General features: G+C 45.3%; 1 pseudogene; it reads right to left on the reverse strand.

Moving 5' to 3' along the window:
• Positions 1 to 100453: 100453 nt before the first annotated feature.
• On the reverse strand, positions 100454 to 103624 carry LOC121835872 (annotated as a pseudogene).
• Between the last annotated feature and the right edge of the window lie 40555 nt (positions 103625 to 144179).

The following is a 144179-nucleotide window of genomic DNA, read 5'->3' on the forward strand; positions in this document are numbered from 1 at the left end:
ATTGGCAGAAACTAGTGCTTTTGCCTGCCGTCGCAGGTTGCGTGTTTGACACCCTTTTATGGCGCTAGTGTTTTTTCTCCACCCGTTTAACGTTTCCCCCTCATTTACTAGGTATTACAAAGATACCTTGACGTATTCAAATATTTTTAGGAATTTGATTGTTTTCTAAAAAAACATGTCAATCTCGACACTCCGGTCGCTTTTTGGTCAACTTTGACAGGTCATTACATTGTCTGTACTTAAGGTAAAGTTTCTTTCGTTGGCTCTACAGAAAGCCCAAAACAAGTCCATTATAGATATAATAATATCATTATGATCTGTAGACTAGCCCCTCCGCTACCTTCACGGAAACGTTGTAAGAAATAACAGGTGTTCAAACTTTGAGGTCGATTTTCTCAAAAACCACATTCTTATAAATTTTTTTTTAATTCTTTTAGACATATTAGTTGACTACAAGAAAAAAACAGTCTAGAAATGTAATATTTTGGTTGTATGTCTTCTATTTGAGCCGCAATCACGTGAAATGTGTGAACATCTGCTATTTTACACAACGCTTACGTGAAGGTAGCAGAGCGGCTACTGAGCAGTTCATAATAATATTACTATATCTATAATAGGCACGCCTATGCTTTCTATAGAGCAAAATAAATAAATTGTACCTTAAGTACAGACAAAGTAATGAACTGTCAAAGTTGACCAAAAATCGACCTGAGACGAGTTTGACATTTTGTTTTGAAAACAATCAAACTACTAGATATATTTGAATAAGTGAAGGTATATTCATAGTGCCTATTAAACCAGGGAGAAAAGTTAAAAGGGTGTATAAAAAACACTAGCGCCACCAGAGGGTGTCAAACACGCGACCTGCGACGACAGGCAAAAACACTAGTTTCTGCCACTGCGGATTCTACGGCTCGTAACTTGAGAACAAAAAATCTTGGGAACATACGGTTTGCGCCCTCCTTCATGTGAGAAGTACCCCCAAAACATATATTTCTTTCGTGAAAATTAAAAACAGGACCCTTTCAGCCAGCCCGATATGGGAGGTTTCATCTCAAATCGGGGAGACTAAAAGGGTGTATTTTTTTTAATTTTCACGAAAAAAAATATGCGTTCTAAGGGAATCTCTCAAATGAAGGAGGGCGCAAACCGCATGTTCCCCAGATTTATGGTTCTTCAGTTACGAAGCGTAAACGCCATAGTGGCAGAAACTAGTGTTTTTGCCTGCCGTCGCAGGTAGCGTGGTTGACACCCTCTTCTGGCGCTAGTGTTTTTCCTACACCTCTTTAACTTTCCCCCCCTCATTTAATAAATACTATAAAGATACCTTGACGTATAAAAATATTTCTAATAATTTGACTGTTTTCTAAATAAAAATGTCAAACTCGACACTCAGGTTGATTTTTGGCCAACTTTTACACATCATTACTTTTTCTGTACTTAAGGTACATTTTATTTCTTTAGCTCTATAGAAACCCCTAGGCGTGCCTAGTATAGATATAGTAATATCATTATGATCTGCGGAGTAGCCGCTCCGCTACCTTCACGGAAACGTTGTGAAAAATAAATGTTCACACATTTCACGTGATTGCCGCTCAAACAGAGGACATACAACCAAAATATTATATTTCTAGACTGCTTTTCTTCTAGTCGACTAATATGTCAAAAAGAATTTTAAAAAATGAATATTTACGAAAATGGGGTTTTGAGAAAATCGACCTCAAACTTTCAACATTTGTTATTTCTTACAACGTTTCCGTGAAGGAAGTGGAGCGGCTACTCTACAGCTCAGAATGATATTATTATATCTATAATGGGATTGCTTTGGGATTTCTGTAGAGCCAAAGAAAGAGAATTTACCTTAAGTACAGAAAAAGTAATGACCTGTCAGAGTTGACCAAAAAGCGACCGGAGTGACGAGTTTGACATGTTTTTTTAGGAAACAATCAAATTCCTAAAAATATCTGAATACGTCAAGGTATCTTTATAATACCTATTAAATGAGGGGGGAAAGGTTAAACGGGTGTAGAAAAAAACACTAGCGCCAGAAGAGGGTGTCAAACACGCGACCTGCGGCGGTAGACAAAACCACTAGTTTCTGCCAATGCGGCTTTTACGGCCCGTAACCCGAGAACAAAAAATCTGGGGAACATGCAGTTTGCGCCCTCCTTCATTTGAGAAATGCCCCCAAAACATTTTTTTTTCGTGAAAATTAAGAATTAGACCCTTTTAAGCCTGCCCGATTTGAGATGAAAACACCCACATATATATATATATATATATATATATATATATATATATATATATATATATATATATATATATATATATATATATATATATATATATATATTTATATTTATATATATATAAACGAATATGTGCAGATGAATGAATCGTTCCTAATCGAATGAATCAAAGAATCAAAGTTTTCAAGAACGCGCCGAAAGCCAAATACAAATACATAAATAACGGGCACGGTGGTGGTGGTGGGGGGGAGGGGGGGGTGGGGGGCGGAGGCGTGCGTATAACTGAGAATAGGAGGAAACCCTTGGTGAAAACAGCAACAACGGACGGTTTATTCTTCGACGTCTCGGCCGGGGTCTGGCCCAAAACGTCGAACAATAAACCGTCCGTTGTTGCTGTTTCCACCAAGGGTTTTCTTTTCTTCTCAGTTATATATATATATATATACTATATATATATATATATATATATATATAGATCTTTCTCAGATAGTTTAGCACGGTATATCGCTAAATTGAAATACCACAACAGAGGAGGAGGAGGAGGAGGAGGAAGGAGGGGAGGAGGAGAAGGAAGAGCAGAGGAAGAGGGGAGGAGACGGGAGGGAAGAGAAGGAGGAGGGGAGGGTACGGATGAGTAGTAGGGGCCCATACCCTCCCCTCTTCCTCTTCAAGAGCTGCACTCTAATTCGGCGTTACAGGGAGTTCTAATCGTCTTTCATTTTTTATTTAGTCCATTCACAGCTTGAAAAACGAAAGGTGTGGTTCATAATATTCGCCCTTTTTGGATTGCGTATTCGTTCTTCCGAACTCGTATTGGCTATTGTCGCATTCTAATGAGCTGCGGACCGGTATTAAGGTATGCTCTGCACTCGCCACGCTCCGCATTCTTTAAGCTGGCAGTGAAGGTGCTAGATGATGCACTGAACGTTCAAGATATTTCTATCAAGCCCTGTTTTCGTCGACAATGAGCCATTAAATTTGACGCGCTGTGCGAAGAGTGCAGGACCGAGTATAAAATTATAATAAAATTATAATATATTGGAGAGGACACAAAACTGCCAGCACCCGGAAAAGATTTAAAACAGAAACAATGTACACACACAAATAACACTACTCCTATTGCAGAAGTTGGTGAAAGTCCTACCGGTGGTTTCGAAGATAAGCTAAAAGTAGGAACAGATAACTAAACTAAAATTCGTCTTTTTTTGCCCACTTGCGTCTGAGTGAAGAAAAAGAAAGTTTAGAAAGTTCGACAACTGAATAAAATGTCACATCAAATGAGCCCCACGTTATAATATGGCGACGCGTCTTATTGAAGAGCGCAAACAAAAGGCAAATAAAATTGTAGAGTTGAAAAAAAAAAAAAGAAAAGCGACTCCACCATACTTTATCCCCATTACTCATATTCTGATGCAGAAAAATAAAACTTGCTGCGAGCACACTTTTGTGCTCTTTGGACTGAACGGAAAAGCTCTAATGTAGTGGAACGCCAAATTCTAGGGGGAGGGGTCACGTTTGTCGCTGCAAGTTTTAGGATGGCAGTGGGTGAGATGGCTTGCCGATTTCCGGTTGGTTGGAACATCATGCTTCACAGACGGAAAACGACGGAAAGGGAAATAAAAGTTTGAGCACGGCAAGGTTCTGAATCTTCTTTGATCCTTCATTTACCCAAGCGCAAGCTCAGCAAAACTCTTTTTTAATAGTGTTGCAGGAGAAACTGCGAGTTCAAAAAGACGCATAATTGGCCAAACGTCGCTTACCCGTTAAGAAAATATAATTGCATTGAAAGAATTTAAGCTAGCAATGTTACCTCTGTAATAGAAGCTGTATTCAAGTAGTAAGCTGGTCGAGTTGGTTGCTTCCTCGTTTGTCCTTGTCTCTTTGTGCGCGATTTTTAACCATGTTCGAAGCGGTATTCGCCGAGGCCGTTGGCTTCTAACAAAGTTTGCAATTGATTTATATATCAAAAAGATGAAGAACAGTTCATTGAGCGCCGAGCCATAGCTTCTGAGAGCACCTCGTCGTAGTCGCTCTGTGCGCGTGTCGCGTCGTTCGTTGATCGTGGCTACTGTCTCGCTCAGCGATGCATGAGCAACCTCGCGGTTGGTGCGGCGCCCTATGCAACAATGCCGGTCGCTACATGTGCTCCCCCCTTGGCTCAAACAGCGGTTTAAGATGCTGTTGGAGCGCTACGTGGCGTTAGGTGGGAGGCAAAAATGAACGGAGCGGGAATGGGGTTTGTCTTTTTGTGGTGGAAGTGAAGTGTCCGTCTTGGCAAAAGAGGGAAAGGTCATCGTTTCGAGTGCCGGGCTGTCGGAGCGCAAAAGGTGAGCTGCTTTGAGGGGGTAAATAACATGCTTGTCTTGTCTGTTCACGTAGGCCAAGGTAAAATATTTGGCTGCTCTAGCAAAAACCTTGTACGGGACATCGTACAGAGGCTGTAGCTATGGTCGCACGGAATCATGACGCAGGAAAACATGCGTGGCAGCTTATGCAGGTACGCGCCCACTGCCGGATGTCAAAATCCATGCGGGGCCACACGAACCGAAAAAAAAGTCAGTTGTTGCGTCGTTTTTATTCCTGGGTGCGCCAAGGAATGTAGCGCGTCGAAGGCTTGACGCCGGAAGTCTTTAGGGAGGTATGGCCGTGATTGGCTGATCGAAACGTCGCATACAACTGCAGGTGATTATGCACTTCTCGGAACATCAGTGCGAATGAGGTGGAGTTACGCAGCGTCTGGAGCTCGGGGTAAGCTTTTTGAGTAGCTGCAAGGGTCGAGTAGTCCAAGGACGGGCGTTCCATGTAGCTTGTATCGTTCTTAATGCAGGAAAGTGCATCGGCGACGACGTTCGTTTCTCCGTTGGTGAACCTGATTTCGGTAGTGAATTTTGATACGAAAGCTAGCTGACCTACCTTTCTTGGCGATCAAACAGCACTGCGAGAGGCAATAGCGTATGTTTGCGACATATGATCTGTTAGTATAAAGCAATTTCTACCTACCAGGAAGTGTCGAAAGTACTTGACTGCGGGGTGGATGCCAAGTAACTCGAGTCCGAATGTACTGTACTTGGTTTCTGGCAGGTGACAGCGACTCAGAGTAAAAGGCCATTGTGCTCCATGATACATCTATGAACGGCTGGCAAACTGCGCCAATTGCTGTGTCTGAGGCATCACCTATGGCAGAAGTTGTCGCATTCGATCTGGGATGAGTCAGTAAAGCGTCTTTGGCTAGGTGAAGTAAAGCGACTTTGATCTTGGTGAAGGCTTCCACTATACAGCATCGTTCCAGGCCAGAAATGCAGCCTTCGGCGTGACTCTTACGAGCAGCGCGTTAATTAAGTGGGCAAAGCACCGTGGCACATTCCAAAAAAAAAAAAAGAAACGACGGTGGAAATTTTAGCCCAAGGAATTCCCGGAGTTGAGGAACGTCGGATGACCTTGGATAGTCATGGTTGGCTTGACCTTTTGATGTCAGCGGTCGAACGCCATCCTTGTCAAGGTGGTGTCCAAAAAAGTCTAGTTCAGAAACTTCCACATTTCAAACAATAATGAACATGGTCCACTTGTCCCATCTAGCCTCAGACATGGTGGTACGCTGTAACAATTTGAATGAAAAAATTTGTTTTTTCGCCATGAATTAAAGGTAAGGGCACAGTTAGCAAAGCGCTGCGAGACGTGAGTTCTTGATGGGCGTAGACATCGCCTCGGCACAAATACAAAGAGCCCCAAAAAAGTGGAAGGTATATCCAAACACGATTGAAAGTCTGCTCACTTCGTGTGGGGAATCTTGCAGAAATGACAAACTTTGAGGCATTAAATTTATTTGGGCAGACCCCTGAAAAAAGTAAGCCTTGATTAAGAAGGCCGGGACTACGCCCGACACCTTTGGTCAGATTGATTCACGGTAGTACCATTCAGAAAAGTTCATGAACGCATTGTGATTGACATGCCTCCACGAGCCGCACCGAGGGACCGTACTCAGGGTCATGAGCAAGGTTTATGCTCATCACACTGCCTTCGTTGTGGCGCAATGGTTATCGCTCCTTTGCATGCATTCCCCTGGCCAGCGTTCGAACCCACTTAACTTCTTACTTTCTAAGGTTTATTGCGGCGCTATGGTGAACCATCGAGTCACAGACAAAAAATAACTTTTTGTTTCTTCACACTTTCCTTTTATAGATATGTTCTGATCCGCAGATTGTAACCTATTTTCGTATATTAATATGCTTTGCGCGTCAATTCTGAAGATTTATATTTTTTGTCAACCTATTTTGTATGAATTGTTTCCCCGACTCTTGCAAATATTTTTAAAAAATTGGGGAGTAAAGTTCGGGGGCTATTACTTAAAAATCCATGAGAAATCGGGCTTTTCAAAGCATCATTCCGGAATTCGGGGGCTTGACGGGTTATATTTAGAAAAGGTAAATAATTTCAAATAAAATCCACTATGGAGCGTCGGTTTCAGTTCTGTATTAAAAGATAAATAAAGCAATGAACGGATAATACGCAGACACAAAGTGTTTGAGCTGACATGATATTTCTTGTTTCTCACATTTATGTTTTTACTTATACATGATGTCTATATGGATATCTAAGGGCCCGGCTCCGGCACCATTTTTAAGTATTTCACCCCCACCGAACCCTTCATCCTTCATTTTCCCACAAATTACCCGAGGTCAAAGTGGCGTGTGATTCATTAAAATACGTTAGAAAAAAAAAACAAAAAAAAAAACAATTGAATTCCCCTTTGATGTAGTGTAGATCGTTTTATCATTAAAACATTGTCCGCTTGATATCAGCTAGGCTATCGCGCAATAGCATTACGCCAAAAGATCACTGGGTCAGTACTTAGCCTCTACGGACATGCTTCCAGCCTTCATAACATAAGCCAGCATCCGCAAGTGTTAAAAAAAAACAAAAAACAAGCGCTTCAATACGATTTTGCTTTTCTGATTCGCGTCGGCAAAGATGGCAACATGAACCGATCCGCGACTAGATATGTGCAAGTCACATTTCTATATATGACTTACACAGGACGTCTTCAATGCTGGTGAAGCTTGCCTGTACCGCAGTGGAACTTGAGGTGTGAAGCCCGATTCACATGGTGCGATTTTACTTGCGATTTCGTAAGTCCCTCAGTCAGCACAACAACTTCCACCACGACCTTCTTTCCGCACGAGAGACGTTGGAAATCCGATGTCGCAAATAAAATCGCACCGTGTAGTTCAGGTTTCACGAGTCAATGAACGTCTGTACTTCGTCTCACTTTAGTATGAACTAACTGCAAAGACTGGGCAAGCGCGAGCGGATAGCCTTGACTGCCTTGACTGTAGTCATAGTCTCCTCTATACTGACAAAGCCTCGCAGATCGCCACGAGAAGCGGCCGCTGAAATTGAAAAGGTAGAGCGGCAGACAATGGGTGAAAGGAAAGTCATGTGGCGTGCACCCCGCTGCGGCGAGTGGCCCAAACACACTTCTCCCGAGTGATGGAATGCCCGTTCATGCTCCTCGCGTTCCTCGCGCTAACGCTTCTTTCCTCGTCGGGTTTGAAAGCCATGTTTCGGGTCCTCGCCGCTGCAAAAGCTGTGCGCTGACGTCCAGGTTCTCCGAAAAATACTATGCTCTGTGCTACCGGGTCCTCGCGCTCCAAATCTGCGACCGGGAACTCTATGGCTCCGTCGGTGATCTGCGAGGCTTTGTGAATATAGAGGAGGCTACGCTGGAGCACTCGCTGCACGAGCGCGCAGACGCCGAGGCTTTCTCCAAACCAACTAGCTTGCGCTTTTTGCATACGCGGCGAATAGTGAATGCTAAGGTGAGACGAATTATAGTGACATATTATTACACCAAAGGCTACATTTTCACGCACCCAGGCGATATTTGAATATAAAATGTAGTATTTCACTTGGGGTTTCCTATTTGCCGATATATCTAAACGCAGATAATATACATTCCTTACTAAAAGTGCTCAAAGGGTCTCGATGGTGCGATTTTTATTATTATTTTGAGGTTCATCTATATGCTGGAAACTTGACAAATTCACCATTAAACAGCTTTGTTCTACAACTTGAATAACTTAAATTAATCTGAACAATTCGCTTGTCGCACAGAGAGGTGGTTTTCTCTTAGCACTGGACACACCTCGTTTGATTTCTTTGAAAGACGCAAAGAGGTCGGTGCAATTTGAACCACTTTGTTATGCTAGGCCTTTTTGAATGAAGGCTTGCAGTCACATTTTTTAAACTAAGAAAAAGTCATCAATTCTTTATGCGCAGGTTTGTCTTCTTATTGATGAAGATGCGGAGCGTTGGGCATTAATGCGTCCAGAATATTCCTGGTGGCACCATTTCCTTCTTACAAGGGAGATGCACTTCTTCGCGATGTTTCGGTTTATCTCGCATACTTAGCCACGTTCATAAAGATGCCTTCACCCCGGTCATCATTAAATGCTTTCTCAAGTCCAGTGAACTTTTACTTGCTTGGTTTGTTTCGTTATTGTAGAATAGAACACAGCTAATCGCTCCTCGTGTAGTCAACCCGAAGACACAGAGCATGCTCTGTGGTAGAAGTGGGCGAATAGTAATTCTTTAAACCTAATCGAATACGAATCGAATATTTGTGACAGCGAATCGAATACGAATACGAATCGAATCATTTTCGAATATTAAGTACACTTCTATTAAAAAAAGGACAGAATACGATTTTTTTCTTCCAAGGTGTGATTTAAAACCATTGTAGCAAAGCGGTTAGACGATAATGACTAAAATTCAATGATATATAATTAAAGAGAGACAAAAGCTACTGGATTGTTAGAATACAAAACATAATATCGAGGTTCACGCGGATACTGAAGAGAAAACCACAGTTCGTGCGATACAAAGAAAAACGAAAGGAATCTTCCTCTTTATCAGATTTCTTTTCATTAGCCATATGAGAGTGAGATGAGACAGTACAGTAGACATCTTATTTTCGCCGATATGAAAATGAGAAGGCTTGTTACGTCAGCTTGAGGTACTTATAATTCTCATGCAAAAAAAAAACAACAAGCTTTTCCTACTAAAAAAAAAAACATTTGGCGCCTATATGAAAATAAACGGGTCCATACCGGTAACAGTTTAACCATACCGGTCACCAGTTTGTCAAAAGGGTCGCCCGTATGGCTCAAAGGGGTCCCCCGTATGAGCCATAACGGTCACCTATTTGGACAAACAGGTCACTCCTTTGGCGAACGGGTCGCTTGTCCGGGCAAATGGGTCGCTCGTCTGGGCAAATGGGCGACTCGTTTGGGCAAAGTTGTCGCACGTTTGCTCAAACCGGTGACCATGTTGCAAACTGTACCGGTTTAATCAAACGGCTCTCCGGAGCCCGTTTGATATTGAACGTACAGATCGGCGGCGTGGGTACGCCTAGCGTTTCAGCCGTGGCAGCCAATGTTTCCGGAAGGCTGGGAGCGCCGGTTCATCGATTTCAAATCGTCCGCGTAATGCAAGTAATTATATTTATATTTCAATTGCGCTGATGGTCGCTTATACTGCAACTAAAACTAACACCTTTTTCATTGCTGTTTTACGCAAACGCGCGACGTTCGTGAGCCGATATTTTTGACAGAAATTTAAAACTTTTTCCATCTTTGTTGCCTCAATTTACTTATTCAGCTCGAATCTCTTTCGCAGAAGACGCGACCGCGTGAAAGAATGTACGTCTAAACTCCGTTTTAATTTAATTCAAGACGCAGCGAAGGTAGCACGCGTACACGCGGCTGCAAGAACATCGAGCATTGCGAGAGCACGCCCCCGTTGCAGCAGTCAAACTACGAGCTCGCGCTGAGTACTTTCTTCGCTCGGGCTCAAGCCGACCTTCTGGCCGCCCCGCCGCCATTTGCAAGGTTCAAGCGTGCTAAAATACGCGCGCGCGCGCACACGCGTGTTGCTTTTTCGAGGTTACAAAAGCACATATCACTGGAATGCCTGGGGAGAGGGAGAGGGGCTGTCCCTCGCCCCCTCCCCTCTGTGGTCCTCGCCCCCTCCCTCCTCTCTTGTCACCCGTCACGTGACCCGCAGCCGGGCGCGAGCTACACGCTGATATGCACCGAGATCCGAAAGGGTGCGCCTGACAGCCGCTTTTTTTTTTGGTCTGCTTGTTGTCATTTCCAGCTCGAACTTCGCGCGTCCACCTGCTTCGATCTGTCGCCTAACCCTGCGGTCTTACTAGGATGTCTCTCGACAACGTATCGGATGTGCACCAAAGCTCTTAGTGTTTGAAAAGTCCTACGCCTATATCGGCAACAAGCGATTCTTCAAAGAAGTCAAGAATTCTTGCGGTTTGGTTGGGTTCGGCAAATGACAGCTCGTGCGCCACATCGTGTTGAAACTTCCAAGGAGCCGTTCCCTCTTGTTTGTGTTTGTGTGGTTGTCCTGCTTTGACCGTGTCGACAAATATCACGGATTGCATCTTTGAAGTCCGCTATTTTTATGGTAAGTTCGCTGCAACCTACTTCTTGGCAACGATTTACCGTTCTTCTACTCGTGCTCTTCCAGATTATCTATATAATTATGCAGCCGCTATTCTCGCGGCAGCCGGGCGAATAATTTCCCGAAAGTTTACCTTCATAGTCTAGAATTACCTCGGTTCTTGTTTGTTTTGCTATCTTCTCAGTTGTATAAAAGCTTAGAGTGCCTCTCTCATTCCACAGATCGCTTGCACGTTTGTACTTGTCTGCAGAAGACGTAATAAACTTTGAGGAGAATTGAAAACAATCTTTTGTGTCTGTTTTCCCGTTCATTTGCAAGCACCTACGTGAGCACATTTGTTCTACGTGCTTCCTCCATGTTATAAATAGGTTTATGAGTTTCGGAACGCCTTAAATAAGTTTAAGATAACCAACCTACCAGACGATTCCCATTTAGGGCTAGCGCATAATTTCCCGATTCGAATGACACGTTCAAACGTGTGGTCACGTGCAAGGTCGAACGGGCATTCGTATCAAACGGGCACCTGTATCAAATGGGTACCGTTTCAAGACGGTACCGTTTCAAATGGGTACCGTTTCAAACGGCTACCCGTATCCCATAATCACGTTTGATCCAAACGGGTCGACAAGTTTGCACCCGTTTGATTTACCAGTTTGCAACCCGTTTGAATTTCAAATGTGTTTTTTTAGTAGGGAATTTCCACGTGCTCTGCAGCAGACTCTCGTCAGCTTGTCACAGTGTTCGAGCACGTTAAGAACAGTCTCTCGCTTGCAACCTGGGTTGCGGGAATAGCCAGGTATTGTCGCGCCGCAGATGCGAGTGTCTTATACTTTTCTTTGCCTACCTTTTGCCACCAGTAAGTGGGCTGTTGGTAAGTGGCAAAACTGGAGACTGAAGGTAGTCATAGACCTCTTGCATTAAGAAACTTGGTGCATCATTCTTCTTCGACAATGCCAAGCTCTTCAATATCTTGCACACTGAAGGCTGCTCACTGGTTTGAGTCCGCTGTTCGGCGCAGCTTTCTTCGGGCGTCAGCTGTGTTAAGTCTGGTAGATCCTGAAGCATTCTACTTAGTAGGAACTCCACATTCTCTTTTCCTTCCTTGTTATATAGCAGGTGTCTTTAAATGAGGTGACTGTGTGCTTAAGTCCATGAACCTTGTTTTCACTGGTCTGAAAAGATTCTGGAAAAACGCCTTGTTTTAACTTCCACTTGCAACTGTTGGCGCACCTTCAGTTGGTTGCAGCACCAACACCAAGGCCCTTACGAGACACCTTTCGTCCGTGGTCGAGGTTTCAACGGTGTCGGTTTCTGCCAGGTCAAACACAACAGCGGCCTAGAGCTTCAGCAGGCGTGCCAGCATGGGATACTTAGTATTTCATCCTTGTGGGTTAGAGCACTGCAAGGGCCGGAATTTCTAGGCCCGGCCCGACCCGGCCCGGTAGAGACACGGCCCGGGCCCGGCCCGAGCCCGACAGAATTTTTAATTTCTAGGCCCGGCCCGACCCGGCCCGGAAGAGACACGGCCCGGGCCCGGCCCGAGCCCGACAGAATTTTTAATTTCTAGGCCCCGCCCGACCCGGCCCGATGGCTGTAGCCCGAAACAACCCATTCCCGTTTGAACCCGTCCCGTTTCGAACCGTTCCCGAAACAAGCTTCCCATTTGAATCCGTCCTGTTTCGACCCATTCTTTAAACGCCCTTCCCATATGAACCCGTCCCATTTCGACCAGTTCCCTAAACGCCCTTCTCGTTTGAATTTGTCCTGTTTCGACCCATTCCCTAAACGCCCTTCTTATCTGAACCAGTTTCCGAAACACCCTTTGCGTTTGAACGCGTCCCGTTTCAACCTACTTTTATAAGGCCCTGCACATCGCAACCTCTTCGCAAAAAGTATCCATCGTTCTAAGCCTTGTCTGCGCACCTTTTCTGTTTAAGAATATGTTCTGGAGTAGCTTTACATGTCAACGCGTTCTTAAAATATACAACCCTTTCAGGCAAGCTTAAGTTTAATATATTCCTACTTAACCCCTTAAAACGTTTTTATCAAGATGGCTCCCAAAACGTGCAAGCGCGGAACGGGCTATGTACACTGCGCGAAACTGATACCGCGAATACGAAGTTGGCTCTTTTTTCGAATTTTACTTCGAAATGGTGTCAGTACCCTACTGAAAAAAACCATTTGAAACTCAAACGGGTGGCAAACTGGTAAATCAAACGGGTGCAAACTTGTCGACCCGTTTGGATCAAACGTGATTATTGGATACGGGTAGCCGTTTGAAACGGTACCCCCTCGAAACGGATCCCATTTGATGCAGGTGCCCGTTTGATACCGGTGCCCGTTTGATACCGGTGCCCGTTTGATACAGGTGCCCGTTCGACCTTGCACGTGACCACACGTTTGAACGTGCCATTCGAATCGGGAAATATGCGTTAGCCCTAAACGGGGATCGTCTGGTAGGTTGGTTATCTTAAACTTATTTAAGACGTTCCGAAACTCATAAACCTATTTATAACATGGAGGAAACACGTAGAACAAATGTGCTCACGTAGGTGCTTGCAAATGGACAGGAAAACAGACACAAAAGATTGTTTTCAATTCTCCTCAAAGTTTATTACGTCTTCTGTAGACAAGTACAAACGTGCAAGCGACCTGTGAAATGTGAGAGGCACTCTAAGCTTTTACACAACTGAGAAGATAGCAAACCAAACAAGAACCGAGGCAATTCTAGACTATGAAGGTAGACTTTCGGGAAATTATTCGCCCGGCTGCCGCGAGAATAGTGGCTGCATAATTTTATCGATAATCTGGAAGAGTACGAGCAGAAGAACGGTCAATCGCTGCCAAGAAGTAGGTTGCAGTGCACTTACCATAAAAATAGCGGACTTGAAAGATGTAATCCGTGATATTTGTCGACACGGTCAAAGCAGGACAACCACACAAACACAAATGAGAGGGAACGGCTTCTTGGAAGTTTCAACACGATGTGGCGCACAAGCTGTCAGTTGCCGAACCCAACCAAACCGCAAGAATTCCTGACTTCTTTGAAGAATCGCTTGTTGCCGGTATAGACGTAGGACTTTTCGAACACGGATAGCTTTGGTGCACATCCAATACGTTGTCGAGAGACATCCTAATAAGACCGCAGGGTTAGGCGACAGTTCGAAGCAGGTGGATGCGCGAAGTTCGAGCTGGAACTGACACAAGCAGACAAAGAAAAAAGCGGCTGCTAGGCGCACCCTTCCGGATCTCGATGCTTCTTAGCAGCGTGTAGCTCGCGCGCGGCTGCAGGTCACGTGACGGGTGACAAGAAAGGAGGGAGGGGGCGAGGACCACAGGGACAGCCTCTCTCTCTCTCGCCAGGCATTCCAGTGAAATGTGTTTTTGTAACACCCCCCCCCCCCCCAAAAAAAAAAAAAAAAAAAAAACACGCACGCGCGCCCGCGTGTGTGCATTTTGGTACGTTTGAACCTTGGAAATGGCAGCGGGGCGGCCAGAAGCTCGGCTTGCGCCCGAGCGAAGAAAGCACTCAGCGCGAGCTCGTAGTTTGACTACTGCAACGGCGGGCGTGCTCTCGCAATGCTCGATGTTCTTGCAGCCGCGTGTACGCGTGCTACCTTCGCTGCGTCTTGAATTAAAGTGAAACGGAGTCTAGACGTACATTCTTTCACGCGGTCGCGTCTTCTGCGAGAGAGATTCGAGCTGAATAAGTACATTGAGGCAAGAAAGATGGACAAAGTTTTAAAGTTCTGTCAAAAATATCGGCTCACCAACGTCGCGCGTTTACGTAAAACAACAACAAAAAAAAAGGTGTTAGTTTTAGATGCAGTATAAGCGAACATCAGCGCAATTGAAATACAAATATAATTACTTGCATTACGCGGACGATCTGAAATCGATGAACCGGCGCTCCCAGCCTTCCGGAAACATTGGCTGCCACGGCTGAAACGCTAGGCGTGCCCACGCCGCCGATCTGTACGTCCAGTATCAAACGGGCTAAGGAGAGCCGCTTGATTAAACCGGTATAGTTTGCAACATGGTCACCGGTTTGAGCAAACGTGCGACAACTTTGCCCAAACGAGTCGCCCATTTGCCCAGACGAGCGACCCATTTGCCCAGACGAGCGACCAGTTTGCCAAAGGGGTGACCTGTTTGTCCAAATAGGTGACCCTTATTGCTCATATGGGGGACCCCTTTGAGCCATACGGGCGACCCCTTTGACAAACTGGTGACCGGTATGGTTAAACTGTTACCGGTATGAACCCGTTTATTTTCATATAGGCGCCAAATGGTTTTTTTCAGTAGGGTAGGCACCAAAGTATACCGCTTAGGTCTGTGGCCCAGATGAGCACTTCTAAAGACACTAATAGTTTTGAAAACAGCGTTTTGATTCTATGAGAAAAACATAAAAACACGACGATCGCTTGTTCGCGCTAATATAGTGTCGCGCTCTGAGCAATAAGGGAGTCTTAGAATAACGTACTGAAGCACTTTGGGCAAGCTAAAATTGGCAACGCCATAGGTTTTACATCGCAACGCTATTTTTACTGTACCCAAAGCGCTTGCGTACGTTCTTCTAAACCTTCCTAATAGTGAACTAGATATCTTTGAGAGCGATGAATCAGACAGGTTGACAAGCATATGACTGGGACTTTATTTTGTTTACAATTTATAACACTGAACCCTCGCTCACACGGAAAAAGCTCGAAGGCTTTCTAGCTTCAAGACGTCTTTTAGTTATTATTTTTAACGACGCTGTAGTGAATTTGCACTTGGCTTTTTTTGTATTCAATGAACCTAAAAGATTAATGAGCAAACTTCTTGCTCCCAACAACAATTTATGATTTACGGCACAAGATTGCGCAGGCACGGCCCGGGCCGGCCCGGGCCGGCGCGGCCCGAGAACTTTTTTGTTCAAGCCCGAGCCCGGCCCGGGCCCGAAAAAATATGTGCTACCCGGCCCGAGCCCGGCCCGCGGGCCGGGCCGGGCTCGGGCTTTCGGGCTGGCCCGGGCCCGTGCAGTGCTCTATTGTGGGTACATCTAATACCAGCTCAAGAGGAGCTCCTATGTCCATCCTCTTTTGTACATCTTGCAGTCTTGCCCTTGCACTGCTGCTCCGTTTCTTGTGCCCCACTATAGCTCGCACGTAGGTGCACACATTTGAGAACCCCTTAGTTTCTTTCTTGGCATATTGAACGCAAAGCTACAAGGCATGTGGAAAACAAGCAATGTGCACCCACGGAGTTCGGGCAATCGCAGAAAAAAATTTCCGGGCGTTATCAGGAACCACAATGCAAGAAAGCTTCAGAGGTATGACCAACTCCTCAAAGGCGTCCTCGATCAGAGAACGCAGATTCTCCGCAGTGTGGCGTTCACACGTGCAGCGGCGCGCAAGCACAAAACTGTAAGACACGAAGTCCTCACTCAGCACATGGCACGTCGCTGACACACAACTGTCGCCAGCTCGTGACGTCCAGCCGTAAGTAGTAATGGCGATACACCCCACGTCCTTCCTTAGGACGCTGTGCAGCAAAGTGTGGAGAGCATGCCTAGCAGCATAGTACATTTCCTGCACGACAGCCCTCGAGAACGCCGTTCGTGAAGGACCGTTGTACTCAGGCAGACTTGTACACGTTACTGAAAAATAGTAAGGAATTACATTTACAATTACTGAAGGCTAAATTGTAATTTATAACAATTACAATTACCCTTCCATAAAAGTAAGTGACCTTTCCCCCCAAAAAGTAATCCGTTACTTTCGTGGCGTTACTTTCAATAATATTGCCTTCAATTAAGAAACAAAGGGAAGAGGGTTATTCAAGTTCTTATTGTTGCAACCTGTTCCATTTAATGACCTTGAGTATTTTGAGCAACAGCTGACTCTCGAATGTCTCCTCAGACAGTTTTGGTTATTTTTTACTGAAGATGTTGACTGCTACGCTGAGCACGATCTGAACTGAGGCACTGGATGGGAGTACCCTGTTGTTCCTCACGAATGTTTTATACTCTGCTTTAAGCTTCTTCAGCGAAACAATGCAAGTACTATTTACTTCGAAGATAAATCAAAGTTTCCTTGTTGCAGCCGTTGCCTGATATTCGAAAGTTTTAGTAGATCGTTCCGATACCTCCGATACTCCCAATAACAATACGATGCATGCGCAAAGGTGGCGGCGGAGTATCGGATATCGTTATCGGAGTCATCGGAACGATCTACTAAAATTCTTCATTGTCGAAATCGCGAAGCTCTAGAAGTCATCATACATCTAGCCAAAACTAGAATAATAATTGATTTATGTCCATCTTACTATACCGGCATATATTGCCAGACAGTAGCAGTACAGTTGTTGATGCTTAAATAATAAATAAGGTTTTGCTCGATATCCTTCTTCCTTTGGCTCTAAACAGGGGCCCTAATCTGGACACTTGGCGAAAAAGTTGGCGAGAAATCTGGCAGCCGTGATTGGCCAACGCCGCACTTGACCTTGGCACCGGCCAATCAGAGACGCCGGATTTCTCGCCGACTTTTGCGCGAAGTATCCAGATTAGGGCCCCAGGTCGAGCCTTGTAACAACTCCGGGGTCGTCCTTGCTGTCGGGCTCCGCTGGAGCCAGGCGCCGACCAGGACATCAGGCAGAAGGAGCTCGGAAGCAGGGCCTCTTTTGACAACGGGTTTACTTTACATTTGTACAGGGTCGAAAAACAGCATCAGAAGACAGGAGTCCCGAAGAAGTCCGCTTCTTTTAACGGGACGCGCTTCCCTACATTCCCCACGTAGGGATTTCAGCTAGCTATGTCAGCTCCTCCCCCACACACAGCGACACACCCTCGTGTCCGCCCACAGACGCCATCAACACCATGCAGATTAGCTGTCCCAAAGACGTGTCCGCTTGTCCCCCGAGGGGTCGGCGGGGTCGGCGCGGCGCGCATCCATGATTGCTGCTGCAGCGGCTTCCTCTTCCGAGGGGAAGGTAATTGGGTGCGGGGCGCCCGACGGGTGGGGTCCACCTGGGAAGGTCGGGAAAGGATGCATTGACCTCGTGGGCCACTGTGGGATTCCTGGAAGGCCGAGTGGCTGGTCTTCTTCCCACGTCGGCGGGCCTCTTGAAAGGACGCTGTCCAGCACTCTCGTCTCGCCGCCGCCGCTTGTCCTTGGGCTTTCGGGAGCCCAATGGGTTCTTGGAACGTAGAAGTGCCTGGACGTTTTCCCACGTCTGCTGGCGTCTTGGAAGGTCGCTTGGACGCCTGTCGGTCTCCAAGACGGCGTTCGTTACAGCTCCTCCACGGACGGGAAGATCTCTGAAGGGGAGGAGTTTCCGCTGCTCTCCTGAAGAGATCAGCTTTGAGGTCGTCGAGAATGGCCAACACCCCAAAGAAACACAGACCGCAACACACAAATCCAGTAAGCGACGCCACCCTCTCCGCAATCACCAGGCCCGCAATCACAAAAATTAACTTGGCAAAGTACAGTACGTCCTCGTGGACAGGAAAGGTGACGTTTTTTCGCGCCACGCCATCCTTGCAAGTTTCCCAAAGCTTGGTCAGACTGGGATCGGCCCTCTGCTCTTCGATGAGCACTACCTTTGTTTCGGAGACGAGCTGTTCGAAGCCTTTTGAGGTAGGGGCTAATAGCACCCCATCTGTCTGCGTCAGCTGCTCGTCGGGGGTTTCCCTGTCTAACGCGGAGCTTTTCTGGCTTTCTAACCCTTTCCTCGTCTCTTTAGGGCTACTCTGCTCTAAAACCCTTACTGGAGAGTTTTTTAGATTTCCCGGGCTAGAATCGTCATAAGCAAGCCGCGTGGACACCTCGTGAGCTTTAGCTCTTATGACTGCCTGAACGAGACCCTCCCCGAGGCTTTTGCCCTGCTCTCTTAGAATCTTCTCTGTTCGGTTAGAAAACAGGTAACGGTACTGCGGCGGCAGTTTGTCCGAAACCGCCGCCTCAGTGCGAACCTCTCCGAACGGACCAGAAACGAGGACATCCGCCACGGGAAGACACACGCTCCCTTTGTCTAACACCGACTTGATCCAACTACACTTTCCATTGTAGTTGGCTTCGGTGACATAAGTAGGGTGAACAAGGTCAATGGTGGCTCCACTGTCACGCAACACGCGGCATGCCTTCCCGTTTACCGTCATGTCGAACAGGTACGGGCTCAGGAGCTCATCATTTTCCGCGCAGTGACTAGCGCAGGCGAAAACCACCCTTGGTTTAGTGCATCTTGCGGCAATGTGCCCTGTCTCATGGCAATTGAAGCACGTTATGGGCCTCCTTGCCTCGAATGCTTTCTTCTTTTGCCTATCGTCCGCGTCACTGCCCTGGGATGCTTTCGTTTCCTCATCCCCCCGATTTTCCTCAGTATTCCTTCCCGTAGGCTCTCGCCCTTTCCATCCCTTGCCGCGTCGCTCGTCCCAGTTTGTCTTTTCGAAGGTTTTCCCCGTTCCTTCTTTGTTGTTTCTGCGCGAGCTATACTCGTCCGCGAAATCCGCGGCCTTGTAGACGGAGTCTACATCTGTTTTGTCTTGAATCCAAGTCCGCATGGGCTCACTTAGTGTTTTATAAAACTGTTCCAGTGCGACCACCTCCAGAATCCTTTCTTTGTCGTCATACGACTTGGCTACCTTCATCCATTCGATAAGATACGACCTCAGTTCGTACGCGAACTCCGCGTAGCTAGCCTCTGGCTTTTTGCTCACGCTTCGGAACTTCTGTCGGAACGCTTCCGCCGACAGGCGGTACTTTTTGAGCAAACAGCCCTTCACACACTCGTAATCGTCCGCCTCTTCCGCAGTTAGCCTGGCGATTACCCCGGCTGCCTCGCAGGGCAGTACACCCAGCAACCTTCTCGGCCAAGAGTCCCGGTTAAAACGGGCCCTTTCACATGCCCTCTCGAAGTTTACAAGGTAGAGACCCATGTCCTGTCCTACCTTAAAAGGTTGTATCAGCTTCGACATGTCATAGAGATTTCGGCTGCCTGCTACCTCCATCTCTGGTCCTCCGTTCGTCTTCCTCAGTTCCACCTCTAGACGAAGTTTTTCAAGTTCCAATTCTTTAAATTTTGCCTCGTCTTCGTTTCGGTTTTTGATTCGTTTCCACATTACCTCAATTTCATCGTTGTCAAGACCCTCTTCCTGGATAGCCTTAACGAGCTCCATTTTTTTCATTGATGTGCCCGCCTCAACCCCAAGCTCTTCACACAAGTCGAGCAACTCCGATTTCAGCAAGCGCTGCAGCTCCATGTCCGCGACCTATCTGGGCGGCAAACTTTGCTCCACTACCAGGAAGTACCAACTTCAAAACTTCCAAACTCCCAAGGTAGTCCCCACGCCCCTGCAAAATCCTCAACTCTATTTTACAGGCCTGGCGAAAGAGAAAGGATGCCGTCACTCACCAGACTCGGATCACGGTCCATGAAATCTTTCGGCGCCGCCGCTCACTGGTCGTTGGACTCGATCCCACCGGCTGCCATCCAGTTGTAACAACTCCGGGGTCGTCCTTGCTGTCGGGCTCCGCTGGAGCCAGGCGCCGACCAGGACATCAGGCAGAAGGAGCTCGGAAGCAGGGCCTCTTTTGACAACGGGTTTACTTTACATTTGTACAGGGTCGAAAAACAGCATCAGAAGACAGGAGTCCCGAAGAAGTCCGCTTCTTTTAACGGGACGCGCTTCCCTACATTCCCCACGTAGGGATTTCAGCTAGCTATGTCAGCTCCTCCCCCACACACAGCGACACACCCTCGTGTCCGCCCACAGACGCCATCAACACCATGCAGATTAGCTGTCCCAAAGACGTGTCCGCTTGTCCCCCGAGGGGTCGGCGGGGTCGGCGCGGCGCGCATCCATGATTGCTGCTGCAGCGGCTTCCTCTTCCGAGGGGAAGGTAATTGGGTGCGGGGCGCCCGACGGGTGGGGTCCACCTGGGAAGGTCGGGAAAGGATGCATTGACCTCGTGGGCCACTGTGGGATTCCTGGAAGGCCGAGTGGCTGGTCTTCTTCCCACGTCGGCGGGCCTCTTGAAAGGACGCTGTCCAGCACTCTCGTCTCGCCGCCGCCGCTTGTCCTTGGGCTTTCGGGAGCCCAATGGGTTCTTGGAACGTAGAAGTGCCTGGACGTTTTCCCACGTCTGCTGGCGTCTTGGAAGGTCGCTTGCACGCCTGTCGGTCTCCAAGACGGCGTTCGTTACAGCCTCGGGTGAGACGTTGGGGAATAAAAAGAACTTTCCAGTCTTTATAAGTATAAGTAATAAAAAAGGACACGCATAACTAATTAGAACATCGGTTAAAACAAAGAAATTTAAACGCACGTTTGCCGTGTGTAACTTTCTTGGTGCCGTTCAAGAACGCACGGAGCACGGACCGACTGCAGTTTACTCCGGTGTTCTCCAGACAGTCGTCCGCTGATGCCACAGGCAGCGAACAACAGAGAGCTAAGCCGCACGCCGTTTCACTCTCTCCTCAAGCCCAGAATATCAAGCATACGTCAGCCACAATTGTGTTTTATTTGTAGAACTTTCTGCTTGGAGGCGTCCTGCTGGGGTAAAAACAGGAATAACAAGAAAGGAACACTATTACCATTTTCGAAGTGCTCGGAAAAAACTGACTCACAAAAAGGGTGACAGACGCAGATAACCTGGCTGGAATTCATGAATAAATTGGGCCAACCCCTAGAAGTTGGACTATAAAAAAGTAAGCAGCTTTTAAAAGAGATTCAAAATAAGGAAAAGAAAACAAATACATCCTGTTTTCTAAGAGATGATTAGTGTGCAACAACGAACGAGAATGCTTATGGCAATAACATCTTCACATATTGGGGAATTGTAGTAGACCGTTTTTCTCCTCCGCTACGGTATTCACGAAGAAAACGCCGCACCTGCGCATGCCCGCCGCTAGCTTTGTCTGCATTGTTCAAGGTCTTGTGGCGGATTACGGAGCACTATCCGGGTGCTTAGCGGGCTGCGGAAACGGGTCTACTACACCTCCCCATTATCATATCTCTTTTAGCGTATTTTAGGGTAGACGGAGCGTTTTCTCGTGTAGTGACATTATGAAAATGGTCGTCACTGTAACGGAAAAGGGCATTGTTAATTCTTGTCCGTGCACTTAACGCCTCGAGCTTCTCGAAGAGGCACACAATCACTTGGTGTCCTCCTCTCCCCGTTTTCGATCGAAAAAACATACAAACATAGGGACTAAAAAAAAGGCGATATAACTTGCCCCCCCCCCTTTTTTTTTGTGGAAATGTATATTTGGATTTATTTACATTGTTGTTAGGGTCTAAAAAAGCACTATTCGGGGGATTGGTGTTGCAAGAAAAAGGCTTTGCGGAACTGAAGAGAGCCAAGCCTCCCTTTGCGCTGGTCAATTCGCGTGACAGTGTCACTGCGCTGGACATTAGCAAAATAAAAACAAACCTTTCTTTAGGAGAGGGAAGGGGGTTTCCTGAAAAAAAAAAAAATGTAACGCATTACGAGGAATCCGTTACGTAAAAAATGTAAGGGAATTACTTTAAAATTAGTCTAGAAAACATGTAATTATTTCGGTACTTAATTTCTGATAAATGTAAGGGATTTCAAGTAATTTCGTTACTTGTAACGGATTACGTACAAGTCTCTAACTCAGGCACTGCACGTTCATCAGCTCCATGAAAGCTGGTTCCTCTATGGCGGTGTTGCTTTGCAAGCCAGTTGCGATGAAGCAGTCAATTTTCTTTGTTAGTGCCCTGGCGCGAACGCTCTGATTACTCAGTCGGGGCTTCAAAGCCGGCATCATACTCGCTTCCTTGGACTTCGGAGCATTACGTTGCCCCCTCGTCGCAGCTGCGCTTTCATACTCCTTGGGGGCCCCTGGATGACGCTTCAGGTGATTCAGCAAAGGCTTCGTCATGCTTTTTCGCGTTTTTAGGAGCAGCCTTTTGGCGGCCCGTATGGCTGGCGCGCCAACGCGTTGTGGGGCCACTGAAATAGAATCTCGCTTCGTGACACCATAAGGACTATTCTGAAATTATTCGAAAATATTTGAAACTTTAAAAAAATATTATTTGATTCGATTACCGAATCGAATAGGATAATATTCGATTCGTTATTCGAAATTTGCGAATATTCGCACACCCCTACTTTCTGGGCGTGACCAACGTACAAAGACCGGAGAAAGGCACTAATGGATACTGTCAGCAGAGATGACATCAGCACTAACATCACGTAAAGTATATCACGTTCCCGAGAAGTGCATGAAGCAATCGGTTCACGGCGCTCTAACCGGTGTTAGACGTGACGGATGTGGCGGGACTATCTTTCGAACTTTCAAAAACAAAATGACAACACAATCAGTGCCTATCGCAACATGGAGAACATCCACCCTAACTACTCTATACATTCCACCTCAGTAGCTATGCTGTCTTCTGTCTTCCTTTTTCTTCCTCCTGCACCCATATATTTTACCACCTCTCCTATCCCCTCAAGACAGAAAAGTTCACCTCTACTTCAGGTAGATTACCACACTCTCCTACACCTTGCATTTATATTTATTTTATTCAATTTAATGTTTTATTGCAAGATAAACAACAAGCGGCACGCGAGCACTTAAAAAACAGTCTTCCGGGAAACAATTTCATCTTCTGATGCAGCAAAACATAACTTATTGTGTTGCAGGCGTGTAGCCAGGGGGGGGGGGGGGGGGGGGGTGTTCAGGTGTCAGAACACCCCCCGAAGGTTTTACTTTATTGTATATATGTATTTTTGTATTTTTCTTTTCTTTTTTTCGTATGTAAATGCACCAGCTCCTTGAAACACCCCCGAAAATATTTTCTGGCTACGCCACTGTTGTGTTGCACGAGAATGCTGATGACGTCTTTGTCAAAAAAATAAGTTTTGAGAGCGGCTACTGGAATCAGATCTTCCTGTAGCTAGGTGTGCACAACTCACAATCTCAGAACGATTTCATTTTTTTTTATTTCTTTAAGTGACCCTAAAGTTATGCTCTTCGCCACCGCTGTATTAGCTATAAGGGACGACAACTACAGTGCGAAGGGTGCTCTATGGAAAATGATTCATTTCAGTGTCGTTTTCATTGCTACTTTCATTGCCTGTTCCTCTTCCCCTTGTATAAATTAGCAAGCCGTGACTAACCTCTCATGTCTACCTTGTCGTCATTTCTTTTGGTCTTTCTTTTTTTCTTCCTACTTGCATTAGAGTTATGGAGGAGGGTTACACGCTTCCGCCTGACTTAATAAATGAGCAGTACAAATAGAAAGAAACAAGTTCAAGATGTGTATATTATTCATACGATGACTTCTTCTTTCTAATTTCGAGCATTTACACGTAGCAATCAGTGATAAGGTTTATTAGTGGCCTGTAGACTGCGAACGTCGGGTCCGTTCATAAAGATTTAGGAAGTTCATTCGATACTAGCCTTTCTTTTCATATTTCCAAGTTGTCGCACAAGAAAGAAGCGTCCTACACATAGGCGGCCTCTGGGGACAAAATGGATATACGTAAAGCTTGAGCCTTTATTTGTGCTTCTTTTATGACAATGCAATGAGGGACACCACTAAGTGAACGTCTTAATTCTTCTGACAATTAACTTATTATTTTGGTACCAGTACTGGGTAATTAAGCTCGCTCAGATGTGACCCGAAGGGCAGACGTACAGCCAAGCACTCACAAGCCCACACCCGGCCAAAAAGTGCCAGACAAATACGGTAATATATTTAATATTGATATTTTAAATCTACCAGGTCCCTTGCAAGACATAGCAAACAAATACTGATATACAATCTGTCAGTTTCCGGAATATTATTAACTACTTTCTGTCCAGATGAAAATGGTTCAGTGCTTTATTCTTTGCTAACCCAGAAGCAAAGTGATTTTACCTTATAAGAAACTTTCATTGTGTATTGCCTTTCACTATTTCATTTTTGCTTAAGGCTTATGCCCACTCACAACCTTCTCATTGTTGATATTTCTGTTTTTTTTTAATTTTTTTATTTTGGTTTTCTAGCAAGAAACGGCCGTGCTTTATATATTTTCGCCAACACTGTGAAACAGTTCAAGGGGTTTGGGGACAAGTCAAGCTGCTTGCACAGCTTTTTATCCCAGTTCCCTTGATATGCATATGGTGAATAATCTATTATTATTACTATTATCCTTAGAGTGCGCGTTGTTCTGAGAATGTCTTTCCAGGAGTCACATTTCCACTCTATTTGTATCTCGCATTTCACCGACGTTCTGATAAAATATACCAATTCCATCAAATGTTTATGGTGATTTAAAAAATGAATCTGTACCTTTGCATTCATTCTATTATAATAATCTACTAATCAATTTTATAACATCGAAAAAATGCTAGCCTTTACAACATTTCACTCAACCGCGTAAGGCGATTCGATGAAACGGCGTTCGGTGAAGTGTGTGGCAAGTTGGCGACAATCTGCGCACTGACATTGGCAGTGATGTTCAGGGGCGCGCCAGTGCACGAGACCGAGCTCCTGATGAGCTTGCGAGTCAGTCTAAGACATAATGCTGCGCTTGAAGCTGTGTTTGTATAAATTGCATGTCATGTCTTTTTTGTGGTTGAACAGTTTTGCACTGATCTCCACAAATATCCCCTCGTTGAATGGAGTTACCTTCGATCCAATGTCTGGTATCCAAAGAAGAGCGTCTATTCCAGTGTAAATTAGTTTGGATTGAAAGTAGTTAGATGTTGCATGAGTCCACAGAATGCAGCAAAAAAGGTCGAAAGTTTGTGTAGCATGCTCTCGTAGATATTACGCACACCTGGTATGCTTGCTCCTCAAAATTTGTTTATGGTTGTTTCCCCAAGTTGGTCAAACCACGGGCTCTCGGCGTTTTGAAATTTAATAACAAAACTGCCAATCAATCAATCAATCAACTAATCAATCAATCAATCAATCAATCGATCAATCAATTTATCTATATATTAATCAATCAGTCAGTTGATTTTTTCTTTCAATGGGTACATATTCCTTGAACTGGTATCTTGGTGCAAAAGGCGATCGTGTTGCCTGACTGGGCACCTAACCTAGCATAGCCTAGCTTAGCCTAGACTAAGCTAACCTCACCTAATACATATAATGTTTCGGAATTCATATATATTTTGCACTGCAGTATTCATATGTTCAATCAGATATGTTCAATACGGGCGAATTAGAAACATTAAAAGAAACGGCGAAGATAAAGCAAACAATCCGGAAGCTTTGACTGGGACCATTTGTCCGGGTTAGCACTTGGAAATATTCTTTGCGGCGCTATTTCTGGGTCCTGTTTTTGTGTCAGGAGACAAAAAATGAAAGCTTACGGATTAATATCTGCCTCTGCCTTTTGTATAATTTTTATTTCGACTTACAACCGAATAATAAGTCTTTAAAGCAACAATAGCAACGTGATACTTTAAGCAAGCAGTTATAAGATAAATTCACAGACGTTTGGTTAATTATCGAGACGCCTAATGAGATTTTATAAACTCAGAACGTTTAACGCACTATAACACGGCATCTATATACCGAGAATACCATTTATTTTTACATCTGTTTGAATAAGGAAACTAAAATATGTGTTTATTATTGATTTTTAACTTTGTAATTTAAAAATAAGGAAATACGCGAAGTCGATTTGGCTCATGCATGTACGAGCAGTTAAAAATGTATTTTATAATCAATGTAATTGTTTCGGCCTAATTTATGCATTTCTGTGAAGGTGTTCAAACCAGCGAACTCCGCAAGTTACGCAACCATAATTATAAGGAAAAAAAGCACATTACGAATATTGTTTTTCTGCAATGGGGTATTAACCACAATAGTTTACTATAAAATATAGAAATAATCAAATAAAAAAGATTGTTTTTGTATCTACGAAGCATTTTATTAAAATATGTTTGTGTATTGTATTATCAGTTTTAATGTCAGTGTTTAAACTTATTATTTTATTAGGCAACGTACAGCACAGGGATTAATAACAAAAAGTTCATATTTCTGCAGGCTAAATCAGTCTGTACGTAGTCTGAAAACAAAATCCGATTCAAACGACGGTGAGCCTTTCTTAAACTCTCATCGACCCTGCAGCTTTATTTAATTGAATTAATTATTTACTAATTTAATATACTACAAAGCGCCCTGAGAAACATTGGATGAGGGAGATTCAATTATTATGCCAAATTGCTGCAATGTCGTCTCTACGCTTTCTTGTTTCTCTCTGAATCATGCGAAACCTAAAACAAGTATGGTTTTACAAATTTCCGTCATAGCCTGTACCATAATTGTAAATAATTAACAATATATATTATCAAAATATGTTATAGGCGTTACGCGGTAACTAAACATGGCCATTTCTTTTTAACTTGAAAGCTCCAGACAAAAGGCTGCTAAACTCTAACTGCACACAATCCAGACAATTAGTCGATTGAAGGCATGCCGGCTATAGTCACATACACTTGCCTTACTAAAATTTGTTATAGAGACAAAACAAAATATAGCCGTAAGGAAGAAAGACAAAAAGAGAAGCTAGCGAATTGCGCGTGTCTCGTGAAGAAAGCGTGTAAATAGAAAGACACGCAAGTACAAATGCGCCTGTGCGGTGTTTTTGGCGTAGCCCGGCTAGGGGAATAAACTTTTCCGAGCGGAAATAATCACCGGACTATACAAGGAAAAACTGAAAAAGAAAGAAAAAAAAAAGAGGAAGAGAGAGAAAGAGAGAGATAAATGAGAGAAAGAGGAGGAGATACATAAGGCTGCAACGTGCGAAAGAATCCATGCGGCCAGTACAGCTTTTCCTACATTGCAATTAGCTCGCTGGATCGGCATCAGTGACTACGATGACTGGGCTATATATCAGGAAAACCTCTCAAGCGTGCCGAACTCATTTGATGGAGCGTGATGTGCCTTCCAATGGCCGGAAATGGCTCGTGAGGTAATAATTGTCTCGATGCTAATATCACCACGTCGTTTTGATTCGATTGCTGCGTGTTTCCGTACCGACCGCCACGCCGCCGAAACGCCGGCAGTACCTGGTTTTTGTTCGGTTTCCTTTATTCAATGAAGAGTCAGCTTCTAGAAAAAATGAGTGGTGGATTATACTTGGAGTTTGGAACTACACTAGATAAGTGCCTTTACATCGGTAGCTGTTAGTGACCCTTTCCGGTAGAATCAGCTGGCGTCCGTTCGCAAAACCCAACGTGATCGCGGGGCGCGTTATCGCTGTTTCCCGATATCCTTTCACCACCGACGTTATCTATGGCAGGACGCGCTACGCTTGTTTCTTTCTTGGCATTTCTCCACTCTTTGCCGGCATCAACTCAGTAGCAACTCAGAATCTGTAGCCGTCGATAATTTTTGTTTTGTTTAACGGCAGTTGGGTTTTTCAGCTGGAAAAAATATTTTACTTCTTTATATATTTTTACTGGCGTTGTTCTATAGATCAAAAGTAAAAGGTAACTAAGATCACTAAAGTCAATGTGTTCACCTAGATCTGGAGAAGGGGAGGGAGATGTCGCTTCGGCCTTAAAGGTTTTCATTCTAAAGTTTGCTGACGCGAACTTGGCGATCGTAAGTGGGACGTATTTATGGGAATTACTTCTACAGGACGGAAGACAAGTGTGATTTGTAGATTGGACATGGCCCCAATGTCAACGCTAGACTTGGATTTGAGTGGATGTAATGCCTTAACTGCCAATCGGTTGGGGTTTCGAATACAATTACTACTTTGACGGATATAGGTAATCACTCACATTGGCCGAAACACAGCACGTGTCTCTTTAATTACCAAGTCTAGTTCGTGTCTGTAATGAACATTTCGGGCATAGAAGGGTGCCATATTGTCACAGGTGGTGACCAGAATAACAATAAATAAACAGGAAGAACTAAAAGCTTAATGTGGCGAACTTGTGTCAAAACAAAAAAAGAATAGATAATAATAACAAAGCGTCGCGAGCGTCGAGCGCTGGGGCGAAACTGACTCGACAAGGTCGCGGGCGGCCTCTTATCTAGAGTGAGTCAGTAGTGAGTTTTAGTAAACCGTGTTTCCCGCTCCGCTAAGCCCCTCCGCTACCCGGAACTCTACAGCCAAGGCCATCGGCGCGCAGGCGCAGTGGCGATTCCGCGCTCCGCTCTGCAGAGCGGCTGCACGAAAACGATCTACTAAAACTCCCTACTATCTCGAAGATTCGGCGGAGAAGGTTCGAGCGTAGCGCGCTCGGGGCGAGAATGAACAAGCACTTTCTAGAACAACAAAAGCAGGGATAAACGATAGTTATGCCCGCAGCAAGAATAAACGAGAACTTTCTACAAGTCTTTGACCCCGCGCGCGGCAATATCATGTGGCCTTTAGTTCTGTCTGCGAGTTGAGGGTGTTAATTAAGCTTATAATATCTGATTGCCTTTCAGACTTCTTGCGCGTGGATAAAAAAAATTTATACGCATCACATAGGCGATTTAAATAACAACAACAAGAAGGACCTCGAAAGGAAAGAGTAACATAATCGTTCAACCAAACAAGAAGTAATATTTTGACAGCTCAAATATTCCAGCTGCATTGGACTTTGTAGCTGTAATAATAAAAATACAGTTCAATACAAAAGTCAACAAAATATGCATATCTAGCTTTTCCTTTTTTAAATATCTTAGCGTAAATATTTTCTTGGGTTCTTTCTGTTTCAACACCACATTGTTCTGGAGCAGTCGAGGACACGTGGAATTTTCGACGTCTTCATGGGAGTCATTTTTTCTTGAGCCTAACGTGTTTTCGCGATGACACATTGTTTTTATATTGAAATTGCTGCCAGTCATCCGGTAGCCCGTCTCATACACCGAACTTTCAATATTTTCGCAATAAAACTGGTACGAGAGTTGAAAACCTAACTTACCTGACGCTTCACAAAATACCTTTGCTACAGAACCAGGCTTTCTGTGGTGAGGTCGATGCATTGTTTCGCCTTGGATAATACTAACGATGTGAAGAGATTTAGAGCGATAAACTGGTTTCTCGTTCACCAGGCAAAAGTCACTCCTCTCCCCACCCCCACCCCCATTTCTGTCTGCCGCCATGTTGTACAGTTTTGACCACTAGACACGTGACCATACCAAATTCTGAAGCTTTTTCGCAAAACTGAGCCGATATTTGTATTCCAATCGCAGTAAAAAAAACAACACGATAAACTATTTGCTATTACTGTTGTTAGCCCCAGAGATCAGTGTCGAGCTCCGATAAAGACACAAAATATATTATCGTGGTTGACGGCATCTAGCGTCCATTACGAAGCTGCCCGAGATTTTGTCCTAAAAGGATATTTAGGACTTAAAACAAACAAAACATGAAACTTATCTCGTCCGTACTGCTATTAAATATCAATAAGCATCTTAGAATGGATGCTTGGGCGAGTTGGATGTTCATATTGTAGGAGAAGCGCAAAAGTAAACTCACTCATGCTGAAGAGGCACGCACACCAAAAAAATGGTGACTCACGTCGCGCGACGTGAGTGACCGTTTTTCTGGAGTGCGTGCATTTTCAAGCGTGAGTGAGTTTACTTTTGCGCTTCTGCTACAATATCAATAACCAATTGTCTGTCCGTGTTACTTTGTTAAAACCTAGACGTAAAACTATAAGGTCAGATGTCTAGCGGTAAAAAATGTGCAACATAGCGGCGACCGGGTGGAGGTCACTTTGAGTTGCCAGATTATCGCTCTAAGCCCATCTACCTAGATGGATAATACACCCTGCCCACTTATTTTTTATCTTTCGCAGTGTTGTACCGATTCGTGCATATTCATCTTGGCACTTCTGTTAGGCGGACTCTTTCTTTCTATAATATCTCCGCACGCGCGGCAAAGTTCAAGGTTAAATGACGAAAAGCATCTAGGCAGTAAGTAATAAAATGATGGACCCTTTTTTATGGATAGGAATACGTCGTCAGCGTTTCCAATATTTCTTGCGGGGCACCATTTTGCTTGGTATTTCGTGACCACTTTATTGTTTTGTCCTTCAGCCCAGCCTTATCCACTTTGCTAAAGTGATTTCTCTTAGAAGAGGCCAATAACGAAACGGTCGTTAGAGAATGGCCGCGATTGTTGCTTCTTCGGCAGTGCCTTCGCCGACGTGCCGTTGGGTCCCACCTTGTAAAAGAACAATGGCTTTCGCAGGATTCCACTAGGAACCACCGAAGCACGTAGCCTCATTCTTCGGGCTTTGCACTCAAGGGACAGCGGCGACGAACGCTTAGCTGCGCCCTACAAACGAAGCCCGGGAGGAAACATCCGATGTACAATCAGTGCGAATCAAGGGAGACGTGAGACAAAAGAACGGAATGAGAAAAGTGCCATTTCGAAACATTCTAACTATACTGCCATGATAACGCGGATGTTCGCAGCTCTACAGTGTTTACGCGAGCAAGCGAATATGAGACTGTATTGTTTTTTTTTATAGTAAAACTAAACTTCTGCCACTAAAATTACCAGATTCTCATTCAGAGCAGTTACCTAAGCTGGAAACCTTCAGTTCACAAGGGAAATAATAAAAACACTGAAAATAACCGAGGGACAGACACACACAGCTCTTTCAATTGAAATGTGACATGAAGAGATGGGACCTGGACAACACAAACAAGGCTCGAAATGAACAATTATGTACACGTAGAAAAACTCTGTGTCCGTTCCTGGAATAATGTCAGTGTTTTTATTCTTTCCGTGTGAACTGTAGACAATCCAACGCGCTCTGCTACGTGTACGGGAAACCTTGGTGCTTATTATTATTCTGTCAGAGTAAAAAACTGAAAATCGGCATTGTCATGTTTGAGCTAACAATGTCGCGCACTGTTACTGCTACATTTTTAGCGCAAAAAAGGCGCGCTGACAATGCGCACTAAAATGCGCATTGTGCGCGCTTTTGATTCGAAAAAAAAAATTGAAGCCGCTAGCTCTCGTTTTTTTTATTGTGAAACTTGAAACGGGGACTCTAATACCCTCGTTAAACGGGCACACTTAACTTCAGTTAAGCGTGGTCATGTTACCATACCATACTTGAGGGCAACGTTCTACGGCTATGCGGATAAAGCTATTGGCGTACGTGTGCTTGAGCATTTTGAGCACACATCAAAGTTGCGCTTGCGCACGCTTCACATCTTCTGACATAGCTATCCGAGAGTATAGTGTGGCAACCGTGGTGGCGCAGAACAGCAGTTAAAGGTCACTTCATTGCGGTTAGGAATTCCCGAGTAGCATAAGCAAATGACAATGTCAGGATAGCAGTTCATTATTCCAGAGAATCATCTGGTGGCCACTGCGCACACCTGGGAACCTAGACTAGAAATATCGTAAGGTAAATTTCCACAATCCGGACGCCCACTGGTTTCAGAATCGGCGAACGGCGAAATTAGCCAAACAAATAAGGCTTGTCGATACCACCACCCTCCTCGTGGCTAATTTTTGTCCTGCGAATTCCTATATTGGGTATCAATATTTAGTTCTACTTGTGCGATATGCGTGAGCGCTCTAATTGTTGTCTACGCGCATTATCAGTGAGCATATACTGCTTTGGGCATCTACTACAGTGCCAGGTTTCAGATGAGCAACCTACAGCTTGTGGGTTTCTGTGTCATTTAACTACTTTGTACACTGTAAATATGAGGGCAACTAAACGGCATGTAATTTTTTAAGAACAGATAAAATGGTATAGTCCTTTTCAGTTCAAATTTCTAAGATCGGAGCTTGATTGGTTTTGGCAAAATATAACCAAATAAATACCACACTCCTGTTTTATATACATACAAGGACACACATAACCAATTAGACTGTTCTACTAACGTAAGCCAAGTAGGTTTTACATAAATGTTGTAAATATTTATTTTTACTTTAATATTACCAGCATGTGAGCCAAACCAGCCCTGGGTTCATAACTTTTTTTTTTTTTTTTGCGACACCAAACATGAAGTTCGGAAATCCTCAAAATAGGCCATATGCGAAATTTAGGGCGCCACCTACTAGCGCGCCGAGAACTACGTCCGCCATCTTGTTAGTGGCGAGAAAACGAAACCAGTGACCCGACCTGCAAAAACCCCTAAACAAGCGACCGCGCTTCGTGCGAGAGATGCGCTGCCAACGCGTTTTTGCGTTCCGCTGCGGATGCAGCGATAAACCTTCGATTCGTGCGTGACGTGAACGCGAACGTGAACAGGGCTGACAGTTTTTTTTTTTTCTTATTTTTATCTGTTACTTGAGACGCAGCTTTTGACAAAAACTATCGGTGACAACGGGAAGAAACATGCGGACGTTATCGCGCAGCGTGAAGCCATTCACAACTATTGAACTGGGCTCTAATCTTTCACGAAGTTGTACCGAATTTGTTTATGACCTTCTTTTTTCTTTTATGTGCGTTGTAGTATCGGCCTGGGCCTTTTCTAGATGCGAAAGTAGCTCAATGCATGCGGACGAGACCAAGGCTGTTAAGCGAGGCAAAACGATGGCAGTTTTAATAATCTACGCCATTAACCATTATCGAAGGTCCGTATGGTTAACAGTGGTATGGTTAGGTTCATCGCAATGGCTAAAACTTCGATGTCGGCGGCGGCAAAAATATTTACGTTGCGGTCGTCGAATGAAGCAACACGGGCGGTGCCAACTTTATTTTACAAGCTTCTTTTTTTTTCTTTTTGTCGCAGCTAAGGAAGAAATTTTCTTTTGTGCAAAAAAGCTCGGGTGTAGTTTTGAGAAAGTCACTGCAGTTATTCTGTAAGGGTTGAACAAATCTTCATTGATAGCCCACCATCCGTCAACTGTGCTTGAGGTCAATGCTATCTGAAACCAATTCTAGCCCTTTGCAACGCTTGAAAAATATTGCCCAGGCCAGAGTTTCTTTTAGAAGAACAAAGAGTGTTCCACCAAAAAACAACAACAAAAAAACCCGCCAATAAGAACTAAAAAAAAAACTAATTTTGAGTAATTATATTTGCGTGGAGAAGTATGCGACTTCAAGCGTATTCGCATCAAAAAAAGAATTAAAAGTGTTTTTTAAAGATAAAGGCATAACGGCCTAGTCCTCCCGGAGGCCTGTCCACACACTGGCGACAACGAGCTTCAACAGCGAAGGCGGAGGACTTGGTCCACTGCTTTGACGAGATTGTCGCCAACGTGCACAGGCCTCCGAGAGTTTTGTCAGACAGTTGCGGTAGGTTGTTTAAACTGTTCGTCCACATAATATTGCCGCGCGCCAAGTAGGCAGCGCGGCCGTAGCTTAACGGTTATCGCGCTTGCCTCCCACGCGAAGGGCCAGGGTTCGATTCCTGGCCGCGGCTACGCATTTTTGTTTACACTGTAATGTGATGTTCTGGTAAATTTGAGAACAGTCTAGGCTGATTCGATGTTTGAATATTCTACGCGTCGAACCTTCTACATCGAATGCTCCAGAAGCCAACGCGTGTACAAAAGCGGCTCCGCGTGGCAAGCAGGAGTCAGTTTTTCCCCAGCGTTCGACTCTGCAGCTACGCCGACTTCGACGCCCGCGACGCTCTGTTATTCTCTTTTGTACCCCTTTTATTTTTGGCACAAGTTCGCCACATTAAGCGTTTATTTCTTCCTGTTTAGTTATTGTTTTTTTGGCCCCCACCCGTGACAATATGGTCAGAAGGCGGAAAGCAGTTGCTGTTCCATCGCACATTGCCTGTACGGCTGTCTCTGATGCCTGCACCGTGCTTCGGTACCGACAACGCTTGCTAACATTCAAATGGTGACGCTCTCAGTGTTGTGAGACCAAAAAGCAATTTCGCATAAGGTTTATTGCAGCCGTAGTTTTACTAAGAAATATATCCTATTTATGACCCCGACAAAAATAAAAATGGGCTATTCGGTGCACGAATCTACAAGCTTCTGCGACCTTCGGAGACGCTTTTTTTTAAACTCTACAACGGCTAATCAGTGTATGAGCGAAAAAATGTCTTACTAATGAACATTATCATTTGTTTGCCTAGTGTCGTCATGATGAGGCCACTAGGCTATGCTAGGATTGAATATTCACAGTAATATTTTCGAAGAATGTAAACCCTTTGGATGACAAGAAGTAAAGTAAACATGTGCGTTGAACATGGTGATGTGATACCAGCTTAGCACTCAAATACAGTTACAACTTTTTGTTTGTTTTACTGCTGTCGATTTTAGGGACGCACTGCTTCGATGGTCGCCTGTAGTTCACTGTAAATAGACAAAAAAAAATGAAAAAGCGCTCCTTTCTAAAGCATACTTGTCTAACCCGCTGTTTGATAACTAATCTAAAGACAGAAAATAGGAAATACTCACATCTACGGTAGCTCTCTGTGCATAGATCTGACGGTTCAGATTTGCCTCTTTTGTTGTAAGCCATATATAGGTGCTGCTTTTATAACCGAGAGTTTCTAACTACATTATGTGGTAGGTCCTTAGATCTCTTGTGGAATGGGCACCCTTGACGTAGCTTCTTAAGTGCACGCACGCGAGACGTTCTTAAGAACACAGCTTACGATACATTGATAACTTTTTGAGTGGGATTAAAATGTATTCTTATATCTTGAAGAATCCGAAGAAATCAATGAGCGAACCACGTCACGTGAAACCTCTGCAGGTAAAAAAATCTTTAGGAGCAACGCTGCCCTGTGCATGTGGGATGGATCTTTCCCGTGAAGTTTCGAATTCCTACTATTATTTACTCCAGTAGAGTACCATACCTCCGTGAATGACTAACAAAGTACGCTATACCTTTTCAATTTGTTTTCTTGAGAGCAATCGAGTACACGCGCAAGTTGTTAACTAAAGTGCTGTAAACTTCCCAACCTCGAATCGGGCGGCAAAGCACCCAGACACATTGTTATGTCGCCCACAGAGACCAAAATGCAAAAGTCGATAAATTATCTTATATTTTCTAGTACTGCGTGTCTACACGCCTGTTTACTGCACGATTGACATAAATCTCGCTTGATACAAGTAAATGACTTGCTGCAGCGTACCCACTGCTGTTATAGGAGGACATTAACGTATATGTTGTTCTTTTTTTGTGTATGTAGAAGGTATGGCTCATAGAACTGGTTCGAACCACGACCTTCTCTGTAGTAACGACAATGTCATCTGAGAGGTCCTCGAGGGAAAGCGTGCTCCCGCTGCAGCCTGTGCACCTCTCTCTAGACGGCGCTGAGACTCACCCTTTCGATAACCGCCGTGGGAAGGCTGCAGCAGACAATTATCTCGTATCAATGGAAATTCAAGCTGGTATATATGGGGTTCTGTGGTCACACATAATTACCGGTGGAGTACCAGTAGCGGTACTTACTTTTTAATCTTGTTTTACTACTCCGACGTTCATGTTTTCTGATTTTCGCGCATCACTACGTGGCAATTTACCGATAAACGGAACAGTGAGCGCTTCCTGCTCCCAGTGGCTTGCGCCGTACCACGGTGCGCGGAACTACGGATTGATCAATTCTCTGCAAAAAAAAAAAAAAAAAAAAATCGAAACAGACCACAGTATGAACGTCTCTACAATTCACTTCTAAAATAATCTTCTCATTAAAAAGATGAAAGCTATTGTCTCCTCCTGAAGCGTCCAATCTTCATCGTGTGAAGCCCACCCACGTTTCCAGCGCCTGGAAGCAACTATATTTCGTTCCAGCTTAGGTCCGAGCGCGGCCGATGTTATGAGCCGAGGGGCCAATCAAACAGCGAAAAAGGCGCAACTTTATGGTGTGCTCTCTGCAGTTGATAGGACTAGCCGGTATTCACCACCTCTTGGTGCGTGCTTCTTCGCCGGCTAGTTTTATCAAGCGCAGAGAGCACGTAATGACTTTGCGCTTTTTGCGCTGTTTGATTGGCCCTTCGGTTCATAACATCGTCCGCGCTCGGACATAAGGTGAAACGAAATATAGTAGATGAATACAATTAAAGCAATGAGTTCGCGAAAAAACGACAAGTTCATCTGCCAATTCTGGTGCCTCCTTGCCGTGAACCTTTATTAATAGTGCAATTAAATTGCTACTTTTTCTTCCAAGTGCGCGACAAAAAACCATGTGTTTAAACAGGGTTTTATATGAGAGGAGGGGATAATTCAAACTTTTTAGCTGGATAAGCCAATCTGTTCATGTCAGTTAACAGAAACACGCATTCAAAGTCATGGTTGGACGTCACGACCGTCGTTTCAAGCGGGATTTTCCAGTTCCTTTAAGCTTAATTTTTATTAGTCGCTTCATTGTTCGAACTATTTTGTATCATAATTATTTTAAGGAACAGTAAAAGCATAAGACACGGGTAGGACGGAGGACGACGTAAACTTTCTTTCAACTCGCAACAGTTTAATAAAGCCACAGCGACCTTGGCTTCAAAGTCCTTCGCCACAGTAAAAAAAAAGAAGAAAAAAAAAAGATACAAGGAAAGGGAGCAAGGAAAAAAAGGAGAGGTTATCAGAAAGAATTATAAATATTAGAAGAGTAAAAGAAAGGATGACTTGACGGTAAAAACTACACTACTTCCTACCATTATGACGAAACAGCTATGTCAATTTCGGAGACAAGAAGGCAATATCATCTCGAGTTAAAACGAGTGACGCAGCGAAAACATTTTTGTCGGCTCTGTTAATGATGAATGATTTTATTATTCCTTTCTCGAATCTGTTACTTTGCTTGCTTAGTTTTCCAGTTCATTGTAACGCGACAGCGTCAAGGAGCTCGTGTCGCAAGAAAGCCGACCGTGGTGGCGTGAGAGAAAATCCGGCGTCGGTGGTGTGAAGCTTAAAACCCGATCTGTCGATAGGGTCATGAAGCTACAGCTACATAACCTCGCGAGGGAATTTTAAACCCCGTCACGTGAAACGTGACGTCACACTTGGAATGGGTGTGCTTATAAAATTACATGTTAGGTGAATTAAAGGTCGCCCCCATGTCTCCAGCAATTTAAGTTGGATTCAAACCAACGAGTCAACGACCCTTCGGTAGCGAGTCAGACACGCTACTGACTAAGCCACGCAAGGCACGCTTGCAGGGAGAATGAGAAGGCGATGTGAACGGGGCCCGATAACGCTATCGCGTTTCACTCTCAAAGGGGAAGTTTAAAGGGGGACTTCGGAGAGGGGTTCTTGAGGTTCCCTAACAAACTGTATTTTTTTTATCCCCAGCGTTTACCCTTTCCGGTTTGCTGTATAGTTTCGCGAAACTCATAATAGTTATTATGAAATTAGCAAATGAAAATGTTGCAAAAACAAGCATTAAAAGAAACCCTCACTTTGCAGTGTCGTGACGTCAGTTGAAGGACGGCTTGCCAGTCGAGCAAGCCGTCTAAAATGTCGACTATGCGAAACATTTGTTCCGCGTTGGTGCGCGGGTACTGGAGCGAGCTGCCAAGATATTCCTTTGTCACCATCAAACTGCTTGTAATCAAATGTGAACAAAATCTAAACTCTAAAAAGTGAACCCATGCCTACCGCTGGTGTCAATTTTTCGATGTTGCCAGTAGAGTCTTTCAGTTTAAAAAAGAGGGTAAGGACCGAAATGGTAAATTCAATAACTTCACAAAAGAATTTATACTTCCTAATATACTATTTCAGCGATGTTCACTGGGGTGTTTAGCAATTTTTTAGGTAAATCGGGAATCATGAAGAAATCGCCGAAGTACCCCTTAAAGCGTCAAAAATTATTTTAGGAATACGAATAAAGCAACACAGGCGCCCCATTTTGCTTTTTTGAACCAATGGTGACTGTTAGTCTGAATTCGCCATATATGTCGACTTTGCGCATTTCCATATGTTACCCAAATACGATTAACAACAGTTAAACATTTTCAATGCAGCAACAGTCGCGCCTTGAGGAACAAAATAAAAAAAAAGCCGCTCACTTTCAACCGCCGGCTCATCCAATGGGGAAGTCTCAAATTACATCGCGTTTTTAAAAATCTGACTTGAGGTAGCAGCAAGAAAAAATATTCCTTTGACTTTGTGGGAATCATGACCACAAGTGGGCCGGACATGGCCCGCGGGTACCAAGAGACAAGAATACGAGGATTGCACGTGGCAGAGTTCGGGGTGCGAGATCGAAGGTGGTTGAGAACGGAACGTCGGAACGTCGATGCGCTACCTCCAACTCGACCATATGTGAAACAGTAAAGCCATTCGTACCTGGCGTTGTATGATCTCCTTCGGGGCGGTCGAGGCGGGGCCTGATCAGGCTTTGTTTAAAGTGGACGCCCACATTATCTGGCGCCCAACGTGGATCCCGATCAGCTGGTCCTCGTTTTCGGTGTTCCCTTTCAGGTCACACTCGACACGTTAGTTGATCACCTTGGGAAAATGACACACCTAACTCGCTGAACGCTGGTCATCGTGAGAGCCAAAGTTGCCCGTGGATACGAGATTCACCACGGCCGCGAATAAGCACGCTTCGTCCAAGAGCGAAGCTCAGCGAGGGTCGCACGCCGCCGGACGCGTACAGGGGAGAGAACTCATGGGCTCCCAAAAGCTGCCATAGCCTCGAACTCCAGCTCCTTGAGCGGAGGTGAGACACGTCAGTGAGCTCACGCGCCATGACGGCTCTGTTCGACACGTTTTCGCGGGTGTCGGGAATACCGGTTCTAAGTCTGTTCCCCAACCTCTGTTGAACGTGGTGACGTCTGTGTATTCAGGATATTGTGAGAACGAAACGGTCCACGATTTCCTATAGGTCCTGCACACGTACATAGCCCCCTTCCACCAGCCGAAAACACCTTGGAGCCATTCTCTGCGCGAACAGCTCGAACCGCGAACTTCCAGATAGGGTATCGTAGCAGCTTTAGGACGCTGAACGAAAGAGCAGGGTACCGCGACTTGGGGTGAAGTGGTAAGCACACAAAAGCTGCTAGAGGCCCAGAAAAAATGTGGGTTGCGTCATCGGGTGTCAGAAAGGCTTGCGGAAATAGCAGTTAATACTGGAAACGCTGGCGGACAAGTCTATGAGACCTTGGATTTATATCTTTTCGGCAGTACGTATCGCAGCAGTAGCTGCAATACGTTTTATAAGTTACCTTCAGCCACGACCTGGCCGGAGATAAGGCGGGATGTATTCCGGTACACTGGTGAATGCCCGGCTTGCCAGAAACCAAAGCCGAGAGGCGGGAAGCCTCCGGGTTCGATGCAGCTGATGGTGAGTCCCTATCCGTGGGAGGTGGTCGTCTGCGATATCATAGACCCCTGCCGCAAGATGTCGATGCCACAAAAATCAAGCAGACGTTGTGTTGCGGTAAGTATGATTGTCAACTGGAATTCAATGTCGTGGAGTTCGTCTTACAAAGAAACACGGCCACGGGGCAGCGCAGCTCGCGGTTTTGCTTATCGCCATGGCTCCGAAGTGGGAAAGGCCCTACGAGGTAACGACGCGATTGTCGCGTCTTACCTACGGACTAACTCGGCTCAATACAAAAGAGCAGTCTGGACACGTTCACGTCGCCCATTTGAAGGGACGTTTCCTACGCTACCAGGAGACGGCCGGGGAGCCTCTCGCCCCAGCAACCTCTTGCGCGCGGCCCCCGAGCGCAGACCAGCGCGGTGTCAGCCGGTTCGTAAAAATTTTGACAGCAGTTCGGGCTTTCGCAAAAGCAGGTGGTGCTGAGGGCAATGATTCTGAACACCTTTAATAGTGTTCTGTCACAGAGAATGCTCGCCTGGAACAACCGCTGGGGAGGAGCTCGATGTGGCGCCGCTCATGGACGGCCCCACAGGGAGAACCCACCTAGGCAGAGGGTGGGCGCCACGGCCTCCCCGTTCAACGAAGGCGGTCACCCTGGATTCCGGTGATTTGGCTCACCCTGAAGGCGAACCCTGAAGGCGGCCACCGCGGGTAAGGCAGGGTTGTGGAGCAGGTGGGTACTGACAGGGACCACTATATCGAGCCAGGTGGGAGCAGGTTCATCTGTCTCTGCCGCAGACCCCCCCACCTGGGATAGGGAACCCTAGCACTGGGGTTCCTTATATGGACGGGGGGGGGGGGACAAAAAGGGACTGGAAACCCTAGCTTACCCCAATGGAGGACGGAGCCCCTGAGGCGGGGAGCGCAGCGTGTGACGTGAGACGTGTGACGTGGGGACGACGTGAGCCGGCATGACGTGGAACGACCCAGATGTGTAGACGCATGACGTGCGACGACCTGAGCTGAAAAGGGATGGAAGTGTGACGTGAAGCGTGTTGACATCTGGGGAGTAGGACGTGGAGTGGGTGACGTGAGTCAGGACGTGTGACGCAGTACGTGTGATGCTGCGTGGTGATCCGAGACGAGGCATCCATACAAGGGGAAGACTGTCATAAAGGTGGCGCCCCTCGTATCTTCCCAGGTAGGGAGTGGTCTCCAGGGGAGCCGAGACACATAAAAGTGATCACTGCGACAGGGCTGGGTGGTTCATGGTGGCCATGCAGTGACCGTCGGACCCGCTGTGAGACGCACTCGTGTCTTAGTAGCGGAGTCGGACAGTGAGTCGAGCACGTGGGTACTTCTAGTACCGGTTGGTTTTCCCGGGCCGTTCCACTGGCTGTTACAATAGTTGGTTTCATTTATCCCCACTTAACTCCAATTGGCTTTTCCTAAAAATTACCGTTTGATCATATGATCCAATTTATTTTTATTAGAATTGGCTTTAAGTCTGCGGGGCCTCACGGTGGGAGCGCACACAGGGGACTATTATTTTACATTCTTTTATCGAGTCCCGACCTCAAATCTGTCCTTGCCGTAGCAAACATTACGCGGAACGGGTCAATTCCGTCCGCTGCAGGGGTACCCAACTTAAAGCAGGCCGCACCGAAAGGCAGTAGCCACGAGAATGGCGACCGTAGGTCTCGGGACAGTACACTTCGTCTCTCGATGACGGTGGAAATACGAACTCATACCAAAAGTAGGACAGCCCGGCGACACCATCGCGCCGTCCTTCTGAGGGCATACGCTACCCCTTCGGGCCTCGCCCTCTGAACCATGAGAACATCTGCTAACTGTGCGGCGTCCCCCTCGTACACTGCGAGATACACGAGGCCGGAGGCGTACACCAGAAGGGGCTGAGGACGCTGTCTCTCGCTGCTAAGATGGAGGCGACAGTTCAGCTGCTCCGACGAGACAGGCCCGACCGGCTTCCTCGAGGCCCGTTGCATCATTCAGCCTCTTGGGGGCCACGCCGCCGCAACCAACGCCGTCCAAGGCCCCGCAGTCGTCGTCGCATAGCCCCCGTCGATGTGTATCTGCTGCCTGCCCCACACCTGTCACTGCTTCAGTGGCCGTCGAGAACGCGCCCTGTTACTTTCTTTTCGAAAATTCAGAAGAATCCCCGTCCTCGAGTCCCCCCTCCCCCCCCCCCCCCCCCTCCCCGCCAGTCCCACGTTTGAAGGGGGAGGGGGGGGGGGGGGGGTAGAGTGTGGGGATTGTGGACACGAGGGGGCCAAATGAGGAGAAGACGAGGATCTCGCGGGGCAGAGCTCGGGTAGTGAGCTCGAGGATGGTCGGCAACGAGAGGGCGGAAGGTCAAAATCCTACCTCCAGCACTTCCAACTGTGATAAAGTGGATCCTTAGTTCCTTGCGTTGTGTGATCTTCGGGGCGGTCGAGGTGGGGCCTGATTTGGCGTTGGCTAAAGTGGACACCTGCAACTTTTAAAGATCGGAAGCCCAGCTCTTCTCCAGCTTGAGAGACATAAATAGACAGCCATTATGAACTTTAATGTAAGAACCCTGCAATGCGCGACTTCCAACTTATGATCTAATCAGAGATAAATTATTTTTGCAAACAAAATTCGGATTGTGTCGGATACAACTTGAGGCATGTTGGAAGGGGGAGGGCGGAGGAGAGAAGTTCTAAATAACTCCTGGAAATTTGTAAAATACAACTCACGTTGAAGTTTTTTGGCGAGACTTGTAAAGGGGTGGGTACTCAGATGTATTTATATTAATTTAGTGTCCAAAGTCAACACTGTAATTGCCACACTGGGCCCACAAAACCATGCCGATAACTTGTGTTCAGGCAACGCACTGGTACACTTATCAATGTCAGATACTAGTCAAGTTGTTCAAGCACGATTAAAAAAATGGAAAGTTAAGACAAAGCAATGGTAGCAACCCAATTTCTAAATTTAAACATTTCATGAAATATATTTTGGTTAATAATTCCGCACATCTGTTTTAAATTATTATACGTCGTTTGAAAGCGTGTGATGGGTGCTGAACGACATAAACCAGAAGGATAAAACAAAAAGTAAATTATACTAGGTCTACGAGGAACGCGCAAGTACACTCTCAACAAAAGGGTTGTCGTGGGGTACTAACTTTGGGGTCGTCAGAAGCCGTCACAGATATCGCTACCCCACCTTCGTTATACTAACAACCCCACGGGTAATCACACGGCACGCAACCAACAGGTTGCCACAGTGAGCACCCCCAAAAGCAACATGGCGGCTGGCAAGCGACGGTGGAGCAGTACGAGTAAGGCCTAGCGAGCTGGACTGCTTTTTGCTAAAATACGATTCTCAAGTGCGTGCGCCCGTTCGCGGCCTTCCGTGCGCACTGAAGCACTCCAAAACGCGCCTCGAACCACGGGCACCGCACGTATTACGAGTAGAGGCGACGATGTGAAAGGAAGGGGGGGGGGGGGGGGGACATGCAGGCAGGCATTTGAGGGGGTGTCCGCGACTGCTTTCGCGCGGCCGGCTGCATTTACTTCGCGACCAGAAAACATTCAAGAAAGGAATCGTATAGCGACAAATGGAATGATATCTTTATTGAACAGAGCGTCTCCTTGCTGTGCTTGCCGCAAGTGATCCGGCGGTTTCGGTTGACAGCGGCGAGGCGAAGCATCACCGATTTAAGCGGCGTCGGTTCCGATCGTTCAATGCTCCTGCTCACCTGTTAGCATTCGTTATCCACTTCCAAGTCCCTGGTAATCCTCACCGCGTTTGTGCACGCACTTAGCGCTATTCACCGCACGGAACACCCATTCAACTGGCTATGAGACTGATCCCACTGGGACGAGAGGCTGAGAACCGAACCACCGAACCCTTTGGGGCTGCTCCGTAGAGCCATGGAACGCCTCCATGTTTTTCACTCAAATAAGTAGACACATAAACGCGCGACTCCTTGAATTGGGCGGCGCCACGCGCCACCTAACGGACAGGGCTCAAACTAGAAAAAAAAATGAAGCCAACCGTTTTTGTGTTCAGCGCCTCGCCAGACATTCACGTATGTATACATATTCTACCACACACTTCACACATACGCGACATACAGACACCATAGCATTCTACACAGAAACGCGTTCAGACACAGCACAAGGTACTACATGCTACATGAGATATTGACACTCTACATTCCTATACACACGTCTAGTCGACACCGCCACCTTATATACTGCTGTATTTTCTGTGACCAATTAGGATGGTGACCACTGTCATATTTTGCATAAATACGAAAAGACTGTGCAAGGTTTACGCGTATATATTATTTTCCTCTACTGCCCTTGGGAAAGCGCTCGTATCTCTAATGTTATTTATTGCAAAAGTGAACCGCAGGTTATGAATAAATTTGAATAGTCGCTACACGTCACATTTTGATCAGTTTCGTTTTCTCGCTAGCCTACACTTTAAGTATACAGAAGCCTGTTTAATTAATTGTATTAATTATCGAAAACAATTTCTGCAATCACAACTTTCTGAACACGCTGATGCATTTTCTTTTTTCTTTTTACATATCCGAATGACTTCAGCGGCGGTTGAGTAAATGTTGAGTACACTGAGCGCGCGCAGGTGATTCTGGCGAAGCCCGTCCGCCGGTCCTCCCCGAAACGTTGTTTCAGTTTTCTTCTTTTCGCTACAATTGTTTTTGCTTAAGCGCGTGTCTTTCAAATATGCGTTCTATGCGCTCGCTCTCGCGCCAAGAGGACAGTGCAGAATTGCCGCTTTCGGGCCCGTGCCTTCACCTGCAACGAACGCGAAATACGTATGCTAAATTATGTAAAGCCTGGTTCAGACAGTGGCGTTTGACTGCGTCTGACTGCGTTGCGGCAGCGAGAAACCAGGGCATCCCTGCTGCTTTCATCGCGTGCCAAGATGATTCCTTGAATTGGATTCCACGCTTCATACGAAGCACAGTCGTGCCGGTGAGTCGCTTTCGGTTCTCGACGCAAAGCTGTCAAACTCATTCAAACGCAAGTGTCTGAACCGGCCTTACCGCTCATTCACACTGGAAGCGGATCCGCGTTTGCAAAGCGGTTGCGAACGCGGTTGTATAAATATCTAGTACGATTGCACGCGCACTCCATGACATCAAGTGTGCGTGCAATTGGACTGGATCTTTATACAACCGCGCTCACAACCGCTTTGCGAATGCGGATCCGCTTCCAGTGTGAATGAGCTGTTGAGCCTCAAAGAACGCCGAAAACATCATTCTCTGCGCTGCACCCGCTGTCGTCTCCAGCAACACTTTTTCTAAAAAAAAAAATCTAAGACAAATAGCACGTATATGTTTGCCAATGCCTTATTTTTGGAAATTTACTTGGAATCTTTTATATAGATAAAAGGAACGCGTGCTGGAAGGCCTGAAATCCTAGTCCCTTTCGAAGTACTCCGCCTTGGATGACACACACTTGTTTGAGCATTTTTTTTTTTTTTATCGAGTATGCTCGATGAAATGTGCCAAATGAGCCAGTGAAGGTGAATCATGTATCCCGAGACAGAGAAATAGTGAAACACACGAACATGATCGCAGATATCTGTGTAGGTTCGTGCTGTCCGGCCTGAGTCGTGCTGTGCAATGCTTCATACTTCACTGCACTTGCAAGCAAAAAAATTGGGTACGACAGGAGCGCAAGTTCGGCGGAACGGGCAGAACCGAGGAGGCCATTTGCAACTGAACTGCACGCAGAACTGACCGATCACACCTTTATTGAGAGCATGCTCTTTACCGAACCGCACAATAAAAGACGACAAGACTATCTCGTCCGACGAACATTCAAGTCAACTCACGCCTGTGCGTAGCTTTCTGTGCTTTTCTAGAGATTTGGTTAAATTCCTCGAGCACGACGCCAGCTGCCAGCTGTTGTTTACTGTTGTACATGGTAAAACCCGCAACGGAACCAAAAAGGACAACCGCGATACTTTTTATCTGCCTCGGGTTTTAGTAGGTGCGTACCAATGTTGCCTGTACTTCTTTGTTTTCTGCCAGTTTAGGCGAAATAAGCCACACGCTTGTTTCGAGCGGTTTAAATTTGAATAAATAATAACCAACGCACAAAGAAAACAAGTTTTAAGTACTTTTTGAGATTTTTGAAGTGACTTTTACTATTAAACGACTGCATGCACTTGAATGTTCAATTCAAGAGTTTATAAAACGTGACTACCCCATGCTTGTCACCTTCCAACAGGGTGCTAACTCTCAATGGCTCGAGCCCAGTGGGTAGTTAGGTAAGCCTGTGGGGTAGTTACAGCCGTCAAAACGCACGATGACAAGGGGGGGTGCTCACTTTTTCTTAGAGTGTAGACGTTGTCTTAGTAGTGCTGGGGAATCAATTATACATTTGCGATCCTATAAATAAACATAAATTAACGGATTGTCCTCCTGTTGTGCAACGTGTTCAATTTCACGAGGTCCCAAATACTCTCGTAACTGTAGAAATAAGTATGTCCGAAATATCTATGAAACGATACACGAATGAATTTAAGTTGAGCACGCTCAATTACAATTACACACCAATTCAGTTCAATGCAGTTTAGGCATATTTGACACGACTACGCACCATTGAAGAAAACAAACGTAAAAAACAAAAAGGTTTAAAAAAACTACGTGTAATTCGCGTAATGGCTCCAAGAACTCTAAAGGAAGCCTTCATATTTGTACCTGCGTGTTGATTAAAATTAATCGCAGTATCCATAAAAACTCTCAAACCAGGGCTGACCTGAACACGAATAATTTTGGTGGAATATGATGTATATAGGAAATGCAAAGCAGACATAATTGCTAGTTTACTGCTCACTGTTTGGTTTTTGAGGCACAGCGGCGTCATTAGGGTCAGCGGCAACCATGGTATATGGATTGCCGTTACCTCTACCCCCTCCCCCCTATCCGCCTCCCCCTCGCTCCCGTGGCCCGCCGCGACGCCCCTCCCTCCCTTTCGCCGCCCCGCGACACCCCCTTTTTGTGAACTTCGCAGACTGAAGTCTCCAATATGGACGCAGATAGTCTACGGAAAGAAGTGATATTCGTTTTCACTGTAGAAATTAAGTACTCAAGGAATATTTCGGTAATCCGATATAGACCAAGTAGGACACTTTTTTTCAATGACGGCACTACGAAAGTACTCATTAAATGTATTTGAGATTATTTCCCTCATAAAATACATATTTCCTTACGGCGTACTCGGGGTACGAAATAACTGACAGACGCGTCAAATTAATCCTGAGGTTTGATTTCCCTAATATTTGACAAATAATGTTAAAAGCGCAATAGAAAAGACATCGGAAAGTTTGGCACAATTCGAACACTAGGCTCAACTTTATGAACCCGTGTAGAGAGATATTTAGTCCTTTGACCAGCGTGGGAACCACGCGTTTCCCGTCTCCCTATCCACGCCTAGCACACGCAGGTCGCGGGGACCGCGATGGCGGCGGCTTCCTGGATATCAGCTAGGCCGGATTCCTCGAAGAGGGCAGTGTCTCTCACAACCTTTTCAATCAATCTGCTACTGGCACAGCCTTTGCAGTGATGGCGGACGCGACCCATCGGCGGACTCAGCCACACAACCTACCCCAAGCGCGTCCATTTCCCGCAGGCTATTCGCGTCTCCAGGGACCTATAGGGGGCGCCACCCCCAAACAAACATAGCGGCTGGGTCCAGGTCGCGCCGGCTCGGCCGGGCCGCCTGAACGGGTGGCGCATTCAATTAACATATATATATATTTTTTTAATGCCCGATTTATGGGTATTTGAACTGAGACGGTTAAGTGCAGCCGGTGCACATAAACTTGCCAAACATAGTTTTGTTTTGCCGGTGTTTTTTGTTCTTTTGAAGTCAAACTTTCGTTTCTGAGAGTTAGTTCAAAACCGAAACTATGGACTCCGGAGAAACGGTAATAGACTCTAATTAGTTTTGATCATCTAAGGAAAGCGGCGATGGCTACAGAATTGTTCCACCGAGAGTAATTTTTAGCTAACTCGCATGCCTCGACCATGCGAATTATCTATCCGAGAAATCGAGTTTTTGTGCGTATCCGTGTTCAAGAAACAGCTCCAGTCGTCTGCTCGGTCTGCAACAGAGGCTGCAGGAAAATTAAGAAAATTATGCAAGCGCTTCTTGGGTCAAGGAGCATGTCAACCCGCTGGCGCTTCACTAAGCAGCTGATACTCGTATTTCAATTCATGTTTTAGTAGCAATCGAGAAGTCATTTTGACGATATGTATTATATTGCGTACTATGTCCCACTAAAGCGGTATTAGTATATTCTTCGGGTTGAAATATGAACTTAGTTGGCTAACTATTAGGCGAACTGCTGAATAAAAGTATATTTGACAGACAGAGAGATACTACTTAAACTTAGCCAAATGGTTCTAGCCGGTAGCACGGAGACGAATGCGGACAAACTGAAGAGAGTCTTCATCGCAGATTCACTCAGAACCTCTCTGCATTGAACTTGACTTCAAATCCTGAACGGATAAAATGAGTATATATATATTTTTTTTTGTGGCCGGTCAACCTGAGCAACGTAGATGTATATTGCTGCTGGGTTCGATGGAGGTATAATATAACTATTGGAGGCGCGGTAGATCCGAATGCCGTGACAGCTTCTAACTTTGCGAGACGCGTTCCCCATTTTTTGAAAGCAGATAATTTCCCTCATTAATCATATGCAGCGAGCAGGCGTTTCCTGAATCAAGTAATTGCGAAATCAGCCCAATTTTTTCAGTGTGGTCCAGAGGCTTTTCGGCAAAAAGCAGCCAAGATGAATAGCCAACCCACCGGCCGGCGTGGGTGGTTCAAACTTGAAGCTAATCGAGCACAACCAAACTCAAGAAAAGCAGCTATCGAACCTTCCCATTCACTTGACTCGAAACATTGGTGTTCCCTCCAGTGAAACACCTCGTTTGTCGTCCTTAGTCCACAGTTACACTCCTTATAAAGAAACCACTTATCAGTTACCAAGTAGTCGTCACTTTGAATGTGATTCAAGACAGAAAAAAAATCAAAACGTTTTCCGTGATTCCTCCCCATCCAAGAAATCGAAAGCACACGACCGTGTATTGTGGAGTAAACGGGCTTTCAAACACGTAATGGAAGGAAAAACCCTACTGAGGCTTCACCACACTAATGAACAATCAGGCAAACTTAAGAAATTTTCAGATCTTCGTCAAATTACATCGTTCGCCACCGCGCCGACAACACGTGTCCGCGAAAGACGCCAGAGACCGGAGGGGCGCAAAGCGACCTGTTCCGGATGGTTCCGGTTTTCCCGCTTGGCGGCGTCCGTTTGGCTGGAGTCGCGAATATAAGCCGGCCCCGACACCCCAGAGAGGGGGGTTGGGAGGGGGGGGGGGGGGGGGGGCAGATGGTGAGTTTCTGGTCTTTGGAGCAGACTTGTACGTAATCCGTTACAAGTAAGGAAATTACTTGTAATCCCTTACATTTATCAGTAATTTAGTAACGGAATAATTACATAATTTCTGAAGTAATTTTAAAGTAATTCCCTTACATTTTTGACGTAACGGATTCCTTGTAATCCGTTACATTTTTTCTCAAACCCCCCCCCTTTTTTTTCAAACTTTTTTTGTATTTTTCTTTTTTTTTTTGTAAAGTTGAGTGCAGTGACACTGTCATGCGAATTGACCAGCGCGAAGGGAGGCTTGGCACTCTCCAACTCCGCAAAGCCTTTTTTTTTTTCAACACCAAGCTTTTGAATTTTTTTTTTTATACCTTAGCATCAATGTAAAAATGTCCAAATGAACATTCCTACAAAAAAAAAAAAGTTATATCCGCTTTTTCTTAAGCCCTTTGTTTTTTTCTTTGCGATCGAAGACGCGGAGAGAAGGACACCAAGTGATTGTGAGCCTCTTCGAGAAGCTCGAGGTGGTAAATGCCTGCACTGAAAATAATTAACAATGTCCTTCTCGGTTATAGTGATTACGTCCATTTTCATAATGTCACAACAAGAGACAACGTTTCGTCTACCCTAAAATCCGCTAAAAGAGATGTGATAATATGTGATGGTGTTCTTGCCACAAGCATCTTCGTTCGTTGCGGCACACTTATCATCTTCTCTTAGAAAACAGGATGTATTTTTTTCTGCATCTTTCACATTTTTTGACCCTGTTTTAAAAGCTACTTACTTTTTTGTAGTCCAACTCCTAGGGTTGGCCCACTTTATTTGTGAGTTCCATCCAAATTATCTGCGTCTCAGCCACCCTTTTTGTGAGTCAGCTTTCTGCGAGCACTTGGAAAATGGTAAGTCTTCTGTTTTGCCCCAGCAGGACGCGTCTTATCTCAAGCCGATAGTTTTACAAATAAAACATAATGGTGACTGGTGAGAGTGGAACTCGTGAGTGGGGCCATAGCGCGGCTTACTTAGTACTCTACCCTTCGCTGCCCGTGGCATCAGCGGATGTCTCTCCGGAGAACACCGGAGTAAACTGCAGTCGGTTCGTGCTCCGTGCTTTTTTGAACGGCACCAAGAATGGTACACACGGCAAACGTGGGTTTACATTTTCTTGTTTTAACCGACGTTCTAATTAATTCTTCTTATGAGTGTCCATCTTCTTCTTTTATTACTTATATTTCTATACTGGAAACTTTTTTTTTATTCACCAATGTCGAACTGTTCAGAACCAAGGGAAGAAGAATATCGAGCCAGACATTATTTATTATTTAATTATAACTTTACAGGGTTAAGTATGTTTTGCTATTGGCTGGCAGTATATGTCGGTATAGTAAGATGGACATAAATCAATTCTTATTCTACTCTTGGCTAGATCTATGATGACTTCCACAGCTTCGCATTTAGACAGTGGAGAATTTTAGTAGATCGGTCCGATGACTCCGATAACGATATCCGATACCTCGCCGCCTTCTTTGCGCACGCATCCCATCGTTATCGGGTACCGTTATCGCGGGTATCGGACGTATCGGAACGATCTACTAAATCTCTCGAATAGCAGGCAACGGCTGCAACGACGAAGCTTTGCATTACATTTGAGGTAAATAGTACTTCCATTGCTTCGCTGAAAAAGCTCAATTCAGAGCATGAAGCATTCGTGAGGAACAACATTGCACTCCCATCTAGTGCCTCAATTCAAATGAAGTTCAGCGTAGCAGTCGACATATTGAGTAATTAAGAAATAACGCAAAATGTCTGACGAGACTTTCAAGAGCCAGCTGTTGCTCAAAATACTCAAGGTCATTAAATGGAACAGATTGCAACTATAAGAACTTGAATAACCCTCTTCCCTTTATTGCTTACTTGAGGACAATAATGTTAAAAGTAACGCCACGAAAGTAACGGATTACTTTTTGGGGTAACGGTCAGTTACTTTTATGGGAGGGGAATTGTAATTGTAATAAATTACAATTTAGCCTTGAGTAATTGTAAATGTAATTCCTTACTATTTTTCAGTAACGTGTACAAGTCTGCTTTGGAGCCTCATTTTTTTCTTTCAGCTTCCCCCTTTCCACGAATCTGCCTAGTACGTTTGCGTGGGCCCCAGCAGGTGAATCGGTCTGATACGTCAGCGCCGAGCTTTTTAGCGTTTTTTTTATTTCATCGACGGACAAAGTGGGATGGCGAAAAGCCAATAAAACACGTCATTCTACGGACCCCCTGATATCCTGTGTTTCTACGCAATGCTCCCTCTAAAAGGGGAAACCCACATTTGGCGCCCCAATGTGAGGCCTGACAAGCGGCTGCAAACAAAGCAGCACTCATCCCTTTTGCAGTGACAGCGAACCAAGTCAATTTCTGGTCTTGGGTTTCGTGGACGGAGGGAGAGGCAAGTGCCCGAAACCCGACGCCACTCAAGGTCTTTGTAGTCACATCAGCCACGAACGCACACAATGAGCCAGTGCCTTCGAGTGCAGCTTCCCCAACGGAGGTAACTCACAATGCACGGAATGCACCGAGGCACCTACACAAGACCGGCAAAGCGAAAACGAACGAACAACGTTCGCCTGGAGTTGAAAAAGGCGCGACGTCGCAGATCGTGCGCTCCACAAGCAGAGACTGCGCCAGAGTTTATGTACGCTTCTTAACGCTACGACAACGAAACATCAGTCAACACGTCGACGGCGAGGCCTTCTCGGATCCAGAGCCGAGTTCGACCATCTATGGAGAGCTACGGAGTGATTCCTTTCATTCTTCTTCCAATCCTTTCCGTCGCCATCAAGGGAACAAGATTGGCGTCAGAACGGTTTTTGGTGAATTAACTTTTAAGATTTCCTGATCACCCGCGATTGATTCAGGCAAAAGTCAATGAGCGTCGCACGTAACGACATTGTTAGGAACATTGGTGTGCACTTGACGAGGTGTGACTCTGAAAAAAAAAGTCAAGCGACATCTAAAACACCGCGGAATTCGGAAGACGTTTTACTAGCACTACCGGACAAGAGCGAGAGGTTGAACAGCGTCCCGAGAACACGGTAGAATCCGCGCCATAATTGCGTGTCCATTGAGGTGACTGCCATGCGGTCACTGAGCGAGATTGTGAGCCACGAACTCTAAGTACTCGTTGGGAATCGACCTTAGCACCGATGAGTTTTTAATGTTCAGCTGAAAGTTCCGGGGTGTAAACATGTGAATACTTGCAAAAACTTTCGCAGAATCTGTGAAGTCGGTGGAGTCGGGCGGTACGCTTGCCACTAACGTCGCGAAGCAATTTGCATTGTTGCAGACGGGGTTTGTTAGCCGGGCAGCGTACCCGCCGTATCGAGCAACACCTGTTGTTGCCGACGATTGCCGTGGACAGTTTCAATTGCTGTTGGCACAGGATTCCTTTGGGGGGTCGGTTTCTGTTCTCGCTGGTGCAGATAAACTCGTGCTACGACGTTTGGCCCGTGCTAACATAGCAGTTCAAGATGGCTGTGCCGTGTGGCCGGGAAATGCATTTGGTTCTCTCTGTCTTGCGTTGGCCATGGCAGCTCGCGGCTCCAAGACTTTTTCATGTTAGGTAGCTGTGCTATACCTGGCCACAGGCATGTGAGGGATACTCGATATAATTATTCTCCGCCAGGCTCTCGGCGAACGAGAAGTGTTTTGGCCTAAGGTAAAAGCTAACGAGTTAGGGAAATAACAATGTTGGCGAGCCTGCACGATTCCAGCAATACATCGTCTGAATATCACAAGAAAAGACAGGGTGGCGCATTTGACATTTCAGCGCAGCCGCAAATCGAAGCGATCAGGCATCGTTGACAATAGCAGCTACCAAGGACTTTGTCTCGTCGGACAGTCACCTGCAAATCTATTGTCCGAAATGACGCGAGTCAGCTTGGTATATGAACATCCGTGTTCATATTAAGCGGAGTCGTGGAACCATTTTCGCAATAACTCCGCAAGCCGAGCCAGTGCGATGCACGTGACCCACAGCCGAAAAGACGACTTTGCGTCTGCCTCTTTTATCTCTGGGCTTTTCTGCACCTGGAGAATGGTCGAGTGTTCTCGATTGAATTGCTCGACCTTGCCACCTTGTTCGGGTTTACCGAAAGCCTCTTGGAAAAATATACGGGAGAGGGGTAGAGCGCAGGCTGCATTCCCAAGCCCGGCGGTTCGTGAGTCCTGCCGCTGCCCACGAGTACGGCAACAATGCCGGGGCAACGTCTTCCTCGCCAGGGCTGGCTGTCCCCCTGCCGGCCCGAAAAGCTGGCCAGTTCTGCTGTTGACCAAGATGGCGTCTGCTGTCCTCCTGCCGCCTGGTTCCGTCTCCAACACTGGGAACCTGGAGCTGGGAACTTTGTGCCATTCCACCAGGAGTTGCAGTGTCATTCTCCGACACACTTCGCGGTCACGGTGACTACGCTGCCGCCGCAACCTGCGGATTTCCGTCCCGATGCCTGAGGCCCGCCTACAAGCCACGTGGCACAATGCAGCCTTGTCTGTGGGCACTCCTGCCGAGGCCAACGACGGGGCGCGCCGTCAGGAGAAGCTCCATCGACATCTTTCTTGGACTTCGGCCGGCACGTCGTCCTGCCCCTGCGCCAAGGTGAGCTGCGGACTTCAACACTGGGAGCGTCATTGAATACATTCATTTGTTAACCCCGGTATGTAGGGGTCGGTACAAAACGCGGTAGTTCTTTTTTTTTTATTAGAGTTGGTAGTTTAATTTTTTTAGTCCTACCTTAGCCGTAAGGAGAAGCAGTGTGGGAACCACGTGTTCCTTGTCTCCCTATCCAGGCCTAGCACATGCGAGCCGTGGGAACCGCGATGGGGGCGGTTTCCTGGATACCAGGCGAGGCCGCATTCCTAGAAGAGGGTAGAGTCTCCTTCGCCCTTTTGGGTGAATATGCTTTGGCCACACATATGGGAGGGATTGTGGATGCGTCCCATCTGCGGGCTAAGTCACAGAACCTATCCCGGGCGCGTCCATTTCCCGCAGGGTATAGAAACCGGCACTGAAACTCCCAAAGAGGGGGGGGGGGGGGGGGGGCGGACACTTTCTCGCTGGGGAAGGTCCTGGTCCTCGAAGACTCTTTTCTTTTTGCAGCTTCCCCCTTTTCACGAATATGCCTTGTACGGTAGTGTAGGCCCCTACAGATGAATCTGTCTGATACGTTAGCGTCTACCTTTTTAGTCTTTTCTTTTCTTTACTTGGCCGACGGCTAAATTATGTTGGTGAAAAGCCAATAAAACGCGTTAATGTACGGACCCACAAACATCTGTGTTTCTACGTTGCACACCCTTCAAAAGGGAAAACCAATAACAGATGCGCTTCACAGATTGCGGCGTCATAGGACAATAATAGGAAATCAATTCGCCATCAACATCGACGCTCTCGGGAGATTTTCCAGCAGAAGACTTTTTCTCAGTGTCACATATGGTGGGCCCCACGCATCCTCAAGCTCTCTGTGGCAGTTTCTTAAGCGGGGAGTTTCAACCTTAGTATTTAAAAAAATAATTAAATTGAACTCGTTATTTTACGAAAATTACTAAAGCACTAGAAAGACTGCATATATAGATGGAGCAGGGTGTACAGTTCTTTTATTTTTTTTATTAATAAATAATTTGATCAAGCGAACATTTATATGGCAAGAACGATCAAGGACGTCAAGCAGATGTAGATGTGATACCGTAAACAACGAAATCGCCTGTTTTTGACGTACCAGGATGCCAATCATTATAGAAGATGCTCGTTAAACGTTCGTTGCCTATTTTCTCCCGGAGTTCCCCCTATAATTAAAAGCAATAGTTTCTGATATCTTATGAATACAAAGAACGAACCTTTCAGGAAACGCTGAGAACGGCTGCTTCGCTGGTGTTTTGTCACATTTTTTGTGTCTTATTTCGAATTTGACCGCGGCCGCTATTAGTGAGTAAACCTTATTTGTCAAAAGTAATAGGCTTTTCAACTCTTCCGCTAACTTAGAGTTGACGATATGCTCAATATGAGTAGGTATTAATGTTTATTCCCGTGCATCACACGGCCTCATCACAGGTATCCGTTATAGGCCGGCGGTTAAAAAAGTTAGTGTGCTATAAAACTAACCGCAGAAGTTGACCTTGTAATTATCCATTGCAATTAGGTCGTAAATATAGATATCGGACGACACCTTCCGGTGTCGTCCGATACGGTTACAGACGAACACTTCCAAAATCGCGCACTCGAGTTTCAAGCCTATAGCTCCACCTAATATTACGCCCGTGGTTTCGCCGGCTTAACACCCATCTAGCTTTATTGGTTTTATCGGCCGAGAAAATTTCTGGCATAATTGCGAAAACGCGTCTTTTTTTGTTGTTGCCCTTATCAGTATTCATGTTTATGTTTCTACATGCCGTCATGGTGTAACCTGGAGACGTATTGTCACATGACCTCTGAATATCACGTGACGTCACAGTGTCCCATAACGCCATGACATCATGTGACTCATTGTGTCCCCTGACGTGTTTAAGTCCCGTGATTTCACTGTGGAACTTGACATGACAATGTCACGTAATTGTATCAGCTTATGCCAGCTAACAGATGACGTGATGCGCGGTGTGACGTCAAAGTAGTGTCAAGCGACGGGACGTCAGGGACGTGACGTCAATATGGAAAGTTTTGGTGGAGTGCCGAAAATGGCCCGCGTCGATATGGAAAGCGGTCAGCCTCGCGAAACCTACGAAGTGTCCCACTAACTGCTGCTGTAGTCATAAAATAAATAGCCAATTCAGAGCAACTAGGGCACGATGTCATCTCAAGGCAACATTCGCTTGTGAGAGAAAGGCTCTTGTTAAAGGGGTACCCCGGTGTTTCATTAATAGTCCCCGATTTGCCTCAAAAAGTCCTAACCACATCAACAAACATCGCTGAAGTAGTTACCCAAGTATCGGGCCGAATTAACTTTTAAGGGGAAGTTATTGAACTAAGAATTTTGGCCCTGACTGTGTTTTTCAAAATAAAAGTCTCTACTGGCAACGATTAAAAAGTGAGGTCAGCGGAAGGTAGAGGTTCACTCTTTGGACTCTATACATTCTTCCACACTTATTACAAGCAGTTTCATGGTATCCGAAGAAACACTTTGGAAGCTCGCTCCAGCACCCGAGCAGCATAAAGCAAATGGTCGGCATAGTTCATTTTTAAACTACCCGCGACCCGCAAGCCCGCCTTTCCCTGATGTCACGGCACTGAAAGCGCGTGTATGTTTGAAAGTTGGCTTTGGCATAATTTTGATACGTCGATTTCACAATGACTATGCAGAAATTCGCGATACTAAATAGTATACCGGAAAGGGTAAATGCCGGCGATTGAAAGATATATAGTTCCTTGAACTAGCTAGAAAAATGGCCGGAGTAGTACTTTAAAGAAACACGCAGGCGGGGTTTCTCTCTTTTATCACCAGGCACTCAAAACCACCCTTCGCTGCGTGCCCAAGCCCGGGACATATGGCGCACTGACCAGTCGTGATATATCGCTGGCGTCTGTATTCAAAGGAGCTCTTTCCTTCTTTTTCTGATCATAGTCACGAACAAAATAAGAGCGACAGCGTTTGTCTTTTGAGTGCTCGGCCTCCAGCACGCACTCCATAATAACTTACGCCGTATTTTAGCTACAAGCTCGCTTTCGAGGTGCAGGAGACACCTGAACATTGTCGGTGGTAGAAGCTCGCGCTGGAGGCAAGACAACTGAAGCTGCACCCTGCCGTTCGCACCATCTCAGTGACTCCAGATAGACGCATTGTTAGCTTTTATCGCCTAGATGCACTCCTCGTGGGCCAAGCTAATATAGCGCCACCAACAATAATCGGCGCAAGGCAAACAATACGACTCGGGTATGCAAAGCTGTGTCTTCCGGTCGTCGCTGGCGAAAGCCCAAACCTTCGTCGGCGCGGATCTGCCTTTCTAAGCAACGTTATAAAAAATATATATATTTATAAAAATAAAACTGAGACAAAGCCAGTGCGACAGAGGCAAGAAAAAGAATAGGAGCTAAGGTGGCAGGCGGGGCGACGGTGATTAATGGCAGTCGGGCGCCGCCGACAAGGCAATCGTAAAAACGAGCGGATGTTATCCGGCAGCTGGGCGCTGAATTAGGGCCGCTAGAAGAAAATGAAAGGAGAAGGTTTCGTGCGTTTTCGAGGTACCTAATCATTATCATCTTGATTATTTGGATTACCTTTGTCTCATCGTAGTTCTTTTTTTTTTGTGCTTGTAATGCTCGTCCGTTTATGCGTCGCAAGCTAATTGATGGTTCCTAACGTGCTCGTTAAAATTGCATAATTGCTGACAAGATATAAGAGATTTTCCCCCGCGCGTTTTATTTTATTCCGTTGAGTTTTATTTGTTATTGCGTTAATGGGGCTTTTGGCATAGAAATGAAACGTTAGGTGGTGGTAATTTGATTTGACATACACTGACGATGTAATTGCAGGAAATCTCTAAGTATCAATAGTCGGCGCCGCTAGTAGGCCGCTGATAAATATGACACCAGGCTTTCCAGGCATGAATACAGGTTGTGTTAAATTATATACTTACTTTACGATAATAACAACTCTAATAATGACAAAACAACTGACTAAGGGGTTTTAGTTGCATTAGGTGCGCGCAGTAACCTTGTCAAAATGGCGGTTCACCGACTGAAAACAGAACTGCTACATCGAATAAGAGATGTTTTAGGAAACGCCACCTGGCAGCTGCGAAAGTAAGCCATTTATGGTAATTTTTACGTTCTCTAATTTCCACAGAGTGCCATTTTTCAAGGCAATCGGGTGTGTCAAGTGGCACTCTCATTGCCATGGGACTCTGTTGTATTGATTTAAATGGGCCAAAATGGGTTCCGTAGAACGGCTCTCTATCTCGAAGTCACTAAATTGTCACAAACGTAAAAACAAAAACCTCGTAAACTTAGTCCCTATGCTATCAACTTGCAATGTAAAAATAGCTGATCGGATAATTCTTATAAGGGCCAAGTGAAACGTTTCTCCGCTGAAGAGATAAAAGATGGTCAATCTAGTAAAAGTTTTAACCTATAACTTCTTAACTTTACTTACGAGGTTCTGGGCATGAACATAAGTTGAAGCAGCATCCGCTTGTATTAAAAAAAGACTAAAGAGTTTGACCGGAATAAATTATATCAATATCTTCATCATCATTTTCCTTTCTGGGTTCTACTTAGTTTAATATAAATAAACTTTGAAATATGACTGAAGAATTAGATTGTATATTCATCTCAACATCATATTTAATATTTGTTCTGCAACTCTTTAACAGGAGAAAACAAATATTAATATGCCATTCGCCCCCGAGCTGGGTTTCCGTGAGGATCAGCTCTTGAAGCTCGGAGTGGTTTGAATACGAAGTGCTAGCGCGAGAACCTCTAAGCCACACACAAAACAAAAATGGGCGCCTAACAAGGTGTTCAAAACTAGGCACCTACTTTATAAGCATTATGCAGACTCAGATTTGAATTAAAAGAGCAAATTTAAATTTTCGCCCCAGTTGGTGACTCCAACAATGTTCGCCAACAGAACCGCTGAAGTCTTGTTTCTTGCTTGTGAGGACTATTAGTTTATTTTTGTTTTTGACTTCGTGTTATAGAACACGTACCGCAACATGAGGAACACCATGATCGTGCGAATTGGGTGGTGTTTGAGTGTTCCCATCAACGTTTAGCGTCGGCTGCGTCTGGATGTCTGCGCATGCCCAGTGCCCACAGCAGCGCCACCGCACTGAAATGACGTCAAAGAGTTTTTTTTTTTCTATAGACTCTAGTTGCAAGCGCAATAATTATTCGTACACGAACCACGTCGCATAATGTACGAAACACTCATATATTTCGGGTTATGCACGTAAATTTCCTTTAAAGGGGTACGATACAAAAGGTCTGCACTTATTTCTTTGTTTACATGTGGTCTATATATTGCTCGCAGTCGAGAAACAGTACTTTAGGCTAGTGTTTCTGAGCTGCGAGCAAAAAAAGTCAAGAAAACTAAATTTTAAAACGAATTAACAGATTTCAAGGTTTCGTCTGCTGGTGGTATGCGAAACTTCGTTGGAATGCCACCATGTCTTAAGTTCCTAAAAAAGCAACTCCACTTCGCGGCAGTATTCGTCGCTCATGGATTTATTTAGTCCTGAGCGCGTGACTTGGCGGAGAACGCTGACGAGTTTACAACGTAGTACATTAGGGCTAGGCGTCGATTTAAAATTTGAACCCGACCACCCTTTAATCGATAAATTCTTAGACTAATTGGCATCGTTCCATCCCATGCATAATTTCTTTTAGAGTGAAAATTACTCTCTTTTTTTGCTGAATATTTGGTAAACGGCACAATGTTAAATTTCGGATTTTAAATCACGCTTGAAGTTTAGTTGATAACAGTCAAAACACCTACACTCGGAAAGTAATACTTCAGCCGCAGAAGCAAAGAGGTTCGTTGATATTCTCCCGCAATAGCGAACTGCCTCGATTATTCACAACAATCTCTGCTGCGATAAATGGACGCTCGCAGGGCGTTGAAGTGGCTGGGACACGTACAACTTTCTGGAATTGTTTGGAGTTACAAATCTCGCCTCTACAGGATACAATTAGGTAAAAATATATCGTAAATTTTAACTTCACACATGTGTTCTCGTCCACTTCTGCGTGGTGAAAGCGCGGCATTTTTATTTCATTTTTTGCTCGTAAAAATTTAGCCGAATAAAGTGTTGAAGAATTAACCTAAATTAAAGCATTAATCGGTAGCTTAATCACCCAAATGACCAGCCCTATATTAAATGTAAAAAGCTTCCACAGTGCTTTTGCAACCTGCATTTTACACCGTCAAAATCGGTGTTTTACGCAGAGGATAGGTATAGGAGCATGGTCTGAGTGTGAGGGATTTCTGCCAGGCTAACTATACCACTCCCCATATCCCCGTGGATAGCAAGCTAAAATATGGCTCGCAGTGAATAGCTTATATGTAGAGCTTGGAAGTGTCGCCACTCCTGCGTACTGACGTTCATTCGTACTTGCTGGTTCCCGCGGTCCACTACTCAGGCGTTGTGATACTAACACTGTGACCGGAACGCTCGTGGAACATGAAATACCGGCATGGCCGCGAATGACGTTAAGGGGAAGCTAGGTGTACGCCCTAACGCGTGTAAGTCCTTCGATGTTACTACCACGCAGACTTGTACCGTAAGCATTACAAGTAATGAAATTACTTGTAATCGATTACTTTTTGGAGTAATTTTGTAATCAGTTGATTACTTTTATTATCCAGTAATCACAAGAGTAATTTGATTACTTGTTTAAGTAATAAAATTACTTGTAACCGTTACAATTTGTCCACGGGACCCCCCCCCCCCCCGCCCCCCCTGGCACACGCCTTTTTTTTTTATAAAATGACAAAAATAAAATTTGCTTTTTTTTTTTTTTTTTTTCGAACGGAAAAAAGGAAAGATTTTTGCGGAGCTGTAGGAAACGAGGTCAATCTCTTTCTATGTACAGTTTCTGTGGAATGTCCGTTGTTTTTTTTTTTTTTTTTTTTTTTCGAGCTGGGACTGGGAAGCCCCAGGAAAGCCGCAGTGCGTGACAAAGGTCATTCAGGGAGAAGTTTGAGGAAGCAGAAGGTAGCTTTGTGAGTCCTTCGCTCAAACTAGCCCCCTCACGTACACACACATACAGGAATAAAAAAATAAAAGAAAATCCTGCTTAGGGTACCTACTCGCAGCCCGCAGGAGAACCAGAACCGAAGAATTCCTAAAGCGGATGCAGAATATAACAAAGGCAGTTGAAATATTTCCCCATTTTCCCTACGTGGTCTTTGTGACAAGCAATGTTTCGAGTTGAGAAGTGGTCGGGGCGATCTCTTCCGCTAATGGATACTACACATGATCCGTTTCAAATCCTGGAGCTGCTGCTCTTTTGTATAACATGCGAGCTCATCCACATGTGAATAATAAATTGAGCGACGCAAACTTTGAGCGACAACCCTTGCTCAAGCTTAACAAGATCTAGAACCCCCTCCGCCCCCCCCCCCCCCCCCCCACACACACACACTGGCGAACGCCCAAATAATTAAACGTCTTCAAACGAATTCTATGCTTGTGTCCGCATTGTGAAGGCGCAACGACCACGAAGAGGGAGCCAGTTTTTCTTCTTCAATACTTGTGCAAATGTGAAATATAGGTTAGAATTAGTTCATTGTTATGAGCGCTAACGATGTGCCTTCTCACAATAAAGTAATCGGAAAAGTAACGATTACTTCTTTAAGTAATGTCCAATTACTTTTGCCGTCCAGTAATCAAGTAATCTAATCGAATACTTTTTAGCCAAGAGTAATAAAAATTGTAATCGATCACTTTTTTTTAGTAACGTGCACAAGACTGCTACCACGCTAGACTGTCACGCGTTGGCGCCACCAAACGGCAAAGCTAGAAACTACAGTACCCTATGCCGTGCCGGAACTTTTGACGTCACGAGCTTGATACGCGTCGCGCTTCTCGCTGGCCGACTTTGAAGCGAGAGGTAGAGAGCTCGCGGTCACGTCATTTTGTTTCCGTACACGTTCAAAATTTATAGACACGCTACTGTCTTGTCAGTGTCCCGAAATCGAAGACCCCACCGATAAATCGGAAAATAGCAATCTCAAACGCAGGCTCTTCTGAAGAGAAGGGCTGCCCATGAAACAAGACTTTCGCTCTTCACAGCACTCTTTTCGCATCGGTATTGTTCTTTGAGGTTCGTAACTAGGTATTTTTAACGTTGTTTCACTATGATATGTGCGAAGGTTTCTAAGAAAACGTAGTCTTGCAAAAAGCGCAGCCCTCTTACTGTGTCATGGCATCAGCATAAACAAACATGGCGGAGCCTATGTATCAGAGTAGACACTGGTCCATAAGATTATTAGAAAACTGGATTGATACCACGGTGAACACAGATAAAGCTTCATGTTCGTCGGTTATACCAGAGAGCAAATATATGTTCCTTAGATAAACACCACTTCCACAAGTCCCAGCTTCGCGCACTTAACGAGCACCCCGTGTTCTATTTCGCAGGGCTAATTTTGTTATACAGCTTGATCTCCACGTTCGAGGCACAAGCAGGTTGAGCCAGGCGCAGTCGTTGAATTATCAATATATACACACTGGCAGAAATATTAGGAAAATGATTCTTTAAATATATGGTTCATAGTTAGAAATGATTGACGGAGTTTTTGTCGCCTATAAGTTGTGAACTGCAGAAAAAATTGTTCACACACAAAAAACAAAATAAAAAACGTATCTCTAATAAGTTTATTAGCATATGACTTTGAAATAAACCCTTGTAGATTTTCGTTTTTGGCCTGGGCAACCAGTAATCTCTCCATATTCAATTAATCCAGCAGAAACGTTTGCTGTTGGGCGTGTCGGTACGTAGTAGAAATAATATAAAACATATCAAATGAAGACCGCTGTTCAATTGTACTTGTTCTATTAATCATGCATTGTGTTGCGCTTTATCCTCCCACTCTTTTTTAGTGTAAAATGCGAGCATTCCTTTTTAATCACATTTAGCGTACGTCGGTGAGAAATATCTGAAAATCGTAATTTGCGTACTGATTTTCTAAACATGATGCACTTCCATAACAGATTTTGTTTGGGAGAACCAGTGTCCGCCCCGAGCTTTCTTTATGAGAGTCATTCTTAGCTATGAGGCATTTTAACCCCCATAAAACTATCCGCCACTACAGCATATACAAATTAAAACTTTGAGTTGAGCACATTAGTTACATCCACGCTGTTTTATGTCGCAGTAATTAGTTGAGAAACGATCGATAGATCACAGAAATTCCGACAATAATTTATAATCGCCTACCGAAATTTCATGAGCAATGTACCCTTGTTAGTTTGTCAACGCGTGTGTCCACTTTTTTTTTAAACTAACATTCTTCTTCTAAGATCTTGTTTTATTTTATTTATTTACTAGGAAATATAATACCAGTCTCGAACACCTTCGGTTAACAAACAAAAAGTTAGGGCGCAAAAATGCTGTTGAAGGTTTAACGCTTTAGACAAAACCCCAAGAAAGGGGGAAAAAGAGAAGAAGACAACACAGGACTTCGTGTTTTGATGTCCTCTCTTCCCCCCCCCCCTCCCCCCGTCTTAAAGTTTTTTCTAAAATATGAAACCTTCTCGTCTTTAAAATGAAGTTCTATTTGATTTCCAACTTTCAACTACGTTTGTGGTTAACTAAGAGTCCTCATGACTTTTGAAGCCACATTTTTACTCGGTAATATGGGCAGCACATGTAGTGCCGACTTTGAACGTGGTCCTTTTTCCCACTCCAAAATATAGATACTCAAGTACGAGGTTCTCACTGAAATCGCGACCTTTAAAATCTCGTTTTTTTAATAAAATTTAAGAAACAGAGCTGTCTTTTCAAAGAGCTTGATGCCTTTTCGAGTAAAATTCAAGTTAGCAAAATAAAAAAAAAGCACCAACAGTCTCTTTCTGCCTGAAACGTAGAGCGACAATTCTACTAAACACTAAACAACTGCTTTCGTCCTTCAAGGGATATTACGTCCTCGGGGATGGCGCTTTGAGAGATCGTGCTGCCGTCCTTCTTCTCGGGGTAACGTCTTGATTGATTGTTCAAGAGACTGACAGATTCCTTCGACTCACCCTTGGCACTTTTTCTGGACGGTTTTTACTTGGTGCGCGGTCAGAAACTTGGTGACACGTTTCTTTTGACTTTCGTAATTTTATGTTTCCTCTTGTAACGAAAACGTATTTTACTGCATGGCAGAAAACTTCAACCAGAAAAACAAACAAAGAGTGCGCGAAAGGGAAGGGGCCTCCGAACCCCGGCCCGCGATTGGCCGTGGTCTTTCCACTGACGCCCGACCCAAGGCCCATTAGCAGCTGGTCCCCTGCTGCCGGTACAAAAATAAGGGCGCCCGACGAAGCCGCGTGACGTGAGAGAGATTTAATACTTTTTATATAATTGCCTTCGTAGATTTAGTATTTTTATATAAATGCACTGCCTGATCTTACGTCATCTATCCATGTTCACATTACAAGGCGAGGTTTGCGAGTTTCTTTGACTTTGTTGTTAAAAAAATATCTCGTTTACCCCCGTGACCGTCAGCCTCAGCGTTTGGAGACCCTTGCATTAGAAAAAATGAAACCGTAAACTATATTTGAATTGCACCGTCATCGATGCAGTATGTGAGGCTTTTAGATTCCTCGGTGCTATCGGTCTCACCATTTCTTCAATTGTACGAATCATTTCTTAGAATAAGCACGTTCGACCTGTTAAATGCGAGTGAACTTCTATCATGTTTCTTTTTCTGGTTGTTTGGGGTAATACCACGATGTCTAGTCTTGCAAAAACTTTTCGCCTTGCAAAAGAAAATCTTACGTGTAGATTCTAGTAACTGATATAACCCTGTGGCCAGCGAGACTTATTCGCATTTATAACTGCTTGTAAAGTATGCATTTAAACATATAAACAATAACAGCACGAACACGAGGACTAAGTAAAAGATTAACGACAGGTCACACCTCTGTGCTGTTTCGGTTTTTATTATGTCTCTATACCAAATAAGCCAGCTACATTGATTATACATTTGCATGATTTTATATAAAGAAAACACGGCAAGCAATAATAGTTTTAGCTACTGTAACACCCGGGCCTGAACCCCATACAAGCTATACTATGAGAAAAATCTACATTTTTGTATTACTCTAATCCAAAAGAAACTATGGTTTCGCAGTTTAAAACTATATTCAACGCAATATTCTTTTTATAATGTTCATTGCGATCATTTGGATGCTGGGTGTTTTCTCGTCAGACGATGCAATGATGATCTGGGTCATAATATTTATATATATGTAAAAGAAACTTTCGTGTTTCGGCCATGTCCTTGGGAGAGGAACTCAGCTATATGTGAACGCCGTAACTGATTACATCTGGGGGTATAAATTGTTGAAGCTCGAGGCGTGGAGATCGCCAAGGTTTCGCTATGGTACTTTGCACAGTTGTAAACTTCACACCTAAGCATGTCCATAGTAATATTTCTTTTCTACATATTTTCTAAAAGACCAACGACGTGTACACAGAACATTTAAAATTATAATAAAAGGTTTCTATGCAAACAAATAAACAAAGCACGTAAAAACACGTTTTAGAGAAAGATTCACAAATTATTTTCTGACACACTACTTCATAGGAAACGACGCAAAATATATCAAAATGATTACCTTTGAATGAATTTAACAAATATATAAAAAATTATGCTTACATTTACAAAAAATTTATATCTGGCCAGATCTGAAGTTTTCAGATATGTCCATATCAAAAGTGGGCCACATACACCCTGATATAATATATCTGCCAGATATTGCCTCATAATGCCAGATATAGCCTGATAACCCTGGTCAGGTATGGAAATCCCAGATCTGGCTAAGTAAGGAAATTGCAGATCTGGCCAGGCATTTCAAATGGACACAAGCCTGAAATCAGCACTTTATATCTTTTTATTGTCCAGAATTCTCCCAAGTGCCCCGGCCCGCGCTCGAGGAGTTATGGAAACGGCGATCTATCAACTCCCTAGTGATCGCTAGTTTTGATCAATTTTTACGCTAGCTTTGGCCAATTCCATGATAACACAGTTTCGAGTGTGATTCGTAGTCACCATGAACAAGCGTCCCATAGGGCTCAAGTACCTGTCAAATCACTTTTAAATTTTCTCGTCAATGGCAGCGTTTATGATACTGTGCATTCTGTCCAACCTTCAGCCAGGCTGAGCCGCCGAAATCTCTTACCATATTATCATTTTTGTGATTGTCGTTTTAGCAGGAATTACTTAAAAGCCGAGAAATCACAACAAACAAAACCGGGATTTAGCTCGGATTCAGCGGAGCTGTTTATGACACCTTTAGCGTTTATAACATAATATCAGCGTCTTTGAAGCTGTACGAGAATGATAATAATGTAAGAGATATGTCTGCAGCTCATCCAGGTTAAAGGTTGGACGGAATGCACAGTACTGACATTGGCGGGACATTTTAAAAGTGGTATGGCAGGTACTTGGGTTCTGTACGGCACGTGTTCGGGTTGACTCCGAATTACACTCAAATCTGTGTAACTATAGAATTGCTCGAAATTTTCGATCACTAGGCAGCTGAAGAAACACCGTCCCCATGATTCTTCGAGTACGAGCCGAGGCGCTTGGGGATTTAGCAAATCTACTATTCGGGCGCAGTGTTCGGCTAATTAAGCTACATTGAAATCCTCGTGAAAACTAGCACAAAAAATCTCAAACGTAAGCTTGTCAAAGCTGAAGTTTGGGATTACTTGTGCTAATATTTAGCTGGCGAACAATGAGTCATTCAAAGTTTGCTAACAAAGACATTTTTTTTTACTTTTTTTACTTTTTAATGTATTGAAAACCGGGCACCAGATAAGTCTGTATATACTCCAGATAAATCTGTATACACGCCAGAAAAGGCTGTATATAGGCCGTATATAATCATATAATGTTTGATATGGCCAGATATCGCCCAGATATAAGATTTCCATAAGGGTAGCTATTGTAGGTCTCTTAGTAATGCAGGAACGTAGCTCGTTTCTCTAAGTGGCGAAACATCTAAGTGGCAAAAGTGGCAAAAATTATTAAAACAAACAACCTACTTCTCATTTTATTTAAAATCTCCTTAACCGTTTACAGTGACTTCAACTAACTTGTGATGGCAAATCATTGAGTAACATATGACCCCCCCCCCCCTTTTTGGGGAATGGTGGTATCGAAATGATACCACAAAAAAAACACGTGATTTAAGAGTGCAACGCACATTGGAATCAACTTAAACCACCGCACTGACGTTAATGATTATTATTATTATTGTTACTACTATTATGTTTGCAGCTGACCCCTGTAGATCGGGGGGTCACGTACTAAGCGTGTCAAAGCCTTTGGGCCAACTTGTGTAGCGCTGGCTTAACAGCAGATTGATGGCACCGTCTCTAGGTAGAATATATAAATAATTCAGTATTTTCCCTAATGGTGTTCCCTAGTTCGCTGGAAATATGCTTTTGAGTATGCGCTTTCAACATTTTATGATTAGCGCTTCGCACTTACGAAACATGTGTTCTAAATAAAAATAAAAAAAACATATGTGCACTTCTGCCTAAGAGACGATGAAGTAAAACACTTTTAATAATAGCGATCTTCATTGATAAGCTGTTGATTGACAAAACATGGTTGTGGTGCATTACTGAAAGCACTGTACCGTGCCTGGGAGTTTCACAGTCCGAAATGAATGAACAAATATGCCTACAAACGCGTGGAGTCGCATGATTCACCTGGATTTCTTAAACACAACGTAAACCTACATTTTCGCAAGAAAAAGTTACGACTGTCACAGCTTTTATAGTTGTGTCTCTAGGATGAAACTAAAATTAAGGGTCTTTTTTTTGGAGCAGAAAACCTCTTACATCGTAATTGAAATCATACCCTGAGACGAGGGGTCTGAGCAGTCAAGCTCTGATGACAAAATTATACAGAAGGGCGTTTTCAGATAAGATCGAAAACCATGTCAATGATCACTTTTAATTATTATGAAAAATATATTTTGCTGGCGTCATGCCAAAAAGAAAAAGAAAACAATCCTTGTTTTGAAGAAAAAAATTTTTTTTTCCTAAAAACATTTGTATGCACCCTCTCAGTCACGCGCCCGTTTTGCGTATCGCGCGATGTTGGCGGTTCGGGTGGCTTCGCCAAAAATATTTTTCTGGCTACGGGTCTACACATATTTACTAACAAATTAGGAAGATGTTTGAACAGCAGTAGAGACTTTATTACACGACGTTTTGGGAAGACACTTCCCTTCTTCAAGTGGGCAGAAAATAGAGTTGCAAAGCGTTTTTAGAGAGACCAGAGGAGAGAAGGAACAACGGAGAAAGCGAAAGAAAAAATCATATATATGACAGTACAAGTAAAAACACTTAAGCATGAAAAACTACATTCCAACAAAACACACATGCAAAAAAAAAAAATAAGAGTAGTAGTACTAAAGGGGACAAGGTCACGGCTCTCCTTAGCGACACCAAGAAAATACATCACAGGCAATGGCCTCGTCACGTTAGAGTTAGAGCTCCAGATCCAGAAAAATAAAATAACAACATACAGGGGTCAAGTCGAGTGAGCCCAAGCCAGTATAACACCCAAGGAAACGAAGGTCATAAATAAGCACGAAGTGTGTGTAAGCGGACACCAGAAATGTCACACGTGGGTGGCACTGCTCAACAGAATACCAAGAACCACTCCTTAAAACGCCTCCCAGCTCGAACTCTCCCCTCCCCGGAAAAAAAAAGAAAGAAATGGAGGTTAGCGGCCGACGTCCCCACATCCCAATGTTTTTTGCTCTCCCCTCAAAGGGGCTTTCCTTTGAGGGGAGACTACGTTCTACGTTTAGGACTTTCTTGGTGAAGACTTTGTTAATTAATACAGTTAATATAATAAATCAGGCATAGAAAGCATTGACAAAAAGTATTAACCACCGACCAATAGGGTCATTATTTTGAGAAAAAATCGCAAATACGGCACATCGCGCAATAATGCTCTCGATTAAAGTTTTTTTTTTTATTCTTATCTATAAAAGCTAAGGTCTTCGAACTTTGCTCGTGTGTTTGCCTGTATATAGTTAATGTTTACATGAAATATTGTTGTCCAGGTTAGCTCGAGAAATGTACAAGAATTGCTTACACAGGGGCATTTAACTAAATGTGCATTACTTTGAAAATCCTTTAAAAAAAGGCCATCTTTAATATTCTTTGACTCTCCAAAATTAGCATTTATAATCTGTACTAACAAAGCCGCGACGAGCACTTTCGCCGGACCTCGGACACTGGCGCGAGTCTCCGAGCCAACGCACTCGATGATATGCACAGAGAGCAAAAACATAACGCAATATTTGCGTGGATTTGAAGTTATAAACCCAGACATAAGGCCAAACTGACGCTAAAGCGGTTGCCATAAATGGGGCGTGCACATACCCATTCTTCACAATTTTATTATTATTGAAAAGCGTTAAAATGCTATGGGGTGGTCAGGAAAAGACAAACTGACAGCACATAGAAAGACGGTAGTTTCAAAGGAAAATTTCCTAATACATTTTTATACAACCGACCCAAAAAATGCGGATTGTTTGTATTGAGCGTTTTCTGATAGGATCAAATGACCACGTCCGGTTGACTTTTCTTTTTCTTTTTTACCTAAATATATATTTTTTTTGTTGTGCAACCGCAAAAACATATTCGAACATTTTTTGCGGGAAATAAAATTTCTCTTGCGGAACTAAAATTACAAAGCCGCTGTCGGTATACGCGCACGTTCTTGCGATTTGTGTGAAACCGTCCCGTTGGATATTTATAAAAGTAAAACTGTTGTCGCCTTAGGCTTAATATTTGTTGCGAAGAAACGGTAGATAAAATAAAAGAGGTAGACATGTATTATCAATTACAAAGCAATTCAGAACTTTATAGATCCAAATCTAAAAAAACTGGCAATTAAAATTTTTTAACATGATTTTCACGGGTTTGTTCGATATTCGCATAAATTTTTGTTAAAATGAAAACGATAACCTTTAAAAAAAAATACACTGAAATGTGGACAGGTTACCGATTTCGCAGTAATTGGAAAATCAGTCTAAAATGAAGGCCACCTTAATTTTTCTTTCTTTCACAGATCAAGGCTCATAATCTGCCCTATCAGACCCTTCGAAAATGGTTTGCAATATTTTCATATGTTTGAATTTACAGAGCGCTAAATATACAGAAATGCCGTAACGGGAGTAGAAGAACATAGGACGTTGCTGATTTCAAACAAGGGCACGGAAGGGGTCGAACAATGAAGGAAGTCTCTGAAGAGAAAGCACTGTGACAGGAGTTCGTGAAAAAAATAAGAATTCATACAATGGGTTACAGCAGAGTTTGAAGCACAATTCAGCAATTTAAATAAGATTTTTCGAATCGGTGAATTTCGGAGTCTACCCGTCGTAGCGAGGCTGGGCTGCTGACTACCAGGTTTAAATAGTGATAACAAAGAACACATGTTTAAAGAGGTACAATTGAAACGCTTTTAATGAATCAAAACCATGTGCGCACGCTCGGCGCTTGGCGCGTGCAGTCTTTCTGCCCGACGCTGACCTGAGTCGGTACGGCGCTCTCCTTGAACTCCGAGGAGGAACATTTTTTCCCCTCTTTGCTTGTAGCGCTCAATATACGTTTCTTCTCAGTGGCACCGCAAGCTCGCGACCTCGATCTGCTCTTCGCAGACATAGGAGACTTTAATTTCAAAGATATAGCTTGTCTGTGTCTACTGTTCTTGCTAAAATAGCTGTGTTTGCGAAGTGTCGGACCGCGTGCACTGCCACATGTGGCAGGACTGAATTGGGGCATCGATGGCCGAGTGGTCTAAAGCGCACACCCAGCTCGGAGCACGTGGAGGGAAAGCTCGCGCTGCAGAACCCAGGGATCCTGGGTTCAATCCCCACCCCTGCCCGTTTGGATCTGGATGAGCATCGTACCGGCGTGCGGTCGTGTATCACTAGTGCGTTGTGCACGTTAAAGACCCCAGGTTTGCAGTCGTACTGCACTGGCACAATTGATCATCTACAGTGTAAACCAGTGTCGCCCAATTCTGTCAGACCGACCTTACGTTGTATAACGCAAAAACGTGCTATTTGAATTTGCTAGAACTGAATTCCACGCACAACACAAACAGAAAGCTACTCCTTTGGTTTCAAGTCCCTCAACGTTTTGACGTCAGCTTTCAAGAGGTGAATTAGTTTAACGTTCAAAAGTTTAGTTTTCAGTGGGGCAAACATCCTGACGCTGATTTGATCATCGACGTGGAGGGCCGTCGGAGGATGTACAACATTGCCTGGTGTTTGAAACGACCCCCGATTCCATCCCAGGTACTCCTGCCATGTCCAGTTGCGGAACAAATCCACTTCACTGACGTGTACTTGTTTCTCCGCAACTCGTGTAGTTAAAATTTGTTCTTAAAGTGGCTTTGATTGCTTACGTAGCAATCAAAATATTTATGCTGTCATGTACCGACCACCTAAGGGTGACCTCGAAGTGTTTTTGAAGTTTTTTGAATTATTTTTGTCGTTTGTTAATAAGGAAAAGTGCACAGTTGTTTGCGGCGGAGATTTTAACATTGATATGTCAATAGATACAAATACGAAAAGAACGCTAGACTTGTTAATCAACACAAATGGTTGTACAAACGCTATCACTAGACCTACACGTGTTACATGCCGATCTTAGACACTCATAGATTTGTTTATTTCGAATTATTCGACCGACTGTATAAAAGCTGGTGTCATTGGATGTGCCTTGAGTGACCACCTCCCAGTATTTATCGCTCTAAAAAGTGTTCCAAGAAAAGCCAGTAAACCGCAACGAACAATGATTCAAAAAATAACTCCCGATGAACTTGACCGTTTTCGAGTCGCCATTTCAAACGCAAACTGGGATAGGGTATTACAAGAAGATACTGCCGACGGTACTTACAATGTATTTATGGAGTTATTTCATGAACTGTATAACGCGCATTTTCCTTTTAAGTCCATTAGAATATCAAAACAGATAAGGAAGCCTTGGATAACACGAGACTTGCTAGGTAAGATTCGTACAAAAAATGTTCTGTATGGTCGGTTCGCCAAATCTAGAGACCAGAATGATCTGAAAAAATTTAAGAAGTACCGCAATGATTTAACCAAGGAACTAAGGCGCGCCAGAGAGCGGTATTATTTCGATGTGCTTAAAGCAGCACAAGGACGTACGGACGCCATGTGGAAAGAGTTAAATTCTCTTCTCAATCGTAAACGACCCTCAAACTCTATCGACAACATTTTTTTCAACGGTACTGAACTTACCGGATGTTCTTTAGCAAATGCCTTTAACGAGCATTTTATCAATATTGCAAGTAATGATGACACTCTATATTCTTCTGCTTTTAGTGACAAAAGAAACAATGACTCCATATTTTTAGAGCCGGTGGTCGAACCAGAAGTAATTTCCATAATTTTACAACTAAACAATAGCGGAAGTTGTGATGTGGATGGCATTCAGATAAGACCCGTCAAGTACGTTGTTCACTTGATAGCGCCGGCGTTATCTCATGTTTTTAACCTCTCTTTATCCACGAGCGTATTTCCGAAGAAAATGCAGATAGCTAAGGTGTTAGTATTGCAAAAAAAAAAGAAGCGTAAACGAAATGGGGAATTATCGGCCTGTTTCTATACTCCCGGTTTTCTCTAAAGCTCTCGAAAAAATCATTTATACTCGAATAATGACGTTTTCAAACAAACATAACTTAATAAATACCTCACAGTTTGGATTTATGAAAAATAGGTCTACCGAGGCAGCCTTATTATCTATAAAAGAATTTATTCTCCAAAACTTCGAAGAAAGAAGACTGGTTCTCGGTGTGTTTGTCGACTTCTCAAAGGCGTTTGACTGCCTTAATCATAAAATACTTCTAGCAAAATTAGACACTTACGGTTTCCGAGGGCATGCCTTGCAGCTAATAAAGTCATATCTGGAGCATCGATTGCAATACGTCTCTATCAATGGAATCTCCTCTGTTACCAAACCTATTCACTCTGGTGTACCACAAGGTAGTATACTGGGTCCCTTTCTCTTTAATATATACATAAATGACATAATCAATATAGATTCAGAAGCGAAATTTGTAAATTATGCTGACGACACAAGTATATTTTTCTCTGCAGAAAATACCGACTTATTATTTGATAAGGCGAACCGAATGCTCTCCGGGTTGAATTTGTGGACTACATATAATTCACTTCAAATAAACACAGAAAAATCAAAAGCAGTGCTCTTTCGCCCTAAAAATAAAATAATCAACACTACGAGAGATCTTAGTTTAGACTCGACCAAGATTGAGATTGTAAATTCCTTTAAATTTCTAGGCGTAATTTTTTCGGATAATATGTCGTGGGATGAACATGTTAACTACCTTATTACAAAACTGTCTAGAACTGTCGGCATGTTAAACCGCCATCGTTATACCTTACCGATACACGTCAAGTTACTAGTTTATAATTCCTTGTTCTACTCGCACTTAAATTATTGTAACTTAGTTTGGGGTACCACCATTTCAACGAATCTTGAAAGGATACATTTGTTACAAAAAAAAGCAATAAGAGCCATAGCCGATATCTCATTTCAATCGCATACATCCGACCTATTCAAAAAGTTCCGCATTATCAATGTGCACACTTTGTATGCTTACAGGCTCAGTACAAGCCTTAAGATAGAGCTAATTAGGAACACAAACTTTCTAGTAACCCTTGGCCGCCTCTCAAAAAATATTATTACTTATCCTACTCGTGGCGCTGAATGTTGGGGGGTGGTCACGCCAAGAACAAATTATGGCACTCAAATGCTGAGGCACAATATTCCTAATTTATTAAATCTTTACGAATCGAAAAACTTGGACTGGAATAAAATGTCAATAGGGGAAATCCGTTCATTATATATTATGGGTGGTCATGATAACTAGTTAAATCACTGTTCTCGTATTTGATTATATTGCTTTATCTGCCATGGTGAATTTTTGCGTGTTGCAACCTCTGTGTGTATGTATGTTTCTTTTATTTTTATTTTTTTTTCTGTTGTGTTCCGTCGCCGTGCACTGTAGGCGGTCAAGGGCTCGTCAAGCTGTGTATGCAGCTTTTTCCCTTGGTCGCCACCATCGAGTGTGATGGAAATAAAATATTATTATTATTATTATTATTATCACTAACGTGGGTCACACGAGCATACCAAAATTGGATTTCACGATTCTCCAAACCGTTGTCATATAAAGTAAGTTACAAACAATCTCATTCAATCGCAATTTTCTTTTCTTCAATATCTTTTTTTTTTTTTTGCGTTGTGCGGTTTTTTACGGCGGCGGATCCATTGGCGTTCATAGGAGGCGCAGGTTCAGGTTCTGCCGCGCCCTACCTCCTATATCATGTTACCGCCAAGGTTGTAGCTTAATCTGATTGCAAAGTTGCCCCGGTTGCTTCCTTCATCTCGCGTAAACGGAGACGCTGCACGCCGGCTGTTCAAACAGGCAGAGCGAAGCATGTTAGAGGGTGGCGCCTCTCAACCGCTCCGGCCCATGGGCATTTTTGAGTCCGTTTTACGAAAATGTATCGGGACTTTTCCCTTTAAAACTACCGTCTACCTTTGTCCTGTCAGTTTGATTTTTCCCGACCACACTCTAAGAAAAAGTGAGCACCCCCCTCGTCATCGTGCGTTTTGACGGCTGTAACTACCCCACAGGCTTACTTAAGTACCCCCTGGGCTCGAGCCATTGAGAGTTAGCACCCTGTTGGCAGGTAACAAGCATGGGGTAGTCACGTTTTATAGGCTCTTGAATTGAACATTCAAGTGCATGCAGTCGTTCAATAGTAAAAGTCACTTCAAAAATCTCAAAAAGTACTTGAAACTTGTTTTCTTTGTGCGTTGGTTATCATTTAGTCAAATTTGAACCGGTCGAAACAAGCGTGTGGCTCAGTTCGCCTAAAATGGCAGAAAACAAACAAGTACAGGCAACCTTGGTAGGCACCTGCTAAAACCCGAGGCAGATAAAAAGTATCGCGGTTGTCCTTTTTGGTTCCGTCGCGGGTTTTACCATGTACAGCAGTAAACAGCTGGCAGCTGGCGTCGTGCTCGAGGAATTTAACCAAATCTCTAGAAAAGCACAGGAAGCTACGCACAGGCGTGAGTTGACTTTAATGTTCGCCGGACGACATACTCTCGTCGTCTTTTATCAACGAGGTAGAGGGGCTTAGAGTGATAAACTGGAAGTTCGGAAGTGGCACCCCCCCGGTTGCCGCCATATTTTACGCAAATGTGACCACTCGTCACGTGACCTTCCAAGAGCCGTGACGTCACAGGTAAGATGGCAGCGCCCAGAGCTGGCGGATGCGAGTTTGTTCGGTGCGCGGTAGCTGTGATGTGCAGCTGCTTTCCGACGACTTTGGGCTTCTTCGTGCTCGCTGACGCAGGTATAATGTGAAAATATGAAGGAATGAGACTTTATACCGTTTTTGCGCAAGATCGCTCCGGATCATCTGGATATTAACGCCTGTGAGACAGCATCAGCTCTGCATCGCCGTACCGGTGCTCGGATTCCGGGATGGGTCCGAGGATCGATAGAACTTTGAGTGCTTTTAACATAAAATTTTCGCATTCTCTTAGCTTTTTTTGAACGTTGAAATATCCGAGAATCTACGCGAAATGTATACGTCGCGTTAGGGCCTAAGGGAAGTTGTTTCAGCCCTCCGTCACCGAACAACCATAGCAACTTTTAACGAGGAAGCTCCTGCGATTTTAGCCTTTTGTGCTAATCTACGATTCTACATTTGATCGCTTTTCTTCTTTTTTTTTGTGTGTGTGTGAGTGCGAAGTGCACCCTTATTTTCAGCTACGAGGTTGGAGTTTTATTGAGTATGGGGAAGAATAAATCGTTGCAGGCACCTGCTTCAAAGCTATTCGACTTGCTATAAGAACAACTGTTTTGGTGCATGCATAGATTAACTGCGCATTTTTTCTGTTTTGTAGGATTTATTGCAGCAATACTCTTTTCCATCAAGAGTGCATTGTATTAGTCGGTCAATTATTTAATTGTTCTAATTACCTGGATAAGATTATTCATATTTGTGTTCATCCCTTGCCTGGAGAGCAGTCTTGTTGAAAAATGTTGACTACCATCCCTTTCGGTCTCTTCAATAGACCTTTTTGAAAAGTGTGGGTTGCCTATACTTCGTATCATTGTAACCTGGAAAAGGGCAACCACCACAGCCCCCTCGAGCCAATCAGAGAGACGAAGCGAAGGTGTGTGACAAATCTGTGCAGACGAGCACTCTGGTGATATGCTGTCATGTGCCTCTCTCCAATGTGTGTATTGACTCACCGAGACTGTAGCCTTTGCCGTCTGCCCAATTCTGATGAAACAAATTACAGTAGCTTCTACTGTAATTACCCCAGGCTTTCATACTTTGGGTATTTGTTCGACAAGAATGTTATGTCCGCCATCCCTGTGAATTCGGCTCAGCACCTATTGGACTCGAATGCTGCATTAGCGTTCGACGTGAACTGGGGCCCATTCGTGTGCTTTACGCCGAAAAAACTAGTGACGGTTGTGTTGCTTGATAAGGTTCTGCAAAGGGTCTATTGTGTCATACATATAGGAAGTGTCATGCTATATAACAATGCATACACACATACTATTAAACTATATGCTCAGAGGTGTGTTTGTTTTTCCAATTAACAAGTTACAGCAGTGTGCTTTAATGCTATTATCATGTGTGTAGTTTTAAGTATCCTCTCTGCAATGCCTACGAAGGCCCCTGGAAGGAATAAATTAATAAATAACATTTTCACATCACTGCAGTTGGTTTCCGGATGCACCACATGTTCAGGAAAGGTTGAACGAGTGCAGCCCCTTGCAAGAAGTCTGCCAGTCTGGTATGACCCCTTAATTAATATTGAAGGGTCAGAGAAGCGAGTGTCCTCGTAAGGTCCAGAGCGTGCAGTGGACACAATTCTCGGTGTGTAGACTCTCAAGGCATGAAGGCAAGCGGAAATATGTTTATCTGGTTAGTGTATCAATTATGTTTATTTCCACTTGATTACATAATTATTGGTTCTTAGTAAATGGTTCCATAACGAGTTCTTTCTGCGACAGTCTCGTGTCAGGCGTTCAGTCGTAGTACCTGTGGACCTTGTTGTCGGATGACGCTCCTGGCACGTAGGTGTTCAGTTTGGTCGAGTGGCAACTTTGACCGACTGATGCTGTCTTGTAATCATACGTGATGTGCGGCCACTGACGTCTGATGCACTGAAGCTGCAGGACTGGCTTCTAATCCGAAAATTTTCCTGGTAGTTTTCGGCATCAATGTAGCAAGCTCGGGCATGTATTGCTTACGTGGCTGTGCCTTTTGCTGTACAGTTGACTTGAAAGCTGGCAACAATTTTTGTTTGCTATCCAAGTCTGATGATGCTTGCAGTTCACTTTTGAGAGCAACCAACCATTCTATTCCTTCAAGTCACTCAGGGGCATTCTCCCTCAAAGTTGGAAATTGTGTGCTTCGTGGAGTGGACACAGAAAATTGGTGTCAGCAAATTTTTAGGTATTGTCCTTCGACGACAACCGACACCAAATCCACTGTCACTGCATCGTCGCTCACCTGCTTTGTCGTGCTTACCTCTTGTTGAGGTGATGGACATGAGGAGCTTCGGGGTAATCAGGGATTCAGAATCTTCGATTCAGCACCTTTGGCATCAGGGACAAAGGTCGCCGAAGGTAATCCTTAATCTCCCATGGTCGCTCCTCGAGACGTAATCGAGGGTCGTTTGGCACGAACCCTCGCCGACCAATTCATTGGTACGGGCTGCTTTGGTAGGCATGGTCGGCTTCATGCAGTGGTAGCAAAGTGGTTTTTTGGTCGCACATTCGCATCACCTACGTTTTCCTCGCTGTACTCTGTTGAGCACAGACCTACACACGATGTCGGGAATGCTTCGGCGTTAGAGTGTCTCATTGAATTGGCATTGAATACTAAGGGGCAGCCGGTGGCGGTCGTCGTGCCATTGTGGCGTAAGTTGCCCTTGGTTTGTCAGATGCCGCTTCGCTCGCAGAAGTCTCGGTTGAAATACCTGTCAAACTTGTTCCGAAACAATCTCGGCAATCAAAATAAAAGCCGGGCAACTGATGGCAGGAAGTAGCTTCCTGATCTCCTCCCAGACGATGTCGTGGATGCCTGGGAGGCTGGCGTCGAAGTAGTAGCTGGACAACTCGAGTGTCGAGACGCCGGGAAGTTGTTCATAGTGGCAAGCTCGGGCATGCAGTGCACATTCCATGTTGGAAGCCTCAGTGATATGAACACTTTGACTGTTGTTGGGGTTTGCGGACAAGGCTGCCGAAGGTGTTGTCTCTCACGTGAGGGGCATGGGATTCTTAGGTTCTTGTCTTCTGTAGCATCAAGGTCGGCGTGGGCGTGGGCGCTCGATCAAGCGCAAAACATCCTCCACGAGTGCAGTGGCGCTCTCATTGGGGCAGTGTCCTGGACAGAATCAAGAATGCGGCTCTCTCTCGTTGATGTTGGCTGACGAATGCGCACTTCAGCTCGATCTTGCAAACTTCCCATGACGTTAAGGAGGATCCATGGTTCTCAGTCCAGCGCCGGCAGTTTCTTCCATGAGAAGTATAGGTTCTGCAGGAGCTGGTTGCCTGTCCACCCAATGTGGCGGGCGACACTGTCATATTGTTCAATCCAGTCCTTGACGTCTTCATACAGCTTGCGTGAAAAAGCATCGGAGTGTGATTTGCGACGGGCATGCAAACAATGGTGGGAGGGGACACGGTTTGCTGCTACAGGTTTGTCATTGTTGGCTTAGTCAGCTTCGGATTTTCTGACAGGAGACCGAATTCCGGTGGTTTTTCCTGGTAGCAGCAACCGGCTCGGATTTCAGGTGCTTCGTGGTGTACTCTCGGGGAAAAATGAAATGCGAACAGAGGAGCGCGTGGCTCGCGGTACAGGCTGCGCCGCCTGGAAGTGAGCCTAGGAGCGAGGGTGCGTGGACTACTCCGACGTGTTCACGCCCCTCCCTCTGCGCTCCCCGAGCTTCAGCAGTGCGGCTCTTAGTGCACTGAAAGCTATCACCGCTACCTTTGCTGGCTCAGCGCGTGCGGTGCAAAGAAGCTCGCCGCACTCGCCGAGCAGGCAAAGATAGCGGTGACAGCTTTCAGCGCACTGAGAGGCGCACTGCCGAAGCTGGGGGAGCGCCAATCGAGGGGCGTGAACACATCGAAGTAGGCCACGCACCCTCGCCCCTAGGTTCACTTCGAGGCGGCGCAGCCTGTTCCGCGAGCCACGCGCTCCTCTGTTCGCATTTCATTTTTCCCCGATAGTATTTCCGAGGTTACTCCTTGTGGCACTCGGTCGTCTTGCGGTTGTTCTGCCAGGCTCGGGTCAGGACTTTGCTTACGGCTCGACAGGGGTATAAGACGCAGGATAGTCCGCCACCCGTGTCCCATTATCGGGTAACTCGGCTGAAGAGCAGCCGGGTTCACACAGAGTGAAGGGCTATGGGTAAAGTGCCCAGCACCTCCACCTGAACATACGATTACAGCTGAGCATGACCTGCAGTGTCTTAGAATAGTGAATATTGATAGAAGATAGGACTGCAACAGGGATCCGTGACAGTATAACAAAACTCGCAGAAGAGAATCTATCCTGACCACTGAAGAAGCTGCATTGCTTTAGTGGCATTCTGTCCGAATAAATCCTCTCCTTCGGGGTTTGGCGACTGCCGTGGATGAACTGAAATGGATGTGGGACCACTTTTCTGGTAATGAGCCACTGCAGACTGTTGCCACAAAGCGGCGTGAGCTGGGTACGTAACACGCTCGATGAAATGTCCGGACAGCTTGCAATTCGCGTAACGAGTGTAGATGAAACGTTTGTATTGACGAAACGTGCGACAGACCAGCGGGATCAATACCAACTGCAACACCTGTGCTCCGTGAAAGTGCACGTCTACGCCGGAACAATTTCGGAAGCAGCACAGCATCAACTAAAGCATGGCACAGGTACTAGCAGCTTGAAGGCAGCCTTCCGGTGCGCCGCACAACCGAAGTGAGCCCTCGGTCATTTGATCGAAGCTGCACCGCGATTGCACACCGCCAAGCACGACTCACGCAATTTCCGTCGCTAAACTGTGCATCCGAATATATTGCACACGCTTCACTGCAAACCTCGGAGATTCCGATGATCAACGAGAGCACAGAAACGTAGCCTTAAATTTTATCCTAGCGGTATCCGAATCAATCCGAGGTCCGAGCAACGTAGGTCAGATTGTCTCTTCCGTGGCAATATCCCGGACGGTCACTAGCGAAATGCACACCGTTCCTCCGTATTTTCACGTTATACGTACGTCAAACACCACGCTGAACTCTGAACTCGCTTTCGACCGGCCTCATATGACGGCTTTCGCGTCTGAAATCAACTCGCCGAGACGAACGACAACCAACAAGGCATCCGACAAGCTCCGGCCCAGCTGGGGCCAGCCGCTGCATGGGCGCTGCCATCTTTCCTGTGACGTCACGTATTTGGTTTGGTCATGTGACGTGTGGTCAAATTTGCGTACAATGGCAGCCGCCTTATGGGGGTCACTTTCGAGTGCAGACCGGAACCCCGGTTTATCGCTCTAAGCCCCTCTACCTCGTTGTCTTTTATTGTGCGGTTCAGTAAAGAGCGTGCTCTCAATAAAGGTGTGATCGGTCAGTTCTTCGTGCAGATCTGTCGCAAATGGCCTCCTCGGTTCCGCCAAACTTGCGCGCCTGTCGTACCCAATTTTTTTGCTTTCAAGTGCAGTGAAGTATGAAGCATTGAACACCACGACTGAGGCCGGACAGGACGAACGTACACAGATATCTGGGATCATGTCCGTGTATTTCACTATTTCTCTGTCTCAAGGTACATGATTCACCTTCTCTGGTTCATTTGGCACATCTCATCGAGCATAGTCGATAAAAAAAATGCTTCAAACAAGGCCGGTTCAGACACTAGCGTTTGACAGCGTTGCGTCGAGAACCGAGAGCCACTCACCGGCACGTCTGTGCTTCCTATCAAGCGTGGAATCCAATTCAAGGAATCATCTTGGCACGCGATATAAGTAGCAGGGATGTCCTGATTTCTTGCTGCCGCAAGGCGGTCAGACGCACGCAGTCAAACGCTACTGTCTCAGCCAGGATTTAGATAATTTAGCATACGTATTTCGCGTTCGCTGCAGGTAAAGGCACGGGCCCGAAATCAGCAATTCTGCACTGTCTTCTTGGCGCGAGCGCGAGCGCAGAGAACGCATATTTAGCGAAAAGAAGAAAACTGAAATAACGCTTCGGGGAGGACCGGCGGACGGGCTTCGCTAAAATCACCTGCGCGTGCTCAGTGTACTCAACGTGTACCCAACCGCCGCTAAAGCCAGTCTAAATATGTAAAAAGGCAAAAGAAAATGCATCAGTGTGTTCAGAAAGTTGTGATTGCAGAAATTGGTTTCGATAATTAATACAATTAATTAAACAGGCTTCTGTATACTTGAAGTGTAGGCTAGCGAGAAAATGAAACTGATCAAAATGTGACGTGTTGCAACTATTCAAATTTATTTATAACCTGCAGTTCACTTTTGCAATGGCCCTACATTAGAGATACGAGCGCTTTCCTAAGGGCAGTAGAGGAAGAGAATATATACGGCTAAATCTTGCACAGTCTTTTCGTATTTATGCAAAATATGACAGTGGTCACCATCCTAATCGATCACAGAAAATACAGCAGTATATAAGCTGGTGGTGTCGACTTGAGGTGTATATAGGAATGTAGAGTGTCAATATTTGATGTTGTGTCTTGCGCTGTTTCTGAATGCGTTGATGTATAAAATGCTGTGATGTCTGTATGTCGCGTATGGGTGAGTGTGGCGTGGGATATGTACATACGGCATTGTCTGGCGAAGCGCTCAGAGCAAGAATTGCTGGTTTCTTTTTTTCTTTAGTTTGAGCACTGTCCGTTCGGTGGCGCGTGTCGCCGCCCAATTCAAGGAGTCGCGCGTTTATGTGTCTACTTATATGAGTGAAAAACATGGAGGCGTTCCATGGCTCCACGTAGCAGCCACAAAGGGTTCGGTCTGGTTCGGTTCTCGGCCTCTCGTCCAAATGGGATCAGTCCCATAGCCAGTTGAATGGGTGTTCTGTGCGGTGAATAGCGCCAAGTGTGTGCACAGACGCGGTGAGGATTACCAGGGACTTGAAAGTGGATGACGAATGCTAACATGTGAGCAGGAGCGTTCAACGATCGGAACCGACGCCGCTTAAGGCCACGGTCCCACTGAATGCGGCAGTTTAGGTACTTTTTGGCAGGTCATTACTCATCTCCTTTTAAATACTGTTTTGTGGGATTGATGTCATTCGAAAGGCAATGCAATCCTCTTTCATTTGATATTATGTATGTATTGGTTTATACTGTTCATGCGCATTTGTAGCGTTGCGAATATGATGGCGCGGACCCTCACTTGCTCCGCTAGTTCATGTTTTATGAACGATCCGTTAAAGATAGCACGGTTCCAATATAGCAGTTTTGTTAAGATGATGTCGGAGCAGAATGTAACGATACGCTTTTTTGGTATTTGCGCTACTTTGTTTTTTTCATCCCTCCAAATATTGCCCTAAAATTGACATTTTTCAGCACAAATATGTTTTTAATGACACGCGCTAGGGCAATGAAATTAGCTACAGATGTAGTGCTTATAATTGGTAATATGCATAAAAAAATGTAATGTTGTGTAAAAATTTTTTGTTTAGATATTTTATATCAAACTTAGCACTTTTTTGTGCTTCGAGTCATGGTACTTCAAATGCCGCTGAGGAAATAATTAAGCTATGACAAAATCTTTTATAACATTTAGACCAACAATGGTTGCCCAAGAGGTGGACGATGGGTTTTTCTCATTTTCAAAGTCATAACGCTCCAGGAGCGTTTCAAACTTACCTGTTTTGACGCATATCTTTTTTGGACATCAAACATAATTATTGGCATCTGATAATATTTATTGTTTGGAATAGATATACATTGCGATGTATTAACCTTTCACAATGATCTTGCTTTGGTTTCTTAATAGGTGTAGAGCTTAGCTAATTTTAAAAACAATTAAAAACTGTTTGGCTGTTTTGTTGCGCTACCTGGCGGATGGCAGACAAACTGCTGATTTATAATGTTCAAAAACTTTCCGAGGGCGGCGTTGGCGTCTGTATCATCATCAATCTCCGTGTCTTTTTACCCCCACATTTAAAAAATATATTGGAAGATTTATTATCGATGACTGAATGGTTTAAGTACTGGATCAGGCTAATAGATCCAAGACAAATAATTACACAAGCGTAGCGTGACATAATGTGTTCATTATTCGATATGATTGAAATCAATCAACAATGAAGACGAAGAGAAAAAGAATAACACCCGAGTCCACTTTATGCCTAGAGTCACTAAATGAGCTTTAAAGTATCGGCACTCCGTTCCCCAAAATTGTTTTGGGCGCCGCCATTTTGGGTCTTGCTCAGAGCAAACGCAAATGCCGATCTCATGATCCAAAAGTACGACTTCCTCAGCATTAGATGCGGTGCTATGCTTCGTTTCACTTTCTCTGCGAGCGAAGCCAAAGCTAGAAGCGCGAGACCAGCGCTTTTTGCGTTTCTCCCCAGCTCGCGCGCTCGAGCAAAGCCTGAACGCACGGAGCTTTCGTGCTCGCGCTTCCAGCTTTGCCTTCGCTCGCACATAAGGTGAAACGAAGTATAGGAAGCTGATGCAATATTGCAATGCTCTGTCGCGGGTTGTTTAAACATCTGGGAGGGACGGAAAAGCGTTTCCTGTGATTTCAGATAAAGCTTCATATAACTGGCAACAATGATTTTAAGCCACAATATGGCCAAGTGTCGTTACTCTGAACCGCAGCTAATTTACTGGCACAATCGGGAACAATGAAGAAGAGGCAAGTATCAATCCACTACCTTTTAAGCCACAAGCCACTATCTTTTAAGGTAGTGGCTTGTGGAATCCACGGGGCTTACGTCATGGCCCCTCCAGGTATTACAAGCCTCTTGAGCAAGAGGCTTGTAATACCATTAAGTAAGCTAAGCTTCAGAGTAGCGACACTTGGCCTTATTGTGGCTTAAAATTATGGTTGCCAGTTATTTAAAGCTTTATCTGAAATCACAAGAAACGCTTTTCCGTTCTCCACTTTAAACAGTTTGCGACAAAGCAAAGCAACATTACATGAGCTTCCTAACACCGAATCTAATGCTGAGGATGTCGCACTTTTGAATCATGACGATCGGCAGTTGCGCCTGCTCTGCACAAGCACCAAAATGGCGGCGTTCACAACACTGTCGGGGAAGAGAGTGCCGATACTCTAAGCGCAGCTCATTTATTGGCTCTAGTTCCCGCGAAACTCCTTTTCCCTCACTGAAACTGAGAGTAAATATAAATAATACACCATTATTATAGCTTATTTAGTTATAACCAAATACACATAATGAGAGGAGAAAGCGGGCGGGTAGGAGAAACGCGGGTTTTATGTGCGACCGTTATAACCGTCTCAAAAAAGGTAACGCACGAGCTTGCGCAGGTTTAAAAAAAAAGGCATTCAAAGAAAAGAGGCGGCACGCTGTGTTCTTTTTTATTATGCGCCTAATTGCAAATTGTTATGTGTATGTTTATACAGCCGGAAGTTAGTCTGCCTTAGTGGGCGTCTGGTGTCTGAGCCGTAGATGAGCAATTTAGCCAGTGCGGTACAACAAGCAAACCTGGGGTCTTTAACGTGCACCACGCAGTAGTGATACACGACCGCACGCCGGTACGATGCTCTTCCAGATCGAAACGGGCAGGGGCGGGGTGGGTTCTGCAGTGCGAGCTTTCGCTCCAAGTGCTCCGAGCTGGTGTGCGCTAGACCATGCACTCGGCCACAGACCCCCCCCCCCCCCCCCCCCCTTTGTGCGTCTAATTTATATACAGGTATAAGTATTTGAAGATCGACGATGGACGTCGATCGTCTCGAGGTAATGTAACGTAATAACATTATATAAATAATAAACTTGTTGAAAGACTGAACGACTTAATTTTTCAATTCTTGGATTGTAATATGGTGGCAGCCTATTGTACTTACTGTTGATGAAGAGCAATATGAGGTGACGAGGTAATGATTAAATGATGAGGCTCTATAAGGACGATGACATTAGTGGGTGTCGAACCACAAGGTACAGTGCCAGACTTGTTTCAAGTATCGTGTACCCAAAGACTTTCTTCACCCGCAATGGTATATGGTAGAATCAATGAGGATGCTGCTTTACAACTGTACGTGGAACAGGAAAACTGCACTGTGCAGAAGTGCGGCTTATTTGTTAATATGAGGGACGGATTTCTAGCGGCATTCCCTGATTCACTACTTGGAACAAATGACCTCGTTGACGTAAAGTGCCCCTTTCCAAAAGAGTTTTAAGCATACTTAAACCGCAAAGGAGTATGAGGCGAAAAATAAGAAAAAGGAGCCTGGTGTGAAAGGTCCAAATCACCACCATAGCTTCTACTATCAAATGCAAGGGCAGTTACACAATGCACAAAGAGAGTTTTGTGATTTAGTTATATTTACGCTTAAGGGCATTGATATCCAACGTATTCAGAGAGATGACACCTCCTGGTCAACCAACATAGAGCCTTTTCTACTCAAGTTTTACACGGAAGGCCCGGCTCCCGCTGAAATTCCTCACGTAGACGAGTTGTGCGACCGAATAAACTGCCATTACTCCCGATCTGGGAATCTCTCGATCTTTGTTCGTAGGCCATAGTATCATGAGATCGAGGGGTGTGGCTCTTCGTCCGCCTAATATTGCTTCGGCGGGTTTTTTCCGTGTAAGATGAGACCGTCGCGTGCTGCCGGAACAAGAACCTGGCGATTCTTCACGGAACTGCTTCTTCCGTAAGCTTCAAAAGAGCTTTTTTTTTCGATTCGCACACCATCTGTTCTTCTTGCCCGTTAGTTGCAGGATGATATGGTGCACTAATGTGATGCATGATGCCGGTCTTTTTTCTTCAAAAACTTGTTTATTTTATTTGAAGCAAGATTTGGCGCGTTATCAAAGAAAAGTATTTTCGGTAGGGAAAAAGTAGGTAAAAGAGACCGTAGAACGTCAATGACGTGTTTCGACGTCGTGGCAGGCATCGTGTAAACTTTCAGCCACTTAGAGCACGCATCGCCCATGACTCCGCAGATGTGGATACGTTTCGCCACCCACCGACTGAATAGTGGATCGTTTTCAGTTACTGTTCATGATGGCGTTGGACTCAAGGAAGACTTTGTGGGAATTACGTAAGGAAGGAAGATTACGCACCTTTCACGTCCGGAGATCGGTCCGGTGCTCAAAGGGGAAATCCGCTACCCGTCCCACCGCGCGGCCGACGGCTACCAGCGAGGGCGGTCGCCGCGCCGGGTTCGGCCAACGCCATGCCCACAACGATGATCCCGGTATCCAACAGCGTTTATTGAGTACCAGGGGTCCCCAACAAGACACTGCGGTCAAGCGAGCCGCCGCGGGCACAGTGTGCCCGCATCGCCCGGCGACCTGAGAGCCAAAGGGGTAATGGCGAGCGGAGTCATCGCCGGTCGGGCGAGATCACGCCGCTACCCGTCGTCGCAGGAGTTCGGGGCCAGGGCTCTCGGCAGACGGACGTCCACAGGTTGTGGGGACGCCGACTGTCAGAGCCCGGGGAATCACTCGCGTGGAGTCATCGCCAGTCGGACGATGCTCGCGCCGCGACTCGACCCGTCGCCCGGAGTCGAATCCAGGACTCCTCGACCACACGGCCGTTCACTCGGAGGGCAGGCCCGACTCTCCCTCGCGCGATGTCGCTGTTCCCCCGAAATCGGGGAGACGCGCGGAGGAGTGCGAGAGAGTAGGCCAGCAAGGTGGCGCACTCTCTCCAACACGATACGGGACGAGCCAGCTCGAAGCCAGACAACTCCGGCCGGCGCGTCCGCGGCTTACGCCTTCTCGGGGGAGGGAAACCAGTGGCTCCCACAACCCCCCCCTCCTTAAAACTGTTGGCACCCCTTTAGGAAAGGAAAGGGTTGCCGGCTCTCATACCCCCAAAATGTACGAAACAAAAGCAAAAACACACACAAAAAAAAACATACATTCAAAAAGATAAACAATTGCCAACCCCGCCGTCCCTCAGAGTTCCCGTACGCCACCTCCCGCCTAAAACAACATCAGTTCGTCACCCGACGGGAGGTCGGCGTACTCACCGCCGTCGTCGCAGCCGAAGTCCTCCCCGGTCGGTGTGGACCCCGCCGTTGACGTGGACGCCCCCGCCGACGAGGCGTCCCCGGTCTCGGCCGGCACCGCCGACGTCACCGGGAGCTGTAGCAGGCTCCCCTCCAGCACGGCCGCCGCGAACCCTGGCCTCTGGGTCATGTAGGCCAGCACCGCCTCCACGGCGCCGGGCTGGTCGAGGGCGGCGTGTAGGTCGGTCGGGGTGGGGTCGGCGCTCGGCGTGGTTCCCCGGACCCGGTCCCGGTGGTAGCGGCACGCCTCATGCACCTCGTGGAGGCGCAGCGTGCCGCAAACGCCGCAGTACACGGCACCGGGATCCGGGGCAAAACAGGCGCCCTGAGCCTCCCGGTCCTCCTCGTCCATTGTGCGGCCCAAAAATACCGGCAGCACCGTCCTTGAAGGTGCCCCTGGCCGCGGGCGCCGCTGCTGCGACCACTTGTGCCAAGAGACATAACAGCGAGGCGGCTCCGTGCCCTTCTGAGAAGTCCAGGTCGCGACGTGGCGCACCGACCTTCGCCCGCCGCCACCGGTGGTAGGCGCCCCGGTCGCCGATCCCGGAGCTGCGTCGTCCACGGCCGCCGCAGCTGCCGCCGATGGAGCCCCGAGGGAACCCGCCGGTCCGGTCAGGCCGTGAGCCCGGTGCTGGTGGCCCCCATGACCGCCGCAGTCAACCGGAGGGTGGCGGCGGCCCGGGCAGGCCCCGTCTCGTCGCGCCCTTGGCAATGCATCCCCCTCAAAAGCCGCTCGTCCTGGCGGCCCGCGGACCCGGTCCCGGTGGCCCTCATAGCCACCGCAGTCAACCGACAGGTGGTGTTGGCCCGGGCAGGTCCCGAATCGCCGTTGCGGCCCGCGGCCGGAAAAACGCCTTCGCCTCGCGGTTCGCCTTGGTCCCCGTTCGGGAAAACACGTTTCCCGGGAAGGGCCGCTCTCAGAGGCTCGGGGCTGGGTGCCGGGCTGCTGCTCGCTCATCTTGGAAGAGAAAGACTGAGAACTCAGCGGGTCTTCTGTCATTTCTTGTGCTCGATAGCCCTGGGCACCCCACCTCCTCTCCCCCCCAAAGGTCGGGGACGCAACAGTTCAGGCCCACTTCCTCTCTTTTCCCGGGAGGGAGTCACCGTGTCCGCTTCAACGGAGGTCGGACCACGACGAGTCGACGACGTGCAGAGTGAGCCGAGCAACACCGCCGAACATCCACGTCTGCATGTGAGTGGCGCTTGGTATTTTGAAAGAACTTCGTGTCGACCCCTTCGTTCGTCCGACATCGAGGAATTTTTCTTGGCTTAATTCGACGGCACCGGAGTGCATCGCCCCAGCAGAGCGTCGTGAACTCCGGTATGTGGAACATTTACGGCAGCAGTTCCGGGGGCTACCAAGGCCCCCGTTTTTTACTTGTAAGCGCGACTGGCACCCGTGTTGTCAGCGTGCAGGTCTTGTATTTTGGGGGTTTGAGAGCCGGCGCCCCTTTCTCTGAAAGGGGTGCCAAATGTTTTAAGGAGGGGGGGATTGTGGGAGCCACTGGTTTCCCTCCCCCGAGAAGGCGTAAGCCGCGGACGCGCCGGCCGGAGTTGTCTGGCTTCGAGCTGGCTCGTCCCGTATCGTGTTGGAGAGAGTGCGCCACCTTGCTGGCCTACTCTCTCGCACTCCTCCGCGCGTCTCCCCGATTTCGGGGGAACAGCGACATCGCGCGAGGGAGAGTCGGGCCTGCCCTCCGAGTGAACGGCCGTGTGGTCGAGGAGTCCTGGATTGGACTCCGGGCGACGGGTCGAGTCGCGGCGCGAGCATCGTCCGACCGGCGATGACTCCACGCGAGTGATTCCCCGGGCTCTGACAGTCGGCGTCCCCACAACCTGTGGACGTCCGTCTGCCGAGAGCCCTGGCCCCGAACTCCTGCGACGACGGGTAGCGGCGTGATCTCGCCCGACCGGCGATGACTCCGCTCGCCATTACCCCTTTGGCTCTCAGGTCGGCGGGCGATGCGGGCACACTGTGCCCGCGGCGGCTCGCTTGACCGCAGTGTCTTGTTGGGGACCCCTGGTACTCAATAAACGCTGTTGGATACCGGGATCATCGTTGTGGGCATGGCGTTGGCCGAACCCGGCGCGGCGACCGCCCTCGCTGGTAGCCGTCTGCCGCGCGGTGGGACGGGTAGCGGATTTCCCCTTTGAGCACCGGACCGATCTCCGGACGTGAAAGGTGCGTAATCTTCCTTCCTTACGTAATTCCCACAACTTCGAGTCTTTCCACAAAGTTAGCCCAGGTGCCAGGACTTTTGTCGAAAGCGGTAAGTGTTCAAAACGTCGACAACGTCTGTAGCCACGTGTTCTGCTTGACACTGGACACTTACCATTCACTGAGAAGAAACTTGCTTGTTCGTCTGCCATGAGTCGTCCGATATCAAGCCATCACCGCAACACTATCTCCCGACAAAACTGGTCTTCATTGTACGCATGTGCATAGTTACCAATCACGTCAACTTATAAATTCCCGAACGCTCATAAGTTGCCGTCGCTAAACGCCGTTTATTCATAGCGTCTTCATTGCAAATAAACGTATTCCTATTTCTTCTGATGGTTTTCATCATATTCCTCCTAAGCTGTACTTACAAGATTATGTGTGTCGGTACTTCCGAAAATATTGCAACGGCGTTTGTTTTCTGGGAACCCCCCCCCCCCCCCCCCTATAATGTAACAACCTTTACAACATCTTCCGGACCCCGTGAAACATAATATTTCGTGACCTTTTTTTAGTCGTCATTAAAATGGTGAGGTAAGTGCCGTAAATCACAATACAGTTTACTTGACGTCCGCTTCCACTGGTGTCTTGAAAGAATGAGTCTACTGAGCGTGCATTCCTGCAGAGGAAATTTTCATTGATAGAATATTGACACGTCAATCAACATTTGATTACTTCTTGGTAAGATTTATTGCGAAAGCCCGTTAGAACCGCCGAACCGCATCTCCCTATATCAGATAACAATTTATACCCAGCCTGACATTCTCGCATACATCCGTTTGCTGGGCCACGCTACTTGAGCTAGCTGAGCACAGCTGGCAGCGGCGCGAGCAAGGCCACGAGGGGAACGTGATGGTGCTCGAGCCATCCGACTGTGAACCAATGTTTCGGCCACCCCACGGGTGCGTGTCGCCATCTATTGGTTGAACTAACGCCTTGTTCAAGATGGCTGCCGTGGGACCGCAGCCTTAAATCGGTGATGCTTCGCCTCGCCGCTGTCAACCGAAAACGCCGGATCACTTGCGGCAAGCACAGCAAGCAGATGCTCTGTTCAATAAAGACATCATGCCATTTGTCGCTATTTTGTTTCTTTCTTTGAATGTTTTCTGGCCGCGAAGTAAATGCAGCCGGCCTCGCGAAAGCAATCGCGGACAAACCCCCTCGAATGCGCCCCCCCCCCCCCCCCGGCCCCCCTCACATCGCCGCCCCTACTCGTAATAGGTGCGGTGCCGGTGCTTCGAGGCGCGTTTTGGAGAGCTTTGTGCGCACGGAAGGCAGTGAACGGGCGTACGCACTTGGGAATCGTATTTTAGCAAAAAGCAGTCCAGCTCGCTAGGCCTTACTCGTATTGCTCCACTGTGGCTTGCCAGCCGCCATGTTGCTTTTGGGGGTGCTCGCTGTGATTACCTGCTGATTGCGTGCCGTGTGACCGCCCATGGGGTTGTTAGTATAACGAAGGGGGGGTAGCGATATCTGTGACGGCTTCTGACTACCCTAAGTGTAGTACCCTACGACTATCCTTTTGTTGAGAGTGCACCTCGTAGCATTCTCACGCTTCTTAATAATAATTAAATTGTGAATAATTGATATATGAACGCCCCCTTTATGGCAACCGCATTAGTGTCAATTTGGCAATATTGTTGGGCTTTTAACTTCAAAGCCACACTATTATCGCAGTATATTTTTTGCGGATTCTGTGAGTACATATTATAAACGTCAATTTCGGAGAGTGTAAAAAATATTAGAGATGACACTTTTGTATAAAATGATTTTCAAAATAATGCATATTTAGTTAAATGCTATTGTGTGAGTAATTTTTGTAAATTTATCTCGCTAACCAGGGCAACAATATTTTATGCCAAGATAAACTCTATACACGAGCAAAGTTTGAAGACCTTAGCTTTCATAGATACGGTGAAAAAAATCTTTAGTCCAAAGTGTTTTCGCGCAATGTGCCGTATTTGCGATTTGGTTTCTCAAAATAATGACTCTAATATTTAGTTATTAATACCTTTTGTCAATCCTTCCTATGCCTAATCTGTCAGTAAATATTTCTAAACCCGTAGCCAGAAGAGTTTTTTTTTTTTTTTTTCGGGGTAGTTGCCCGAAATGCCAACAGCGCGCGGTACACAAACCCAGCACGTGACTGAGAGGGTGCTTACAACTTCTGTTGGTAGAAAATCTTTTTTTTTTTTTTTTAACAATGATTTTTTTTGGGGCATGGAGCCAGAAAAATATTTCTTTTTCATTCAAGTAAAATTTGGTCATCCGACATAGCTGTTAGATCTTATCTAAAACGCTTAGAAGCAGGTGTTGGGGAACTCTCAAAATCGTAGAGCACCGAAAGCTCCGAACAAAACTTTGCTGCTCATGATTGAGAACAGTTTCACGTGTTTTAAAACTCTAAATGTACTTTTGCTGTCGGACCATATTATTGTATAAAACTTATTAATAATTTAAAAAGAAAAAGAAGTGAAATATATTGACTCTAAAATGTTGACCTTTTGCAGCTAGCTTTGATCCGGTGTGGTACAGTGGTAGCGCAATTGTACCACCATATTTTAAATATCGAAAAGTTCACCAATAGACTGGAAAATGTCTGAAGCTAAATTTTGGGACTTTTTTACTTCCATGCACAATGTTTTAATTTCAAATGGTATGTGGAATGCACCTGTATTACAAAGCGTAAAGAGAAAAAGTCAACAAACTTTCACTCAAATTGAGTTAGCTATTCTTCGTTGTAGGGGCTTTGCCGCACGTCGTCGGTGGCAAAAAGACATTTCCTATACATGGGTTGCAGGTGACGTCATTTAAAGAGCGCTCCGATGACCACCAGAGACGAGGGCAAGGAGGAGCTCTCCTCTTTTCAGGACCCTCTTTTGTGCCTCCCGGATTTGCACAGGCATCGCTATTATCCCCCCAGAAGATCATAGAGGATTAACCCGCCACTCAAAATTCTTACAAAAGCAGCTTCCCTCTCCTCCTCTTACATGGTGGTTAAAAGTATGCGATGTGACGTCAGTGCAACCCATGTATACCAACAAAGGCTTTACAGCGGTACTGTTCTATCGTAGGGTGTAAAAAGCTATGGTGTCCCTATTGAGATATTAAAGAGTTTCGTTTAGCTTTATATACGTATTTGCCTGAGTTGAATCCTCAGACCCCCCTTTTTAAAACACGTTCAGATGGAGCGTACTTTATGGAGCGGCGTAAAAGGCTACGTATGCCTTAATTTTCTATACGATTGGCGTATTTCCCATTTTTCACTTATGCCCACCCTGTTTATAATTGAAATTAATATAAAGTTAATTACTAAAAGCTTTGTTAGCCCATTTGTATAAAACCCTTATATTTTTCTAAATTTGCCCTTTGGCAAGAACCAACATTACATCAAAACGTTTTCTGTGCAATGTGTACTTTTCACAGGAACTATATGACCTGTATTTCGTGAGACACACTCTATGCATAGCTGAGTGCTTCTCCCAATGACGGGACTTTTATAGATTATGTATTGGACATAAATATTCAAATTATCACCAGGACGCCCTACAACAAAACCCTCGTGGTTCACAAGTTCTACATGTCTTCCATTGGGTGCGCATGGAAACTTAGAAAGGGTAAGCTCGTCTGTTTGTCGTCACACAATGTCGAGCACCAAGACACCGATTCTCCAGGTACCACTTCCCTTGCCTTGTTTTCGCGGCGATAGACCTTCCTCGTCTCGCGTGAGGGCTTCCTTTGCGGTAACGTGCTGTGTGCATACAGTTCTCAACTGCAGGCAGCAGTGGCGTCCGCCGACAGTCCTTGCTAATGGCCCGTGCAAGCGGATGGAGGTTAAGGAGGCAACGCAAGGAAACGCAAATATACAACTAACTAAGCTAGGGACAGCATGACTTTCTATACCATACGATAGAACAGCAATGCTGCAAAGCCTTTGTCGGTTGTAAAAGGTGTGTCCTTGGAGCCAACGTCGTGCGGCAAAGCCCCTATAACGAAGGCAAGCTAGCTCAATTTGAGTAAAGATTTGTTGTCGTTTTTCTTTTTAGGAGGTCATATGTTACTCAACGTTTTTCTATCACAAGTTCAAGTCACTGTGATAGGTCAAGGAGAGTTAAAAATAATAAGTAGTTTTTTTCTTTTATACTGACCTGTTATTTGTCACATTTAGAGAAATGAGCGGCATTTCTGCATTAATAACAGAACTACAATAATGTATAAGCATATTTTTCTTATATATTCGTAGAATGCATTTAAAGATACTAATTTTTGCATTTTTTTATATTTTGCGATGTGTTATACAAAGTAGTGCGTTGGTAAATAATAAGTGAATCTCTCCCGGGCATGTTTATGAGCTCGATAGCATTGAGTAGCTCGTGTGGCGGAAAATCGGTGGCGCGGCAGAGAAGCCGGCGTCGGTGGTATGCCACAAAACTCCTGATAGGTCGATAGGGTCATAACATCAGAGCCACATGTTTTGGCGCGGTAATTTTAAACAACCTACAACGCTCACGTGAAAATTAACGTAAAGCGTGGAATGAATATCATTAAAAATATGAGATATAATGGGAATTAAAGGTGGCCGCATGTCCCAAACGTTTTTGCTCTAAAGAGTAATTTATTTGGCGGGAAAAGAAGTTGAAGACTTTTAGGCGGGATACGAACCCACGATCCCTCGGTTGCCTGCCAGACGCGCCATTGACTAGGCCACGAAATGATTTTTTTTTATAGCATGGAAAACAAAAGCGGGACGCACCGCGCAACAAGTCATAGGTTATAAAAGTATGGCCCACCTCATCGTTTTAAACAAAAATTTATATCCAGCAATGTTTTCAACACCGGCACCCATTCTGACACTGTCTTGCTCTTCGTTCATGCTGCTGAGTTGTGCCACAGGTTGAATGAAACAAAAATGGACAACCAACTTCGGTGACAGTATGGATTTCCGCACAACCTTTCTAGATTTCCACATAGTATATAAACCAATGAGCATGATAAGATGACACGGTACAGTGTCTCCCGTCTCTATCAGTAAGGAACGTACAAATGTGCTGTAATTAGTAGTTCTTCTTGTAGAGTGCGCTGCAAAGTATCCCGAAAGTAACTAGCGTTCAAACATTGAATATAAACAGGCTCAACAGTTTGTGGGGGCGAGGGTCTGCCACCCCGCCCAGGGGCCGCTACCGACCGCCCAAAGAGGACCCAGTCCAAACCGCACAACAGCGCACGAGGAAAGAGCCAATAAAAGGAGGACACGCTCACGGAACAAGGGGCGACGGACCGAGGTCACGGAGGCGTGTAGTTCGAAGCGAACGCTAAGGCAATGTTTTACTTGGATACTAACGGCCCAATCCTGTTAGGCTAATAAAGGTATTTTCTCGCTCTGGAAACCCCGGCTTCGTGTTGTTCTCCCGCATGGGCATCCAGCAAGGCAACCCTGCCACATGGCGCCCAACGAACTTTTGCTGCCCTTCCGTCGGAGCGACACTGGGCGGGGTTTCGTCTCTCGGCAAGTTTTTTTCAACTGCGGTGTTTCTTTTCAAAGTTGAGCTTGTATTCGCGAAGGTGCGATTGCTCGTTGAATTGGAGCCTCAAAGCCTTGCTTAGTCACGCGGGGGCGTGCTTATTTTTCTTGATTGGAGTTGCCGTCTGTTCCAACTTACGTCTTCTTGTCTGTTTGGCGTTTCTCTTTTTCCCGCCATGGTCTTCCACACTACGGTCCGAGACGAAGGATGGCGGAAAGCCTAGGAAGCAAGTGTGGATCCCGGAGCAAGCTCGGCGGATGCGCAAGCCGAATTGCTACTGAAGGTGGCAACAATGTGTGATGCGGTCACACAGCGTCTCGCCGTGCAGCAGTCACGTGAGCCGGAGCTGTGTCCCCAGCTAACGGTGACGGTCTACACTGGCTACAACGACGCCAAGTCAATCGCCGACACTCTGGGTGAGCTCGACGTCTACCAAGCCGCCTCAGGCGCCTCGGAATCCATCGTGGTAAGCAGAATACTCCCACTCGCTCTACAGTCAAGTGCTGCGTGCTGGTCAAGGCTGCAACCTACGTCCACCAGCCTAGCGGAGTTCGAGCGGCAATTCCGAGCAGTTTCTGCCACCTGGTTACGAGTTACGAGAGATTTCGAGTCCCGAACGCAATGTCTGAACGAGAGCCTGGTTCAATATGTTCGCGCATTGCAGGAACTCACACGAAGGGCACAACCTAATGCCTTCGAGACGAGATTATAGCTCCAGTTCTCAGACAAAGCCACCCAAAGTACCACGTGTACCAACACGGCAGCACCTTTGAGATCATTGAAGAGCTAGCCGGGCATGTTCGCAGCACAGAGGAGATCTTCCTCGCTCAGAAGAGCTATCTCCCACCGCCTTTGGCCGCAAACTCTCTTGAACCCGCATGTGCTTGGCAGGGCCCCGAGGCAATCCCGGCGTCAAGATCCCCACGGGACGGGAAAAGAGTACCCAATCAGAGCAGCCGGAGGCGCTCCAGTTTTGGTTCAATGCGTCCGAAGGAGGTCCGAAGAGCGCCCTGGTGCAGGTGACTGAAGCAGGTATTTGGACCAATGCGACAACTGTGGACAGCGCGGCCACTTCCAAAGAGAGTGCCCAAATACAAACCTGAAGCAGAACGAAACAAATGGCGGAAGGGCTGGAAGTGAGCGGAGGGATTGTGGAAATCCGGTCAACCCTCGCGCACCTATGGGCCGCGAAAATCCGGAAGGTCACGTGGCATCCCAATCAAGGGCGCAAGCCCCCGCGGTTGTCGCCGCGTGGGAAGTCAACCTCCACCTGCTTGCGGTGCGCCCTGCCAGCTTCATTGCTGCAACGGAGGCTCTGGCGAAAACTCCCCCACCTGGGGTGGGGAACCCTAGCTATGGGGTTCTCCATGTGGACGGGGGGACAATGAGTGTCTAGCCAACCCTAGCTTTCCCCGTTTTAGGACGGAGCCCTTGAGGCGGGGAGTGCGGCGTGTGACGTGTGGCGTGAGACGTGGAGACGGCGTGAGGCCACATGACGTGAAACGTATGACATGTGTGGACGCATGACGTGTGACGACCTGAACTGAAAAGGGATGGAAGTGTGACGTGAAGCGTGTTGACATGTGGGGCGTATGACGTGGAGTGGTACACGTGAGATCGAGATGTGTGACGCGGGACGTGGGACGCTGCGCAGTGGCACGAGACGAGGCATCCATACATGGGGAAGGTTGACAAAAAAGTGAAAACCCCTCGAATCTTCCCAAGTAGGGAGGCGCCCCGCATTGATGGTGGAGGTGGTCTTCAGAGGAGCCGAGGGACATAAAAGTGATCACTCCGACGGGGCAGTTTGGTTTATGGTTGCCAAACAGTGACTCTCGGACCCACTGTGAGACGCACTCGTGTCTTAGTAGCGGAGCTGGACAGTGAGTCGAGCACGTGGGTACTTTTAGTACCGGTTGGTTTTCCGGGGCCGTTCTCCTCGCGGCTATAATAGTTGGTTTCATTTAGCCCCACTTAACTCCAATTGGCTTTTCCTGAAAATTCCCACTTGATCATACGATCCAATTCATTTTTATTTGAATTGCCTTTAAATCGGCTGTGCCCTCGAGGCGGTACCGATTGAGACATTTATATTTTCAATCTTTTTAGCAAAGCCTCGCCTTATCAAATGGAATCCCAACCAGGAAACTGTTACGGCCGGCGCCGACGAGCTCCACTGCAGAGCCGCCGATGGCCACTATCATAGCCGGGATCACGCAGGCAGCGTCACTTGTTCCATCGGTATGTCGAATTTAGCCTAACAGCAAAATGATCCAGCCACGCATGACGATCACTTTGCTCAGGTTTCCTTTGGATAACAGGGCTGCTATCTCGCTCATAGGGGACGCTGCCTATGAACTATGCAAAAATATAAAAAAAATAACCTTTAGTTCGGCAGGCACAGGTCTGCAGTTAACCTGCGGTTCAACAATATCGGCAGGCGGAGCCGTAAGGCTTAAAATTTCATTTAATGAGAAGGAACGGCGTCAACGCTTTCTCTATCTCCCGTGACTCGTCATACCCGTGATTTTGGCTCGAGATTTTATCGCAATCGTAAGCATGACGCTCAACTTTCCTGGGGGCGGCTATCATCTGGGAAACCAGGCGGACCTGACTCCGTTCACCAGACGAGAGAACTGCATCACTGGCCCAACCCTCCCAGCCCACTTCACAACGCCTGCAGCTGCCCTACCATCCTAAATCTCGGATACCCTGCACAAGTGCCCTGGCACTGACTTCCGAAAGAGACAGCTGGAGGACGTCCTGCGGCCGTTCTCTCCGATGTTCACGGAGCGACCTGGAAAGACGGACATTCTGCTGCATCGGATTGAAACCGGTAACGGACCGCCTTCGCGGTGTAATCCACGCCCCATCAGCGTGCACAAAAAAAGAACTCCTGGACTTCTCTTACGTTAAGGCGATGTTTTACTTGGATACTAGCGACCCATTCTTGATACGCTAGTAAATGTAGTTCTTCGTTATGGAAACCCCGCCTTCGTGTTGTTCTCCCGGATGGGCATGCTGCAAGGCTACCCTACCACAAGTTTCAGGGTGTTTACTTAATAAGTAGTTTTCAGTCCACAGTACAAAGATACCATTTGCTCGTAACCATACTCTTGTTGGGGCGACAGAACAGTGTAATTTTAAAACAGGAAGTTTTTGTCCCGGGAGGGAACGCCCATTTTCTTTACAGGATACTAAATAAACATCGCGGCCTCTGTTTTCTCCATACGATGCACAATATAGTGGCATTGGGGAGAAATATCAACAAGATAACATGCTAACTTTTTTCTTGTCACATTAGTCAGGTACTCCCGGAAAAACCAGACTGCGAAAAAGTTAAATGCGTCGACGACCCCCTTTAGAAGCTCTACCGATTTGGGAGGGGGCTTTTCAAAAGAAGACACAAGAAACGTGGGGATGAAGCTTGCCAGTTGACTTTGAAGGACCTCGCGAATAAAAGAAGTTTTCTAATCTCTCTCTCTAAAACAAAAAAACAAAAAAACGTTTTATCAATTGTCTTGTCATTAAGTACAGGGTGATACCCCCGTCGGCGATTCTACGGAAGAGATTTTCTCGGCGCTTATGTTCCCAAGTCGAGTTCCAGATAAAGACTGTAAATATACGATGAAAGGTTTGGATATTTCACGTTGCAAAATACAAAACTTGTAAGACATACCAAAGCTTGGCTATCAAAAACACATTACAGATAGACGCTCTCGTGAAGATCGACAGGTCTCTCGCGCCTATGGTTCAGCGCGCCAGTAGATGTCCGCCGCCCCTTCAGACCATAAAGCCGTGCTGTCTTTAAAGCTTTCGAAGGGCACGCCGAGGTAGTTGTATGGTTTGCAACTCTATTGAATGTGTTCAAATTCCTCGCGAGTGGTTGCCCACGGTCCATGCCAGAAACCCCTGCACTTCTTCAGGTTAATTGCAGCACCGGTGACTCAACAAACGTTGCGCTCAATTCCAAGGCGTGACTAACACTTTTCTTGTCTGCGACGAAAAATGCAACATCATAGGCAATTGGACTCTTGATTATGCTTTGACAAAGCGGTTCCACGTATAGAGAAAAAAAAGCAACCGGGAGAGCGGATATTCCTTCCGCACAGGAAACTTGACAGGGATGCTTTCAGTCACACCATTAGTACTAGGTTCGTGCAACAGTTAGTATATGCCATTTTAACGCACTGCGATATTTTCCCAGCGCGAATATGTGGCGAGATTTTGAATAGAACATCGGGGTGGACCCGATCGTAACTTTTTTTCTAAACCGATCTCAAGCATTTAGACTTGATTATTTTGATCAGATGCACACTTCAACACACTACCGGAAACATGAACGTTGTTCTGGATTGCCCTACCACTTATCCCACAGGTCTGATGATCCCAGACGAGTTCTCAAATAAACGTTTGCAGTCTGTTTGCTAGTATCTTGGCAAATATTTTCTAGTCCACGTTACACAATGTAATTGGACGATAACCATTCGGATAACGCAGCTTGTATTTCCCTGTTCTTTTCGAAATTACACAGTGTGCACCCTCATAAACGATGGCGGCGGGGTATCTGATCTGTATGCGTCTCGAAAAACCTGTAGTACCACAATATTAACTGCATTCTTGTGTACTTTGTAAAATGCCTATAGACTGACACGCGGAGCGGTCTCTGTTTACCAACACGGCCGGAAGGCCGCGCATGCGCGAAAGCTATGTGGGCAAAAGCGGCCCGGCTCTCCGTGCTTTCGCCATTGTGTTGCGTGGCGTGCGCTCGTTGTTGACGTTGTTGTTATGTACATTTAATTACATTGAAGCTATGTACATATATACAGGTCAGGTTCGGGACAGTACATGATGGACTGGCGGTTCGATCAGCGGTCCGAACTGCACAAGCACGAGCACTCACAAACCTTGTCACCTGTCGTCTTCTTCCATTGACGCGAAGGTACGCTCGCAGTCGCGCCTAGCAGGCGCATATCTTACACTCCTCCCTACTAGACTAAGGCACATAGTCGTTAAGATAAGTAGGGCGGCGTGTTGCTCTTTGAGGTCTCGAAGAGTTGCTAGGGGAAACTGTTGTAGAACCAGCTGGTTGGACTGCTGGTGTGGCATCGGACTTAACGTCCGCTTCTTCGGAGACCGCTTCAGGTAGAGCAGTTAAACTCAAGTCAACTGAAGAGTTATCTTCCGAGTTTCCTGCAGAAGTTGTCGCTGGCCTTCTGTTCAACTGGTCAACATGGCGACGCCAAGATCGTCCATCTTTGGTTTCAATCCTATAGGATAGTGGACCGGTCACGGCTGTGACTACTCCAGGGGTCCACTTGGCACCGGACAAGTAATTTCTTCCATAAACGTTTTCACCTACTGTAAATAGTCGTGCCTTCTTCCCTTCCTGGAGAAACTTGTCCTCTTGTTTCCATGATGAATGGAACTGAGAATCTGGATGCAGGCGATCTAATGCTGTTTTCAGGCGTCGGTTCATCAATAGTTCCGCAGGACTCCTGCCCGTTGAGGAATGTGGCAGTGTATGTTGACGGAACAAAAATCGCGCCAAATCGACGTTTACGTCGCCTGAATTTAGGTGAGTGAGTGCCTCCTTGGTTTCTCTCACCATTCGTTCGGCCTGGCCATTCGATGAAGGGTGGTAAGGTGCCACTGCCACGTGTCGGATCGGGTTGCGGCTTGTAAATTCCTTGAATTCGGCCGAGACGAAGGCTATGCCATTATCACTGACAATGACGTCTGGCACTTCGTGTACGGCAAACAACATCCTCAGTTTCTGTACGACGGCTGAGGAAGACATAGAATTCATAATACATACATCGAGCCATTTCGAGAATGAATCGACCACGATCAGAAAGATCTTTCCCTTGAAAGGTCCTGCAAAGTCAATGTGTAGACGTGACCAGGGATGTTGCGTCGTCTCCCAGGGATGCACTGGTGCCCGTGGCATTGATGGTCTGTGTTCTTGGCATGTGGAGCAACTTGCAGCCTTTTCTTCAATGTCATGGTCGATGCCAGGCCACCAGACTGCACTCCTCGCTAGTGCCTTCATCAGTTCATCCTTACAATGCCTGGATGGGCTGTGTGTAAGATGTCGAGTACAGTGGATTGTGCCACTTTGGGAATAACAACCCGGCTTCCCCAAATGATGCATCCCTTATAAGTTGATAGTTCATCTTTCCTAGTTGTATAGGGTTTGAACTGTTCGTGTTGCTTGTCATCTGGCCACCCATGCATGATCCAGCGCTGGACTCGCGCAAGCACGGAATCTTTTCTCGTGGATGCTGCAATTTTTTCGGAGTTCCAAGGCTGTTCTGGAGCGATCTCTAGCATCCATACGTCTGCGACTGGAACGTCGTCCAGCTCTGTTGCAGGTATAGGCAGTCGACTGAGTGCATCAGCGTTTCCTATCTTGCTTCCCGGACGGTACTGCAGATCGTAGTGGCATGCGGCTAGCATTAGACTCCACCTGAGAACTCTTGGTGACACCACAGCTGGAATTTCCTTGTGCGGACTCAGCAATCCTAGCAGAGGCTTATGATCTGTGATTATGGTCACCGGGCGGGCATAGATGTACTGGTGAAACTTTTTGACACCATATATGATCGCCAGGGCCTCACGATCAGTTTGCGAGTAATTTCGCTCAGCTTTGCTTAGGGTCCTGGACCCGTAAGCTATTGGTGACTCTTGCCCAGAGTCGGCCACGTGACTCAAGACAGCTCCAAGACCCTAAGGCGAAGCATCGCAGGTCAATAATAAAGGCTTGCTCATATCGTAGTGAGCCAGAACTGCCGTTGATTTGAGCAGTTCTTTCGCCTTGCGATAAGCCTCAGCTTCGAGAACGGTCCATGTCCAGCTCGCCCCCTTATCCAGCAGTCTGTACAACGGCTCCAAGGTGTGAGCAGCTCCCTTGAGGAAACGATGGTAGAAGTTAAGCAAGCCCAGGAATGACTGTAGTTCCTGTTTGTTCTTGGGCTCTGGAGCTTCATGAATGGCCATGACCTTGTCTTCAGTTGGTCGCACCCCGTCCTTGTCAATCCTGAATCCCAAAAACACGACTTGCATGGTGTTGAACGTACATTTGGCCTTGTTAAGGCGTAAACCGTCTTCCTTGAATCGCTGCAGCACAGCTCGCAGGCGTCTATCGTGCTGTTCTTTGGATTCTCCGCCGATAAGTATGTCATCTAAAAAAATTAGTACTCCTTCAATTCCGGCAAGTAACTCCTCCATATAACGCTGGAAGATCGCTACGGTGACGGATACTCCAAATGGAAGACGGTTAACCTTGAAAAGTCCCTTGTGCGTCGTGATGGTGAAAAGCTTTGCCGACTCATCATCGACGGTCAACTGCTGGTAGGCCTGTGCAAGGTCAAGCTGTGTAAAGCGACGGCAACCCGCTAAGTTGCTCAGGAGTTGCTCTGGCGTGGGCAATGGGTAAGATTCCCACTTCACTGCCTTGTTTACGGTACTTTTATAGTCACCGCAAATCCGCAATTCACCACTCTTTTCAAGGATTGGAACTATCGGTGTAGCCCAATTTGAGTGTTTTACAGGTTCAAGGATTCCCTGCTGGACCAACTTTTTTAGTTCTTGCTCCACCTTCGGACGTATCGCATAGGGAACTTGCCTTGACTTGCAGAACTTAGGTGCAGCAGATCTGTCGACCTCCACACGGATGGGTGGTCCCCGACTCTTTCCCAGGCCAGCGTCGAAGATTTCCTTGAACTCCTCCAGGAATCGGCTACCCTCCTGGGTGTTCCTGAGTTGATGGACACCTGTGAGGCCGATTCCTAGATGCTTGAACCAGTTTCGTCCAAGAAGGCTTGCGTACTCACCCTTTACCACCAGAAGTGGCAGAGTTGCCGACCTTTCTTTGTGTTTGACCTCCACGAGTACTCTTCCTAGGACGATAACAGGCTCCTTCGTATATGTGCGTAGCGCAACCGTAGATGGTTTCAGCCTCTGATTTGGAATATGAAGTCGTGCCATTGTTCTCCTGCTTATGACAGAGAACATGCATCCTGAGTCAACCTCCATCGCTGTTGGCTGTCCGTCGGTGTCGACGTCTACGAGGATAGCAGGTTCGTTGGACGAGCGGTTGTACAGCTCGTGCATCTTGGTGGTATCGCCGTCTAAAAGATCAGCTTGCGCCGTCCCCCGTCTTGCTCTTGGAGGACTTTTCTTAGCCTTCTTTTGAAGACAGGCTTTGACAATATGCCCTTTGCGGCCACAGAACAGGCATGTGGCGTTCTTGAAGTGGCAATCCTGAGGAGAGTGTGCCCCGTTGCATCGATAGCACACGGAAGTCGCTTGCTTGGTTTCAGGCTTCGCATGATGTTGTGCAGGCGGTGACGGTCCAGGTCCATCTTTAGCCACGCTGTGGATTTGGCTGACGTCCTTAGGCGTAGTCCTAATCTCAATGGCATTGTTCTTCGGACATTCCGCTGCTATTGCCAACTTCTCCGCTTGAGCCAACTTAAGCTCGGCTTCGCTCAGCAGACGTCGTTGCAAGGCCTCATCTTTAACTCCACAGACAATATGGTCGCGCAAACTGCTGTCGAGGGCGTCTCCGAAGTTGCAGGTAACTGCAATACGGCGTAAGTCCGCGATGAACGCAGCCATGGGTTCGTCGCCGTGCTGTGCCCGCTTATGAAACTTAAAGCGTTCCACGATCTCCGAGGGCTTTGGTGCAAAGTGATTTCCCAACTTCTTAATGATGTCAGCGTAGTCCGTCTCTGAAGGTGTCGTTGGCGCGCAGAGGGAATGCAGTATTGCATAGGTCTCGGCTCCGCAAACGCTGCAGAACACGGCTTGCTTCATCTTGGGTGTAGCGATCCCCTGGGCTTCAAAGTGGAATTCCAGCCGTTGAAGGTATAATGGCCATGTCTCCGGCTTACCTGCCTGGGAAGCTTCAAATGTCCGCGATGTCCTTTCAACCATGATGAGTTGCCGGAGTCTCGCCCGCTTTTTCCGATTTCCTCGTCGCCAAATTTATGTACATTTAATTACATTGAAGCTATGTACTTATATACAGGTCAGGTTCGGGACAGTACATGATGGACTGGCGGTTCAATCAGCGGTCCGAACTGCACAAGCACGAGCACTCACAAACCTTGTCACCCGTCGTCTTCTTCCATTGACTCGAAGGTACGCTCGCAGTCGCGCCTAGCAGGCGCATATCTGACAGTTGTAGAGACGCTTCTAGCTTTATTTGCGCGTCGTATTTTCAATTAACGTATGTCGCATGCTATGCCGGACTGTTTGAGCTCGCTACCCGAGCCTGAACGGCAGCGGTATCGAAACAAGCTGTGCGTGGACGGCCGCTGCCTTCGAGGACCCGTACGCCGTAAACAAGGCCTGCTGAACTTCCGACGTAAAGTTGCTGCCACCGAATTCGACGGCTCACGTCGTCGTTTATTTTATTTTTTCGCCAAGCCACTTCACGGCCGACACGGTGCAGGCGTACAAGTCTCTTGAGGCCTGCACTGCCGGCGGGATCGGCAGACTCTGGGTCTGCGGAAGTGTATTTATTAATTGATTGAATACACACAGCGTTTCCACGTCAAGGTATGATATTTTTCGCACCCTCATGACCACGTGCATGACTAGCAGTAACGCTTTGTCCGTTCTGCAGTCTTGGCGGTAACACGTTACAAGTAACGGCGTTACTAGGAACGCGTTACTTTTTTCAGTAACGTATAGTAACCTACTCGTTACTTTTTTGACAGAGTAACAAGTAACGTACTTGTGTTACGTTACTCGTTACTACTTCCCAAGTCTTAAAGAAATTACACTTCAATTTTGTTTTGTGTTTTTAGGTGTTAAGCCATTTGAATTACTGAGTTTTCTGCGCTTCTCTTTGCTTTTCTCTTTATTCACCTTGATATATTCAGGTGAGACCGTAAAAGCAGATAAAGTAATTATGTTCAGTTTCTGGATGAAATTCAAGCTGCACTAGCTTTTAAGAAAGTGCTTCCAGCACAAACGGTTGTTCGCGCGAGGCGACAATTCTTTTCGAATCATTGATACTATCAACCTTCTCCGCCTTTCAGAGTCTTCCGGGAAGTTGTATAACTCGCTCCGCTAAATTTTTGTACCTTTCGGTGCGATTATGGGCAACACAGCTTCGCCCCTATTGAAAATAACCCATCAGCCTTGATGTGTTATGGGACCTTCTTAGCCCTTCAAACCCTTTAGACCCGTCAACCCTTTAGACCCGTCAACCCTTTAGACCCGTCAACCCTTTAGACCTGTCAACCCTTTAGATCCATAAACCCCTTAAACCCACAAGCCCTTTAGACCCATAAACCCTTTAAATCCATCAACCCGTTAGACCTATGAACCCTTCAGACCCATTAGCCCCTCAGAAATTGAATTCTCCATACTCCGTTTCATAATTAGCGTAAAACACTGTCAAGGCTACTAACACGCGCATGTGGCTTTACCAAGTGCAAAGGCGTGCACAAAGCTCATCTTATAGTCACATGCTCGTGCCAGTAGCCTTGACAGCATTGCGTACCAAGTATGAAATGGAGTATAGGTGTTCACAAACCTCTCGAGCCAGGAATACAGCTTTAAAAAAGCTGCATGGCAGGCCCAGAAGAATTCAAACAATTGACCAAGACAAGATTTCAACGTAGGATGAAAGCAAAATTTAATTTGAATGTTATACACAGAACAATCATTTGTACTTAAGTTGTAGGTCACACAACATAAAACGTGATCATATTCTAACGAATTGTTACAGCAGGTCAAGATAAACACAGAGATTTAGTGGCAGATGCTGCACGACGATGACCTAGGTAATTATAATGTAAGTAAGAACTCGGAACTCCTACACTTTAAATTTCTGTTTGGGTTCAGTGCTACATGTTCAGAAACACTATTTTCAGCATATTCACTACTATGCTGCAATGAGAAGGCATCGTTCAGCACTGGTTTCCTAAAATAATGGATATCACACTTTACGATGGCACCATCTCTTTAAAAAACCATAAAAACCTAGTTTGTCATTTTGGAATCTCACTGAAAAACAAGTTAACGTGCAAAGTACAAAACAATACATTATCTCCAATCAATTTGCACGACCTACACATTGGTTACCAAGCTCTGTTAAAATATTCATGACTGCTGTATCACATAAATTGAATACCATTAAGGGGACATTGAAGTGATTATCACAGAAGTTTGGGCTATTTGGTATACATACATAATTAAAAACAAAACAGTGAAAAGACAAGGACAAAGTCCAAAGTCACCGACAGGACACAACATTGACTCTCATCTAAAAGTTTATGTTAGCATTCAATATAAATAGCACACATGCCATACCAAGTAAATGAAGGAAAAAATTAATATATATCACGTGTTCAATAAAAGATTGTCACTGATTTGCCCTCCTCGCTTTAAGTATTGCCGCTCTTTATCAGACAGCACGACTAATTACAAATGTACAGTTGCATTAAAGAGGTTCATCTCACAATCACTCCCGTTGTCGGTAGGTTTGAAGTTGACCTCAGCGTTCAGGCTCTCGGTCGATATTCGAAGGTCGTCACTTCCGCACCTGGTCAGTTCACTGTCGAAGTCCGTCGCTTCGGGAATTGGTCAGCTCACTGTCGAAGTTCGTCGCCTCAGGAATTGGTCAGCTCACCGTCGAAGTCTGTAGCTTCGGGAATAGGTCAGCTCACCGTCGAAGCTCGTCGCTTCGGGAATTGGTTAGCTCACCGTCGAAGTCCGTCGCTTCGGGAATTGGTCAGCTCACCGTCGAAGTTCGTCGCCTCGAGAATAGGTCAGCTCACCGTCGAAGTTCGTCGCTTCGGGAATTGGTGAGCTCACCGTCGAAGTCTGTCGCCTCGGAAATCGGTCAGCTCACCCTCGATGTCCGTCACTTCGGGCATTGGTCAGCTCACCATCGAAGTCCGTCGCTTCGGGAATGGGTCAGCTCACCGTCAAAACTGTGGTTCAGCCCGCCGGTGCCTGCTCGGAGCATCGCCAAGCACAGCCGGTCGCTTGTTCGGATAACAGCCAAATAGTCCTTGCAGCGAGCTCTTCCAGTCCGAGCCTCTCCGCTCTTCTTCCACCTCTACTTCTTCAACAGCTTACAGCATGACAACCAGCGAAGTTTTGCAGTGAATGTATCGGTGCATTTTATGTACCTTGATTTTGTTAAACTCGTTAAATAAAACTGACTGACATATGCACACACATTGAATCAGACTTGTGCCTATTACTTCAACTATGTAGTGAATTACAAATTTACATTAAAAGTAAATTGTTACAATTCCTGGTTGTAAACGATAATTGATTACTTACATTGTTACTTGACTGGATTAGTTTTTGTTACTTAAAGATAGACACGTAAAGTCATAATTTTTGCTTAGTATTTTAGGCACTAAAGATGTTGAATTAGAAATTGCATGCAAAAACAACTGGCAGGCTACAGTTTGTCTTTAACAAACTTCTGTGAGTTAACCATTTCGTCGTTTACCCTGAGACTGGGTTTTTTTTTTGAAGAGCAGGAGTAACAGAAAAAACAGACAGGTCTCAAACTCAGCTCAGAGTTTGAGACCTGTTTGTTTTTTCTGTTACTCCTGCTCTTCAAAAAAAAAAACAAAAAAAAAACCCAGTCTCAGGGTAAACGACGAAATGGTTGACTTCCACCAGCTAGCCTGCACTTTGACTCTTTTCTGTGAGTTGCTTGTAATTGTTTGACGGGTGTGTTTGAATGCCCCACAGGCATTTAAAGAAACCATAGAACTTTCTAAAGGGCATCTCAAACCCTTTAAAAAAGATTCTAACGTGGCCCAGAACGCATCAAGGAATCTTAGAGGGTCCTTTAAACCTTTTAAGAAATCTTTGTAGTCCCCCTTTGACCTTTCCAGAGGTTTTGACGGGCCCTTTAGACTTTCTTAAAGGTACGTCAAACCCATCAAAACGTTTTGATGGGGCCTTTAGACTCCCTTAAAGGGTATGTCGAACCTGTTAAAAATTCTTGAAGGCCCCCTCAAACCCTTTAAAAAGTTTTGAAGGGCCCTTTAGACTTATTTTCAGTTGGGGTGGCATGCTGAAATGCTATGACGCCCATGCGAAACGTGCGCCCTTCTGCCCACACCGCCCGGCTCCGGCGCGATTGCAGCGCCGCCGCAGCTCCGTGACTTCAAGCACGCGACTCGGTCTATATGATGCTGTTAGGGCCCGGTGTTTAATCTTGGGGGAAGTGCATCTATTACATTGATAATTTCTGTTAAACTAATCATATCTGCTGGGCCTTTCACATTGTTGCCTTTTAGCCCTGGCTCTAACGCTGTCAGCTTGGAAAGACGTGTATCATTGGCGTTTGCAGGCTTACTCAGCAACTTTGGATAATGTTCCAAAAAGATGCGCTCTCTTTTCTTTTGATCAGCAACTATCCTATTGCCGTGTTCGTTTTCTGTAATATTTTGATTTGTCAGAGCATATTGCTTTTCATCCTCCATAGCCTGTTTTGCAGGTTTCTATCCCCAAAGAAACTTTTCTTTGCGAGAACGCACCACTGCACGTTTTTAACGATCCTGATATAGGCTCTCTAATTTAACTTTTACGTTCACTATGTCCTTACAAGTTTGCATAAATGATACAAATCACGTTGAATTTTTGTTTAGGTGGTTCTTATAAAATGTTGAGGGTGCTTGATCTTTTGATTGCTAGCTGCTTTACTTTCTGTTTAAAGGTATCCCATCTTACAAAGATACGGTCTATTTTCTGGCCCGATTGTTGAAGCGGTTTACGCGTCTCGGCTACGAAAAATGTATCTTTTAGTAGCTGGACATTATACGTTTCCAAATATTCCAATCAATGTGCTTTTTCGTTTTGTGCCCTAGTCCAGTTGTTGCGACAATGCGACAGTGTCGAAATGTGACAATGCAGTGGTCCGTGAAAAACACGGGTTCCACTGCGTAGGCACTTAGCAAGAGTAGTGAGTCACCAGAGCAGTATAACCTGGCCAGGCGGGCATGAGACCCACGTTGAAAGTGTGTCAATTTAATATGGGGAGCGCAACTTCGTCTGCTTCTTGCACAGGGGTTGCGATGATGGCACAACGCCGAGTTTTATTGGTTGGTCAAAAAGAAAATAGTGCGTAGACCCCAAGATACCTAGCATTGAGGTCTACGCACTATCCTTTCAATCAAAGCCAATCAAAACTGGGCGTCGTTCTGACGTCACCGCAACTCCTGCCCAGAGAGCAGACGACTTGCTCTCCGCATATCTACCACCGGATTTAAATTGTGCAACGTCAGCCAAGTCCCTTTTTTCGACTACCTCGAACAACAAGCATTCACTCTTACCTAACTGGGGCCGAGTAGGCGTTCTATTATCTAAGCCACAAACACAATTAAAGTACCCAAGGAGCGCCACCAGCCTATCACACCTTAAACACCGGCGCAAATGATTAAGAAATAAACGCGCAAATTTACATCATTCGGAGCATATATGCGAATCAACCGTCACTGAAGTCCTGTATTCGAAAATCGCACCAAACAAAGGGTCCTTCCAGGTCCACCGTTATAAATAATTCAAATAATTGAACAGACTTTTTATGAACAAATGTTACCCCTCCCCCCCCCCCCCCCCCCCCGCAAAAAAAGGGACATGTTCTGCATGGCTGACGCAGACCTCGTGCATGCTGAAGAAAGGACTTCAGGCGCAATTCACTATTGCTTTGTGGATATTTTTGTTTCCTGTATCACAACGATATCGAACTCTTTACCGTCAAGCACATTTGTATATGATAATGTTTTTTTCCGGGAGTTAAAACCACGTACATTTATTTAAACTGGCAAAACGAAGCCGTCATTCATTTTTTGAGGGGGCGGCGTTTCACGATCCTTACGTGTTAGCGGTTTTCGTGACGAGTATAAGCGCAACCTCCCGTAATACGTGCTTGCCGGGTCCAGCTGTTGCCCCGGCGTCGGTGCATATGTCCTCGTGGTATTCATGGTCTTTCAGGAGGTTACTCACTTGACCTAGGTTCGTTGTCCATATTTCACCCGGTGTAGTTGGAACCACTATTTGTTTGGCCACGGTGCCACAGCCGGAGTTCTCGTTCTCGTTTGGTTGGCTTCATTTTTTGTCACTACCGGTATGTCTTCCTGAATTTGCGACTGCTTATCGATTTTTGTTCCGAACCCGCCTGGTAGTGCGGCCACGTTTACGGCAGTAGCACTTGCGGTTGTTCCTTCACTGTCGGGCTCCTCACCCTCAGTTAGTCCATGAACTATTCTAGGTTTGAGTATGCTTAATCTGCAGCTCCTTTCAGTGCAGACGCAGACGAAGAGAAGCGCTCGCTACTATCGGGCCCAAACGTGTTGCACTTCGACCATTTTGGTGCTCGGCACTGTCTTTGAATATGGCCTCCCTTTTACACCGTAGGCACAGTGGTGGTGTCCCAGGCGCGATTACAAGGAACTGCACACCATAGATCTTGAGCATATGGGGTAGGTCCGAGGTGGTGACGCCGTCGTGCAGCGTCACACTGACTTCTCGATTTACGGTTTTCGTGTTTTCCATGCCGGGGACTCACCACTTTTCCCTGACGATACTTCAGACTTCGCCGAACGGCTCGAAGGTCTCCGCGACATGTCTGTCTTCTAAGTAGGTTGGAAGCCAAGGAAGCTTTTCCTTGATGTTCTTGGCGTTAGGGTCCAGCACCAGGCACGTCTTTCTTTAACCTTCAGCTGTCCTGCTTGTTTCACCTTCTCTGTGGCATGATGCTTGCGAAAGCGGCCTCCCATATGTCCTCATTTGAAATTGGCCGATTGAGATTACTTCGGCCAAGTCGACGGCGTTCTTCAGTATGTCTCACAAGTCAATGGCTCGGTACGGTCAATGGCTCGGTACGATTAAATCAGAGTGAAAGAAAACGGAATCCATACAATGTTTTTGTCCGGAAAAAGGGGCAGCACAAAAATATACTCGTCGCCGTCGCCGGCCCGGACATTGATGCTTCCTCGGCCCGGCGGGGCCGGTAACGTGCCGTTATCCGAGCGCACAATTCTTCCGTCCACTTTCGTCGGACGCCGGAAGAAAAATTTTCACGCAAGGCACGCTTGCATTGCTTGGGAGGAGCGGAAATTTATGCTTATATGTTTCGCTACCGCGTTCCATTCTTAAAGGCGAAGCTTAAATGTCCTTGAAGTTTTTGACGCGCATCGTGTTTTTTTCATTCAAATATTTTATTGTAATTTTTCATATCATGTGTGCATGTCGTAAACCTTGTAGGCTTTACGGCCAATCACTGCGCAAAAGAACTCGCGCTCGGCACCCGGTGCGCAAAGTGCGCGCGAGCCGGGCTCGGGTGGCCGGCAGTAATTGGCCGGCTGCCGATTTAAAAATGTCTGTTTTGGTGCCTGCTTTGTTGGTCCTTCTTGCGGGTGTGCGGTACGCACCGAACCCTTCTTACAACCTTTTATAGAATAAGTGCGAAAAATGATTACTACTTGCATGTTTTGAGGTCATATTGACTGTTGTGCAGAAATGCCATAGCGAAACTTTGGCTACCTCCACACCTCGAGCTTCGAAATTTTACAACTGAAGAAAATTATCTATGACGTTCGCGTATAAGTTTATGCTCCTCTAAAAAAGGGGGTTTAACATATATTTTTACATAACTATAAAAATATGGCACAGACCACCACTGCATGATCTTTCGTGGAAACACCCTGCTTTTTTTTTACTGCGCTACGAAACTATTTTATAATATTGTCACAAGTGACAGACGATGATGCAGGAGAAAACGGAAAACGGAATGAACTAAATATTTATTGGGGGCAAACTTGTACCAGAAACGAAAAAAAAAGGAACACGTTGAGAAAGTAGCAGCGAGCGTCGACAGTGGCAGTAGCAAGCGACGGTGCGTCGGCGTAACAGCTGGCTATCGCGGGACACAATCAGTAAATGAATTGGCATCTACTCAGATCGTCATCTCGAATATTTGACCTAAAATGTTTGGGAAAGAGCTAGTTAGGGACTCACTAGGCAAGGCCATCTGGCCTCCTTCTTTTTTATTCTTGGTGTGAAGGTATACACGAATCGTCTAGTACCTAGATGCACAGAGAAGCGTATCTTCTCGCTCATGCTGCAAATGTTCCATCTTTCCATCTATTCAAAACTTTGCAAAGAAAACTTGTTCTTTTCATTTTTTTCTCTGTTTCTGAACCACTCCTTACTGCTGTCCTGTGGGGGTGACGAGGCCTGTTGAGTGCCCGTTTTGATCTGGATGAGCATCGTATCAACGTGCGTTGGGATATCACTACTGCGTGATGCGCGTTTAACACCACAGGATAGCAGTCGTACTGCTCTGGCAAAATTTCTCATCTAGAGAGTAAACTTGTGTCGCCGCGCCTCAAAGCAGACCGACATTACGCTTTATAAATACGAATGTCAACCCTTAGGCCTATCGAGCTGTGGCTAACGCAGCTTTTCTCTTGCCACCCTTAGATTGCGTATCGGAGTTGGAATTAAAAGTACTCAATTGATTATTTCTTCAAACAATATTCAAATATTAAACATAATAATAAAGAATTCAAACAATACCTGAGTACTTAATTATGCATTATGCATGATTGACGGATTGGTTGATTTAGCGGAAGATTGAATAATTGATTGATCGATTTATTTGTTTTAAGTACATCCTAAAGAAAAGCGTGAATAATGTTATTTGTACTCTTTATACCAGCAAATTCTTCCGTGACCATGTTTACTTTAGAAAAATTATTTCTTGTTTTAGAAATATTTCATTTCAATATTTAGAAAAATTACGCATAATTTTATTTACACTCTATTCACACTACAAAAAAATTACCGTTGCATGGTGTTGTGTTGAACAGAAGGGGTTCATGTGGAGCCACTAGCGCCAGCTATAAGTAAAGGAGCCTAATCAATCGAGAACAAATCTAACTGTGAGAATGGAACATAATAAAAACTCGCCTTTGCAAAAAAAAAAAAAACACTTTACGAAAATGTATGCATACATTTAGGCCATTGAATACGCTTTATAAGATATGCTCACCTGCAATTGGAAGAAAACGCGCCTGTTTGGGAGGCATGCATGTACCTGAATTGAAAAAGCGGGAGTTAATTCACACATCGTTTAGAAAAACAAGTAGAATCATTACTGACCCATAAGACTAATAACAATGTTCTCCCAACTTCAATGGTGATTTAAATGCAAGACAACCTGTTTCTCATTGTATAAAACCGAATTGTCAACAGTTTTCCTGAATCCTTGAAACCTAAAAAGGCTTAAAAGAATAGATGGACCTAAATATTTATTACACCCAAACGATAACACAATCAATGTTCAACATAAAGTGTTCACAGTCGGATTTATCTTAACTTGAACAGGATGTTCCACTCTATCAAGTATGATATATATTAGAAAAAGGCAAAATATGCAACAAGGGGCACGATGCTAGAACTAATTAAAGTTATCTATTCATCTTCCATTGTATACCGTAAAACAGCTTACGAACAGCTGAGACCAAATGCTTCAATGAAAAAACGGTCAAGGTACAGGCGAGCTGGTGTAAGTTATACATGATCATTGAAACCTGAGACTGTGGTTTGAAAAACGGTGTAAAAAAGGGACAGACGTTGTTTATTCCTTTTTTCTTCATACTTCACGAGTTTCCTTTTTTCAAACCAGTCTTAGATTTCAATCATCATGTATAACAGTATGCTTACTGCCTTATCTAACATGATCCAGTCTTGGTGCGTAACTTTTTTAATATAAAATACATTGAAAATAAGTCACAGGCAAGGTAAATTATTCTGCTAACAGATGTCTCAAAAACATTTTTTATCCAAACTGTTTTTAAGAACTGTGAGCTCCTTAAACAGCACCCGAACAAAAACCACACCATATAATTTACGGCATAAAAAAAAAAAAAACTTATCGGAAGAGCTCGCGCAATGCTATGGGTCGCAACAGTTAAAATATATAAATTCTGAATTTTAAAACAAATTTCCGTAAACTAAAGATACTCTCCCTACCTATAAGAGCAAAACAAAGCAACCTAATAATGCACCAAGCATATTTTTCCATTCTTAAACTCAACATACGGTACCCTTATTTATGTTCGTTTATTATTGTTTTGTTCATTCGGTTTGGGTAGATTAGACTAATGCATATATGCTGCTTTTACAACTGTTGTAGCTGGAAAGGGAAAGGACCCTCGTCAGAGTACTTCAACAACACCAACTGAAAGACAAGGCCGTAGTACTGACATTTTTGCGTCACCACCGAACGCCAACGCTGGACACACATTGGAAACGAGTGCTGCTTCATCACTCGGCATTGAGTCAAGTTGGACCCGAACGTTGATGAACCGTCGTGTCCAATCTGTGACCAGCGTTGGCCTTTGATGATGATGTTATCTAATCAGCACTGCGGCTTTGTTATCTAGGAGGTGTTGATTTCGATCACCTTTTGCTTTGCCCTCCCAGAGGCTTTATTTTAACAAGTATATAAAATCAACGTAAATTCCTACGAATTTGTTTGTAGTAGCAGACGTGCTAAGTCGTGACAAACATAATCTAAATTCTTTTAATCTCATACCTTCAAAATTGTTGGAAAACCTAACTAGCATGATTTAGCACCCTAAGCAAAGGTATCCGGCCGCACGCATCTTGGGAAGAATTTGTAGCGGTAAACGTTTTCAGGCTGATAAATTTGCTAGATGTCACTATTACTTAAAAAGGAAAACAAACTCGTTTATAGTTTTACGTTTCGTTGGCATATGCCTTCTATTTTATGATAGATCCGTTGTTAATGCGATTATGCAATGATGTGCGCGAAACCCGAATATTTATGTACAAGAGCCACCTATGCAGCAATCTATCTAAGTGTACTCGATAAATTGACGCGGTCAGTGATGGAATTCACTGAGACGGTAATTATGGGTCACATCTCCGGAGAACACAGCTTAACCTGATTGCACTTTCCCTTTATAACGTCCAAGGGACTTTCGCAATTGGTTTACAAATGCAGGGTTACAGTGTGCTGAAGCCATTCCATGATTTGACCGGCAAGACCTCCCCCTAATGACTAAAGCTAGCGGGGGTGAAAGGTGGAGCGTATAATATAGCCCTTTAAGTACTTGCCTAATTCCTGAGTGCATTCCCTTCCACTGACGGGAAAACAATTTTGCCTTACGAAATGACGTGAGTGCATGATGTAGAATATAAAACATTGCGAGCAGTGTCGTAAAAAGTACAGGCGTGAGAGCGTAGCCTGAAGAATGGTTGTCTCGAGAAAGCACTAGCCAAAACAAATACAACTTCCTAATTTTGCAATTGCGAGTTCGTGCTTAACCGAGCCTGCTCATTGCACAGAACGTGAAAATGTATTTTTTTACGGTGGAAACAAGCAGAGCCATACACGTAGAGAGTTTGGCCATTTGTTGAAAACTATAGGAGGCAAATTAGGAGGCACTACTGGCCGTAAGCAAGTTGGGCGTGTTCCAGGGCATCTTCACAAATTCGACGATGGCTAACCAGAAGCTGTCAATAATACCCTGGCGGTGGTTGCAAACAACAAACTTAATAAGTGCGTCGGCGTAACTCTCGGTGACTGAAATTATGGTTCACGTGATGTTTCAATCACGGTCATCCAAAATCATGGTGGAGGAGAGCGACTAGCGGAACGATCGACATAATCCGTACGCCAAGCGCCGAGGGCTGGGAAACCGCCGTCCGAGCGGTCACTCTTTGTCCGAGCAAAACAGAGTTAAGCGGCACATTCGTTTCTTACATCTTTCTGCATGATCATGATCATAACATCACGTGCACGCTGTTCTCAACCATGAAGGGTAACTGCATTTTACTCTTATGAGCTCATTAAAACCATATAGCAACATATACCTATGATTAAAACTGTCTCTGGCTACATCCGATAGGGGATTTTTCTTCGGCTTCTAGTTGGCCAAGAGTGCATGTCAAGTTCCTTTTTTGTCTCATTCTGTGTTTGGTACATGTCCTGGAACCATGAAACCAAAGTATAGAACGCTTTTATTTCATGGATAATAGATATTGTATTAAAACATGTATGATACTAGCAGAAAAGGGTCCCGCTGAATTGTTTTATTTATGTATTTTAGACACCCGTTTTGACCCAACGTAATAACCATGGACACAGTGGCAATTAGATAGATCCGTGTTTAGTGCTACTTATCATGTCGATAGCGCATCGCTGCTGAAAACTTTTATCAAAAGTAAGATTTCGGGAAAAATAAGACATCATGTTGTTTTAACTTTGATTAACCGTTGTGCATAACTATCTGCACAGAAACTCTATATGTAATTTAATTTATTTTATTTTTTCCTTAAATCGCCCGCATCAGGCTGCAGAAAACGTGGAATAAAACACCAGAGCAAACGATTGAGTGAGAATGACACCATGTTATGAAAGGATTTGAGAAATACTAGGGGAAGGCATGACGTCAAAACCATGGCTTCTTCAAGCTACTTCTTCTGCCCCTCACCTCTTCCTCGTCTTAATTTCTAGGGGCGCCTCGATCACCTCGCATTGTTGACGGCCTTATGTAGAAAAAAAAAGGCACTTGGGGGTTTTACGGTTTCAACTGTACTACCCATGACCACCAGACATCGCGGCAGCCGGACGATTGACAGACGACCTTGCGTCTGTTTCCTTTCTTGTTCCTGTATAGGAAACTATAAAGTAAATGAATAGCGTTCTTTCAGGTAAGAATCACGCAGCATTCACGCGTCTTAATGGTGGACGTTGTGAACTAAGGTATATATTGCTATTGTCTGTTGAATATGTTAGATAAATATGTTTTACAGCAATATAAATTTAGGAACAATTAAAACTTTGCGGTTCAACGTTTTAAAATAAATATTAATTTCGATGGCAATTGAAGCAGCGCAGTACACGCAAAACTGGCGTGACGAAGTGTCTCTACCATAAATAAAAATGCATCTCTATATTTGTTTTTATTACCGCAACTATGTACGCATGAGAGTTACTGGAATGTTTTGGTAATAAGTATCGCGTCCAACTTGACCCAACTTTATTTCACTTAGAAAAAAATAACCACCTGACGCGCTCCTTTTAATGTCATTAGTTTTAAAGTCCGCAAAGTACCCCACACGCCACTTCGATGATGGCCAGTCGCTGCTACGGCCAAGGGCCCCCATTTACTGTACGCGCCGCTCGGTGGCTCTGGCAACTCTGAAAGAGCTGCCCATTAATTTACGTTACTGCGGAATTCAGGGACTTAATCTATGAGCGAACTTCCGGTCAAAGAAAACCCTCAAAAAGAAGATAAAAATAAAGGTGTATGCAGACATTCATACTGCAAAGCCCCATCCGAATCTCGGTGACGTGAGTCGCGGTACACTCTCGTTTTCTGAAATTACTCAGCTGTCCGGTGGCTCGACTCGTCCGCTCGTGGTCGTTGTGGTCCGCCGCCCACCCATCAGGGTCCCGCCGACCTTGCCGGTCTCGGCTTCGTTTCGCTTTCGTAAAGCAGACCGGACGGTGTAAACTCAACGCTGCGAGCAAATTCTAGAAACAATCACATCTACTTCGTTTTAACGATGCAGCCGACATTTCGAGGTAATGGAACCAATCGAACAGCGTCAAAAACACAAGTCACTGGGCATTTTTATATTTGGATTGTTTTCGACATTTTTGACATTTTTGACTGACACCATAATGATGCGCGTTTCACGTTGTCTGATTGCTCCCATCAGGACGTATCGTCGACTGCGTCTGGAAATAAGGCGGAACAAAGTACAGCTCACAATGACGTGGTCGCGTGGTCCTTACTCTGGTTTTAATTTTATTAGCAAGCTTCAAAATCAGTCAACGCGTGTCATTTCTTAGCGTCTTTACTTCCTCGATGCCATGTATTCATACGGCATTAAGCGGTCAAGCCGTCGTTTATGATGCTGCTAAATCAAACTGCTGAACATTTTCGTTTGAAATTTTACTTATTTTTCGTATTACTATTCTGTAATGGTTTTGATGTCGATGTATTATTTTGATCTCTGTTTAGTGCGGCTCTATGTGACTGACATTTCACATTTATCTTCAGAGCCCTGCACAGATAACAGTTTTATCATCTGCATCCCATCCGCATCCGCACACATTGCATCAGCACCTAAATAGCATCCGAAATGTTCTTAAATTATTACATCTGCATCCGATCCGTATCCGCCGAATTTGGAGCCCAATCCGACCTGCAATCCGTGCATTCATGTTCTATTACGAAGTGAAGCGTGAATAAAAAATGCGTTGCATAAACCACTAGACTGGTATTCTACGATATGCGAAGCACCGTGTAGGAAGAGTCACGACGTCACCTACAAGAGGAGGCCAGATTTCGTTACGATGGCAGATGGTCACATCGCAACTTAACACGCAGCTCACTATGAATACAACGACACAAAGTTTCAGTAAAAACTTTAATGGTCCATGCTGTCGATGCTGGATTAGCGTTCATGATTGATTGCAAGTATTGACACTAACGGTTTGTGCAAAGTGAAGTATGAGTCTTGTGTACTTGGACGGGTGTACGTCAACTACCCTAGGACACACGTGGCTGGTGACACTGTCATGTCGTTCTGTCGACACTGCGATCCCATCGTCCGCCTTTGTTGCATATCGGCGACGCTCGGCGGCTGCACGGCACTGTCTCCTCTTTAGGAGCTTCTCTTCTGTGGGTGGTGGTCGCTTGCGAGGCCCCATCTCATCTGACACGACGAGTGCCTCAAGATCAGGGTTTATCAACGGTTTATGACGCAATCAATGACGTCACCGCGACTGTAGCACGTCACTTCGAAATCGGGTTTGAGTGATTGCTCCATAGCCTAACTGCGAATGTGAAGGAGTGTGTGTACTATCGCTCCGTGTACGCGCGGCGCTGTTTTAGCTCCTTCTTCTGTTACGAGGTCGGGTTCAACGCGATGGAGGTAGTCAAATAATGACTCGCAGAAGCGTCTCGGTTTTATTTTACAAGCCTTTTGCTTCTCTTTGTGCAAGGAACTGTGAGATGCAGAATACAGTAAAAGTAATTTCATCGTATTTTGTTTTCTCATATTTATATGATAAGCGATTGTTCTTCCAGAGACACTTTGCGTCTCTGGAAAGATGATCGAAGTTATGAGACCGACCAGGGAAACAATATTAATATTTCTTCTTTGCGTTTTGCGCTGTTACATCCATTTTAAAAATATGCCTTGCTTCTAACCATTCAAATTCATGATGGACAGACAAATAACATTGGGTCATTTTATTGAGGTAAAACAATAAAAAAGTGTGAGAGTAAAGGTGGTTACTTGCCGCAGCGAAGTATTCGCGTATATACGTGGTAAGACGCGAGTACACCACTGGGAAACTATCATAATATAAAATGATGCCACACCTACTATGGTTTTCAGTTTTAAACGCGAACACAAAAACTTCGTGCTCTGAACCACATACTTTGCCTACCGTCAAGGAAAAAAACTCGCACACACAAGCCATATTTATCTAGTCGATGAGGATTCTATTTTTTTATAGCTTGTACGTTTTCGGTTTCTTTTGCCAAGAGAACATTTTCCGTTCTTTCACTGCCAAACAAGAAGACGGTTTTCCGGGACGATTGATGCCCCTGCATGCCTTGGTTTTTTCTAGGGACAGCATTTTTGATGAGATAGAGCTTTCTTAAGCAATATTTCGTGAGAATCAAGTTTTTCTTGAAGTAAGAAATAATTTGCTCCCGACTTGCACGTTTGAGGGCCGCCTCGAAACCGCGGATGTCCGCATAGGAGGAGCAATCGCAGGCCTGGCTTCCCAATCGCTCCATAATCCGGAAACTCCGATTCAATTTTATCCGTACCCGCTACTTTACTGCAGATATCGGCGTATTATCATTTGGAAACTCGCGGTTATGCAACGTTTTATACAGTGCGTGTGCTTTTATTTCGAGCAAATTCGCTTAAAAATAGAGAGAAAAGGGGTTAGGCGGGTTCTGTTTGCACCATGTATTTATCAGACTCGGCGGACATTACATGAGGGGATAACCGTCACAGTACGCTGACTAATTAACTAAAATAGATAATTTAACATATCATTATTTGTTTTAGGGGTCATGTTCTAATTGCAGCATTGACGGCACATATTATAGAAGGCCAAACCAATCGTTGAAAAAAAAATTCATGTTTTTTTTTTAACTTATGATTTGACGTTTTTTGACTATTTTCGCTAAATTTAACAATTGTGCAAATCGGGCGTAAAGTCGTGAAAATGTAGGAGTTAATATTAAAAACAAAAGAAAAACACAGATATATTTGCAATATTTTTTAGACCGGTCTGGTCTGTAATAGTGGTTGCCGTCAATTCTCCATTTCCCACTTGACCCCTAAAACCAATACTTAAAAAAAGTCAATTAACATACTTTAATAAATTAGTCAACTTAGCATGACGATTATCTCCTCATCTGTTGTGAGCTGCGCCTGATAAATACAAGGTGAAGAAAAAAAATCGTCTGCCCTTACCTCTATTTTTTTCTTTAAAGTATGTTTTATTTAATATGAATATATCTTATTTTATATATACCATATCCTTATAACTACCACTTCTTACCCCTTCACACAAAATGTATGGGTGGCCAGGGAGAGCTTAAATCTTGCGCTGTTCTACAATTTTTGCTTTTATCTCCTGCCTTTTCTTTATAATTATGAGTAAATGTGCTCCCAATAAGGTCAGCTCATTCATCCAAGCAACCAAGGTAAAAAACCTCAGAGAGGACATGAGAAGTTTACTACGCTCGTTAAAATTCCTGTACTTTTATTGTAGGGCCAAGTTTGCAGACGTGAAAGTGTCAGTTGCTCGCTAAGTTGCTTTGCAATGGGAGTCCCTTGATGACACTATTTATACGTTGAATGTCTGAGTAAACAAAACACAAGTTTTCATTTCGGACGTTGCAACTTTTATTGAGGGTGAGGATGCCACGAAAAAAGTCAAACTTTCGCTTCAACAGCTTTATGTTTTTTGGTGGTGACTTAAGCTTATGGTCGTGCATTTTTAAAAAGAAAAAAAACGTTGATTATTATAGGAGACGCTTTCTGGGTTCGTTAATTCATATTCAATTTCAAAAGGTATTGTTTAGCTATGGAAGTTATAATGACCTTCTACCATGCTTGGTACTATATCCGATAACTTTATGTAGTTCGGTATATTTATATAGGCATTGTTTGGTAACCATGAGGATAGAGATTTTTTGTGGTCAGCGAATATCGAAGAAAAATATTTATTTAGGAAACCCTCATTATCACAAGTTTCGTTAAAATAATTATAAGGTTCACTACGTGCGATGAAGTGGAACATTATGAAGTTCCTGAACATAACGATTTTTTGGGGTATCATTTGTATTCCCGATTCAAATTAGAATATTAACAATCTAGATTGCTTCGTTTAAGTCGTGAATCTGAAAATCCCTGCTACGAATGATTCATAAAATTCGACACTTCCAATTTTTAGTTACGGCATTCCACGTTCTGCAAAATCATGGATTGGAGATGCGTTGCACACCGTCAACGATCAAAACTAAGGACAAACTCACAGCCTGTGAATCAGGCATTAAACTTCAACTAAACTCGTTTATTCACAAAAGATTAGAATAGAGTACTACTATTTATCTTAGCGTACAAATCAATTAGTATAGAAATATATATTTCAATATATCAAAGTAATAAATTAAGGGAAAATTATTAGAATTAAAGTGGAATGAACATTATAAACCTTTCACACTTTTGTTTGTGTTGAACATTTATTTTTAATGCTTCGGTGACGTAATAGAATTTTATAAAATTACATATTTTTATAAAAAAGTACCGTACTTCCCTTAATCCTGTTGAACCTCTGTAAGAAAAAAATTTCTAACATGTTTTCAGTATATTACTGACGCAATCGTGGCGCAATATTTTATACATGCAGTAACACTACAATGCTCATATTGTACAATATTACTGGTGCGCATTTATGACGCACGACTACGGTAAACATTACCCATATACAGAGTAGGTAAGTAGATGAGTCCATCGCAGTCATCTGTGTGCTTGAAGCTGGCTGTTTGAAACTCGGCACTGAAAGCGAATTGGTTAACAAACGAGTTTATCGCGCTCAACAAAAAGTGTAGCCTCGAGGCCGTATAGTTTTAAGCAGTACGTCCTTGGAACTATTCACTCGGTAATATTTCTGAAAGAGCCGACGAACGTATTTACAATTCTCGCACCGTCCTTCAAGCGACGACGCAGCAATTAGTTTATGCCATATGCCTTCCTCCTCGTTCCCTCGCGCGACAACTCTTCCTAAAAGAACTCGCGCATGGTATTGTCACTCAGTGTAATAAATACTTTGCAAATATCCATCGAGTAACATGGGTAGTCGCCATTGCTGGCTTAGGAAGCGTGTGATAGTATCCAACTCCTCGCCGAACGCTTGACACAGCTCTCGTTTTCGGTACGAGCTGAGACCAGTTCACGCCAAACCCTGACGCAGCCTTCGCGCCCAATGCATGCTCCGAGTGCGTGCCCAAACAATGTCAGACTCGTATGATTGGCGCAGCAGCTACTATAGATGGCGCGCATTTTTAAAAAAAAAATCTCTTGGAACCGTCACTTTGAGTGCCACGGTTGCAGGCCTCACGAGGGCGAAGAGCTGTTCTTAGATTACCAAAAACTAAGAAAAATTCAGACTTGATGATGACACAAAAATAATATAAACAGTGAATTGCATGAGGGACGGAAAAAGTTCTTTCACCGAGCAACGAGAAATTGTATTCTTTTTGTGTGAACTATAGTCTATCCAACGTGCTCTGCCACGTGTACTTGATCCGAAAGCCGGAAGCAATTATCTCGGTTTGTAGCGTTGCGCCTTGTGCGCCTTACCCCGTTAGAAGTTCTCCTGCCGATAGTTCCTTTACACCCGTTGCAGCTTCATACGCTTCCGCCGGAGGGACCCTAAATCCCCACTAAATTTCCCGGCGCAGTAATTACTCTTGAAGGATGACGAGAGGCGCTGACACATGAACGTCGAATCCTCCTCCCCTGTGAGCAAAACGAGATGTGTCGAAGGATCGCGTTCATCACGGGTCTCAAAGCCCTCGACTCACGGACACAGGGTGCGGTTCCCGCTTTTGACAGGAAAGGGAAGGAGGTAACGGAGGAGGACCGCACCGAGGCAAGCGATCGGGACCCCGGGCACGGCACAAGCCTCGCCTCGGGCGGGGCTTGTGCCGTACGTACGGCCCGGGGCGACGGCTAATCGACGCAACCCCTTACGAAATATACAAACGCGCTCCACGCACGCCAACCCCCGCGCTTTTCGACCTCGTTAGGGCAGGCATGGACGGCGTGAAATGATCCTGGGGGGCCATCAGGCGCTGACACGCGCGACACTTTACCTCTCAAGTAAAGGGCGAGGACGAGGAAGCTGGGCAGAGCACGGGGCCTCAGACAAGCAAGGTGCATGGAGGTCAAGGGCGAGCGGAAGGCTGCAGGTACAGTAGGAGCTAAAAAAATAGAGATAAACATTTGGGAAGATAAACATTTGGGCTCTGCCGAGAATAGACACAAGATCAAAGTTTAGGTGTGACATTTAGGCCGCCTTTCATCTGCCGGACCACTGTCACGTGAGATGATTGGTTGGACGTAGTAAATAGGTGGCAACACGGTTCGAAGCGGTTCTCAAGTGGTTGGGACTGCGGGTTTCTGAGCGATGTATTCCAAACATTGTTATTATATTCATTATCAAATTTCTAAAAAAACAAAACAAAGGAACTATTAATCTCTTCGTGCATAATTTAATTACAAAACCTACGTGACTCACAAAAGCTTTTTTTTTTTTTTTACAAAAACTGTAAAAAAAAAAAAAACGCGTTGCGTAAAAAAATTAATTTGTGACCACGAGGCAGGGTCAAATAATTTCGTGGCTGTTTCATGATCTAAATTTTTACGATATCTACGCCATTAGGTATCAATAAACATGTCATGTGCTGTACAGCAAGCATCGTTTAGACCGAAATTCGTGCTACGTTTTTTCGGTGCTTTCTCGGCATGTGCTAGCCGCCAGCGCCAAGGTGAATCAATGAACGTCAGCCAGCGCCTCCTCAAACGCCAGACAGGAATTTGTCTATGCAGTGTTCAGATATCGGCGAATATAGTCCTACGTGTGGGCTGTTTCTAAACATATCAACCAAATATATATGCAATGACTAAACTTTTCAGCAATTATTTTTCTTATATTTAAACAGTGCAACACCTACTGGGCAGCCTAGCGGAATATTTGAATAAATGTAGCGTCGTTTGTATACAAAGAGTCGTGCATATCATTTTGTGCAGTGCCTGCGAAATATAAACAGCGTGATTGAAAGGCCGCGCAAAGGTTGAAAAATGTGTTTTTCTCAACCCTGCAATGTTAGTTTAATTTTAGGCACTGAAATGCCAGGATTAGTGATATGGCGCATGATATGTGAGAACGTTGTCTTTTGCTGCCTGGTCATTTTTTTTTATTTGATAGGTTTTCGCGCTTTGGTTTCCGGATTCCAGTTATAGAAGTCAAAAAAGCTCCGGAATTTTGGCCCAGAGTTAAGATTTTAGGAGTGACGCCATCGTTTCAGTTACGTCATCATGTTCTCTGGAGCGCGCCCTTGCGCTGTTAGTGTTAGTCAGTGCCATAGTTATTTTCATTAGCGTTTCCATGACTTTCTCTGGCTCGACTCATAATTGCCAAAGTAGCAGATTTCAGCCAAAAGCACCGCGGTCGAATAAAATCACAAAAAGTAAAGCCGAAATCTGGCACCACTTTGGCAATTTAAGCGAAAAATTGCCACATAAAAAAAGAAAACAGAAGTGATTTAAACTTTGGCACTGGTTTTGCGATTTAGGACAGGGATGCCCAGACATTAGCCAAAGAAGGTCACATTTAGCTGTCCCTTCTGCGGGCTTTGTAATGTCATAAATTCCCAGACAAAGAACTAATTTCAGCCCTAAGAACTGTTATATCTGGGTAGTAAATGAGGGCGACTGCACGCTGCCGAGATAGTGACGAGCCAGGTACAAGCACTTTATTCTTCTTGCATCATTCTGGACAGGGCTCGCGGGTCTTTTTCTCTGCCGAGTAAAAAAAAAAAACAAAAAAACTAAAAAAAACGCAAAAATTTATTGACGAACATTGTCTTTTTTGCAATTTTTTTTTCTAATTTGGTTAAGCCTCTAATAGCTGTTGCCGTCAGTAATGCAGTTTCAATCTCAGCCGTGTATTCATTAACTAAAACCTTAATTAACATATTTTAGCTAATTGTCCTCCCGCACGTGACTCCTAATTTCCCATCTAATATCCGACAAGCCCAACACTCATGCAATAAAACAGGTACCGGTCATCGATAAAAAAAATGTGAATTTAGAATTTAAGAAATGTTGTTTGTATATAGCTGAACGAAAGCAACGCTGAAACGAAACCGGTGCAAACTAGGCGAAGAGCACGACATCGCATATGCTAGCGTCTTGAAATAAACGTTAGGCAGCCCTCTGCCTGGTTTGGAATAGATATTAAGAGAAAATAGAAACTCTAACCAAAAATTTAATAAACATTTACCCGAAGTTTCGGGACAAGTTCTGTCCCTTCTTCACAGGTGACTGACGGAGAGAGCACGCGTCGCTTAAATGCACATACGAATGTAGGGAGCTTTGCTGACGTCACTTAGTCGCGAGACGTAGTCTGGGCAGGGAGACCGAAGAACTATTCTCGTTCAAAAGAAAACACACACAAAAAGTATGTATATATGCGCGTCTTTTTTTTAAGTTTTCTTGCTATTTTTTTAATATAAAATTGTTAAAATACAATTGCTGGAAAGGCTCTCAATTCAACGGAATAATTATCCCTTGAAGAAAACTAGAAAGATAATACCCCATTTTCTTTTTTGTATTTTTTTAACTCTATTCCGTCCGTATCTGGGCCATATTCCGTAGGTGACTCCCTAACTCGCTCTCTGATAACAACATAGTCACAGAAAGAAACGCATTTTTTGTTCTCGACTGTTGATTTCGGTGGCACGCACAGCGGAACTGCGACGCAGTAGCTTTCAGCAGAAGTGAACTGCGTCCTAAAAGGGTATGCTGGAATTTATTTACATATCAATGAGGGAAATCGGAAAAGCCATAACTTTTATTTCCTTTCTTTCTTTTTCCCGCTTTTTTTTAATTTTGTGTTGCCTGGAGCTTTTTTTTTTTTTTTTTTTCTTCGTTCTTACCAATTACCTTTTTGTATTTTAGCTATAATAACATACTGACCACTTCCCAAACCTGCAATCACAAAATCGCAAATAAATCCTTGATTAACAATTTAATCAACATATTTCAGTTAAACAGCCGACTGATTATGAAAATTAAATCATCTAATGCTTACGGAGCCCCATAGACACGCCGAAAACAGTACCCAGATAACGTTCCCCGTTTTTTTGTCTAATGGTGCCGATTACGAACATTAAAGGGACGCTGAAGACGTCTGCGAAAGATCAAGTTAATGGTTTATTTTGACTTATTTGTGCCTGCTGAATCCAAATATCGCAATTTGTTTTACCCAAAATAATTACTAAACGCAAAAAAAAAACGAAGGGAACGTAACCCATTAAGAAAGCGGCACTCCATTGGCTGGTCGCGCGTGACGCGTCACTAAATTACAAAAGAAACATCGCGATTGTCGTTTGCGAAGAGTCACTTGCGCCGAAGTGTGTCGACGCGACATAGCCGACTTGATACCTGCCGGAATGTTGACTGCTATTTATTGTAGCGTAGAATGGGTTCAAAATAAACGAGTGGTATGGGACGGGACGCGACCGGCCTGATTTGCGTGACGGTCTCCAAAACAATCCCCAAAGGGCAGGAATTCGGCCCACTTCGGCCTTCGTGCTCTGAAACTGCTGGATACGTGAGCGTGTAGGCAGCACTGTTCACCAACGCTGCTGCTCAAGAGCTTTTTCTTGGGCGACAGGAAAGCTTCCCCCTGCGATAAGTGTTTCAGTCGCTGCGGTCGTCACAGTAATCGTTCCATTTTCACACAACGTGTGAAAATGCCGGGTACAAGAACCACTGCGTGGTTCTTGTACCCGGCAAAGGTCCAGTTGGAGCACCGGCAGGAGTGGCACTGAACCTCTGGCAGGTAACGCAAGCATGCACTACCTTTTTCACCAATCTTCTTCCGCGGATGATCCAGTATCTCTCGCGAAGCTGCATGAGAGTGTCTCGTGGCCCCCCGTGCATCATCTGTCGGCGAGCTTCGATGGTCAGCAAGGTAGAATACCGGTGCTCCTTGGACAGCACGATGGGTTCACGTTCATCACGAGTCAGGTTTGCTGATCGGATACGGCCTTTGCTCTGGAGCACTCCATCTTGGTCGACGAATGTTTGGAAATTTCGCACGGCTGAACCAGGCGGCGCTGCTTTTTTTTTTTTCCAGCGGCACAACTAATCTCGGAGGCAAACATCGAGCTTTGTGCCTTCTTTATCCAAACGGTTTGTGCTGCTTGGATCTCCTCAGCGCTCAGCGATCCAGTATTTTTGATTGGTGATCGAAGGATATGGACAAACCGAAGCACCCAGGCTGTTTTTCGGTGTAGTCTCGCAGCCGAACTGAATCTCGAGATGTCCATGAACTCCACGGACGTGTCTGCAGGTACTAAAGTGACTACAGCTTTCGAAGCTTTCACCTCGAGCTTGTCGTGGGAAAGCACCCCAACAGTCTCTTCGGGCCATTTGGTTCCTGGAAGCTGTAACCAAATTGGTCCGGTCCACCGGAGTGAAGCAGAAAGCAGTCGATCAGCTTTCAGCCCTCGGGTCATCAAATCTGCGGGATTTTCCTTACCCAGGCAGTGGTGCCACGTTGCGTTTCCTTAGTTTCCTTGTATCTTCAGTACTCGGTTTTTGACAAACGTTTTCCATCTGGAGGCCTCTCCTCTTATCCAGTGCAAAGTGATCATCAAGTACGTCCGAAAGTGAACTTCGTCCACCTGGATTTCGAGGCATGTCTTGACGTACTTCAGTAGTCTCGATCCGATCAAGCTAGCCATAAGCTCCAGTCTCGCCAAGAAAATTTCCTTCAGGGGGCGACGCGGCACTTAGCGAGCAATATTGTCGCCTTCTTCATTCCTCTGTCGTCAGTTGAACACAGAAAAATAATCGATCCGTAGGCGGAAAAGCTGGCCTCTGAGAACACATGCAACGCTCTGTGTATGATTATGTTGCTCAGTCCGCTGTCGTAGTACCTGGGCACGCTGATGTAACCCAGTTTGGTGAGCTCGTCGCACCAGCTCTCCCAGTCTCCCATCAGTTTACCCGGCAGTTCATCTTCTCAGCGCAGGTTCCGCTTCCAGATCTCTTGAAACAAAATCTTGGCTCGGGTCACGAAAGGAGAGAGGAAACTGAGTGGGTCGGTAGAGTCGCGCCGTCGTCTGGAGCACGAATCGCTTGGTGTTTCTCACTGTAAAAAATTTTTGCCCCATTTTACGGCAAAAGTTGACGGTTCAATATTGCCGACATGTTTTCCGTAATCCAGAATATGGGGACCGTCTGTGAAAACAAGACATATAATTTCGTAAAATGACGGAACGTCCGTAGCTCACTTTACGAACAATTATCCATTTTTCATTTTACGGGAAAAGTTGCCGGTTCAATATTGCCGACATGGTTTCCGTAATCTAGAAACTGAAACATCCGTAAAAACAAGGCATATACTTTGTAAAATGACGGAATGTCTGTAGCCCATATTACGGACAGCTATCCATAGGAAATATAAAAGCTGTTCGCACTAAGTAACGAAGCACTATACCTTTCCGCCTTATATAAGGCCAAAGCTACGAGCCATTCGTACCACCTGCACCTCCGATACATCTGCAGATTCCCCTCGCAGAGCTCTAGCCCTGCCAGGGGTTTCACCTAATGTATCAAAGGTGCGGGATTGGTGCAGACGGCTTGTAGCTATGGCCTTCAGAAGGACAGAAAGGTATAGTGCTTCATTACTTAGTGTGAACAGCCGTCATTCAATATATGCACTTGTATAATTTTTCATCCTTAGACAAAACATGCAAGAGTTCATGTTTTGTGAAAGAAAAAGAGCACACAACCTGTACTACTCCTTGCCAGCATTATGTTGTGTGAGATCAGCTGTTCCTATAGGCAACAGCTGAACAAACAAAGCAATTAAGAAGTTTCGCCACGATACCTTTATTGGAAGAAGGCATGCCTTGCTTTAAGTTTGGAGAAATTTTACATTATAGTTGTCCTTGCGCTGGCCATCTAGATGCCCCTCCTTGCTTGTGCTTAGAGTTGTCCTTCAATTGAAGACATCTTCACTATCTTCATAGTGCATGTAAGGGCAGCTTGAAATAAAGAACAGTAGAGGATTCGAAATCAATAGACAATCACAACAAATTGTATATGACATACATGGTTAAAGTCTGCAAGCAACGTGCTTATCAACTATCCCAGCTAACCACCTTTCTTTATGACATATAATACAAACCTTTCATAAATTGAACCAAAATAAAATTTACATTGACTTCAATACCTAATACAAGTGTTTGAGAAATAAAACAAGCAAATTAAAATTGCACAACTATTCAGTGATATTAAGCACATTGAATTCAGCCGGATCTCCCTTAGTTTACACAGTAGGCTCGCAATAATTCAAACTCGGATATTTAATACTTCTGGTCAAACAAATTTCAAAAACTTGGGTTGTCCTGCTACGTTTTCAATGTATTCATAAGCCGCTTAACTCGAACGGCGCTTTCGTGCAATTCACACTTTTTGTTCTCGCGGCACCGTTGAGAGCACTTCTTTCTGAGCACTGTGGAGAAGGTGTTGCTTTTCCGCAGTGCACCGGTGCTCGGTACGAAGTACACTCAACGAGGCTAAAGCAGAGTAGAGCTGTATATAGACTGTTTTACTGAAAGATGGCGAGAGGAAAGGGGAAAGGGCTATTGGCGTTTTCCCCTTTGCTGCAGCGTTTGAAAGAGTGAAAATTCCAGATGAGAGGCTTCGCCGGTGTTGGGTGTAGGCATTGCTCGCACTTTGTTTGCGCTTTCTTCTCCGTTTTAAATTCCCAAACTTAATTAGAGCCACGGGCTTTGATAGCGGCAGTCCCCCGGTCATCGGGACATCATTGCTCGGTTATAGGCTGCACGAAGAACGACAGAAAGCGTCGAATACTGCCGAGGACCTATGTAGCTTGCATGGAATCCGACAAGACGAGTGCGGCTGCAATGTCTTTAAGCCCCATTTCTTTCCACATGACCCCGAAAAGACCTTTCCCCAACCCCATTTTCTCGACTGTGCTCGGAACATTTTGTGAATGAAGCGTGCACCGTACTTAATGCTGTACCGTCAATGAACATGGAGTACGCTCGCAAGGTGCGTGCAAGTGTTCTCCTGATAATTGCTGTTTCAGCTTGTAAAATGTTGTAAATGAGTTTATCTTAATATTGATATTTTGAAGTGTTTACAATGATTTGATTTTATGATACAGCACTTAGTTGAAGGCTGATTACCGCCGTTGGGTGTGGCTGGAAATTGTCGAAAAGCTAGTCCTATTGCTTTTGCCTGAATCGCAATCTCCTGCGCGATACGAGAGAGCCGTGAACCTCTGTTGACCGTCACAGCGAGACTAGATTATTTTTATTTTCAAAATTAGTACCTATTATAGCTGGAAAGAAACCTTCAATTTATGTTGCTGAAAGTTGAAACATGCTCATGCATCGATGTTTATAAATGTAGAAACATGCTCCTGCATAGGTGTTTATAAATGTTTTATTTGAGGATCCCGTGCCGACAAGTCTGTCTTTTGTCGAGAACTGAAAACAGCAAAGTCGAGATGGGCCTTTTGCCGGAGCGAGTCGATCAATGATTCAACGATTCGAAATTGATGCATGAGCATGTTTAAACTTTCAGCAACAGAAATTGAAGGTTTCTTTCCGGCTACATTATGTACTAATTTTGAAAACAAGAAGAATCCAGTCGCATTGTGATGGTCTACATAGGTTCACGGCTCTCTGGTATTGAGCAGGAGATAGCAATTCTGGAAAACTGATAGAACTAACTTTTCGACACTTTCCAGTCACACCCGGCGGCGGAAATGAGCCTTCAACTAAGTGTTGTGCTCGATAAAACTGAGTCACTGTAAACACTTCAAAATATCAATATTAGAATAAATTCAGTTACCAAAAGTTACAAGCTGAAACAGTAATTATAATGAGAAAACTTGCACGCACCTTGCGAGCGTACCCCATTTCATCGATTGTACAGCGTTAAGTTCGGTGCGCACTTCATTCACAAAATGTTCTGAGCACAGTCAAAAGGATGGCATTAGGGAAAAGTATTTTCGGTTTACGGACGCAACCCACTGCTGCCGGAAATCGGGGTCACGTGGAAACAGCCGCACTCGCCTTGCCGGATTCCGTACAAGTACATAGGTCCCCAGAGAGTATTCAACGCTTTCTGTGTTTATTCGTGCACCCTACAACCGAGCAATGGTGTCCCGATGACAAGGGGATCGTCGCCAGCGAAGCCCGTGGCTCTAATTAGATTTGGGAGTTTAAAACAGAGAAGAAATGCAGGCACCCAACACCGGCAAAGCCTCTCATCCGGGACTAACTCTTTCTAACGCTCGAGCAAGGGGGAAAGTGCCGGTTTTTGCTTTGAATTCAAAAACTTTTTTTTGTGTTTCTTTAAACATGGTGCCTATGAAGTACTTCATGAACCTGAAATACTATACCCGTTTTCACCTCAAGAACCGTAGTAAAACAAGATTTCCCACACTAGTGTTAAATTAGAACAATGAGAGCAAAGTTGTTTCGTTAAGAGGTGCTCACCTGATAGGCATCTGTGGAATCAGGCATTGACTCATTGCTCCCAGAACTGAAGAGCTGGCTCTGTAAAAAGAAAGTATTGTTCACCTTCCTGTGCATATTTTGTGCAATTGGAAGAGACAAGAGATATTGTTAAAAATTAGCAATCCTTATGGGCCCGTTTGCTCGAAGCGCTAACCGCGGCTAAAGTTAGCCGCAGTACCAAGGAGAGGGATTTTGAAATCAAGTGACGGGCTCGGTAGGGATGCGGGGAAACATGGCGGTGCCCTGGTGACTGAGCGCCGCTCGCTTTGGAACTAATATGTCGTTGTAGCTGCAATATCGGGCGCATAGTCAGCAACGAATGCTGCAGTAGGCTTTCGCTTCGCCTTACCTCACTTATATTGCAAAGCATGAGCAATGACCTCGCCGCATTTTTTAGATAATCTTTCGATTCTGGCAATTGCTAAGCCTAATGAACGCGATAATTGTCGGCATGGCAACGTCTTTGGAAAGCGGATTGCCTTGACTCAATCGGCCGGGTATTGATAGCGCACAAAAATAGACAGCGTCCCTATAGACCTTTTTCTAAATTACCCAAGCATCGAGGAGAACGCTGGAAGTGTAATTCTACGGTCTGCACGCGCTGGCCTCCCTCTTATAAAAGATTCGAGGTATATAATCATAATAAGGCTTTGACAAACGCACGTGCAAGGCAAAATTTGTTTTAGACTTTTTGCTTTTGAACAATTACTAGTGCAGACGCCAGCACGTGCAACGTGTGTAACTACACTCGTAGCGTGCACCTCGGTGCTTGGATAATTTAGAAAAAAGGTCTGTTGGGACGCCGTCTGCTTTTGTGTGATGTCAACAATCCGGTTTCCAAAGACGTTGCCATGCCGACAATTATCGCGTTCATTTAGGCTTAGGAGTGCCCAGAATCGAAACACTATCTAAAAAATGCGGCGATGTCATTGCCCATGCTTTGCGATTTAAGTGAGGTAAGGCAAAGCGGAAGCCTCCTGCACCATTCGTTGCTGACTAAAGCGCCCGATATTGCAGCTACAACGACATATTAGTTCCAAAGCGAGCGGCGCTCCGTCATTGGGGCACCGCCATGTTTCCCCGCATCCCTACCGAGCCCGTCACGTGATTTCAAAATCCCTCTCCTAGGTGCTCTGGTTAACTCTAGCCGCGGTTAGCGCTTTCGAGCAAACGGGCCCAGATGTGCAAACTTTACTGTTCAAGGCTGCTAGGAGTAGTTTATGACACTAGTGTTCATACAAAACAATTAGAGAAAAGTTGTTTCTTTAAATTAAAAACATTATTTAAAATTGGAAGTGACTTTTACCTTCAAAGTGCTATAACTAGGGGTGTGCGAATACCGAATAGTAGTTTTCGAATCGAATACCGAATCGAATCAAGAAAAAAAAGTTGAATATCGAATCGAATATCGAAGAGTGATTTTATTTGTAGGAATTTTTCAAAGTGTGCTGCAAATGAGACTATTATATGTGCAGAGTACGTGCCTGGTGTAGAATATGCATCTTGTACGGAATAAAAGCAAAAATGTAAAAAAAACTTCTGGTAAAAAAATAAAAGCAGTTGCTGTTGGACGTTGGCCACTAAAGATCCAATTTTATGGCGCAAACATAATCTATCTACCCTAAACGTCACAAAACAAAAAGTTACAGCCACGCGTGCCTTCTCGTTAAAAGCACAACCTAACACCGCGACCTTTTTAAAAAAAATATTTGTGTATCTCAGAAAAGGGACATTTTGCGATATTTGGTCTCCACTTTAAGGAAGAAAAAGGACACCGGGGATTTTATTTTGCATAAATAAACAGATAGGTGTTAAATCTGAGTAAACAGGCTTAAACAATATAATCTGAAGCAAGGAAACAAAACTTGGTTAGGTGGCGCAAGTCACCGTCCATCTGCCGCTATGCATCAATTTTTCCGTCTATCTATTTTGTTTTAGAGAGCCTTGATTTAAAAGAGGGAGCAAGCGAAACTGAAATTGCGAAGACTGCTCCAGCGCAGGTTGGTCGTAAGTGTGCATGTGTTGTGTTGTCGCGTGGAAAGAAGGCGAGCAAACAAAAGAGCGACGACGCCTGCCCTGCCTGCCCGATCAACGCTTCCGTCTTTTCGTCACCTTCTCGCAGTTCGTAATTCAAACGCGGCTATCGAACAGTTGGAAACCCTCTCAAATCTAGACATACTATTTTGCCGTTCAGTTTTGTTCAGAAGCAGAATTTGCGGCTTACAGCTCCAAAAGAACGACGACGATAACTCGGCTGGTTTCATCGGCGCGGTTAACGTAGTTTTCTTTGTGTGATCGTGCAGTCGCCGATTTCCGTGAATGCGGCAAGTGTGTTCTACATCGGCGCTCGTGAAAAATAATTAGGCATGGCGCAGCGTAACGGGATGTTTCGGTTGTGATTCAAGGGAAGATTGTGTCACGATCGTGAGTAAATCTGCGTGCTATAAAGTTTGTGGCTTTCGTTAATTTTCTTTTTTCTAACCTGCGCGTTAGATTTTTGTGGAATGGTAGGACCAAGAGGTGTTTCTCGCATGGTCTGTCTAATATCACAGCGCTTACATCGGGAAAAAGAACGACTTTTTTCTCATCTCCGCGCCGACCGCGCGTCTTTGGCCAAATATATTGAATATTCGAGTGACCAAATACAAGGAATTCGATTCGCGAATCGAATTATTCGGGAACTTTCTATTCGATTCGAATTCGTTTATTCGAGTATTTGCACACCCCTAGCTATAACACATAAAATACAGTATTTAAGAGGTTGGTTTTTTTTTATTTTAGACTGAATGTGTGTATAGGCCACATGACATCAGATCAAGCGACATCAATTTTTCTGCCACATTTAGTGGGGAAGCTGAATTGGTAAATAGGTCACGTGACATCCATTTTTCCGCTACATTTAGCAGGAACCTTACCTTGTAGGTCACATGACGTCAGATTACATGACAAATTTTTCTGCCAAATTTAGTGGGTAAATTGAATTGGTGTGTAGGTCATGTGACATCAATTTACCCGCTAAATTTAGCAGGGAACCTGAATTTGTCTGTAGGTCACATGACGTCAGGGCACATGAAATCAATTGTCCCTCTAAATCTAGCAGGGGAACTGAATTAGTGCATAGGTCAGATGACATCAATAGTTCCGCTAAATTTAGAGGAGGAAATTGAATGGTTGCATAGGTCACATGACGTCTATTTTTCCGCTAAATTTATCGAAGAGCTTTAAATTGTCTGTAGGTCTCGTGACATAAATTTTTCTGCTAAATTTAGAGGGGAAACTGAACTTGTGTAGAGGTCACGTAGCAGCAATGTCCCCGCTAAATTTAGCGGCAAATGCACGGATGGATGGACAACATTTTAAGATTGGAGGGCAATGTTAAAAAGCACTTAATGTTCTTTAAAAAAAAGCTGCTCACCTGACGTGTATCTCTGGAAACAGGCTTTGACTAGCAATGAATTGCAGACCCAGGACTGAAGTGCTGTTTCAGTAATGCTTCCTGCACAAACAATTAAAAAAAATGTAAGAACACAAGCCCCAAAATTTTCTTGCCATTCTCGTTCCCCTGCTTTTCTGTGCATTTAATTTATTTCATCCCTTGGCAAATCCTAAAGATTTCGAAGTGCTTATCCTACGTCTTTCTGATAAAGCCCGGTTCATGGTGCAGAAATTTGGCCGAATGGGTAACCCGGAGCATTCATTGTTCGTCGAGACACTTTTCCTTTTAATCCATCCTGTTCTTGACAGCAGAAACTACTCTCCCTTGACCACAGTCATTACAGGGATACTGAACCGAAATTTTGATTTCGCAAAATAAGGCTGTAGAAGCGTTGAACGGGACGCTACGAACTGCAGAACATCACTGAAACATTGATATCTCAAACGGATGGCCGTACTTTTCGAAATGAAGGGCGCAATCAAGCAAGGTCTTTGACGTAATTGTCCTACGGGAAAATTTGAGAATGAGGGGAAGCGGCCTCGCTTCTCTGCTCCTTGCTTCGGTTCACCAACTCGACACGAGACGTAGCGAGGTGAAGGGGATGGGAATCGTGACGTGCCTTGTCTCGTCGGCATTGTCAGCCGTGTTCAATCGCGAATTTCTTTTCTAAAAATACCGCAATCCATTAGAGATATTGCTGTATGAGTGATGTTTTTGGGTTTTGCAGCGTCCCGCCTATCCGTCCAGCCTTGTTTTGTGAGCTCGAAGTTGCGATTCAGTATCCCTTTAAGGAATTTTCAGATCATACACAGGTGGTTGGCATTGCCAATACAAGCTCATGTTTGAGCATGGAATGAGCAGACGTCTGCAATCTGCAATGTCTGATCTACAGGAAGTTTCTGTTTTACCAAGACTCGTACCATTCCATTGTCAAAGAAAGGAGCAGGCACTGTTAATAAAAAATTACTTTCATTACACTGTTTTAAAGAACAATTGCTCTTTCTTAGGATCAAATGATCATATTAGGATAATTGACAAATAATGGTAGATTCACATGATGGATCGAATCGCAATTTTCATCCGTGGACCGTTTGTCACGTTACCATCATGTCGGCTATTCCTACGATTTGCACCTCGTCAGCGGACGCCCAGACTGTGAGGGCAGAGTGCCTTTTTACGCGCAGATTTCTGGCGGGTGAGTAACAGTAGAAGCGTTTATGTACAGTAGAGTACCAACAGCACAGCAATATTTTTGTTTTCGAATAAGCCAAACAGAGATAGTGCTCCACTGTGTTTTGTCATTCGCTGTTTCATTTTGTCGAGCCATTCTTATTTTCCACTCGTGAAAGAAGCTGCAAGAACTTTGCCCAGTTGATGCGCCGCAGGTTCTGGTACTCCTCCAGGTCGGTGTCAAGAAGCTTCTGTGAAAACTTGCCTAGCACGCTGCAATCTTTCCTGCACGTCCACCCAGTTTTCCACCCAGCAAGACCTTTCTTACGGCTGTAGTGTGCTGAAGAGTAGTGCACAAGCAAGCAATGCGTAAAGGCATTTCCAATTGCCTCTCCGCGACCCCAAGACTTAATCGCTTTAATGCTGAAGCCTTCTGGAGCAGGACTGTACTTGTGTCATGTGGTTAGTAGAGCTAGTGGTGCTTCACGCTAAGCCTGTCACAATGCTTTGTCTCGCTCGGTATGTAACAGCGGCACACAACGATCTTTTTCATGATAGCACCGTAATCGTAGTCGCAAACATCACTTCTGACCTTGGAAAACGGTGCCACATTGCGACGTTGGCCTTTTGTGGAATTGCAGGGCCGCGAAAAGGTTCAGTCTGTCCTCACTGTCATCAGCTCGTCTCCTCCGTGTGGACGCACTTGGGGGACTGACGTTCCGTGGACGTCTTGCAAGTGATCAATCCATCTGCAGATAAGCTCGTCGTGTGAATCGGTCATAAGTAGACTGCAAAGTCTGCACTCACTTAACATTTCTGTTGACGTTGCCTGCACGTCATGAAAGTGTGTCTTGTATCCAATTAGATATTCTCAAAGGAACGAGGAAAATGCATAATAATGTTGCAAATTGTTCACCGTAACCACTCAACTTTTTTCTTTCCTCTAGCATTTAATTTTTTTTTATTGCACGTACGGCCCAGGCCGCACATGTTTCCACAATCAGTCACCATCCTTAAAAACCTGCACAATAAAAAAATTTGTGCTGCCATCTCTAAGCAGCTACGAAAGCTACAACGAGAGGTATGCTCAGAACAAACCTGGGATGCCCAAAAAGAAACAAGGGGTAAGGTATGGTGCGTGGATGAGCTACACTCATCCTAAACGGTTTAGGGACGGCTGTATAAACCGTTTTACTGAAAGAGGGCGAGAGAGAAAAGGGGAAAGCTACCGGCGCTTTCCCCCTTTCTGGTTGTGTAGAAACAGTTAAAGTCCCGGATGAGAGGCTTGGCCGGTGTTGGGTGTCTGCAGTGCCCCAACTTCGTTCGCACCTTTTTTTCTGTTTTAAACTCGCACACTTAATTACAGCTACGGGCTTCGATGGCAACAGTCCCCCAGTCATCGGGAGACCATTGCTCGGTCATAGGGTGCTCGAATAAAAACAGAAAGCGTTGAATACTGTCGGAAGACCTATGTAGCTTGCAAGGAATCCGGCAAGGCGAGAGCGGCTGCAATGGTCTTTAAAGGCCCGTTCACACTCTTGCGACTAAGTAAGATCGAAAGAGACCAGACCGCTTTTTAAGCCTCTTGCGATCTCTTAGGACCACCTCCGCGCTGCAGCCCATCCGGTCCTAAGAAGTCGCAAAAGGCTTAAAAACCAGTCTGGTCTCTCTCGGTCGTACTCGGTCGCAAGAGTGTGAACGGCGTTTAAGCTCCAAGCTTTCCACATGACCCCGGTTTCAGGCGGCAGTGGGTTGCGTCCGTGAACCGAAAAGGCGTTTCCTCAACGCCAACCTCTCGACTGTGCTCGGAACATTTTTCGTGAATGGAGCGCGCACCGAACGCTGTATCGCCAATGAACATGGGGTACGCTCGCAAGGTGCGTGCGAGTTTTCTCGTGATAACTGCTGTTTCAGCTAGTAAAATTTTGTAACTGAATATATCTTAATATTGATAATTTGCAGTGGTGACTGACTCGATTTTATCGTCTACAACACTTAGTTGAAGGTTCGTTTCCGCCGCCGGGCGAGGCTGGAAATTTTAGAAATGGTAGTTCTATCGGTTTTTCTGAATCGCGATCTCCTGCGTGATACCAGAGAGCCAGCAAAAGTGCTCCTTGGAGTGGCGCTGGTGGGTTGTTTCCATTGATTGGGCGCTTTGAAACGCTGGACGGTCGCTGCAGAGTATGGCAGTTTAGCTCTGAAATGAAAGGCACTTGCAAGTGAGTGGCACCGTCTCTCGAGCTTACTCAATTAAGGCTGAACCGCATGTACGCGATTTAGCAAGCGACGAAGATTTCTCACTGTAGCTCGGTTTTTCGATTTTTAGAAAACGTTGCTCATCGCCTTGGTTGGTTCTTCCCGTCGTTTTCGTGATTCGCCTCGTCGTGCGGCTGATCTAGCGATTGCGAAAAGGGTTTCCATCATTTGTCTCGTTGCTCGCTAAATTGCTTACATGCGGTTTATCAGGCACGTAGCCAGGGGGAGGGAAAGGCATGCCCCCCCCCCCCCCCAAAAAAAAAAAAAATCTTCCATTTTGCTGGGGCCTCCTCTCCCCCCTACCCCTCATACAGCATTTTGCAATGGGCGAGGCCCATCCCCCTTCCAAAACAAAATCCTGGCTACAAGCCCGCGGTTTATACTTTATGGTTGTCGGCACTTGCGAAAATGTGAAGCTTGAATTTTATCAAGGGCTTTGCCCTTGCCGACTGTCAGACTGGTGGGAAAACTTTGGGTTCCAGTGAAATACCACCACATGATTTCTCGCTTGCTTATGAAGTGAGGAGGTGGTGATTTGAAAATCAATTCATGGTCTTTAGAGGAAGTTGTTTAAAACACCTTTTTTTCTGTTTCTTTTGTCACTACTCGATGCGCGTTTTTGTTTTTTCTTCCAACCTTTTCAATCAAGTACTGCCAGAGGGTTAGTAAATAAGCGCAACATATACAGGATTTTGTATAGAAAGTCAGTGCCCCAGTCGAAAAAGAACTCTTTATACTCTCCGCATACAACATCATCAATACAGACCCTACTTCTAAAGGCGCACGTCACGCATTGTTTCGAGCAGTTTCCGAAAACAAAAGACGAACTAGAATCCAACGCCCCACAGTGGAAGCGAATACGCGCGCCAGCACGCTAACGGGTACTTTTACCAGTCATGGGTTCTGCAAAACACACCGCCTAGCTAGGCGATACCAAGACACCACGCGATTTGCAGCAGTCAAGCCTTGTTTACCGATCTACGAGATGAAGCTCCGATATAATCACCAAGTGCCTCGCTCGGCCGCCCCAGCTGCCTCCAGTGGAACCTTTGCCTCTGGGTGCCTTCCCGCAATCTGACTGCTCGCTCAGTGACAGATCGGTTCCGGGACTTCCTTGGCAAAAGCTCGAGGGCCATCCAATGCGGAACGCACGTGTGCGACAAGGAACCGCTCACGGTCGCTTTCACGCCGCCTGCACACACAAGAACGCGACATAAACGCTCCGAACAGAAAGGACTGAAGAAGAAAAACGAATCGGCGAGCACTCACCATTTAGACTCAACTCCACAGCTGGTTCCACGGGCCCGCCGGCACCTAATACACTTCCTTTTTCCAAGACCGTTCTTCGATGTTCTTTTCCGAAAGATTGGAAGCGCCCAACATTACGCCCGAAAGTTTGAAACTCGCTTTGATTTTGTGTTTTGTTACGATGGTGATGGCGATGCGGCGATGCTCGTTGGTTCCGGCCACCGTGGTTCCGACCAAGCTCATTTGACGCAACAGAAATGTGATTGTTTTAGTCAACTGAATTTAAAATTTTCAAATACAGAAAGTTGTTTTAACATTTATATAATTATTTGTAATAAACCATGTTGTAGTGCATTGTGTACTAAACTGAAGCTTGGCCAGGCTTGGCCAGCTCGGCTGGCTCGGCTTCGTTTCAGTTTATCATGGCGGCGACCACCACTGTCCCGTGGAGCGTGCTCGACCTATTTGCTGTGCATTGGTTGTCTTGTTATCCGCGTCCTGCGATCCGCATCAGCAACAAGCATGCTATATTGTCTGCTCGCCAGAAAGAATATCCAGTCTTCTTGGAAGCAAGGCCCCCACTAGGGTTGCTCGGACGTCGTCGACGCCCACGAACCGACTCGGCAAGCCTCACGTCGTTGCTTGGTGCCTCCACGTTTCCGGCGATGAATCCCCAAGCCCTGGCCTCAGCCGTATATGACGTAGCCGTTGAAAAACAATTTACGACAACGCGGTGTCTTTGAAATGCCATTACTACGATCAGTGGCTCTTAAAACCTCAGTAGCGCTCCTTCAATGGTGAGCTCTTCGATGTGAACGCTCTTAACTTCAGCGTCCGGAGACTGCTGCGATTTTCCGACGAGAACAGACGTCTTTTCCGGGCTCCGCAAACCCTAAAAACTGTACGTGATACTGGTATAAATATGGCCTCGCACTGTCGGCCCGCCGCAGCACGTCCAGCGAGAGATCGGCTTGCTCGAGTCTCGCTCTGTGAGCGGCACGCCCGTTTCTGCTTCGAATATGGCTTCAGCCGACACCGCCGCTTCGCAGCTCACCAATATCTCTGCATCCATCCTGAGCCAGGACGTGGAAATCCCCCTAGAGGGAGATGAGCTAGGTGGGAAATGGATCACCCCTGGAAGGCCCCGCAAATCTCGTCTTTCGGCCCACCCCAACCCCGAACTTCACGCAGTTATAGTGCATCTCCCAATCCTTCCTGCTGGCGCAGCTGTGCAGCCTCTTGGCATTTTGCCGGCGTTCTTGCAAGCCGCACAGCTCCCCGCACAGCTCCTTCACGCAAGGCAAATGGACACAACAGGTTCAGCCATCATCACCTTCATCGGAACCCATGTGCCTTACACAGTGTACAACCGTCGCCTCGAATTTCGCTGCCGTCCCCACAAACCTCGAGCCCATCATTGCAACAACTGTCTCGAGTATGGGCACCGTACGCTGGCCTGCCCGGGCAACCAGTGACGCTGACCCATGTGTTCCACCACCCTGGCCCACCCGGACGAATCTCCTCCCTGCACACCCTGGTTTGCCTTGCTTCAGCTCGCAGTGTGGTTCTCAAACAGGGCACTTGGTCCCGAATAAGCTGCTGCACCTTCACTCACTCCACAAGACGCATCCCTCAAAAGTTCTAGCAGTATGTAAAGCGTGGATGCAGGATTCGGTTTATGACAGTCACATTGTCGATTGCTACAGTGGAGCACACTGCTTACAGAAAAGATTGTGCTAAGAACTGTGGAGGTGTGCTAGTCAAGGTACCTTTACCATTACCCTTTTGGTGACGCCGTAACCTGAAGCTGGAACCTTCCACAAGCATGGCAAGGTGTTGCTATGCTGTGCGTGATGCCCGGCTTCCGTGAAAGCTGAGTCCTACGATTTGCCCAGCGTGCCACTGGTGCTGATTAACACAAATTAATTAAATGTGTGCATACTAGAAGTCTTCCAGTTGAGTCGCTCAGAGTGCAGTGTATATATACTATGGAACCATTTCCTGTGGCCCAAACGCTCGACAGTTCAACGGGACAGTGTGCTCAGTGCAATTGTTCTCAACATGTTTATTAATCCTGATAATGCCTGCCTGATATCGACTCCCCTGCTGCTACGGATGACCAGAAACCACGAGGGTTTGCAGAACAACATCGACAAATTCTACTATAAACAACCACCTATGCTTCTTCACATAGCATTTTAAGTAGTTTTGTCCAAAACATGCGGAATACTGGGTCTTTTACTTTGCGTATCCAGTCGATGAATGAATTAATTTGGAGTTTTCTGGTGCAGCAGCAAGCGTATCCTGTGGAACCGGCCATAGCACACTTAGGTGTTTTCCACAGCCCTGGTCCTGCCACACCTAAAGTATTGCAGCTACATATGAGACTCCTATGAGGTTGATCTTGTAAGATCAGGTGAAAGTGTTCAGCAAAAGGGGGCAGCTTACACTATTCTTCGGCAGCCAAGCTCTCTACGGATCACTCACTGCTCTGACATTGGCTGGAATTCTGGCCCTTCACTGGTGGGCCAGAGGTGACCTCAAGTGTGGCCCTTAAGTGGGTCATCTTATTCTGCCTCCTAGACAACGTTGTGGAACTGCAAGGTCGCGTGACAGCACTGAAGGGAGTTGTTCGCAAGAATTGTGCCGGTGCCTTTCAACAGTTTCCTACCATAGAGCAACAACATTCCTTCTTGGTGTGGTCTTCACTGTTCTGGCAATCTCTCTTTGTGCACTCATGCAGAACCCCCCTAACAATCATCACAAGGTCGAAAACTTCTGTAGGCATGCAACTCGTCAGCTTCACCCTCAGTGAAGTGAAGCAGTGCCTATGTGCTATACTGGGAATTATGAACTTTTACTTAATTTCTATTCGGTTTTTTCTATCGCCCTTTTATCTGTTCCTTTTGCAGGGTACGGTAGGATTCTTGGTAGCCCTTGGCCTCTTTACTATGAGGAATTGCTTTTAGCAGGATTAAACGTTAAAAGCATATTTAACGCTTTTATCCTCTACTATAGTATGCATTGACACACAACTGTATGCAATTTTATTCTACCTATCCCTTTAAACAATTTTCGCCCCATTTTACGGAAAAAGTTGCTGGTTCGATATAGCAAAAAATAGGTTTTATGTCCGTTAACTAAGAAACGGACACAGAGTCCGTCAGAATTACGACAAAAGTGTTTGTAAAATTACGGAAATTTTTTACAGTGCTGCGTTGGCTTGTAAACTCGACCACCTCTTCTGTTGTAGAAGACAGTTTGTCTTCGTTCGACTCACAAGTTATACGTAACACTTTCACCACTCCCGTCAGCTGTCCAAGGGCTCTCTCTTCCGATACGTTGCCCTCCAGCATTTTCTTTAGGACCGCGCTGTTGGAGCCCCACTTATGAAGCTTGATCCCAGCTGCCCCGAATATTTTGGCCGCCTCGGTGTAGAACTTCTGAACCGCCTCCTCACTTTCTGTGCCGGTCAAGAGGTCGTCCACATATACAGATATTTTTCAGTTTTTCTGCTGTTTCTGGGAACTCGCTTTCCATAACTTTGTAATGGTGCTGTAGGGTTGTCCCCAATAGGAAAGGACTGCACGTGGTACCGAAGGTTACCCTCGTCATACGCCAGACCTTGACTTCTGGGGTAGGTTCTTGTGGGTGAGGCGGTTCTTTACACCAGAGAAACCGCAAGGCGTCGAGGTCCTGCTCGTGTACACCGATCTGAGGAAGGCCTTCTCGACGTAAGCAATTAGTGCTACCCGATGTTGCCTAAACCTCAGGAGTAGGGCCACCAGGTCTGGATTCAGGTTCGGACCCCCTTCAAGGTTGTCGTTCATTGATCTGGAATTCGGTCCGTGCGAAGAGGCGTCGAACACGATCCTCATTTTTGTCGTGCTGCTACCCTCTCGTAGAACAGCTTGGTGCGGCATATAATAAACACATCCTTCGGAACCGCTTATATGTTCAACCTTCTCGGCCATCCCGTTATTTGTGTACAGCCGGATAGCCTGGTCATACCTTCGCATGAGGTCTGGGTTTTTGCTTAGCTTCCTTCGTAGACTTTCGAGGAGCTTCCATGCCACATCTCGGTTGCATTCTAGGTGCACATCAGTTTTCCAAGGGAGGCCGACCTCGTACATTCCCT

Source organism: Ixodes scapularis, unplaced genomic scaffold (assembly GCF_016920785.2).
Source record: "Ixodes scapularis isolate PalLabHiFi unplaced genomic scaffold, ASM1692078v2 PGA_scaffold1__304_contigs__length_218370807, whole genome shotgun sequence".
NCBI lineage: Eukaryota > Metazoa > Arthropoda > Arachnida > Ixodida > Ixodidae > Ixodes > Ixodes scapularis.